Source organism: Rhodamnia argentea, chromosome 3 (assembly GCF_020921035.1).
Source record: "Rhodamnia argentea isolate NSW1041297 chromosome 3, ASM2092103v1, whole genome shotgun sequence".
Taxonomy (NCBI): domain Eukaryota; kingdom Viridiplantae; phylum Streptophyta; class Magnoliopsida; order Myrtales; family Myrtaceae; genus Rhodamnia; species Rhodamnia argentea.
Genome location: NC_063152.1, coordinates 3593756 through 3717558, shown reverse-complemented (window position 1 = coordinate 3717558; position 123803 = coordinate 3593756). Strand labels below are relative to the sequence as shown.

The 123803-nt window shown below is 39.7% G+C and overlaps 5 protein-coding genes, 1 long non-coding RNA gene and 1 pseudogene across 11 annotated transcripts; 1 reads left to right on the top strand and 6 right to left on the bottom strand.

Moving 5' to 3' along the window:
• Positions 1–24226: 24226 nt before the first annotated feature.
• Positions 24227–28090, top strand: LOC115729153 (microtubule-associated protein 70-5). Its single transcript, XM_030659611.2, has 11 exons — positions 24227–24411; positions 24984–25069; positions 25226–25291; positions 25375–25545; positions 25646–25816; positions 25927–26082; positions 26179–26325; positions 26644–26715; positions 26810–27415; positions 27512–27660; positions 27812–28090. The coding sequence occupies exons 1-11, from the start codon at positions 24315–24317 to the stop codon at positions 27825–27827; spliced, it is 1737 nt and encodes a 578-aa protein (XP_030515471.1). The 5' UTR covers positions 24227–24314; the 3' UTR covers positions 27828–28090.
• A 410-nt stretch (positions 28091–28500) lies between these two features.
• LOC115729152 (pentatricopeptide repeat-containing protein At4g16390, chloroplastic) lies at positions 28501–31944 on the bottom strand. Of its 2 annotated transcripts, XM_048276323.1 has the most exons (3): positions 29712–31944; positions 28892–29063; positions 28501–28631 (listed from the first exon to the last, which is right to left on the bottom strand). In XM_048276323.1, exon 1 carries the CDS (start codon positions 31897–31899, stop codon positions 29788–29790), a length of 2112 nt encoding a protein of 703 aa, XP_048132280.1. In that variant the 5' UTR covers positions 31900–31944; the 3' UTR covers positions 28501–28631; positions 28892–29063; positions 29712–29787. The 2 variants fall into 2 exon arrangements, with proteins under 2 accessions (XP_048132280.1, XP_030515469.1); XM_030659609.2 differs by lacking the exon at positions 28501–28631 and having other exon boundaries at positions 28757–29063.
• A 4554-nt stretch (positions 31945–36498) lies between these two features.
• On the bottom strand, positions 36499–37814 carry LOC115729149 (protein PYRICULARIA ORYZAE RESISTANCE 21-like). Its single transcript, XM_048276336.1, has 3 exons — positions 37690–37814; positions 37432–37513; positions 36499–37246 (listed from the first exon to the last, which is right to left on the bottom strand). The coding sequence occupies exons 1-3, from the start codon at positions 37699–37701 to the stop codon at positions 36828–36830; spliced, it is 513 nt and encodes a 170-aa protein (XP_048132293.1). The 5' UTR covers positions 37702–37814; the 3' UTR covers positions 36499–36827.
• A 6248-nt stretch (positions 37815–44062) lies between these two features.
• On the bottom strand, positions 44063–44809 carry LOC115729151. The gene is made up of 4 exons (XR_007197844.1): positions 44636–44809; positions 44432–44527; positions 44189–44294; positions 44063–44103 (listed from the first exon to the last, which is right to left on the bottom strand). It is a non-coding gene; the product is annotated as an uncharacterized LOC115729151 (long non-coding RNA).
• Positions 44810–45049: 240 nt separating this feature from the next.
• On the bottom strand, positions 45050–45801 carry LOC115757301 (annotated as a pseudogene).
• A 7496-nt stretch (positions 45802–53297) lies between these two features.
• On the bottom strand, positions 53298–54644 carry LOC125314327 (protein PYRICULARIA ORYZAE RESISTANCE 21-like). Its single transcript, XM_048276334.1, has 3 exons — positions 54527–54644; positions 54269–54350; positions 53298–54083 (listed from the first exon to the last, which is right to left on the bottom strand). Exons 1-3 carry the CDS (start codon positions 54536–54538, stop codon positions 53587–53589), a joined length of 591 nt encoding a protein of 196 aa, XP_048132291.1. The 5' UTR covers positions 54539–54644; the 3' UTR covers positions 53298–53586.
• A 3171-nt stretch (positions 54645–57815) lies between these two features.
• LOC115733518 (chitin-binding lectin 1-like) lies at positions 57816–113094 on the bottom strand. Of its 5 annotated transcripts, XM_048276328.1 has the most exons (4): positions 112825–113082; positions 112455–112539; positions 58128–58598; positions 57816–58043 (listed from the first exon to the last, which is right to left on the bottom strand). In XM_048276328.1, the coding sequence occupies exons 1-4, from the start codon at positions 112834–112836 to the stop codon at positions 57883–57885; spliced, it is 729 nt and encodes a 242-aa protein (XP_048132285.1). In that variant the 5' UTR covers positions 112837–113082; the 3' UTR covers positions 57816–57882. The 5 variants fall into 5 exon arrangements, with proteins under 5 accessions (XP_048132285.1, XP_048132283.1, XP_048132282.1 ...); XM_048276326.1 differs by lacking the exon at positions 112455–112539 and adding an exon at positions 58741–58822 and having other exon boundaries at positions 57816–58598; positions 112825–113056; XM_048276325.1 differs by lacking the exons at positions 112455–112539; positions 112825–113082 and adding exons at positions 58741–58822; positions 58948–59099 and having other exon boundaries at positions 57816–58598.
• Positions 113095–123803: the final 10709 nt, after the last annotated feature.

Here is a 123803-nt window from a genome sequence, read left to right as displayed (position 1 = left end):
CGTTGAGAAACAATCACGATCCTCGTCGACCAGCAGCCCTTGTGCGTATCGGCCACTTATCCCCGAAGTCTCCAACCATGGCCATTTGGTTCCGGTGAAACCCGTTGACGCCTAAATTTTGATTAATCTATTTTTTGCATAAAAATTATAAAAAATCATCTCACATATTTATTTTTAGCGTACATTGCATTGGCATATAATCGGGCAAGCGGAACACTTAATTTAGCATGCGTCTAGACTAGGCACGGGATGGAAAAATACACCGAGAAGATTTGAAACTTCAAGGACTGTATTGCAAATACTTAAAATTTCAGGGACTGTATTGCAAATACTTGGAACTTCAGGGACTGTATTGCAAATACCAAAAGAAGATGAAGAAGGGAAGATGATGAAGGGAAGATAATGAAAAGAAGATGAAGAAGGGAAGATGATGAAGGGAAGATAATGAAGGGAAGATGAAAATGGAAGGTGAAGAAATGAAGATGAAGAAGGGAAGATGAAAATGGAAGGTGAAGAAATGAAGATGAAGAAGAGAAGATGAAGATGGAAGGTGAAGAAATGAAGGTGAAGAATGAAGGATGAAGAACTTTGCCTATAAAAGAGGGAGAGTTCTTGAGAATTGAGGAAGAGTGGAAGAGAATTGAGAGAGAGAGTAGAAGAGAATTGAGAGAGTTTTTTTAGGAAGAGTGGAAGAGAATTGAGAGAGTTTTGAGAGAGTTTTTGAGAGGAATTTTTAGAGAGGAAAAAGAGAGTTCTTGAGAAAAATCAGAAGAGAAAATTCGAGAGTGAAGAAAAGTGTTTTAGTCGAGCATCATCTTCGACGAGTCCCGACACATATTTCGCCCCTCGCAACCCAACAACGCCATTGCTTGCCATTTTCGACGACAGCCGCGTTCTTCCAGCTCCGAGATCTTGAAGGGAACTATAATGTGTATGTGAGTAAGATTTTATGTAATAGAAGGTAATCCTTTCCATCTCGATCTACAAAAATGTAATCGTTTGGTTTGAACATTTGTTTGTTTATTTTAGACATGCCACGTGTTCCAAATTTTAGCATTATTACATGTTAATTTATTTTTATAAATACTCGTGATTGGCTGCGTTTTCTTTCTTTCTAAATCACCCATGGTGTATATCGTACAAAGTTCAATGTTTTACATCCCCATAAAAAAAAAAAAAAACCAAAAAAATTGCATCTTTGAATTTCAAGTAAAATCCATCAAAATTGCCAAATCAAATATTTTTCATGAAAATGGTACCGAAAGGGCGTTAGAGTAATCTAGCGTAACCAAATCCCCGAATTCAAAATCTCCGGTTCGCGGAAATAAGATAGTTTTCTCCCGCTATTTTATTTAGGTTTCTAATCAACCTACCGAAAATGATTAGTGGCGACTCCAAATTCAAATCACATTGCATGTTAATTATTTGAACCTTAAGTTGCGATTTGGTATGGACTTGGGAGAGTCCGAGTTAGGTTAGTTAATTAATTAACCTGATAATCCATTAGTCCGAAAATTAACTCGTTTATTTTTTTTAGGTCGCGACAGCTTGGCGACTCAGCTGGGGACTCAAAGAGGACTTAGGCCAGATAATTTCATGAAAAAGAAATCACTTGATTTGGTAAACTTTGGTTGAATTCTCATTCTTAGGTGTTAAATGTTTTTGCAGATTGGGAGTTATAAGGGGAGGAGTGATCGGCTAACCCTTTGTTTTGCAGGCTTGGTGAATTGGAATTGTGATTTAACTTTTGAATCATGGAAGCGGTGTTTGCCTTTAATTGTTGTGCATGATTTATCGTATTTGCACTACACTGCACACAACCCGTGACCGGACCTGGGTCACACTAATAGTTTTAAGATGGTATTTAGATGGTGCTTTAACCTTGGCGGTAAGGTTTCGCTAAAGGTTATCCCATCTGGATCCCGAAAATTTTTCCAAAAAATGGCTCAAGGGTCGTTCTCATACACGTGAGGCTACGATGCATGAGAATTGCCCTTGTCGACCGAACCAAGCCGAAGTGATTGGACCCGACTAGTCATGACTATTGTACGCGAGGTTGCGACTAATCATGATGATTGCGCGCGAGGCTGCGACATGTCATTTCGTTCATCATTTCACTTTGCAAAAGCCTTTTGGATAGATAGAATAAGATTTAAATTCACAATTCATGCGCATGTCTTTGTGATTGGCATTTTCTTCGTATGAGAGGTAATTTCTTGTCTCTTGTACCCTGTTATCTCATTTTTATTTTGGGCCGGTCCATGGTTTAGGTTGATTGTTTAGAAGTTTCATTGTCTTATTTTCAATTTCGCACTTTGCTTCCGTAGCTTTTACAATTTCATCGCTTGTCCTCAATTTTGATTTGGCTTATTCCTGTTGTGCGATTTTTACTAAATTCTACGATCGAGCTTTGAGTAAGTGCCAAACACGAAAGTTGTAGACCTATGTTTCAACTAATATCTTGCAAAATTTCAGAATTAAATTCATAATTTAAGATGGCCCTTCGTTTTTTCAACAACATGCGGTTATAACAGTTTTCTGAACGTGATTGTTTTGGAGAGACACATTAAACTGATTTGATCCGTGCATTTCTAGTCTGATTGGCCAACATAAAAGTTGTTCATCACCTTCTCAACTATAAGCTCGTAAAATTTGGACATGTTTTGATCAACGTACGGATTAATACGAATTTTTTCGTAAAAGCGGACAAACTGAAAATTACATGTTTCAATCCTTTGGCCATAATCACTTTGTTCGTTTGAGTCTAGAGGGATGTCATGGGCCGGCTCGCTATTCTTGCTCCCTATACTCATTTTGGGTTTGCGTACGGGTAATTTGTCACGGATCCTCTACACATTACTCGATCGGTCGCAAAGAGGATGCCCGACATCAACGCTATCGTCGGTCTTGCCCTAGACGAGAAACTTGGCTCCTTGATCGAGCGCTTTGAAGGGATGATATCCCGAAAGATGGAAGAAATTATGGCCGCCTTCACCGCCAAACTTCAATCATCCGCCGCCATCCCGCCGCTTCCTGCTCTAGTTCCTCCTACGGACAACTTCGATAAAGCCCTGGAAGCTACTCCCTATCCGACAATGCCGGTAGAGGATGTGATCATCACGGGCGTGAGCTCGAGCACGCCGCCCGTAGTCCCAATCCCTCAAGCCAGCCCCGTGGCCCCCGGATTGAATGGTGATACGGCCAAGCTATTGGCCCAAATGGAACAGAGGATCCGAGAGGTCGAGGGGACTCACAACATACCTCGGGTCGACCTGTCTGTCTTTTCAAAGATCATTGTGCCAGAAAAGTTCAAGATGCCCGACTTCGAAAAGTATGATGGAACTTCCAACCCGGTTCAGCATGTCCGGAGTTGTCACAAATGTCAGATTCATGGTGACAAGATTAATGTCTCTCCGAACGAGTTGCATCGGTTATCCGAACCATGGCCGTTTTCTATGTGGGACATTGATGTTATCAGCCCTATCAATCCTAAAGCATCCAATGGGCATCGATTCATCTTGGTAGCAATTGACTATTTCTCTAAATGAATCGAAGCCGCATCTTATTTAGCGGTCACAAAGACGAAATATCGTGAAATTTATCCGTCGAGATATCATCGCTCGATATGGTTCACCTCGGAGCCATAATCACCGACAATGGCTCAAACTTGAACAACAAGCTAATGGACGAATTGTTCAAAGAATTCAAGATCAAGCATCCGAACTCTTCCCCATATCGTCCTCGGATGAATGGAGTAGTAGAAGCCGCCAATAAGAACATCAAGAAAATCTTAGCGAAGACGGCTGAAAATTATCGCGATTGGCATGAGAGGTTGCCATTTGCACTTATGGCGTATCGGACCTCGATCCGGACATCTACGGGGGCAACCCCGTATTCTCTTGTATATGGAATGGAGGCTGTTCTACCGGTTGAAGTGGAAATTCCTTCCTTACGTATCTTGTCTCAAGCTAAGGCGACGGAAACCGAATGAATCCAAAGAGGGCAAGCCAATTGAATCGATCGACGAAAAGAGACTTAAGGTCGTATGTCATGGCCGGTGTTATCAGCAGAGAGTTGCTAAATCATTCAACAAAAAAGTTCGGCCTCGATATTTTCAGATCAATGACCTGGTCTTGAGAAAATTATTGCCAATAGTCCCACTCCCGTAAGGGAAATTCGCTCCAAACTATGGTGGTCCATATATAGTAAAGAAGGTGCTCCCTGGTGGTGCTTTGATTATGGCCGAGATGGACGGTCATGTCTTTACCAACCTGATTAGTTCGACTACGTAAAGAAATATTATACTTGATTCACTCGATGTTTTCATAATCGAGTTATAATATTAATACTGATTCACGAGTTGTTCACATTTGGGCATTCGTTTGTTTCCTCGCTACTAATCTTTCTTTGAGAGATTGTTTCAAATGGGGGAGTCTCTCCGGCCCAATTGAAATGACCATCGGTAGCGTGAGATTTACATATTCACGAGTAAAAGGCTTATCTTGCAAAAAAGATATGACGACCAAGATGAAATGAGTAAAATGAAGAGCCCCTTCAATCATCAAAGCATATGGAAGATCGAATAATGCGAAAGCGAAATGCAAATGAGTAAAAACTTGCATTTATTTCATCCATCGGAGAGCCTTACAAACAGATCATCGGGGTGGGAACGTAAAGCCAAACCGAGCCCTAATGAGCATCACAAAGGAGTTTAACGACTCTCCATACGGTTGATGCTCCGCCTACACCGATCGCTTCGAGAATCGAGATCCGCCAGCTTAAAGAGGAGGAGCTCACATTTCTCTTTAAGCTTGGCCACCCTGTCCTCGTGATACTCGGCAGCAGATTCCAAGTCATGGATCGCATTCTCCCGCGGGCTATATCCAGGGGGTCGATCGTCCAACCTTTCTTCCAGCCATGAGCATTGAAATTTCAAAACAATATCGAGCGGATCGCGCTCGAAGATGGTCCGGGACATGGCCAAGCGTTCCACCAAGTTCCCCCTCTCACGAATCAGCAGTGAGACTTGATCATTACCGTAGTCAAGGGCCTTCTTATAATTGTCGGCTACAAGATCGGCCAACATCAAGTTATCCGACCGATCCCGATAGCGTGCCCTCACAAGATAGGCCAAAGTAACATCTTGATAAGCATGATTGTAAGCCTCCGGGAAGTTAGTGAAGAGGGTAGGGAAGATCCTATATTCCTCTTCTAACTTGGTACCTTGAATAGAAACGGTGTCCATATCCGTAAACATGAGACGGATTTCGGTTTCGACCTCCGGATGGTTGGCTATATAAGAGTAGCCCTGGCCTAAGAGATTATAAAGTTTCTCCCATTTGGCCAAAACTTCAGCCGAGAAGATGCGTGCGGGGAGGGAGGCCATTGTTGCTGAAGTTGCTGAAAAAGAGTGGATGCGAAAGAGTGCTTAGAAGGTTGGAGATGAGGATATGGAAGCGATAATCGTCTCGGCGTTAAATCCTAATTTAAAGGGCAGAAAAAGTCATAGCAATAATTATTGTGGGGGCCGAGTTAATTATCCGGGTAAAACTATAGACGTTTCGTCCGTGAATCACGGATCTACCATCTCGAGGCTCACGAAATTCGAAAAGTTGCGAAATGACTTAAAGGTTCCGCCATATTAAAAGAGGGACAAGCATACTGCAGAAAAGATTTGAGGGTCCCACCATGTTAGAAGGAAATGAAGAAGACAGAGCGGGAAACACGAAATCTTGGGAGAAGCACTGGCTTAGTGGTTTTCATCCACGTTAAAAGGGAGGCTCTGGAACATGCATGTTTACTCGGAAGAATTTGGAGAGAGTAAGCACACAACGGAGAGTAGAGTGAACAAAAGGCAGTAAGAAGTATTTCAATCCAACATGTTTGGAGGTTACCAAAGACTTACTTGGAGGCAACCAACTTAGACATCCCCGAGAATGAACCGCTGAATTTCGAGGCCGGATCCAATGCGAAGCCGTAAAACCCAACTCCCTTGGCGGTGAAGTTCAAGATCTCGATAACAGCAACAACAATAGCAGCAGCAGCAGCCGTAGTCAACCCCGAAAAAGAAAACATCAAATCCAAGAGCTCGAAGCTGCCTTTAAGGAGTGCCCTTACGTGAACGGGAAACGAAAAAATGAGTTGAGCCGGAAGCTAGGAATGGAGCCCTTGAAGGTCAGGTTTTGGTTTCAAAACAAGCGGGCCCGAGTGAAGGTTCGAAGTGAAAGTCATGAACTTGCGTCTCTAAAGGAAGAAAATGAAGAGCTTCGAGCAGAGATCAAGAGGTATAGGGATGCTCTTAACATCGCTATTTGCCATGTCTGCAGCAACCCCATCACCTTTGGTGGCATGTTCCTTGATGAGCCACATCCGAGCATTGAAAATGCTCATTTATCGATTCATCCTCCCGAGCAAGTTCTCGCACAATCGGATTTCGTTGGGGATACATCCCGGAATGTCGGCCTTGCGGAGGCGTAACCGATGCCCTTCGAGGGAAGTAACATGCATCACTACAATTGGAGTTTCCCTGATGTCACGATCGGCCAATTCAACACCGATGAAACTCCGAATCTGTAGCCTACATGAAGCTTGAGTTTTTATTATGGGCTTTCAAAATATCACTCTTTTGAGCATTACTAGCTAGCCCTTATGAATTCTCAAGAGAAGTAGAGACATGCGTGAATGAATGTACTTGTTTGTTACAAAGTCCCCATGTGAGACATTCTTCCTTTTACGCCTAGAGTTAATCAAGGGGCAAAGAACAGATACTATCCGCAAATATCATCATGCTTAAATGCGTGAATTCTTTGTCGATTTGATCGAACGCCGAAAGGAAAAGCATTAAAAGCCTTCACATAGATAGATGCAAAAAGATTTGAGAAAAAATAGCTGCCTCGTTATTAGAGAAAGCAAAAAGATTCGAGGAAATAACCGCCTCGGGAGGAAGTGAAAAGATTTGAGGAGGGAAATAAGCGCCTCGTTCGTAGGGGGAACCGAAAAGATCCGAGGAAGGAAATAAGCGCCTCGTTCATAGAGAAAGCGAAAAGATTTGAGGGCTCCTACATATCGAAAAGGAAAAAGATGACAGATTGAGTGAGAGGCAAGAGTTATTACGAAATGGATCCAAGGCACTAAGACCGGAAAGGAGAGAAAAAGTTGTCCTCTTTCGTAGAAAAAGCGAGAACCTATATGCGAGACTAACGGATCAGAAAAAGTTTATAAATGACCACCGAACTCGTCACGAAAGACCACCATCACTTTTGTGATTTTCGGGCATTGTTTTGCAAGTCCGAAAACATCTAAAGCTCGCTCTCGGTCGAAACAGACCATTTTTGATCTACATATGGAAGGTTTTAAAAGAAAAACACGTTCATTCCAGGCGGAAGTATGGGAACCTTCCTATCCCGAAGATCTCGAGTCATGGTCATTGATGGCAACCCCGTTTCCCTCTCAATCCTCGTTGCTATCTTTGAGAAGTTGCATGTACGGGGTTTTTGCTAATGCGAAAGCAACGGATGCCTTACAAGTACCGAGGCAAGTACAAATATGATTTTGACATCGTCGTCACAGCCGTCGTAGGGATCGACATGGACGGTTTCGAGTCTCTTAAAGATCATTGATTCCGAGTTGGACATACGGGTCATCGTAGTATCGCAAGTAATGATCAGCAGTTCATAACAAGGGCCATATCGCATGGTGCTCGAGACGTCTGCGAAGCCGGTCTGCGTTCAAGTGCTCCAAAACATTTGGCAGCATGCTGTAAGGAAGCAATTACTTGTACAAAAAAACCACGACCAAGGCGACGACGACGATTTTGTCCAAAAGAAAAGGCCCCTTTGGTCCGCCAAGCTTCATTCTATATTCATTGAGGCGGTTCGACAGCTAGGAATCAATTCAAGACGACCACTCGGCTGTACATAAAATGATGAATATAGACGGACTCACCATGCAAAGTGTCACAAATCACCTTCAAAGGGTTAGAGATAAGGCGAGGAAGCACGATGCAGCTTGGGACCAAGGCGACCGGACCGAGTTGGTCGGAAGATCAATTCCGGGAAAACCTACTGAGCAAAAGGTACCCGGCCACTTCCCAATCAAGAATACAGGTCATACCAACCTTCCGCTGGTGGTTCTAGTAGCGCGACACGTTGATCATCCCTACAAGTTCCCGAGCAACGACGGAGGCTCAAGCTTAAGGAGTCGACTGCTCACGTGAATCATGACCGGTGTTAGCAAGTAACAATGCCCAATTCGAGTATCAATTGCTCGAAAAATCAGAAGATTACTTTGATGATGAGCTTGCTACCTTGATGAGCCTGTTTGGAAATGAAGGACCTCCGTAGCCGTGATCCGAAGCAAGTTATTATGGGTCTTCAAACAACGATTGTTGGTGTTTAGTCCAAGACAGAATCGGTTGATCGTTGAAGTGGCCAGCAAGAGAGGTGGAACCAATCTCGCATGAATATTCCTTTAATTCCATGTATAGTTCCCCTACGTGGGATATTTTTTACTTTCTAACTGTCTAGAATTTGCCTAGAGTTAAAGGACGAATTTTCTCCTCTCTTGTCAAATGCGTAAGTTCCTTACTAAGCTAGGCCTATAGCAAATCAATTTGTGGACGACGCCCCTGAACGCCCGTAAAGAGAGATTCCGAATAGCCTTACTTGGGAGAATACGAGTAAAAGGCCAAGCGGGCTCAAAGATGGGTAACTCCGTATCGTCCCAATTGGCTCTCGGTCATTTCAAACTCTAAATTATGCTTATTTTATTCTCGACGGGGGATTGCCAACTGTTTTGAGAACAATATAGCAAAAAGCGAACCAACCGTGGACGCCAACATCACCACAGCCTGGTGGTTGGGGGAATGACAGTGGTCCGAGGCGTCCCAGGTTCGATCCCGGGATTTGGCATCAATGTACAAAGATTAATAAAAACCTTTTTGCTTCGCAGTTCAATGCCGATTGAAACTCAGCCCAGATGGTTACAAGACCGGAGAGATAACATCCCGGACATACAATCCAATCCGGATGAGTTGATCCTTTCAATTCAAAGTTCACAAGAAATTCGTACAAGGGTAAAGCAAGATCGTTTCAACTCGTTTAGAACATGAGAACGTACATTGATGCTTTCCCTTTTGATTTTTACGAGGGTCACCGCCTTTCCAGATACGGAAGTATCCCTTCTCCCCGAGAAATTAATGAAATGAGAAATTCCCGGAGCCTTTGACAATCTCATGTCTCGAACCGGATAATGAAGTTTTTGCAACTCATTTGCATGAGCGAGGGCAACTCGCGATCCACGCCCCTAAGAAGTTTCTTATGTGCTTGCGAATTCTGTCCACCAAGATAAAAAGTTGTTGCATTTTATATGCTCAAAAACACTCATACATTACAAAGTTTGCGCATGACTGTTCCTCATGTTTAATTTACCAACTCTGAATAAGGAATATGAACTACATAAGATACATCGAATGTATGGAATGGGGCAGGGCGGGATGATGAAAGGCAATCCTTTCCCAAACACGTCCAATTTTTTCAGGCGAGATGAACGGTGGCAAAATTCCGCATTCCCGAGGTAAAGAGTTTTCTCGCGAAAGGTACGATAGCCGAAATGACAGAGGCATTCAGTTCTCTATCCCAAACACTACGGGTGATCCATTGATTACCCCTTTTGAGCGGTGGTTTCATTTCTTTACCCTCGTCAAGAACCACCCCACATCGGGGTCCAGACGATTTAATTCTAGCAAAGAACACGAGGTAAATGGTTAGAAATTTTCTTGCTCGGACTAACATTAATCTTCGGGTGTTTCTTTGCATTTATACTCGAATTTTAATTCAAGTGCCTTAGGATGATGAAGAGCATTCACTTCTCTATCCTATACACTTCATTCTTTGCATAGCCCACTTGAGCCCGCAAATTCATTTCTTAAACCCCCGTTGGTGATCATTTGCTCATTCCAAAGGCGAAGATAGCATTTTCCCAAGGATTAGAATTGGAGATGGTCGAGTCAACAGAGAATTCCCGAATGATCATTATGCTTGTTGTAATTCCTGGTTCAAAGTCATGGGATTGTAAAAAAAAAAGGAGAGGCAAACTCGAACTTTAAAGGAGAAGGGCCCGCTCTAAAAAAAAAAAAAACAAAAAAAAAAAAAAACAAAAAAAAAACAAAATAAAGAGATGTCGAAGGGCTCTCAAAGAAAAAGGAAAAGAAATCTTTTCTCGAAAAAAAGAAGAAAAAAAGAAAAATGAGAGTCGGGAGTAAGAAAAGCAAAGGCCGATCTCATATGAAAATTTCAAGCATAGGAAAAGCAAAGTGCCTACCAAAAGTAAGGCCAATGCACATTCATTTGTAAAGTACTTCTGGATTTTGAATGTACATTTTTGCATGTTAAGTTGTAAATTCCATGTACATGTTTGCATTGTGTCTCTTGCAAATCCTTGACAGACACTTGTTATGAAGAAGACTCCCCAAGAAATCGGTTTGTAAAGTGCAATTTTCGGTAGAAAACTACCATCCCTCATTCAATGATGGTATTCTTTCCCAAGACATTTCCAGAAGACCAAGATCGGTGACTAGTCAACGATGATCACCGACGTCAAGCCCCTTCTCATTTAATTTCGAGCCAAAACGAGCCTTTTCGTTCCTCGGTCCCCAATCCTAGCCTACGTTATAACCCTCCAAAGTCTCTTCCGATTAGGGCACTTGAGTTAACGTAGAGTTAAATGATTTTAAGCATCACTCGAAGAAGTTCGAGCAAGATTATTTCTCTCTCATTTTTGCAGGATTCTTGACTTGTAAATCCGGAGCAAATGATGAAGAAATTCATTTCAAAGACCTTGACTCAACCTGGAGTCCCCTTTGTAAACCTTTGACCTAGCTCTCATTACGGTCCTAATCAAGACCTCCGGATCGACTCGGTCGTATCAATTGCGAGATTACTTGGATCCTTATCGAATGCGATGATGGAAAGATTGAGTGATTTCTCTTGAATCCTCAGACAGGATAAATAGCTTTTCTCGAGAGTGAGAGAAAGCCCTTTCGGACCGAAGTCCCCCCATTCAGCTCACATTCGAGGTATTCGTAATGTGAGAACCTCCCTAGACAAAATTGGTAATGCAAACTTGACAGAATGGTTATGCATGAACCATAGTATGAGTGATTGCATTATACTCATTGTTGAATATGTTTGTGTGTGTTACCTCGACATTCTATGATAGGTAATACATTCCCGATGTTCGAGTTCCCTCCCAAGGTCTCGAAATTCTTCCAAGGATTATTGAATGAGCAAGTTTTGCTTTGGGCAAATGCCTACCGTGTACGATACAAAGCAATCGCTTCGTTCCTTGATTAATCGTTTGGAGAACCCGGGTAAGTTTTCCGAACCCCTTTTCAAATTAACAACTCTTCTCATGATAGTTGTTATGATTCAATTCAGGCAATATGCCCCTTTTGTACTTATCGATTCCATTCGATGGTGCTCCTATCAAATATTGTTCAATTCGGGCAATATGCCTCTTCTCGTCAAGTCGTGTAGACATATGCACCGGCGATCTTGACATCTTATCAAATCATAACGACGTAGCTCTTATGGTTTCAATCTCGGGACGTGAAGACATATGCACCGGCGATCTTGACATCTCTTCAAATCATAACGACGTAGCTCTTATGATTTCGGTATCGAATCACGAAGACGTATGCACCGGTGATCTTGACCTTTAGTCGGCTCATAATGACATAGCTCTTATGATTTTCGGCTCCTTTATCAAATCATGAAGACATAAGCACCCATATTTTTGATCCAAACCAAATCATAACGACGTAGCTCTTATGATTTTGGTTCCCCTTTATCGAATCGTGAAGACATATGCACTGGCGATTTCGACATTTAATCAACTCACAACGACGTAGCTCTTGTGAACTTGATCCCACTTCTTTCGACTCACAACGACGTAGCTCTTGTGATCTCAAACGACACACATATCTTGCGCTGTCTTGCATTAGGGAGAAGTCTCCGATAACAGATAGGCCAAATACCTTAAAATCCTTGCATCCGCAAAAAGAAACTTGGAAATTAAGAGAACCATTAGCTTACGAGAAATTTGGTAAAACAGGTATTCTTGTATGCGATCCATGTGCATGTTTCTCTAACATGGAAAAGAGGAATTATGACACATGTTATTTACAGGTCTTGCATATCATGCATCACTTCATTACATTAAAAAAAAATGGGATTAAAACTCCCGCCAAAAAAGTTCATCCATAATTTGCACTATCAAAATTTAGGATTCAATTTTGTCTTTGAGCGGAACCTCTACGAGCCTCCACTCAAAGAGGGGCAGCTGTTGACGCCTAAATTTTGATTAATCTATTTTTTGCATAAAAATTATAAAAAATCATCTCACATATTTATTTTTAGCGTACATTGCATTGGCATATAATCGGGCAAGCAGAACACTTAATTTAGCATGCGTCTAGACTAGGCACGGGATGGAAAAATACACCGAGAAGATTTGAAACTTCAAGGACTGTATTGCAAATACTTAAAATTTCAGGGACCTGTATTGCAAATACTTGGAACTTCGGGGACCGTATTGCAAATACCAAAAGAAGATGAAGAAGGGAAGATGATGAAGGGAAGATAATGAAAAGAAGATGAAGAAGGGAAGATGATGAAGGGAAGATAATGAAGGGAAGATGAAAATGGAAGGTGAAGAAATGAAGATGAAGAAGGGAAGATGAAAATGGAAGGTGAAGAAATGAAGATGAAGAAGAGAAGATGAAGATGGAAGGTGAAGAAATGAAGGTGAAGAATGAAGGATGAAGAACTTTGCCTATAAAAGAGGGAGAGTTCTTGAGAATTGAGGAAGAGTGGAAGAGAATTGAGAGAGAGAGTAGAAGAGAATTGAGAGAGTTTTTTAGGAAGAGTGGAAGAGAATTGAGAGAGTTTTGAGAGAGTTTTTGAGAGGAATTTTTAGAGAGGAAAAAGAGAGTTCTTGAGAAAAATCAGAAGAGAAAATTCGAGAGTGAAGAAAAGTGTTTTAGTCGAGCATCATCTTCGACGAGTCCCGACACATATTTCGCCCCTCGCAACCCAACAACGCCATTGCTTGCCATTTTCGACGACAGCCGCGTTCTTCCAGCTCCGAGATCTTGAAGGGAACTATAATGTGTATGTGAGTAAGATTTTATGTAATAGAAGGTAATCCTTTCCATCTCGATCTACAAAAATGTAATCGTTTGGTTTGAACATTTGTTTGTTTATTTTAGACATGCCACGTGTTCCAAATTTTAGCATTATTACATGTTAATTTATTTTTATAAATACTCGTGACTGGCTGCGTTTTCTTTCTTTCTAAATCACCCATGGTGTATATCGTACAAAGTTCAATGTTTTACATCCCCATAAAAAAGAAAAAAAAACCAAAAAAATTGCATCTTTGAATTTCAAGTAAAATCCATCAAAATTGCCAAATCAAATATTTTTCATGAAAATGGTACCGAAAGGGCGTTAGAGTAATCTAGCGTAACCAAATCCCCGAATTCAAAATCTCCGGTTCGCGGAAATAAGATAGTTTTCTCCCGCTATTTTATTTAGGTTTCTAATCAACCTACCGAAAATGATTAGTGGCGACTCCAAATTCAAATCACATTGCATGTTAATTATTTGAACCTTAAGTTGCGATTTGGTATGGACTTGGGAGAGTCCGAGTTAGGTTAGTTAATTAATTAACCTGATAATCCATTAGTCCGAAAATTAACTCGTTTATTTTTTTTAGGTCGCGACAAAACCGGGAATTTCTATTTGATAAAAAACGCCGGACCACGCTTGCCGCTCAATCTCTTCGCTGCTATCCGGATCCGATTGTTCGAAATATATTGGTGGTGAATCGGGCTCAAAAGCACAAGTCTTTGGGGCGTGGATCCTAGCTTGAAAGTTTGTTGGAAATTTGCTAAAGAGGTAATTTTTTTGGACTTTTAATTGCTAATCTATGCGTATTTGCTTGGAAATTTGCATTGTCGTTCTTGGATCGCTTTGAACACGTGTGATTTGCAATTAAAGCAAAGGAAAAATTAGACCTTTTTGTTGAATTCTTGCTTGAACCGGAAGTTGATTTTTTTTATACAAGAACTTGTTTGTTTTTTTTTTTTTGACGAATTGATCCGCGAATTGAATTCTATGTTGATTTTTTTTTTTGGGGTGACAGAATGAACTTGAAAATATGTCTTTCCTCCAAATAATAAGCTATTCAATCAGCCCAACACAAAAAAAAAAAAGAGACAAAACTTTGGTAAAATAGATTCTTGACGTGCATATATCCTCGTGATCAGATTTGTTATGTGTAATAGAGATAATTCTTGCCTTGAGCCATCATGTTCATTTGGATTATATTATCTCATAGTTGTTTGATGTTATTTCATGTGCTACGGATGTGCTCTCCGATTTTAAGGATTATCTCTAACATGTGATTTATTGAGGATATTTATCTATTGGTCGAACAAGTTTCATCTTGTGAATTTTTTATTATTATGACACTTGATTGTTAGAGATAAAGTTTGAGCTCATTGAATATTTGCCCTTTTTTTTTTTTTAGAATTGTCTGGAAATTAATTTTTCTGATCCTCAAAGATAATTTTCTCAAATTAAAATTGAAGAAAAATTTTTGATGAGGAAAGGTGGGTCCTCACTTCACAATTTCAGCCACCCCTCTTTGAATTTTCGAAAAATCAAGCTCAATGGACTTGTTTTTATTTTTATTTTTGTCGTGTTGTTTGTTTTTTATTGTTATAAAGTTTGCACAATTTTAAATAAACATGCCCATAATATATGCTCCCTAACGTGCCTAGACCCATCGAAAAAAAAAAACACACGCTTTAGCCACGATCTCGTGGAATGGGATGGTGGTTTAGTATAGAAATTCGTGTTCTACCCTTTGGCAAAAGGGATGTTGTTTTTCTATATACATATCCGCATACCGGCTCGAATTCTCGAGGATGTAGCGGATGAAATCTTGCTTTAGCCTAGATCTTTGGGAATGAGAGGATTTTCGAAAAAATCGGAAATTAAAGGTATATTATGGGCATTTTTGTTTATTTTTGTTCAGATTTTTTATTGCTTTTGAATGCTTTCTTTTATTGCCGAAAATACTAAAAAATCATCCTCCGGACGCTTAATATACAATCTTCATGTCACATTTTTTTCAATTAATAATCAAATTCACATCGATCAATCGGAAAAGCTTTTTTCATGAAATTGGTACCGAAAGGGTGTTAATTTTTCAATTAGCGTAACCAAGTCCCCGGACTCATTCTCGTTGGTTCGCAAAGATAAAATAGTTCTCCCGCTATTTTATATAGGTTTCTAATCAACCTACCGATTAGTGGCGGCTCCGATTAAATATTTCCTTATGAATAAATCTAAGTTGCGATTCGGTAGGATTTGGGAGGGTTCGAGTTAAGTTAGTTGATTTAATTAACCCGATAATCCGTTAGCCTAAATTTTAGGTCGCAACAGGGAGTCATGGGAAAAAGTACCAATAAAATCTTAAACCTATTGTATTGATACCAATTCAGTCTTAAACCTTTCAATTGAACAATTTAGTTATAAGCATTTTCACATTAGTACCAATTCTATTCATCCAACCAATTTTGACCGGAAATTGTTGACGCGGACGTCGGTCGTTCCACATAGCACAATGGACACCGACGTGGACATTTTTATTAATATTTTTGATATATTTTTTATTTTCCTTTCTTTCTTTCTTTTTCCTTCCTCTTTTCTATTTGCTGGCAACTAGCAAGGATGGCCAACCCTCATCGGGCCTCACCCGGAAAAGGATGAGGTTCTACGAGCCTTGCCTAGGCGACACCTGGCCAGGCTGCCTTGGCTTGGGTGAGGTTTGGCCTCTCCAAATTTGGCAAGGGGACCCTTGCCCATGCTCGCCCTTGCCCAAGCGCGGCCCGTCGAGACCAACCCTCTCCTTTGGCTCACGACACCAAAGTCGGCCATCCGCAAATAGAAAACGAAGGAAAAAAAGAAAAAAGAAAAAGAAGGCAAACAGAACGAGGAAAAAAAGAAAAAAAGGAAAATAAATAAATACATATACACATATTAAAAATATTTAAAAAAATCAACATTAGTGTCGGCTATATACCACATAAGATGGTTAGCCTCAACGTCAACGATATCCTATTAGAATTGGTCGAGTGGACTAAATTAGTATCAATATGAAAATGTTTATAACAAAATTGATCCAATAAAATATATATGACTGAATTAGTACCAATACAATTGATTTGAGAAATAATTGGTTTGAGATTTTTCACGTACTTAATCGGGGAGTCGGTATGTATAGTAGTTCATGTCCAGTCCGCATTCGTGCAATGTAGGCCTTCCGGTGTGTCCTCAGCTTTGCACCATCGCTTGGGCCAGTGCAGCCGACAAGATCCAGGCCCAATTCCGTCAAAAAATCATCGCTTGTCTTATGTGATACAGTTGCAAATGTTGGCCCAATAGTCGGATGCCTTTATTAAATCTTCAATACCGACCCATCAAAAGCCTCATCGATTATTATTGGGCTACATGGCCTTAATCTTCGGCTGAAAAAGAAATACCTAATTCAATATATTAAGGTTCAATGAAAACCATGATTACACAAGAAAAAACGATAGAAATAGTCCCTAAACTTTGGCCCAACATGCAATATGACTCGATCTTTTAGTTTATTCAATATAATCCATGAACTTTAATCTAATATATAATGTCGTCCCCGAACATTTAAGTCGTTCAATGTAATCCTTAGATTTTGGGTACATGTTGAATTTCATCATTGCACTATATGAAAAGGTTCAATGTCGTCCTTGAGCTTGAATTAATAGAAGGACAACATTGAATATTTTCATTTAGTTTAGGGACTAAATTGAACATGTATCAAAGTTTAGGAACTATATTGAACAAATTAAAAGTTCAAAGACCATATTGCATGTTGACTAAAGTTCATGGACCATTTACGTCCTTATCCCGTTAAAAAATTAGCGTTCAAATCTTTCTCAAGACATATGAGTTAGCCTCCTCGGCTAGCTATTAGAAATCCTTTGAAAAGCAAGTGGTAAACAGCCTTCGTTTTGGCTATATTTAGGTGGATGACTGGTTCTGCAGGGCAAACTTGAGCTAAGGTAGATTAGTTTCACTGATTTATTCGGTAGGAAACCTGGAAATCAAGACAGGAGCTTCTGCAAATGCTGGCCTTTAAACAGGTCGCTGTCTTTGGCAAGCAAGCGGGTTGGTTTCGAGTTGAATGTTCGAGCGATTGTAGCCTTTGGTGCTCCAGCATCAGAGCTCTATTCTGCAGCTAATCGTGCTACTTTCAATCCGTATTTTCGAGCATCTTCGCAGAGCTCTCGTCGCGCTTTAGGGATGGATCTCTCCCATCAACAATATTCGTTTATAGCGGGCAATCTATCATTTGCTGATGATGTGCATCAGCTTAGCACTTGGATTTATATTTACTACTGCAACTTAAGCTGGATTTCGCATTTAAAAAGGACAGATAAAAAGACATATATCTTTACAAGGCGTTAAGAGAGATCAGATGGCATAGAGACCGAACGATGAAGAGAAACTCTCTCTGTGTGATTCAATCTGCATATTCACTTTCATGGACATTTAACATATTTACTCGTCCTTCCGAGGCTCAATCGACGTATCCCGATTGGCCCGCGACGTAGTCGATGATTCCCTCGCCGGCTTTCTGGCCGTGACCTTCCGTCGAGAGCTTGGAGATCCCGCCAAAGGCGAATATCGTGACTAAGAACACGGCCGTGGAGGCAAAGAGAGGCCAGAAGTAAGCCAAGATGGTCGCGAATCTTGGTGCTGCATATGCCATAAGAGAAATCGCTACGACACCAATGACTGCCATGGCCACTTGATTCTTGTGTTGCAAAATCCGTGCAGGGATGTCCATGGCAATTGAGAGAGAGAGAGAGAGAGAGAGAGCTTTCTATTGGGTGTTGAAGAGCAATACTATGTAATTCTCGAAAGTCCTTAATATATTTCATTTGTTTAAAGGTTCTTGCTTTTCGTACGTCATCTGTTCTGCCTATAAAGTCCCCAACCCAATTGCTTTAATTGCACAGATACCCTCTTGCCATTACAAAACTAAATACCAGGAGAAACTTATGACAGAGAAGAGAGAACAATTCAGAGAATTTTGCCAAGAACACTCAACTATTTGGCTTATTACTTGTTGCACAAGCTGTGTAGTCTTTCTCAACACCTCCGATGTTCGTTGTTGTTGGCATGAACAGTTGGTTGTCTATTAAAAATCTAGAAAGAAAGAAGGGCACATAGACCTATGCATCTAGTGCGATATTCACAACCTTTCGAATTAGAAATACGTTTGGCGATCAAAAAAAGGTTAGAAGCATATTAAATGCGACCTACCAAGAAGGAGTTATATCTTGGAATGTGTAGGTTTAGATTCTCCGACTATTTCCAGAGAGCCCCACTTTTTCAATCCAAATGAAGATTAGTATAGAGGAATTGGAATAGCTTGCCTTTTTCTCCTTCCTACTGATTGACTTCATGAAAAGATAAGGTTAGGGTCTCTTCAAATTTTTGTCTTGATTCCAATTCATGAAAAGAATGACTTGATGGGAGGGTCTCTAGATGCCGCAAGATGTCCAAATCAAAAAAGTGTCATTCTCGAAAAGGTGCATTATTAAGTCTAAGAGGCTTTGTTACCATCCTTGTAGGTCACAAAGTCCTATCACTCAAGATTTGCATTATTCCACTCAACACTTTCGGCAAACAAATTTGTTTTTTTTTTTTTAATTATCAGTTTCTCTGTTCAACATCAACTCATATTCTTGAAACGATTTTGCCAAAGTTGTCAAATGTTTTCCTTAAGTTCTTGTCTACCTCTTACCTACTATGTCTCCATGAATATAAGGAATTGATTTTATGCAGCTCTATTTCTTTTTTTCTCAAAAACTTTTACTTTCTGACATAAACAAGAAAGTCTTGTTTCTATCATAGAACTGCTAACAAAGAATTTTGCTTTTGTTACTGGACACAAAAGGCTAGCATTTTTTTTTTTTATTTTAAGTCTAGCATAATCACAAGTTTAAAATGTTTGAAAAGAGAGGTAAACAAAACAACTTAAAAATGAACAAGTTAAAAAGAAACAATTAAACCGAACATTCCAGCAGTGAGTAAAACAGATGCCAATTAGGGTTTTAAAATTTGAAACGAATTTGACTGGACTAACCGGTTCGACCGAGAATTGATCAGGCCTCCGATCCGGTTTCAACCCTTTTGCCGGATTGAGTCAAAACAGGGTGAACATGGTAAATAAATTATCTAGTAATTCTTTTGAATGTTTTCCAGATAAAACTAAATATTTCCTTGAAGAGAGAAGTGAACTTCTAACTTGACCTATGTGTCAAAAACGATAGAAGACAACCACTTAACTTAAATTGTCGCACCAATTAATAGAAAGTTTTTAACGTACCCTACTCTCTATTGGTTAAATTGGCCTAGGTCGAACTGCGAAAGTCAATTTTAAATGGAGATAGAAATGGTGCTGTAGATCATTCGTCTCGTCTAGTACTCCTCCGGTGTTTCAACAAATCTCTAATATCGATTTATGTAGTTGCAGTTGTTATCGGCCATTGAGATTTGTCAAAATATTAAAAGGAATACCGTTTAGGACAAATGATCTTCATCCATGAAGAATGGGATATGGAGATTCAAATGAAGAAAACTCGTAATTAAACAATAATATTTTGGTGATTTAAAACTGATCATGATTGCAAATGACAATATTGCTCGACTGCCAGATTTCCACACGCAAAATTAGGATCGGAAAATTTCTCAAGCGAGGAAAGCTTAGAGAAGAAGTGGCCTGGAATTATAACATCAATACCTTGCAATCTGGATATATTCCTTATAGGTTTCAGCCCAATTGGGTTGTATTGGCCAGTCCGTAAATCCATAGATCTTGATTGGGCTCCATCTGAGACTTCAATTCAACCAATTCCAATGTCAACCAAATCCAACAGCCCCTAATCAATCCACTTCCTCGAGATGTCAATAACAACTTTAATAACAATAGTTGATATTAGAACATTATAAATAATAAGAGGAAGGAAAGAAATATTTCTTCCTCTGATGTTCTTGTGAACAAGTGCATAGGAGACAACCAACAATGGCCCAGCCGGTGTGAACTTGTTCTCAGACATCCATGTTGAGCTCCTTCGGAAGGAGAACGTTGGATCTCTTCTCTCCATTATAGCATGTGGATGAGGAAGCATGACAATAGCATCTCCAATGCCCATCGAGCTAGTGTTGGGTCATGGTTTAGGTTTTGGATTGATGATCTAGGGTCACATATTTAAAGGGCCCCTCTCCCCAAATCCTTTGGTTCAAGGTTCATTGATTGCTTTTGATGCCACTTTGTCCAAGTATACAATTAACGTAGACTTCCTCACCATATAATAATCTAATGTAGACTAACTTATGAAAAGCTTGAAAGTGGTGTCACGGTTCAAAGATCGTTTCGCTATATTCTCAGATATAAAACTTGCGAGGTTTCACCCATAACGTATCACGTTATTAAACATCGTTTACTCCATCACCCACCCTGAGATTTAATTAATGGCAACAGAGTTCTCATACTTTCTTCTCAGGAATCGATTATTGCGCATTCGATTCTATAAGTAACTCAGATTTGAGAGGGGAGACGATGCATTGGATGGGTATGCCGGTTTCCCTCTAGATAGTTGACAAAACACAGCCCTGTCCTCCGGTAATTTTGAAAAAAAACAAAAATACGCATCCCCTAACATTTTTAGTTATCAGTTTGCACGTGAGAACTGATGATAAAGTCGATTTTTCCGGAATGAGATCAATACGTAGGTATAAGTGTTGGTGTATACTCACATCACCTACCATTTTTAGTTTCTTTAAACCCTCTGGCAATAGCTACTAGGGGTGATCGATTTCAGGATGGATGGTTTTTACCCTAGAACCGAGAACCATCCGTTAGGGACTAGTTCCGCAAAATGTGAACCGTGAACCATCCGCTCGTTTCATGGATCCACCCGAAAATCGAACCATCGATCCGGTCTGATTTCCGGTTGGATTCCGGTTACTGGTCTACCGAGCACCAACATCAATTAAAAAAAGAAAAAGGGACCAATCTCTAGTGGTTGAAGGAGGAAAATTTTCAATAATGCAAGATAACAATGTGGACAATAATTTAGTACCATTGCCACATGAAAAAATTTCAATATGCAAGATAACAAGCATTGTAATATTTGCAAAAGTTATTTCAAAAGGATATACATTTGTATTATATAAAAGGACTGGTTCGGTTGAGCCGGTTGGATAGTTCTCACTTGAAACGAGAACAGAGCCGGTACCCGCCGGTTCCATAAAATTGGAACCGGAATCCGGATCGTATCCGCCGGTTACCATCCAAAATCGGCCGATTGAGTACGGTCTGATCCGGTTTGGATGGATCATGATCTTTTTGCTCACCCCTAATAGCTACCCGGAGACTTCATCAAGAACAAGAGAGCCAACTATCTAGTTTTCCCCTTTTTTGGGGCTTAATCTTCTATTTCTTGATGTAAATTCTTTATTTCCATCTACTCACCCTCGATCATGTTCATCTCAACGGTTCCGATGGGGTTGGGACCCATAAATGAGCACTTAGAAACGCCAGATGTATGGCATCAACATAGCATAGTTAGGTCAACCAAATATCATCATCACTATTATTATTATTATTATTATTATTATTATTATTATTATTTGCTGCACACTTTATTATTGCATTATCCCTTGCCCCCACCTACTCATGAACAACTCTCCCGCCCCCAAAGTCCCATTCCACATCAGCGGCAGAGTGATCAGATGATTCATTTGTTCAAACACACAAATGATTGTGATCAGAAACCCTAATCTTGATCAAACCCCTGTTGACTTTTCTTGGTGCTTTCGAGGATTGGTCAATCGATGTCCTTTTCTTCAAGAGCCGTTGAGGGTGTTGGTGAGGGATGGTGTTGGAGTCTTCCCTTCGTCGTCTTCCCAGAATACAACGTATAGATTTTGAGATTGCCAAATGTCCAAAACACACAAATGATCTCTGATAAATTACAATAAGCCGGGGACAAAAATAAAATAATAGCTGCACATCTAGCTGGCTTTCTCGTTAATCAAATCATATACTTCCAAGCAAAGATGGATTGGCCCTCCATTCATTAAACAGGATTAGCTTTTTGATCTTTCAAGCCACTTCAGTTAGTCCACATCAGACATGAACCATCAATACCTCATTTACTTAGTTCAAACCCTTGTTTCCTCAGCAGCTTCCATTGAGTAAAAATGGCAGCAGTGGATTATGGAAGATTTAGCGCTTAAGCAATCAAGGAAAGATGAGTTCTGTCTCAAGGGGCATGAGTTTTTGTCACTGACAATACTAAGTTATGAGTTTAAGAAGACATTATGAGTTTAAGACATTATGAGTTTAAGACAATATAGATGCCAGCATTGACAACATATCATGGGTTTAAGAAGACATTATGAGTTTTGCAGGTCTGCTGAAATGAGATGAGCCTGAGCTTCATTAAGCATTCGAACTATAAAATAGAAAACAACATGTTCAATTACTTCAAAAGTTTAGTTAATGAAGAATGATACAATCTGTATAGTATATCGGATTACTAAGTTCTTGCGTGCAGCATGACCAAACTACGAAATCCTGATACGTGCACGCATGTAACGTGATTGGTGCGACGGTCGAACAAATGAATTGCATCATAAAAAATTACATTAGGAACTCCAAAATGTGATGAATTGAAAATAACACCTCACAGATTTTAAATTATCTAGTTTTTGAATTATTGTTTGGTACATTTAGAGTGAAAAAGTTTACGCCACAAGCCGAAACAAGATATTGACGATAACATAGCTTGCCGTTTTAGTAATTTTATTCATTTCATTAACAGATAAATAATCTTTTCATTTAACCACTACGCATGGTAAATTATAAATATTGTGTGTATGGTGAATTTGATTTTAAAAAAATGCCTTTTTACCCGATGGAAACTCAAGGAACATGTTGGAATTTGTAATTACGCAATAAAATAAAAAATTTTGAAAATAAATGCGGCTTTTTGATTAAAAAAAAAGAAAAGAAAAGAAAAGAAAAAGAAATCGCGAACAGAATCAAAATTAGAACCCAAGGGCAGTTTCATTATTAGCATTTCCATATATTCCGTCATTGGATCTACCCTTCCTTTAGAAGATTTGCTTGCATAGGAAAACCGATTTCCCCGGCCACGAAGGGCGGCCGGCGATGACAGATCCGCTACGCCTGTGATTTTCGACAAAAATTAACGGGAAGGATCACATTGGAGTTTCGTGTAAAGGTTTGAGACTATATTGGCAAAATTGAAAACTCTAAAGCTGAATTGACATTCGTACAAAATAGATTTTAGGCTATCGTATAATATTTTCAAATTCTTGGTGCTCAATATGTAATAAACTTTGTACATATATTTGTCTATTTGTGAACCTAGTTAAGATTTGGAGTGATACCAACCCCAAGTCACAATCATCATTAGCCCAGACGCAGATTTCTAGAAATCCAGGATGATTTTAACTGATTCCACATGGCCTCTTCTTTACTTAGGTTGGTCATGTTTAGGTTCTTGATATAATCCAAAGGCTCCTCTTCTCTCTCAAACATATGGCAACACCAGGAACAACCACCACTCCAAACAGCGTTCTTCAGGAAAAAAACTACTAAAACCCACATGCTCATGTCAAATTATGAGTGGTCCAAAAATGAAATGAGGATGAAAAAAGTGAAAAACCCAACAAAAAAAAAATTAAATCTTTAAATCAATTATTGTGTAATTAAACCATGGAAAAGCCAACAAGATTTGGTCAAGGAGGTTTACTGGGGGTTTCTTTGTAGATAAGTTTGGGCTTAAAGATTGGATTTTTATTTGAACAGTGATCTTGAAAGAGAGATGAAATTGAGTAACGGTTAGCATCAGAGGCGGAGGAAAACGAGCCGGCTAAGCCGGCTCACTTGAGAAGTGATTTTCGGATTTTGCTTCAAAACAGGGGCAATGACATCGCCTCCATTTTGGTCAAATTCCTTAAGTGTATACATGCCGTGGACAGTAATCTTCAATCCTCAAACGCTCTTATAAAAGGTCTTGGTGGTGTTCTCTCGTTCTTGATTTTTTTTGTGATACTGATTAAGCACGGAGGAAAGAGAGTGAGTCTTTAAGAAAAGAGATGGGCTCTGAAGAACAATTTGGAGGGGAAGAGCTCTGTCTTTCTCACTTTGACCCTGTTGTTTTAGAGCTCAACCGCCTGCAAAACCTCCTCAAAGGTTCTCTCTTTCTCTCTCTCTCTCTGTGGCTTTATCAAGAGAGTTGATGCACTGTACTTTTGGATTCGGATGGCTTAGTATGAATCGCTGGCTTTGTTTAATGGAGACCCATCATGGGTTTGTAATGCAATGTTCAACATGATGTGGAATTCTTGATTCTAGGAAATTTTTTGGCTTTTTCTTTTGTGTGCATGGAATGATGCAAGACTTGAAGTTGGTACAGTCATGGTTTGCTGTCGAGTTTCGATAACTTGGATTGGTTCTTAATCCGATAGTTCAGAATGAGGTCATGTCTTCGGCAGGAGCGCACGGGACACTCCTGTCGATAAATGGTGTTTGCACAGTTGCCATAAAAAAAAAATGCAGATGACTAATGTTGATTGAGAAATGACCCCGGTTTTCTGAATAGATGAAGGAGTCTCTAGGGCATTTGTAATGTCAACCATGTTCTAGATAATTTACGTTGCCGATTGAGAAATGCTGCTGCTTTTTTGTCAGATGTTTGTTATTGTGCCGTTGCACGATATCCTGCATCGTTAATTATACATCGTCACTTGTTATGCTCAATGCAGAAAGGGATAGAGAATCGGCGAATGCTCAGAGTGAAATCAAGTCTTTAAAAGCAAGTGAAGTTCTGAAGGACAAGGCTATAGAGGAGGTATGGGAAAATAATGGCATTAATCATGCCGATACAATAACCCGACACGTGTTAGTTCAATCTTTTTACCAGAGTAGGACTTCGATTATTCATCAGTTCATGAAAATGCTCGAAACATCAGCTTTATGTGCTTTCATCTCGATTTTTTTATGGCAGCTGAACAATGTAGTTCAGAAACTGGAGGAAAAGCTTGCAATCACTGAAAATTTTCTGGAGCACAAGGTGAATTGCTTCTTCGGACAACACATTAACCCCCTCAAGTCACAAGATGGGCATTAACTTTTCCAACTTCTCTATTAATGCAGAACCTGGAAGTCAAGAAGCTCACGAGCGAAAAGAGAGACGCCTTGGCTGCACAATATGCTGCGGAGGCAACTCTTAGAAGGGTTCATGCGAACCAAAAGGACAATGATCTGCCTCCTGTCGAGTCTCTCATTGCTCCACTAGAGGCTGAGATCAAAATGCATAAGAATGAGGTATCATATCCTTACTGAATCCAAGATAACAATGTGAAATCTAGTTGATTGCTTATCTTGAAGCACTCCCGGTGACACAATCCCCATGTTTGGTTATCAGATTGCAGCTCTGCAGGAGAACAAGAAGGCTTTGGAACGCCTCACTAAGTCGAAAGAATTAGCTCTGCTTGAGGCAGAGAAGATTTTGCGAAGCGCTTTGGAAAGAGCTTTGATCGTGGAGGAAGTTCAGAACCAGAACTACGAGCTAAAGCGACAGATTGAGATCTGCCAGGCATGATCTTATCATCCTAACAGACACAACCTAATGGATCTCAATTTGAACAATTCGCTGCAATTCGAGTATCCGGTGATTCTTAAGTAGTTTTACTTCTAAATGTGCAGGAAGAGAACAAGATACTTGAGAAGACCAACCGCCAAAAGGTTTTAGAGGTTGAAAAGTTGAGCCAAACAATTCAAGAACTCGAGGAGGCTATTCTAGCTGGTGGTGCAGCAGCGAATTCTGTTCGTGATTATCAACGCCAGATTTCTGAACTTAATGTACATATGAAATCTTTGTATTCTAGATATCCACATTCTCATTTCATTAGCTGAAGTGTAGCTGAAGAACCTATGCCCTACGTTTTCTTCCCTCAGGAAGAGAAGAGGACTCTTGAGAGGGAGCTAGCAAGAGCCAAAGTTTCCGCGAACCGAGTTGCCACTGTTGTGGCCAATGAGTGGAAAGATGACTACGACAAAGTAATACCCATCAAGCAATGGCTTGAAGAAAGAAGGATACTGCAGGTAATTAAGTTTCCCGGTGACAGAAAACTAGAGATTCAGTAATTGCGTCATCTCCGTATCTTTTGACACTTCGTTTTGTTTGCTATGAAATTTTTTCTATTTGTTGCTGTTAATATGGAACTTCTCTGTGAACCGAGGGAAATTTGATTTCTATTTGTGAGATCAGAGATCCAGAGCTACTTGAGCAGAATTTAAAAACTTCATTACAAAAGAGAACTAATCATGACAACCTTTACCTTGTTTTACTGAGTAAAAAGAAATGCTGGAACATGAGGCCTTGCATTCTCTTTGATGGAAATAACATATCTGGCCGTGTAGGCAGAGATGCAAAGAATAAGAGACAAGCTTGCTGTATCAGAAAGAGCAGCCAAGGCAGAAGCACTAATGAAGGTGAAGTCTAAGCTATAGCGATTTTGTATGTAATTCCTTTCTCCTTTCATATTCTTCGGAAACTAATGATGATCATCTACTATGTCGATCTCAGGAAAAATTTAAGCTGAGGCTAAAGACACTGGAAGAGGGGCTGAGGTGCGGGTCGAATGTCTTGGTGAATTCAAACTTTCCTTGTGCATCACCAAAGACAGAAAAATCGAACAAAATATTTAGCTTCCTAACGAGCAATGGTGGACTCAAAAAGAGATCATCGTCGCAGCCAAGGGCTTCTACCATTAGAAGCTCTCCTCTTCGGCGGCCACATATGCAGGATGAAGCGGCTAATGTTGCCAGAGAATTCAACAGCACGAACAGTCTGAGAAAGAAATTTGCTTCCGAGGAATATTTGCTGAAAAAAGGTATGTGGGTGTCTAGAAATAAGGTCGTTGACAGCACAGGCAAGGAAAATGTGGAAAAGAAAACATGTTCAGACGAAAGCGTTGACAAGCCTGCCAATGAAAAGAAAACAGCATCAGGGGAAAGTATAACAGATGGCAATGGCGACATCGAATTGGCAAGTAAAGGAAGAGCCAAGTTGGATAACGAAGATGTGGTCTCGGGCTTTCTATATGACAGACTTCAGAAGGAAGTCATCGGGTTAAGGAAGTTCTCCGAGGCTAAAGATAGCATCTTGAATGCTAAGGAACAGGAAATTCAGGTAAAAGTATGAACAATCTCTCTCCCTGTCTCACACACCCAAATGTCTGCACACGTCCACGGATGCGAGTAACTGAGGTTTCAAATTTCATTTCAGATGCTAATGAAGAAGGTGGATACATTGACAAAATCCATTGAAGTGGAGTCCAAGAAAGTGAAAAGAGAAACAGCAATCAGAGAAAAGGAAGTAGCGCAGATGAGACTGGATGAGCATAAGAACATCAAGAACCTGAAATCGACCAACAGGTAGAAAGTCTTTCGAACTCGGCTACCGTGCTTGTAGTTTCTTGATGTACCCTGTCATTTTTCTTTTGTCCTCTGACTTCATATCCTTTTATGTCAATCTTCCACTTTTATCCCCTGTACTATAGCATTTCTTTCCTCAAACATTTGGCAGGGCGGTCAAGGCATGATTGTGAAAAAGTGATGGAGTGGATGGAAATTGGAAACTCTGCCACACCAGCAACATTCTCTTGATTTATTTCGTGTAAATATTGATGGAAAAGAAAGGGCTTTACCATTGATTAACTGGTGCAATTTCAGTTCTGATTACTTTGGTTTTTCAAATTAGAACCGTAAATTCTAGGATTGAATTGGGAGTGTGCTTTTTTGGTGCTTGAGATTGGAAGAATGGCATTTCTTGCTCATGCTTTATAAGAAACAGTGTTTGCTGAAATGTATTTTTTAGAAGTTTGCTTAGCGAGCCTACCTCATGCGTGTTGACTTTAACGACAGAGAAACAGAGGTATATTACCAGGGTCTCTTTCGCATTATCTACAAACTTAACACAAAAGATTTTAGATCTAGGCATTGCGAGCTATATTGAAACGTCCTCCAGGCGACCCGTAGCTTCAAAAGTTCTGGACTTCTGGTATAGTGGCTAAAGATGGTCGCCATTTCTGGCACTGTTCGTCGAAGCAGAATCTGTTCAGCAACTGAACGGCGATTTCTTCGGGCGTCATCTTGTCCCCATGTTGCAGGATCAACGCAAGCTCTTGCTTTGTCACTATGATCTTGACGAAGCTGCTCTTGCACTTCCTCTGATCAGATGGTTCAGTATGCAACGGAGGGCTTCGCCGGTGCTCTGCACCCTGCACTATGTAGTACACTTCTTCAGGTTCTAGCACGGCGTTTAATAGAAACGACGAATGAGACTGTCTTTCGCCATTGCTTGGACTGGATGTTATCTTCTTCACGGGAGTTGATGCATCGACTTCCTCCTCTCCTCCATCAAAGAGAGCACGGAAGACATTGTCGTGGGGTCGATGAAAGAGAAGATGAATACAATTTCCCATGATTCATTGTTCTCAAGAAATGGGATTCTTGAGTATATATAGAGGCATGCTTTAAGTGGTTCACGTTTTAAGTAGTTAAACGTGCAAGCCATTACAGTATTATTTTATCAGCTCCTGCTTTCCATGTAGTTAGACAAAATTATATTGATCTCTACAAATAATGATACTCGAACAGTACCTACTGGGGAAGGATCGAGTAGATGTCAAATACTGAATTACTAAGTGTTTAGAAAGTCAAAAGGACCCGTCAACTGAATTTCCCCCTCAAGAACCCATACAACATGTCTCCATAGATCAACCATTGTCGCCATGCGACATGGCGACATGAGACATATTACTGCAATCTCCTGTTTCCTAAATTTAACAAATATTGAGTGATACTATAAATGTACATGCATATAAGAAAAACTACACAATGAAAAAAACTAAAGAAGACAGGGATGTTGCGGTTCATTCAATTAAGTGAAATTAGATTAAGGATTCGATCCAATCATTTGTGTCTCTCATTTTGGGGGAAAATGCTGTTTCTCATCTTAAACCTCAACTCAAAGACCATCTAACTTCAGAAAAAAATCAACAGATTTGATATTTCCTCAGACTGGCAAAATCATTGAAACCTTGAAAGTCAAATTACACAAGCAGGCTGCTATAGCTTCTTATATTTTCTTAGCAGAGCCAATGCACATATTGTAAAGGCATTAGTTCCAAGCTCCAATACCTGTCCAGCAATCATATTGCAGCCCTTTATTTAAAAATAAAAGAGAGATGCCGCTAATCCGTGTCTATTGCACAAAACAACTCATACGAAACTCATTCCAGAGTAAGCGGTGAATATATCAGGAACACCCAAAATACAGCAGAATTAGCCACCTAAACAGTCCACCGATTCCAAGAGATTCATTAACTCTCTGCATTCAAATCTATAAATTAATTCCTATCTCAAATTGTACAAAAAATTAAGCCCTCGAAGACAAGTGTGAGGGAAGTTACAGGAAAGAGTACCTTTTGAGCTAAGGAGGATTGACTGTATAGTAGTTCTAATGTCCTTTTCAGTTTTCAGCCCCTTAAGCAAGCAAGATTATGAAGCTTCTAATTCAAGGGAGCTTCTGGATTCCAACCACGACTGTGCAGCAATCTTTGTTGTCAAGAACCAGCCGACCTTATCTGGTGCCTCATGGAATGGGGCATTCAGTTCCTTCAAATGCGACTCGAAAACGCTTGCTAGCCCTTTATCCGAGTACTTGTGTTTCCCATGTCCGGTGTTGATTCCTAGCAATGGAGGAAGCTCCTCCCCGGATTGCAGTACCTTGGACAGATCATTAATCCAAACGTGTAATGCAGTCAGAGCTGCCCCGAGGGACAAACTCTTCAAATGTAGAGACCACTGAGTTGCAGACCTGGACTGTATGTCTTTGTAAATCTCAAGCGTAAGCCCTAGGTCTAGCAGCTCACAGGCCTTCTCCAATATATTGGCATTGACACATAGGTCGATTAAGCAATTGCAATAGGCCTTCTTTACATCAGCATTAATGGACTCAAAAAGTTCCAGTGCTTCCTCCTTAAAATTCAACTCACTGTCGTGCTCTTTATTCAGAAGTTTAACCACATTTCCGAGCTTAGGATTAGCCTTCTCAATGCAGTAAACAAGCTTATCAAGATCCTCACTTGGGGTCTGCGTCATCACATTCAGGAGACACCCACAGAACCGGTCATCTGGAGTTATGGCCAACTCCAGGAGACGATTGAATGTACTCACAACATCATCCGTGCGCTGGGCTTTTCCATAGCATTGTATAAGTGATGTCAAAACAAATATGTTAGGCTCAAAACCTGCCTCCAACATTTGGTCCAACATCCCCTCTGCCTCCGAGACCTTTCCACTACACGAATATATAGTAATCAGTGATGAAAATGTCCAACTGTCAGGCTGGCAAGTCCCGGAGCTCTTCATTTCCTCAAAAATCTGAACTGCCTCATCTATGTAGCCAACATCAGCGCACATTGCCAGAAGAGTATTGTAAAGAATTACGTTCAACTCCATTCCTTTCTCCTTCATCTCTCTGTAAATAGCTATAGCATCTTCACCATACCGAGCTTTACCATAGGCTCGTACAAGAGCTGCGTAAGTGGCAAAGCTTGGGGTAAAACCATTGTTAATCAACTCTTTGTACAGAATCTTGGCCTGCCACGGCCTCTTAGCTCTGCCCATGGCATCCAACAACGTGTTATATATAACCAAGTTTGGCTTTGCCCCAAGAGCCTTCATCTCTTCGTACACATTCAAGCACCCGTCAAAATTCTTCGTCTGCCCATATATCTTAATCAAAGTCGAGAACGTAACCACATCGACGCGCCACTTTTCAGTCCTAGCCCTGTCATAAAGGCTCAAAGCCATATCGACATTACCAGCCCGACCATATGCATCGATCATAGCAGAATACGTAACATCATCAGGATCACATCCGAATTGAGGCATCTTCTCGAACCATTCAACTGCCTTAGTTGGCAGATAACACATCCTAGCGCAGCTAATTATAGTGGAAAAAGTCACATTATCAGGCTTAACCCCTCTCTCACGCATTTCAGCGAACAGCTTCTCTGCTCTATCCAAATCCTTGCACTTCCTAAACACCTTCAACGTCACATTATACATTATCACCTCCCTCGTTGGTTTTATCCTCTGTTGGAAGTACTTCAATGCAAGCACCGCATTCTCCGCATTAGCCATGTTATTGAGAACAACCACAGCATCTTGTTCCGATATCTTATCCCCCAACCCGCTCAAGATCCCGAAAACATCATCTTCAGTCGAACTACATGAGTTCAACGATTCGGCCATGTTGATAAGAAAAGCGTACCTCGCGTCATAAGACTGTTGCCGAAGCTTTGAAGCTCGGGGGCTATTGGGATTGACCCAGATGTAGCTTCTCGATGGAGAACTGATTTTTCCATCTGGGTACTGAGAATCCGGTGATTTCGGAGCTGGGCTCCGAGTTTCTTGAGAAACTGCGTCATCCACAGAGACCTGGGCCGCTTGACAAGATAATTCCAAGCGAAGTGAAAGGAAATCTGATTTACGGGGGAAATTGAAACTTCTGAGCTTGCTATTGGGAGGACAAGAGAGAGTTTTGCAGAGATAATGGCGGTCATGTAGGAAATACGACGGCGAAGAGCAGAGATGATACGCCATTTTGGCCCGCCTTTGCTGCCCAGTGAAGCGGAGAGCCTTATCACGGAGAAGATGAAAATGATGTTGTACCATTTTTTCCACTGGGGGTAAATACGTCAATTTCAATAGAAAAGATCTTCTCAAAATTAGCCCTTATTTATTTTGAAATATCGTTGTTCACGAGCATCCGAGCACTTGCTAAGTAAAAAAAAAAATGATGATTATGACACTGATAGAGATGAGCATTTCCTCGTTATCCGATGCTGTTTTCGAAGTCTTAATTTTAACTTGAAGGTGCCTTTATTTCACGAAAAACTTCATGCTAAAGAAAAATATTTTTTAAAAAAATTATTTTTCTGAGAAAATGTTTAGTTTTCTTTTGTTTGATTATATGCAATCGAAAATGTTTTCTTGCGTTTGAATCTCATTTTATAAATGATTTCAATCTCATGATTTTGTTTTTGAAAAAAATTTAAATTTTTAAAATTATGTTTTATATTCTATTCTCTTCTTTCTTCCTTCTTCCTCCGTCGCGACGTCCTCTACCACGACCGATCGGCGTTGGCCACGAGCGGGCTCGGGTTCGTCGAGTCCGGTGAGCTCGAGGCTAGCCATCCGAAGCTCGACAACCGGCGGAGGTAGAAAAAAAGAACGAAAGAAAAGAAAATGAAAAATAAAATAAATAAAATATATAAAGTACAAGTATACATAAAATATAACATATTATTTATTAAAAAATAAAAAAACTAATAGTACCGATTCCGAAAAAGTGTTTTTACCTCTTTAGATTGATGAATTCACTATTCTAATTTTGTGCACGAATTTTCCGTTGACTGAAAAGTATTTTTCATTGACTAAATCATTTTTAGCAAATCAAACGGGTGAAAGTCCGGAAAATTGATTCCCGAAAAACATTTTCATTCAAATGAACGCATCCTAAGCTTGATTTGTTTAGCGAAAATTGACTAATTTGAAAAATGTTATCCCAAAAAATGATTATCTACATCGCTTACAAAATTGAGTGAGCAAAAAATAAATTTCATTGTCGACGAAATATGTAGACATAACTTGTTGTTGATAATGAAAATATCTTTTATTAGCTAATTATTTTAACTGATATAAGCGATTTTTTAGGAAAATATTTTTCAAATAATTCATTCTTTGCTAAACAAACAGAGCTTTAATATTAAACGTTCAAAACTTGGTCGATATCATTTTTTTTTTGTCTAATGGAGTGTCATTAGTAAAATATTAGGTAAGTCTATCTTACTATGTCAACGGTAAGCCACTCCATTGAGTAATCGCCACGTGTGCATGCGAGACCCAACCGATCAAGCTCTACGACCACCACACCCTCTTTGACCTCATCGCCATCACCCAATCTCCATGCCCCGGACCTGCCATTTCGTCAATCTAGCGCATTGCTGCCGCCTCTTGGTTGTCCAGACGGGCGTGAAGCCCAGCAACACCCCACTCGACCGGTGCGACAACCCGAAAGCTCATCGATTTCGGGTCGGCGATCCGGGCTTGGTGGCGAGATGTCCTTATTCATAATCAAATAGCATACATCATCAAACGTCATGCTTCTAGACCCAGAGCAATCACTAATAGAAGTAACAATAGTATTTTAATTATCGAGCAATGAGGAGAATAGAGTTGAAGCACATACATTATCATCAAAGTCGATTTCAATTGGACTCAAGATGACTAATGACGACATTGATTTAATTAATGTGTTCAAGAACATTCGCGCATTCGCTTGTGTTGAAATGAAACTGACATCACATCTAGACATTTTTAATGATGGAGGGGGCTTCTCGTACCTGTTCAATAGAGTATTCATCAATCCCGCAATGGTATTTAGCAATTAGGGCGCTTCCCTAATTGTTTGAACCGGTCAGAAATTTCACATTCTGCCCCATTTTGTCATCCAACATGTTTTCATAGTTTTTCTTGGTCGAAATAAAATCTCATTTGCCTTGGAAACCCTTTAATTTATCTTGCAAAGTGAAATCCATCCTCAATGATGGAGACTTCACAACTTAAGCATCTTTGTATATGGTTTGGAAGATCATGTTATTGTGGTCCCCTAATCATAATCTACCGTGAAAGTTTCACGGGCATTTTTTATACTTTAGTCACATTTAGAGGTGTCAAACGGATAGGTCGAGTTGAATTTGAGTCATATTGAATATGATCCGATTCATATTGACCCATTTAACCCGTTTTGATGTATTTTCATGCAGCACATATTTAACGACCCAACTCATACTCAACCCAACTCGTATTATTTAAACACTCCTATATATAATCAAATCATGGAATATTCTTTTCTTATACTTAGTTAAGAAAAATGACATTGGTAAAACACTTTCATATAATACAAATCTAGTTAATTTTTTTAAAATTAGTTTTTAGGAGAACTTATCCAAAAACCAAACAGAATACCTTCTCCTGCGCCGCCGGCCCCTCCCCGTGTCCCCACGGTCATGCCCCGTCCTATCGCTGCCCGAGCTTCCTGTTGTTGTTGCCGTGCTCGAAATGGCCGAACTTCTTGTCTTTTCTCTCTCGATCTATGTCTTGGCTCAACGGTCCTAGCCACCCTAGCATCGCACACGGCCTTAGGCGAGGCTAGGCTAGATGTTGCAACCCCCTGGCGGCCCGCCAAGCCTCAAGCAACGCCGCCATGCCGGGGCTTGGCAATGTCGGATCCATTGTCGCGAGCACCGATTGACTAGCGACAGAGAGGGGGAGCACAAGGAAAGAGATAGTGCGGGGTGGATTCTCGGGGATAGGCCGGCCGTGAGGGATGCTTCATCACCCGGCGAGGGTGTGGTTGTCGCCCGTCGGGTCCTCAAGATCTACAATTGCTAACAAATTATGTAATCAAAGTGCAAAAATGAAATTCTGACCCAAAAAAAAAGTGCAAAATGAAATAGCATGGAAAGTAAAATATAGTTTCATTTATTTGCGAGAACTCTTCTTGAGTAGCTATGAACTCAACCATTTAGTGACGTTTAACGACCCTGCGGCTAAGTATGCCATTGGTTAACCGGCGGTCGGCGGCGGCGGTCAAATTTTTGGAATAAAAATAAAATAAAAAAGCAAAAATAAAAAATATAAATTAATAAAATTTTACAAGTTAAGTGAATTGTAAATGGTTTGAGGTTGTCTAGCCATTTTAAATAGGTTCAAAGACAAATCCATTTATAACCCACGTATAATTAGACTTAAAATTCATATCCATTGATAACCCATTTATAAAAAAAAATTATTGAACATTTAAATTTTTTTTACTAACTCGTACTTCATCAATTTTATTAAAAACGAGTTAAAATATCAATTTTTAATCCATATTGGCACCTCTAGTCACACTCGACCAAACACCCAAATTTTTCGAAACCGCCTCTTCACCCTCCAGAGGTGGGAGGAGGGTTCCTCTTTTTTTTTTTTTAAAGAAATTTGACCCCGTTTACATTAGGAATTTCGGATGGAGTCCTCAATTAAGCCTTTTCTAATTTCGAGAATTAGGGGAAATATGTTGGCGCCTATATTGAAAGACGTACAAAATTATGAAACGATGTTTTTTGAATCAGTTGAAAGCGTGATTCAATTAGATTATTTATATATATTAAATTAATGGCCCCACAAAATTTTAGATGGCATGAGAATAGAAAATCCCGAGTTTTAATTTTTTCAGATCCCTATAAATCTTTCTTATTATATATTTTCATGTTTTTGTCTTAGAGAAAAGTCGAATTTACGTAACAATCAAGTGCATTTCGATAGAAATCTTGCTTATTAATCTAATGTGTATTGGCAGTCCAAAAATCTAATGTGTATTGAATTGTTGTTTGTACATTAGGTAAAAGAGACGTGAAACCCACATGGTGACGGGCCTAGGCGGGCTTGAGCCGGGTCCATGCTGGCCCACACAGTTGGATTGACTTGCCAAAGCCCAAACTTGCTGGCCCAGTTAAGAGTCTAGACCCGCCATGTGGTCCACTTTCTTAATTGTCGACCTTAGAAAGTCACGGAAATGGGACAATTAACATGGAAAATATCATAAAAGCCAAGATAACCATACACAAATCTAAAGATAGATAAACGAATTTTATTTAATCGGTACTTATTTTCAATAGTTTCAAGGGAAAGAGGGAATCATGATCTCCCCTCCTGGATACAACCCAAGAACTAGCAGTTCGATAGACAAAGTGGCATGCGGAGAACATAGTGGGTCGACCAGACACGCTCCTTGAGCGGGACACCTTCGATCGAATCCCGATCGGATGGGTCAATGTTTCCCCTCTAATCGAAAGGCCCGCGAACTAATCGGCACGGTGGATGGCCGTCGTCTTACTCGGCCGAAGGACATGATTGTAGGTGAAACTAGAGCTGAGGAGAATTTCAAGCTCGCATGAAGAACATGGGAAGTTGATAGTAGAGAGAGAAATCAGAACATCTGGAATGGCGATTGATTTGGACAAGGTAGTCAAGGAGTAGCACATGCACCGTGAGGCCTTATCAATACTAGCATTATTGTTTTCTGGTGGAAGGTCGATGGGAAGATGAAGGACCACAACCGCAGTACTGAATCAGCAACAACATTGAGGACCAAAGTAGGTGAAAGGTAATGCAAAGTACAATAGAAGTTAAAAACCTAGGGTAAAGCATTATTCAACTGATCCTTATGCGTAGACATAATCAAGATCTGACGATGGCGACGTATATCTAATGGAAGATACTGTATAGCGTGCTCCTCTCGATGTCATGAAAACCCCGGCTCGAGGGAATGAAAACCTCGGTTCCGCATAAATACCACGGAGCTCTCCTTACACAAGCGACCAGAAAGCTTCGCACTTGCAGCCGGCATTGGTGCACACCGGCGGCCTTCCACCGTCACAACTGTGCAGGGTCCATGACAAAGAGGCGTTTCCATTGTCGTTGCGTCAATCGCAGCACCTCGAGTAAAGAGGTCTCTGGCATCGGCACTCGTGGGCCGGCCACCCACAACCATCACGGCACATCGGTGGCCCCCCACATCCACTGTCGCAGATTGGCGGCCTCCTGCAGTGGCAGTTGCATGGACAGAACCAACCGCAACCTCGATTGTGACATGGGGGACAAACGTACACCAGCCCCATCACATACACCGGCGGGTAACCTAGTACCGGTGGAGGAGTTTGAGTGGATGCATCATTTTTAACTGGTTTTGGAGGAGGAACTGGCTTGGGCGGTATAATGTCGATGCGTAAAATGCAACATCCTCCCTTGCAACAAATCTTTTGCCGGACCTTCTCAGGACTGCAACACACCACTGTGATCGTCACCGTGTTTTGTTTCTCGTCAAAGATTCGATCTTTTACTTCTGCGTTCGCAAAGCTTTATCAGCTCGACGTATTACGAACATTTCTTGTTACTCATCGTGAATAACTTTTGAGAAAGAGAAAAGGGAAGAAAAAGAACAGACGCACACATCTGTGATTCATCGAACGTTGAGAGTAATCGATAAGCACGCAGATTAATCAATTGAGGCAAAGGCGAGGGACTCACGAGGGATCTCGCACAGGATTTTCTTGATCTTCTTGTAGCAGCGATGGCACTGAAGATCCACTTTGATCACCATCTTCGTCTCCTACAGCATTGAAAGCAGGCGCAACAAAATGAGCTAAAACATTGGGAAAGTATGGTCAAGAAGCCAGTTTTGAAAATCCAGATGAGAAGAACAGGAAGAGGATCGAAACAGAAGAGATCGAGAAGAGAAGGTCGATGAGATGGAGAGGCGAGCTGAAGTGAAGGCGGGTTTTGCACCTGCTCCGCCATGTTTCTTGAGCTCTGAGAAGATGAACTGCCGCTTCCTTGCACAGGTTCGCCTGCTCTAAATAGCGAAACGTGAAGGGTTCCTACGTTAGTTCTGCTGTCATTTTCGTGCTGAATACGAGAAAGAGCATTCGTTGAGCTCATGACGTCCATAGCATTACATCATTAGGTCACTCGCATTATTGGGCTGTCACTTGGCAGCATCAATGGGTTTATGAGTGCTAGGGTGTGGTTCATACTCTCCATTCGATAGGAAAGTACAGATCCCACTCTTTGTGAGTGGGTCGGGGTTCGGAAGAGTCGCCCTCAGGGTCTGAAGGGAGCAATGCCCACTTCGACGCTAGAGTTTTTTTTTTCGTATATTTTATTTGTAATTTGAACTTTGTCTCATGAATATCTACTACTTTTATAAAACATACTTCGTTTATAAATTGAAAGTTGTAACAGAGAGATGGAATAAGTTAGTTATAGTGAAATCATCTCCTAGATGTAGCCCCGATTTAAGGATGAACCATGATAAATATTACATCTCGATTTCTCTTTTTCGCATTCACGCTCTATTTCGTTGTGGTTGTGTGCCGAATTTTTACAATAAATAGATGATCATGCACGGGTTTTACCTTCCATCATCAAAAGAAATTACACTGGCTCATAGTCCGCACTACAACAGGAACATGAAATTACACCGCCCGCTTCCTTGAATTAACCAATACGGCAATTGGCTTTGAGATATCAACCAGCATTACTTGGGCAATTTTCTATATTTCTTTTCCAATCTCCCGAAATCGACTAACATGGCAATTTGCCTTGAGATATCGACCAGGATTTTAATTCAATAAATTGGTGGACGTCACCGATCGATATATTTGGCAATTTGCGGTGACATGCAAAACTTCTTTAGATGGTAACTACAATTATGAACTTTATTATTGATTGTTGACTATTACAACAGAGATACGGATAAGCATAAGCCTATGATCTAAAGCGAAAACCCCATTGGAAACACGTCCCCAATTGTCTTTAGATGGTAACTACAATTATGAACATTATTATTGATTGTTGACTATTACAACAGAGATAAGGATAAGCATAAGCCTATGATCTAAAGCAAAAACCCCATTGGAAGCGCGTCCCCAATTGTCTTTAGATGGTAACTACAATTATGAACTTTATTATTGATTTTTGACTATTACAACAGAGATATGGATAAGCATAGCCTATGATCTAAAGCAGAAACCCCATTGGACACGCGTCCCCAATTGTCTTTAACACTAGTTGGAGTCCGGGGGAGAGAGAGAGAGATGAACAACGAGAACATGATTTAACGCGGTTCGGTTGACCGAGAAGAGAATCCTAAGAGAAACCCTCGATTCATCGTATCACTTTGGGAGTTTTTTATTATTATCCTTAAATAGGATGGAATGCATTTCTGGAGATAAACATGAATATATGTGGAAAAGGAAAACACAATTGTTGTTTCCTTCTTTACCGATTCGAGCTCGACCTCTTGGTAAATTTGGACTTTGTTGACTAGTTTTCCTTATCTTTCCAACACTTACAGTGAGGATGAGCTGTGCCGTGACTTTGTATACCTAATATCTAGAAAGTTGTATGATGACTCGTCGTCGAATCATAAGAGTCAAGGTCAGCAGCGAGATGGGATTCGGGGGATAATGCTTTGCGAGCAAGGATGAGGGATCGGGTAACGACGTTGGTTTCGCGTTCATGCTTACTCGTAAAATTAAGTCGACATAACTAAATTGATCTCTCTCTACCTCTATGCAACCAACATATATTGGTAAGAGATCATGTTGTGGTGTTGGGTCGAAATTTCCTTGCTCGCGAAGCTGACGAAACCTACTCAAACGAGATAAATTTGGCATTGAAAGGAGGTTGTACGCCACCTTCACAGAGCAATGCTCATTCGTACATGCAAAGTTTTATCTTCACTCGAATGCGCACTCTATAAAGAGGCATGGCATCTAATTCCCCGTCCTAGTAGTCCACATCGATTGAAGATTGTCGTCACTTAAAATTTGCTTCTAAGGACGAAAAAATGTTCTTTCTAACATGCGACTCGAGCGCCTTGCGCGAGCATCTCGATCCCGACCTTTCGCTGGAGTCCGAAATACATCCGACGAATATCATGATCGCGAAGGTATCCGAAACACTAGTTGGAGTCTTGGAGAGAGAGAGAGAGAGAGAGATGAACAACTGGAACATGATTTAACGCGGTTCAGTTGACCGAGAAGAGAATCCTAAGAGAAACCCTCGATTCATCGTATCACCTTGGGAGTTTTTTTTTTATTATCCTTAAATAAGATGGAATGCATTTCTGGAGATCGCTATCAACAAAGTAAAGCATTTCCCAGCTTTCATCGCAAGAGACCGTAACGACCTGGGGTCAAGCTACAATGAACATCCCCGTCAAGAAGTATCACGTGAATAAAAAAAAAAAAAAAACAAAGAACATGATACATTGAATCCAACTAATAAGCTCAACTTATTGTGTTACTAGCTTTTCCGTTCTATTTAATTGAAGAAAATCGATAAAATTATACAACATCTTTGGTTGGTATTTAAAAAAAAAATAGACGAAAAAAATTGATAAACCAATTTGTCACAAGTGTACCAGTTTGGGATTTTTGGTGGTCAAAAAATTAGTTTGGATTTTTTGTGGTAAAAAAAAATTAGTAAGGGATAAATTTGTCACATGTGTATCAATTTGAGATTTCTTGTGCTAAAATAAATATTTTGGAGTAAATTTCTCATAAGTGTACCAGTTTGGGGTTTTTCGTGATGTTAACCCAAATAATTACTTCTACCGATTAGATAATTAACTTCAGCATCGAGAAAAATCAATGCTAATTATTTTCATTATCATAAAATTATTTTATATTAATTTATTTTGGAGGCGATATAAGTGATTATTTTTAGAATAATGTTTCAAATCGGTGATTTTTTGTGAAACAAACACGCCCTATGTATCAAGGTAACGCACGCTGATGTATCCTACATCATTAGCTCCGGTGAAGGCAATAGTGTGGTCAACCAATATATATAGGCCCAGAAGGGAAAAAAATGAGAAAATAAAACAGCAATAATACAATGAAAGATGTCAAGTTTTGAAGCTTCGTATCCCATCCGATGTCTTGTGGGGAGAAGCTCGATCATTTTTGGGATCATTTTCGCGTGCGCGTGCATGAGAGAGAGCGAGGTGAGAGAAGAGGCTGAACAAATCCAAACAAATAATTACAAACAAATTTAGATAGGAAGTTTATTGAGACATGGTTTATACTCTCCATCCATGGGAAAGTATAGAGGTTCGAAGAGTGACCCTGGCGAGTGTCTCAAGGGGGCAGCGCCTCCTGGATATCATATGATTTTTATAGTTTAAGCCCATATTTTTTTATTGATAGTTTGAGCTTGGATCCATGAATAGCTACTGCTATATATATATATATATATATATATATACTCTTTTTAGCATGTAATTGAATTATGTAACGGGATGTGCAAGAAATGAATTATAGTTGAATCCTCTGCTAGACGTAGTTCTTATTTAAGAGTGAACCAAGATAAATTTTATGTCGATTTCTCTTTTTCGTTATATGTTTTACTTCGTTGTGGTTGTGCACTGAATCCTAATAGAATTAACATGGAAATCTGCGGTAGTTGCAGATTCTTCCCGTTGGAAAGTGATTAACATCAATCACTGTATTTACAAACAAATTCAGACCTTGAAGGAAATTATATGTGAATTTAAAAAAAGTGGAAGGAAAAAAAAAAACTTCCATCACATCTCTCTGTCCATCAACTCAATTTAACCTTCAAAGTAAATTAGACGTGAATTTGCCCCAAAAAAAAAAAAAATGTAAGGAAAGAAACTTCCAATTCAGTGAATATGGATGAATTACCATATTACGAAAATCCAATCATACGTATATGCCAAAAAACGAAGTAATTAGTCTTGCGTTTTGTCGGGGCGGCGAAGAGGCAAAATCTTATCCAAGATTTGATCGAGATGGAAAGACAAATCGAGTTTGTAAGCCGACTTTATTTTCCATCGTCCTCGTACTGCTTTTGGATCAAACAAACGTAAATTCAGTCCAGCTGTTGCCACTTACTTTCTATAATGGACATCCTTGTCATGTAGGTGAAGCATTTCCCAGCTTTTTATCGCAGGTGGCCAAGACGACTTGGGAGGATGGACATCCCTATTCCAAAAGTAAAGCATTTTATCCCAAGTGACCAAAATGACTGTCTCAACTTGTACATGAGTCACTACATGATGGTGCAGGCATTTAAACATTCAGCTTAATATAGGTTTGGCGAAAAATTAGAACGTGAGATAAACAATCACTACAAAAAAACATGAATTTTGCGATGAAATTTGCCACGAAAATTTCGGCAAAATTCATCACTAAAAGGTTTTTGCCACGAATTTTGCGACAAAAGAAAATTTGTGGCTAATACGGCGTCACAAAATTTAGCGACGAAAAATTTGAATTTCGTCGCTAATTTGCCACGAACAGCATTCGTTGCTAAATTTAGTGACGAAATCCCGATTTCGTCGCAAAATTGTGACGAATACAATTCATCGGGCTTAAGTACACCCCAAGTGCCATAAGTTGTGTACGACGCTCACTTTAGTGCCAAAACTTTCAAATCGATCACTTTAGTGCTAAGTTTTTGTAACTTCGATCACTTGAGTACCAAAACTTTCAAAGCGATCACTTTAGTGCTAAGTTTTTGTAACTTCGATCACTTAAGTGCCAACTTTTTTTAAAAACGATCACTTTAGTGTCAAATTCACCGAGCCACGTCATCTCAAATATTAATAAAAAATAACACGTGTCGAATTTTCGGCAAGCCACGTCGACTTTGGCACTAAAATGATCGTTTATAAAAGAAGTTGGCACTTAAGTGATCGAAGTTACAAAAACTTAGCACTAAAGTGATCGATTTGGAAGTTTTGGCATTAAAGTGAGCGCCGTACACAACTTATGACACTTGTGGTGTACTTAAGCCCAATTCATCGCTAAAATGTGCCTTCGTGGCTAAAATTAGCGACGAATAAATATTTCGTGGCTAAAATTAGCGACCAAAAAAGGATTTCGACGCTAATTTTAGCCATGAATATTTGTTTTCGTCACTAATTTTAGCCACGAATATACGTTTTTGTCGCTAAAATTAGCAACAAAAAAGTATTTCGTCACTAATTTTAGCGACAAAAAAAGTCTTTCATCGCTTATTTTAGCGACGAATATTTGTTTTCGTAGCTAATTTTAGCCACGAATATACGTTTTCGTCGCTAATTTTAGCGACAAATATATGATTTCGTCGCTAAATTTAGAAACAAAACATCATTTTCGTCACTAAATTTCGGCAAAATTCAATTTGGAACGCAGATTTAGTGACAAAAAATTTGAATTTCGTTGCTAATTTGCCACGAAAACAATTCATTGCTAAATTTAGTGACGAACAATTGCGACGAAATTCCTTTGTTACTAAAATTTAGCAATGAGAATTTATTTCATCACTAAACTTAGCGACGAATAGCCTTTTTCGTCACTAAAAGTAGCGATGACTATTTTATTTTGTCGCTAAATTTAGCGATTGATAGTTGATTTTGTCTAGCGACGAAAAGTTGATTTCGTCGCTAATTTGCGACAAGTTCTACGAGGAGTTGCCACGGAAAGTTTCGTCGCTAAAGTATGTTGCGACGAAAATGGCGCCAATTCAACGTTAGGAAATTTAGGGACGAATTTTTTTTTTTTTTTGCCACAAGCATTGTTTTGGATAAATTTAGCAACAAACTTCGCGACGAATATTGTTCAGCGATGAATTTTGCAACGACCAAGCATGGGACGAATTTTGCAACGAACTTTTATAATTTGTGATCGTACGATAAAATAATTTCTTTTAATTTTCAATTTTAAATTTAATTAAAAGAAAAATTAATTTCTAAAATTTGTATTTAACATTGATAAAGCAAGATCTAAATATTATAATAATATGCAAACAAAATACATTCATCTACCATTCTCTTTTTTTCCCACAGATTTAGCAAAAGATCAGAGAATGTCCTAAACTAGACCCATTTGAAAATCTTTGTAAAAGTCTCGTATTTGAAAAGATGCAGTCCAATTGGCCAGGTCTGCAATTAAGGAAGAACAAAGTGAAAAACAGCACAAACATTCCAGCAGAAACATGCTCCCCAATGAAAGCAACACTTTTATCTACAAACTGCAGATCCAGAGACTAATTAGGATTCTAAATATCGCCTATTGTCCCTAAGCAGATAATCAAAGAAGAAAAGATGTCCTGCATCTCATCAAATTCAACCGCATTTATACTTGAAATTTTCTTCTCATGGATGAGTATGAGGGGATCTTCTAACTCCTGCCAGAGCAAAAGACACCATCATTTGAGAGTGTTCGTGCATTAACATAGATAAACTAGCCAAACCATCCATAAAGATGCTTACACATTTCTGGTTCTTCTGATTGGTGATGAAATAAGGGGACATGTAACCTCTATCCAGCTTCATCCCCTCAACAACCTCTAGTTCATTGTATAATGTCTTTCCCACCCTGCAACAAAAAGGAATTGGAAATCCATGGGCCTCAGCAATTAGTAAAGCTGCAGTTCACATCAAAATCATGCATATAGAGCATCAGCATGACAAATAAGTGTAAACACAAAAATATTAAGATATGTTTCAACTTACGGAGATTGTGATAACACCCTCCTTGCCAACTTTTTCCATGGCCTTTGCGATCAATTCCCCAATTTCCCGCTCTCCATTAGCCGATATTGTTCCAACCTGTCAATATACAGGCAGCATAACTTGTAATGAAAGCTGTCTACATCAGTAAACCAACGGATGCCAACTGCTACTGCATAAACTAGTAAAAAGCAAGGGGTACAGTACCTGTGCAATCTCCTCTGATGTGCTGATCATCCGTGCCCTGCTTTTTAAATTAGTTACAACTGCATCAACTGCCATGGTAATGCCATGTCTCCAGTCCATTGCATTCATCCCAGCTGCAACTGACTTGCATCCCTCAGTGAATATTGCTCGTGTGAGGATTGTAGGGCATGTGGTGCTTGAAACACAAGGAAATTGGATGAGTAAGCGTCAAGTATGATGAGAAAAGAAAAATTCTAAGCACCACCAGAAACAAGGCATAGGCAGGATGCTGATCCCACCATCTCTAGCGACATCATTGGTTGCATTTGCAAAATATGCTGGATCCACATCCTACTGTTATAACAACTCCAGTGAATTCAATGCGATATCTAAAAATCACGCAATATCTGATCAATCAAAATATATGCACGAGATCTAATTAGTAAGTATGCTGGATCCACATCCTACTGTCACAACAACTCCAGTGAACGTACAAACCTGAGCGGCCTTGTAGGCGGTGAGAGTGCTCTCAGTGGCTTCCTTTCGCTCGGCGCCGGTCTTGAACTCGGCCAAGTACCGGTGGTAATCTCCCTTCATCTTCAAGTAGAAGACCTTGGAGTCGCCGGAGGCGGTGGAGGGGATGAGGCGGGAGTCGAGGAGCTTGAGAATGCCGGCGCAGATGCCGGAGAGCTCGGTCTCGATCTTGGCGCGGTAGTCGTGCATGGAGGCGACGCGGTCCTCGTTGCCGCGGCTCTCCTCCTTCTGCTCGATGGTGGAGATGATGCGCCAGGAGGAGCGGTGGGCGCCGATCACGTTCTTGTAGGCGACAGAGAGGAGGTTGCGCTCCTTGACGGTAAGCTCCTCCGACTAGGCGGCGGCCGAGACCTTCTCCAAGAACTCCACCATCTCCTCGTAGCGCTCGGCCTGCTCGGCCAGCTTCGCCATGTACACATTCTCCTCGCGTGCCGATGGTGCGGTCGCCATTGTTGCAGAGATTAGATCTGGACTTGGATTGGTCTTCCTCTTTCGGTTTTTGATTTCTGATTTTTGATCCTTCGACTCTTTTGAGAGCGTTTGATGGAGAGAGAAGGAGAGAGATTTTGTGAGGAGAAGAGAGTTTGTTGTGAGGGTCGGGGGTTAATTTTGGAGTAGTGGTCTGGTGGGGCCGATATTTGCGTTGTCGAGATTCAGAGGACTGATCTGAGCCGTTGGTTTAGAAAGAGATGGTAATATGGCCCTGTTTGGCGGGAAGTCCGGAAAATGAAAATTTCGGAAGATTTGGCGGGTGGGTTTTGTCGCTAATTAGGGACACATTTTGCGACGGACAACTTTTTGTCGCTAATTAGCGACGAAATGAAATGTTCATTGCTAATTAGTGACAAATTTAGCGACAAAATTTTTTACAATGAATTTAGGGACGACAAAGCCCTTGCTAATTTTGCGATGAAGTTTATTTGTCGCTAATTAGCGACGAAACTAACGATTTGTCTTTAATTAGCGACGAACAGTTGATGTCGTAGCTAATTAACGACGAAATAAATTTTTCGACAAATTTTTTTGCGACAAACTTTTTTCGTTGCCAATTAGCGACGATGCGATGAATTATTTTTTGTCGCTAATTAGTGAAGAATGAGTTGTGATGAATAGTTTTCATCGCCAATTGGCGACGAAATTAGCCTTGACACTTATGTAGAAAAGGAAAAAAAATAAAAACATATAGACAAATAATAATAATCAACAACAACAATAATAATAACAATAATAATGATAATAACAATTAAATTGTGTGGTTGGTCGCCAATTACCGACGAAATTTCCGACGACCTATTACATTAATAATAATGACAATAATAATAGTAATCAACAACAACAACAATAATAACAATAATAGAAATAAATAAATTGATCGCTCTTCATTTTTTCTTATTAATGTAATCTTTACTTAATTAATAATATATTCAGTTTTTTAATTTAAATAATATTCGCTATATTTTCATTTTCTATGAAAAAGAATGAATATAAATTAATAGAAAATAGAATATAAGAAATAACATAAATAAGCTAAGCTAAACGATGTATTATAGGCGTTTTTTATTTGAATCATTTATCGTTTGAAGAAAGAAAGGATCCCAAAGAATCGATCTTTCTTTTATTTGTTGAATCTCTATTTGATTGATCAATGTGTGATATTCCGAATCCTCATTACTAATGGAATCGAAATGATCTCTAGATTGATCAGAAGATCCTTTCAATCGACTAGAATCCGTTACTTGAACGAAACTAGATCTTGTATAATCATATTGAATATTTGATGATACATTCCGTACCTTGATAAAAAAATCGACCCTTATTTACCAACCACACATTGTCTAACCAAATCCAATTATCTCTCGATATGTTCCTTAAAAAATCCGATTCGGACGGATTCTTCCCTCAACTAACGCCGTTCTTAAGCTTTCATGATATTTTATTAGTCGAAATAAAAAAGAAATAATTTTTCCCAATTTTGAAAAAAAAATTATTTTTTCTGATAATGTTTTTTAAAACTTCATTAATTGATTTAGAACATCTCTTATTCACTGATAGTATCTTATCCATCTTAGAAGAAAGAATCAATCGATTTCATTTTTCTGAATGACACAATTACAATATATATTTATGGCAATTTAATATTACGCAAAGCAAATCGTTTTTGAATAGAACCTTACTCTACTCTATTTAGTATATCATCTAAGTTGAATATTTTTCTAAGCTATATTTTATAAAAAAAATTGACCTCTATTTTTTGTTCGTTCACTACTTTACATATGTAATAAATATAAAAAAAAATGGTTCTAATAAACCTGGAAAAAAATATAAATTAAGGATAGTAATAAGCGACAAAATTGTTATTCGTCGCTAATTAGTGACGAAAATGTCTGTTAGTCGGTACTTAGCGACGAAAATAGTTGTTCGTCGCAAAATGCTTAGCAACAAATTTGCGACGAAATTTGATTTTCGTTGCTAAATGCTCAATAAGATGTTAGCGATGAAAAACATTGTTCGACGCTAATTATTTTTTATTTTTATTTTTATCTTATTAACGACGAATAATACATTTCGTCGCTAAATTAGAGACGAAAATAGTGATTCGTTGCTAAATTAGCGACGAAAATAGTGATTCATCGCTAAAATGAACATTTTCTTTGTTATTTTTGTTTCTATCGTGTTAGCGATGAATAATACATTTTGTCGCTAAATTAGTGACGAAAATAGCTATTTGTCGCTAATTTTCATATTTTCTTTGTTATTTCGCTAAAGTAGCGACGAAAACCAAGATTCGTTGCTACATAGTGCTAATTTTGTGACGAAATCAACATTCGTCGCTAATTAGCAATGAACGACAATTTTTGTCGCTAACTTTTAAGAAGAGAATTTGTGACGAAAAATGTGGTTCGTCGCTAAATGCTTAGCAACAAATTTGCGACGAAATTTTGTTTTCGTCGATAATTGCTCAATAGGAGGTTAGTGACGAAAAATGCTGTTCGTAGCCAAATTTTATTTTTATTTTTATTTTTATCGTATTAGCTACGAATAATACATTTCGTCACTAATTTTAATTTTTTCTCTATTATTTTTATTCATAGTGCTAATTTTGTGACGAAAATAACAGTTCATTGCTAATTAGCGACGAACGTTGATTTTCATTGCTAACTTTTAAGAAAAGAATTTGCGATGAAAAAAGACGTTTGTCACTAATTAGCAACAAAAAGTGGCCTTTTGTCGCTAATTGGCGACGAAGCCTATTTTCGTCACAAAGGATGTACCGACGAATAATCTTTTCATGGCCGTTTTCGTCGCTAATGTGCGACAAAAATTTTTTTGTGGCCATTTTCGTCGCAAATTAGCGACGAAATATATTTCGTGGCTATTTTCGTTGCAAATTAGGGATGAAATATATTTCGTGGCTATTTTCGTCACAAATTAGTGACGAAAAAGTTAATTCGTCGCTAAATTGAATATTTCCTTTTTTATATTTATATAAAATTAGTGACGAAAAATGTGATTCGTTGCTAATTTTAATATTTTCTTTCTTATTTTTATTCATAGTGCTAATTTTGCGACGAAAATAAAAGTTCGCCGCTAAGTTTTAAGAAGAGAATTTGCAACAAATTGGTGACGAAAAAAGTGGTTCGTCGCTAATTACTGACGAAATAGGTTTTCATCGCTAAATGATAGCAACAAATTTGTGACGAAATTTGGTTTTCGTCGCTAATTATTTTTTATTTTTATTGTGATTTTTATTTAGATCGTATTAGCGATGAAAAAGCTAATTCATCGCTAAATTGAACGTTTTCTTTTTTATTTTTATTTCTATCATATTAACGACGAATAATACATTTCGTCACAAATATTAGTGATGAAAATAATGATTTGTCGGTAATTTTAATGTTTTCTTTGTTATTTTTATTCAAAGTGCTAATTTTGCTACGAAAATAAAAGTTCGTCGCTAATTAGCAACGAACGTTGATTTTCATTACTAACTTTTAAGAGAAGCATTTGCGACAAAAAAAGATATTCGTCGCTAATTGGCGACGAAGCCTATTGTCGTCGCAAAGGAAATTGAGGCTAGCCATCCGAAGCTCGACAACCGGCGGAGGTAGAAAAAAAGAACGAAAGAAAAGAAAATGAAAAATAAAATAAATAAAATATATAAAGTACAAGTATACATAAAATATAACATATTATTTATTAAAAAATAAAAAAACTAATAGTACCGATTCCGAAAAAAGTATTTTTACCTCTTTAGATTGATGAATTCACTATTCTAATTTTGTGCATGAATTTCCCGTTGACTGAAAAGTATTTTTCATGGGCTAAATCATTTTCAGCAAATCAAACGGGCGAAAGTCCGGAAAATTAATTCCCGAAAAATATTTTCATTCAAATGAACGTATCCTAAGCTTGATTTGTTTAGCAAAAATTGACTAATTTGAAAAATGTTATCCCAAAAAATGATTATCTGCATCGCTTACAAAATTGAGTGAGCAAAAAATAAATTTCATTGTCGACGAAATATGTAGACATAATTTGTTATTGATAATGAAAATATCTTTTATTAGCTAATTATTTTAACCGATATAAGCAATTTTTTAAGAAAATATTTTCAAATAATTCATTCTTTGCTAAACAAACAGAGCTTTAATATTAAACGTTTAAAACTTGGTCGATATCATTTTTTTTTGTCTAATGGAGTGTCATTAGTAAAATATTAGGTAAGTCTATCTTACTATGTTAACAGTGAGCCACTCCATTGAGTAATCGCCACGTGTGCATGCGAGACCCAACCGATCAAGTTCTACGACCACCACACCCTCTTTGACCTCATCGCCATCGCCCAATCTCCATGCCCCGGACCTGCCATTTCGTCAAGCTAGCGTCTTGCCGCCGCCTCCCGGTTGTCCACCACGGCGTGAAGCCCAGCAACACCCCACTTGATTGGTGCGACAACCAGAAAGCTCATCGATTTTGGGTCGGCGATCCGGGCTTGGTGGCGAGATGTCCTTATTCATAATCAAATAGCATACTTCATCAAACGCCACGCTTCTAGACCCGCAGTAATCACTACTAGAAGTAACAATAGTATTTTAATTATCGAGCAATGAGAAGAATAGAGTCAAAGCACATACATTATCATCAAAAGTCGTTTTCAATTGGACTCAAGGTGACTAATGACGACATTGATTTAATTAATGTGTTTAGTAATAGTTGCACATTCGCTTATGTTGAAATGAAACCGACATCACATCTAGACATTTTTAATGATAGAGGGGACTTCTCGTACCTATTTGACAGAGTATTCATCAATCCTACAATGGTATTTAGCAATTAGGGCGCTTCCCTAATTGTTTGAACTGGTCAGAAATTTCACATTCTGCCCCGTTTTGTCATCCAACATGTTTTCATAGTTTTTTTTGGTCGAAATGAAATCTCATTTGCCTTGGAAACCCTTTAATTTATCTTGCAAAGTGAAATCCATCCTCAATGATGGAGACTTCACAACTTAGGCATCTTTGTATATGGTTTGAAAGATCATGTTATTGTGGTCCTATAATCATAATCTACCGTGAAAGTTTCATGGGCATTTTTTATACTTTAGTCACATTTAGAGGTGTCAAACCGATAGGTTGAGTTGAATTTGAGTCATATTGAATATGGTTCGATTCATATTGACCCATTTAACCCGTTTTGATATATTTTTATGCAGCACATATTTAACGACCCAACTCATACTCAACCCAACTCGTATTATTTAAACACTCCTATATATAATCCAATCATGGAATATTCCTTTCTTATACTTAGTTAAGAAAAATGACATTGGTAAAACACTTTCATATAATACAAATCTAGTTAATTTTTTAAAATTATTTTTTAGGAGAACTTATCCAAAAACCAAACAGAATACCTTCTCTTGCGCCACTAGCCCCTCCATGTGTCCCCACAGTCACGCCCCGTCCTATTGCTGCCTGAGCTTCCTGTTGCTGTTGCCATGCTCGAAATGGCTGAACTTCTTGTCTTTTCTCTCTTGATCTATGTCCTAGCTCAACGGTCCTAACCACCCTAGCATCGCACACGGCCTTAGGCGAGGCTAGGCTAGATGTTGCAACCCCCCGGCGGCTTGCCAAGCCACAAGCAACGCCGCCATGCCGGGGCTTGGCGATGTCGGATCCATTGTTGCGAGCACCGATTGACTAGCGACAGAGAGGGGGAGCACAAGGAAAGAGATAGTGCGGGGTGGATTCTCGGGGATAGGCCGGCCGTGAGGGATGCTTCGTCACCCGACGAGGATGTGGCTGTCGCTTGTCGGGTCCTCAATATCTATAATTGCTAACAAATTATGTAATCAAAGTGCAAAATTGAAATTCTGACAAAAAAAAAAAAAGTGCAAAATGAAATAGCATGGAAAGTAAAATATAGTTTCATTTATTTGCGCGAATTCTTCTTGAGTAGCTATGAACTCAACCATTTAGTGACATTTAACGACCCTGCGGCTAAGTATGCCATTGGTTAACCGTCGGTCGCTGGCGGCGGACGGCGGCGGTCAAATTTGTGGAATAAAAATAAAATAAAAAATAAAAAATAAAAAATAGAAAAATATAAATTAATAAAATTTTACAAGTTAAGTGAATTGTAAATGGTTTGAGTTTGTCTAGCCATTTTAAATAGGTTCAAAGACAAATCCATTTATAACCCACGTATAATTAGACTTAAAATTCATATCCATTGATAACCCATTTATAAAAAAAAAATTATTGAACATTTATCAAAATTTTACTAACTCGTACTTCAACAATTTTATTAAAAACGAGTTAAAATATCGATTTTTAATCCATATTGGCACCTCTAGTCACACTCGACCAAACACCCAAATTTTTCGAAACCGCCTCTTCACCCTCCAGAGGTGGGAGGAGGGTTCCTTTTTTTTTTTTTTTTTAAAGAAATTTGACCCCGTTTACATTAGGAATTTCGGATGGAGTCCTCAATTAAGCCTTTTCTAATTTCGAGAATTAGGGGAAATATGTTGGCGCCTATATTGAAAGACGTACAAAATTATGAAACGATGTTTTTTGAATCAGTTGAAAGCGTGATTCAATTAGATTATTTATATATTAAATTAATGGCCCCACAAAATTTTAGTTGGCATGAGAATAGAAAATCCCGAGTTTTAATTTTTTCAGATCCCTATAAATCTTTCTTATTATATATTTTCATGTTTTTTTCTTAGAGAAAAGTCGAATTTACGTAACAATCAAGTGCATTTCGATAGAAATCTTGCTTATTAATCTAATGTGTATTGGCAGTCCAAAAATCTAATGTGTATTGAATTGTTGTTTGTACATTAGGTAAAGGAGACGTGAAACCCACATGGTGACGGGCCTAGGCGGGCTTGAGCCGGGTCCATGCTGGCCCACACAGTTGAATTGACGTGCCAAAGCCCAAACTTGCTGGCCCAGTTAAGAGTCTAGACCCGCCATGTGGTCCACTTTCTTAATTGTCGACCTTAGAAAGTCACGGAAATGGGACAATTAACATGGAAAAAATCTTAAAAGCCAAGATAACCATACACAAATCTAAAGATAGATAAACGAATTTTATTTAATCGTTACTTATTTTCAATAGTTTCAAGGGAAAGAGGGAATCATGATCTCCCCTCCTGGATACAACCCAAGAACTAGCAGTTCGATAGAGAAAGTGGCATGCGGAGAACATAGCAGGTCGATCGGACACGCTCCTTGAGCGGGACACCTTCGATCGAATCCCGATCGGACGGGTCAATGTTTCCCCTCTAATCGAAAGGCCCGCGAACTAATCGGCACGGTGGATGGCCGTCGTCTTACTCGGCCGAAGGACATGATTGTAGGTGAAACTAGAGCTGAGGAGAATTTCAAGCTCGCGTGAAGAACATGGGAAGTTGAGAGTAGAGAGAGAAATCAGAACATCTGGAATGGCGATTGATTTGGACAAGGTTGTCAAGGAGTGGCACATGCACCGTGAGGCCTTATCAATACTAGCATTATTGTTTTCTGTTGGAAGGTCGATGGGAAGATGAAGGACCACAACCGCAGTACTGAATCAGCAACAACATTGAGGACCAAAGTAGGTGAAAGGTAATGCAAAGTACAATAGAAGTTAAAAACATAGGGTAAAGCATTATTCAACGGATCCTTATGCGTAGACATAATCAAGATCTGACGATGGCGACGTATATCTAATGGAAGATACTGTATATAGCGTACTCCTCTCGATGTCGTGAAAACACCGGCTCGAGGGAATGAAAACCTCGGTTTCGCGTAAATACCACGGAGCTCTCCTTACACAAGCAACCAGAAAGCTTTGCACTCGCAGCCGGCATTGGTGCACACCGGCGGCCTTCCACCGTCACAACCGTGCAGGGTCCACGACGAAGAGGCGTTTCCATTGTCGTTGCATCAATCGCAGCACCTCGAGTAAAGAGGTCTCTGGCATCGGCACTCGTGGGCCAGCCACCCACAACCATCACGGCACATCGGTGGCCTCCCACATCCACCGTCGCAAATTGGCGGCCTCCTGCAGTGGCAGTTGCACGGACAGAACCAACTGCAACCTCGATTATGACAAGGGGGACAAACGTACACCGGCCCCATCACATACACCGGCGGGTAACCTAGTACCGGTGGAGGAGAACACAGCTTTCCGGCTGGTCCCGTCTGAGTGGATTTATCCTGTGTATCTGGTTCCTTAGTTTGAGTGGATTTATCCTGTGTATCTGGTTCCTTAGTTTGAGTGGATTGATTCTTTGTATCTGGCTTGGGCAGTATAATGTCGATGCCTAAAATGCAACATCCACCCTTGCAACAAATCTTTTGCCGGACCTTCTCGGGACTGCAACACACCACTGTGATGGTCACCGTGTTTTGTTTCTCGTCGAAGATTCTATCTTTCACTTCTGCATTCGCAAAGCTCTATCAGCTCGACGTATTACGAACATTTCTTGTTACTCATCATGAATAACTTTTGAGAAAGAGGAAAGGGAAGAAAAAGAACTGACGCACACATCTGTGATTCATCGTGCGTTGAGAGTAATCGATAAGCACGCAGATTAATCAATTGAGGCAAAGGCGAGGGACTCACGAGGGATCTCGCATAGGATTTTCTTGATCTTCTTGTAGCAGCGACGGCACTGAAGATCCACTTTGATCACCATCTTCGTCTCCTACAGCATTGAAAGCAGGCGCAACAAAATGAGCTAAAACGTTGGGAAAGTATGGTCAAGAAGCCAGCTTTGAAAATCCAGACGAGAAGAACAGGAAGAGGATCGAAACAGAAGAGATCGAGAAGAGAAGGTCGATGAGATGGAGAGGCGAGCTGAAGTGAAGGCGGGTTTTGCACCTGCTCCGCCATGTTTCTTGAGCTCTGAGAAGATGAACTGCCGCTTCCTTGCACAGGTTCGCCTGCCCTAAATAGCGAAACGTGAAGGGTTCCTACGTTAGTTCTGCTGTCATTTTCTTGTTGAATACGAGAAAGAGCGTGCGTTGAGCTCATGACGTCCATGGCATTACAACAGTACGTCGCTCGCATTATTGGGCTTTCACTTGGCAGCATCGATGGGTTTATGAGTGCTAGGGTGTGGTTCACACTCTCCATTCGATAGGAAAATACAGATCTCGCTCCTTGTGAGTGGGTCGGGGTTCGGAAGAGTCGCCCTCAGGGTCTGAAGGGAGCAATGCACACTTCGAAGATAGAGGTCTTTTTTTTTTTTTTAAATATTAAGCTTATATTTTATTTGTAATTTGAACTTTGTCTCATGAATATCTATTACTTTTATATAACATACTTCGTTTATAAATTGAAAGTTGTAATAGAGAGATGAAATATGCTAATTATAGTGAAATCATCTCCTAGATGTAGTCCCGATTTAAAGATGAGCTATGATAAATATTACATCTCGATTTCTCTTTATCGCATTCACGCTCTGTTTCATTGTGGTTTTGTGCCGAATTTTTACAATAAATAGATGATCATGCACGGGTTTTACCTTCCAATTACACTAGCTCATAGTCCGAACTACAACAGGAACATGAAATTACACTGCCTGTTTCCTTGAATCAACCAATATGGCAATTGGCTTTGAGATATCAACCAGCATTACTTCGGCAATTTTCTATATTTCTTTTCCAATCTCCTGAAATTGACTAACATGGCAATTTGCCTTGAGATATCGACCAGGATTTTAATTCAATAAATTGGTGGACGTCACCGATCGATATATTTGGCAATTTGGAGTGACATGCAAAACTTCTTTAGATGGTAACTACAACTATGAACTTTATTATTGATTGTTGACTATTACAACAGAGATAAGGATAAGCATAAGCCTATGATCTAAAGCAGAAACCCCATTGGAAACGCATCCCCAATTGTCTTTAACACTAGTTGGAGTCTTGGAGAGAGAGAGACATGAACAACCGGAACAGGATTTAACGCGGTTCGGTTGATCGAGAAGAAAATCCTAAGAGAAACCCTCGATTCATCGTATAACTTTGGGAGTTTTTTTTTTTATTATCCTTAAATAGGATGGAATGCATTTCTGGAGATAAACATGAATATATGTGGAAAAGGAAAACACAATTGTTGTTTCCTTCTTTACTGATTCGAGCCCGACCTCCTGCTAAATTTGGACTCTGTTGACTAGTTTTCCTTATCTTTCCAACACTTACGGCGAGGATGAGCTGTGCCATGACTTTGTATACCTAATATCTAGAAAGTTATATGATGACTCGTCGTCGAATCATAAGAGTCAAGGCCAGCAGCGAGACGGGATTCGGGGGATAATGCTTCGCGAGCAAGGATGAGGGGTCACGTAACGACGTTGGTTTCGCGTTCATGCTTGGTCGTAAATTAAGCTGACATAACTAAATTGATCTCTCTCTACCTCTATGCAACCAACATATATGGGTAAGAGATCATGTTGTGGTGTTGGGTCGAAATTTCCTTGCTCGCGAAGCTGACGAAACCTACTCCAATGAGATAAATTTGGCATTGAAAGGAGGTTGTACGCCACCTTTACAGAGCAATACTCATTCGTAAGTGCAAAGTTTTATCTTCACTCGAATGCGCACTCTATAAAGAGGCATGGCATCTAATTCCCCATCCTAGTAGTCCACATCAACTGAAGATTGTCGTCACTTAAAATTTGCTTCTAAGGACGAAAAAATGTTCTTTCTAACATGCGACCCGAGCGCTTTGCGAGAGCATCTCGATCCCAACCTTTCGCTGGAGTCCGAAATACATCCGACGAATATCATGATCGCGAAGGTATCTGAAACCCGGAGTCCACCCGCACCAAAAGGAAGGACACTTTGTTGTAGCAACTACTAAAACAAAGTGACCACATTAAGCGACCTTGAAGGATGATGTTAAATGCTGTTAGGATCAATTTTAGTTAAAGTTTGACCTACCAAACCTAAGCGTTGTTGTCTGACCAAAAAAAAACCTAAGCGTTGCAACTAGATGAGTCACTATCACTCAATGAAAGTTGCACTTTCCATCCCATGTGAAGAATCCTTTACAGTGAGGATGAGGTGTGCTATGACTTTTCATACTGAGGGCGACTTCATCAGGAAGTTACCTTCTTTAAGAAGAAAGTCACAAAAAGCATCTTCAAACTTTACTTCCCACTGTAAATATTCACTTGAGAGGCTTGCTGGGTCCCATGCACCCCGCCACCATGTGTCCCCTCTCCACCGCACACACCGCCGTTGTTCCTTCGGAGGCCATCCCCGACCTCATATCTGTGATAGGCGATGGCCACCACGCCGGCTCAAGGTCAGATGGAGATCATGGCCACCATGGTCGAGCTTTACGAAAGCGCTTGTCGGCGTCAGCATCGAATTGTGATGTCGGCCCGGGGTGGGTCCCAATCGTTGGTGCAATAATTACCCAAAAAAAAAAAAAAACCCTAAACCCATTGTATAAATGACAATTCAATATTAAATCTTTTAATTTGTACAATTTAGTCCTAAATTTTTTTACGATTTGTTAATGTAACCGTTCCGATCAATTTTATTCGAAATTGCTGATGTGGATGTCGATTGTTCTTCATGGCACGGTCATACTAACGTGCATAATATTTGCAATTTTTTATTTTATTTTTCTAGGCCTTATTGCAATTTTCTAATTTTCCCTTTCCTTTTTTCTTGTTTTCTTCATTATGTCCCTACACCGGTCAATGAGCTCAGTGGTGATCACGTAGGACGATCTTCCATCCACGCCAATGATTTCTAGCCTAAAGTGATCGGAATGGGTAACTGGGCAAATGGCTAAAATGTTAAGGACTATATAAGCCAAATTGAAATGTCTAGAACTGAATTGACATCCCTATAATAAGTTTAGGATTTTTTATAGGTAATTTTCTCATCGTTGATGTGTTGTGCTGTTATTTGTGAGGAACAAGCAGAGAGCAGATGTAGAATATATGGCTATAACGGGGTACCAATAACCTCAGGCAATATGATAAAGTCACGATCATCTTTGTTTCATTTCACTTTGTGAAGGTCATTCAGTAGTGAATGAATCATCATGGAGGCGAGCAAGAGGCACGAATATGTGCTGAACGGGAGGATGAGAGGAGACACGAAAAGGACTAAGGTTTTTATTGAAATGATGAAATCGACAAGCAATTGACTGACGTATCTTTCACCAAGTTACTAGATTGGCAATTGACACGAGAAATTTCGAAACTCCGATCACATGACGGTGCACGCGTTGGCATTTTCTTCACTGAAGTAATCACATCGGCTCACGCAGTAGCCTCTATTCCCACCTTGACACTCGCAAGCCGGTCTTCCGCACCCGTCGTCGCACATCACTGGGCTCCCCAGCCTGGGATAGGAACCTCTATGACCGCCTTGACACACACCGGCCGGTCTCCCGCATCCGTCGTCACACATCACTGGCCACCCCAGCCCAGGACAGGAACCTCTATGACTGCCTTGACACTCATCGGCCGGTCTCCCGCATCCATCATAGCACATCACTGGCCGCCTCCGCCCACAATAACATGGTCCCCTGCCATACCCTCCATAAAATGGCGGACAACAACACACAGGCACCATCGGATACACCGGCACCATCGGAAATGCCGGCACTGGCGGGTAGCACACCACCGGATTTGGCTCCTTCTTGGGTGGCGGGGGCGCCGGCTGCGGAGGCGGGGGCGCCGGCTGCAGAGGCTTCGGTGGATCAGGTTCGGGGACTTTCGGGGGCAGAGGAGCAGGCGGCTTGGGCTTCTCCTGCTTCTTCTCGGGCGGAGGAGCAGGTGGCTTGTCGGGCAGGATCTCGACGCTCTGCACTATCTCGCCGCCCTTGCAGATGATCTTCTGCCGGATCTTCTCCGGGCTGCAGCACACGACGGTGATCAACACCTCGTTCTTCTTCTCATCGTATATCTGGTCTCGGATTTCTCTTGTTCACAAGTTAATTCATAAGCAAACTCAGTCGAATTAAACCAACACCAATGCAATAGTAATTACAAATCAAGAAATGACAACAATTTGAAACGAGAGAGAGAGAGAGAGAGAGAGAGAGAGGGGGGGGAGACTCACGGGGAAATTCACAGAGAATTTTCTTGATCTTCTTGTAGCAGCGACAGCACTGCAGATCCACCTTTATCAACATTCTGGTCACCTGCAACAAACAAGAACAACGCAAAAATCAATAAAGCCAATGTGTATCAAATGAATGCGGAGAAGAAAAACGGAGGCAGCGGGTATCGAGAGAGATGAGTTAGAGGAAAGAGGAGGAGGATCCACCTTCTCCACCATGGCTGTGGGAGAGACAAGGTCTGGAGAGCTCCAAGAAAATGAGTGAATGGGGCGAGCGGTGAAGAAAGGAGCGAGAGATGATGGGGTGGATGAGAAGAGGCTGGCTTAAGAAATAGAAAGCTTCCTCCCTATTCAATACCTTCATCTGCTTCCTTAAGTAATTTGAGAAAAGTTTCTGTATTTGACCTAGAGTCGCATGATGAGCACGAGTCAACCAAAGAAGTGTAGGGCAACCCCGTAGTTTGGGAGAAAATATTAGGTGCTCCTAGAGTGCCAGCACATTTCTGAGCCAATCCACTAAAAAATCGCCACGTGACAAGTTGGGTCCCACTTGTCAAATTATTTTTATTTCCTCTCTCACCGTTAGTTTCTTTCTCCTCCCCTCCGTTACTTGCAGAATCTCTCTCTTCCTCCTACTTCTTCTTTCTCCTCCTTAGTTACAGAGAAAACGAACGAAGGCGCAGGCACATACACCCACAACTTCTTCGCCTGCATTTCTCTCCGACCACATCATCAAACGTCGGCGACGCCTTCAGCTTCCCGGACTGCTTCGCCTTCGCCATCGTCCTCATCCTCGCCTTCAGCCCCTCGCCCAGGCGGATGGGGTCGAGCTCTCGCCAGATCCGACGAAGCCGGCCCTCGCCCAAGCCGCGAGGGCCGAGGCCTCATCAGATCCGGTGAGGTCGGCCCTCGCTCAGGCCGCGAGGGTCGACACCTGGCCAGATCAGGCGAGGTCCTCCCTCGTCCAGATACGGCGATAGCGACCCGGGGATTCTCCTTCCACAGCCTCGACCACCCAAAAATGGCGTCCCTCTCTCGCCCCTTCTCTCTCCTCTTCCTCAGACAACACCGAGTCTCATTCCCATCCCACCCAAACCCCATATTTCTTAACTTTTCCTGTTTCAATTCCCTCTCCAACTCCATCTCTAATCCGGCTCAAAGAATATGTTGCAACATTAGCAGCAGCACCGGCGAAATAGCCCACGAGTTCCGATTTTTCCGAGTCTACAGAGAGCCGGGTGGAGAAATTCCATCACACCCGCAAAATCCCTACCTTCGACGACCTGGTCACCGGGGTCCGACCCAAGGGCGTTCGCATCTTGCCCGAAGGCCGGCAATAGCAACCTTCGCCTGTGGCCAGCCGTCGGCCATGGCGGTGGCGTGCGTATGTGACAAGAAGAAGAAGACGACAGTGAAAACTTGGAGAAAGTGAGAAGTGGAGAGAGAGAGAGGGGGTAACGGGAGAGAAAGGAGTTAACGGGGAATAAAGTAACGGTGAAGAAAATTTAACAGAGGGGATAAATTAAGGTTAATGGTGGGATCCAACTTACCACGTGGCCATTTGTTATTGGATTGGTTTAGAGATGTGCTGGCAGTCTAGGAGCACCTAATATTTTCTCCGTAGTTTGGTGGAGACAAAGGAACATGGAACTAGCCCGTACGTATGGTAGTTCCATTGTCACTTTCACGTTGAATACTAGCAGAAGCAAGGCGTGGAACTCGTGACGTCCACGGGGATTACATCACCTCTGCGGCAATAATGGGGTTATGAGCAGAGATCGGTCAAGTGTTTTCACCTTTCCATTGTCGAAAGAATAAGGAGGGTAATTACACAAATTATCTTTGAACTTTGATATAACATGTAATGTGATCTATGAGCTTTCAATTTCTTCAATGTGGTCTCCGAGTTTTAGTCCAGTGGCGATGCGATCTCTAAATTTTTAATTTATTTAATATGATCTTGAGACTTTTTGTACATGTTCAACGTAGTACACGAGCTATGTGAAATAGTCAATATTTTCCTTCCATTAATTCATATTTAGGGCCGACAGTGAATATTTTCATATAATTCAGAGACCATGAAAAACATGTACAATAAATTTAGAGACCACATTGAACAAATTAAAAAGTCAAAGGACCACATAGCACATTGGACTAAAGTTATGGGGCCACATTGAATAAAATGTGCAAGGACCACATATTAGTTTGGGGACTGCGTTACACATTAGACCAAAGTTCAATAACCATTCACATCATTTTCTTAAAGCTGAAGAACAGGAACAACACTTAGGTGATGGCTAGAGCAGTCCGCGTTGAGGTTTTTGTTCCTTAAAGCTGTCGTTTTGCTCGTGTGATCTCGGTGCTCTGATTGTTCTTCCGGCATTGAATTTGGTTTCAACAATTCACTGCACATGTAGTTGGATTCCGAGGGAATTCAATAGGTGACTGTCTCTGGGTGAACTGTATCGTTTTATGCGCTGTAATGCTTAGCTCAATACATGGAGCTAAAATTGTATTGAATGATCGTCGACCATGCCGAGTGATCGAGCGCGATAACAAATAAAACAATGAAATAAATGAGGCATCAGATTTACGTGGCTCGATCGATGCAATCTGCCTATTCTAGGAGTGAAGCACAAGATTCCACTAAAGATCGAATGATGCGTCGGAGAATACTAATATTGAACTTTGGAAAGAAAAAAAAAATTCTTATTTAGCTGTCTCCAACATTGGTTAAGTAATCGTCCGTGTTCTCTAAGCCCGTGACATAATTTAATCACAGTACTACAAACTCCAAAAAAAAAATCACGTTAGACCTTCCTTATATGATAAATCAATCACCGCAAAGAGTAAATCATGAAATTAAAGAATTGTGGAAAGAAACAAAGAATGATTCTCCATGGACAATAAAACCAAATTACACGTACGCAAATTGGTTAGCAATGTGCATTAGATTTGTAAAATGACTGGGGACCCCGAATGTAGTGATGGAATTCATCTGTGTAAAGAGCAAGAAGCCATTGATTAGAAACAACAAGAATCTTTGTTTTATCAAGTCACTGGCCGGATAGTTAGGAAGTCGCCATCCACAGCGCAAGGTAAGATAGATTAATTCCGTGGACAAATTAAAAATCTAGACCTGTGTCTCCCTCTTCGATAGGTGTGGACCACGGACTATCGCTAATTAGGTTATATTCAGCTTATAAATTAGGTTAGATTGAAGTCGAGAGCTTGAGAGAACCATGGATTTGATTAGGCAATTGTTTCTCCTTCTAATTTAAGATATTAAGCTAACAGTATGTGACCTCTAGATGTAATTTGTGGTCGGCCTTTCAACTTGCAAGTGCGTGGATGCTGATTATATCTAAATGCCGTGAAAGTATCGGGAAAGTTCGTGCATATGGGAAAGTTCCCTCTAATTAAATATTAGTAGTGTTGAGCACGCGTTAAAAGAGGAAAATAAAAATGAGAATTACCTAAACAAAAGAAAAAAAAAACGGGTAGTTATTTTAAAAGTTGCGTAAATGAGTGAGGATACTTGTTTTTTGAGTGGAGCAAGTGAAGCTTAGTTGGTGGATGAAAGTTCATGTCAATTTTCTTAAGGGTAATTTTAGAATGAATAAAAAGTTACACGGATTGGTGTTTTGTTTTAAATATGTAGTATTCTATTCATTGTTGGGAAATGTAACAAAAATATAATTTTGGAACTGTTGGCGTCCACATAGACGATTTTCGACCAAAATTAGTCGAATGGTCTGAAATAGTACCAGCGCAAAAAGATATAGGACTAAATTGGTCTAATTGAAAGGTTTATAACTAAATTGGTACTAACACAATAGGTTTACGAATTTTTTGATACTTTTCTCACTCTTTGTTTGCCCTAGGTAATATGCCTTAGTAGCCAAAATTTGTAGGCTCATGTAAGCAGAAAAAAGTATATTATGTGACTGTGATATTAGACATATCAATATGTTTATCTCTAAATCATTAAGCGTGCACGTTTTAGGGCTTGTACATCGTTATTCTATTTTCTATAAACGGAGATGCTCGATTTTTTGCTTATATATTGATTAGCCATTGATACCATAGAAGTGTCAAGATATAAGTAGGTACATATTGGAATTTTTATAATTTGAACCCATATTTTTTCATTGGTAGTTTGGACTTGGACTCATGAATAACCACTACTATATATACTCTTTTTCACATGTAATTGAGTGATGTAACGAGAGATGCATGTGTTAATTATAGTGAAATCATCTTCTGGATGTAGGCTTAGTTTAAGAGTGAACCAAAATAAAATCTTGTGTCTTGATTTCTTTTTCTCGCTTTCATGCTTTACTTTGTGGTGATTGTATGCTGAATCCAAACAGTACATATCTAAAGCCTTTTAAAAGAGATTAGATTTCAAAAAGAAAACAAGAGAGAAGTTCATAAGATTTAATTTATTAGTCGTTCAACGAGCTTTTTTAATCTTACTGGTAAATTTAAATAATTAATTAGGAATAATGGTCTCAAGTTTAATTAGGTCATTCAAAAGACTGAAACAAAATGACACTTGAAGAACAGTTAACCGTAAGCAAATCCAGATACAATTGAAAAAAAAACTAAATTTTCGAAGGGAAGAAACTGAAAGGTCTTCTTTACAAAAAAAAAAAAAAATTGTTATAGGTGTATTCACTTAAACTTTGACTTTAAAATTTGGTATTTCCATACTAAAAAATGTAAAACAACCCTAAGTAATACATAGGCAAATATCACCAACGTTAATAACAAGAAGAAACTAAGTACATGGGAAAATATCAGTGTCGGGCTCTTTTGCTCGAGAAAATTGAGCGCGGCTCCCGCAAGAGCTCCTACAGCTGGTCTCTCAACAGCTAGCCATGGAAGACTTGACAGCCTTGCATGGAGTCCGCACTTCGTGGCGGTCCGCTGCCGCCGGGAGGTGAGCACGATGTGAGGAAGAAGGGCCCTTTGGCTCATGACTCCTGGGGGCGACACACCCCAACGTGAGTTCCGAGCCGGAGTCTGAGGTGATTTACACTCAATGCCCACTCTCCGGCATCAAACTCCCCATGTTGTAGTGGTTCCACAAACTGTAGTAAATCGTTAAGAAATCATCCATATTACTCTTAAAGCATACTTCTCATTACCCTTAAAACATACTTCTCGCCATTAGCGAGATGAGCGTTTATATGTCAAGTATAGCCTGTTTCTTTAATCTTTTTAACGAAATTTATCTGCTATGTGAGACATCATTAAAAAAAGTTCAAGGTATCACTTATTTGAATTGATAAAGAATGAATCGGATAAAGTTAGTTGAAAACCTAATTTTTATGAAAAGTGTTCATGCTTTTTCACGTTATAAGGTTAGAAGCATACATATGACTTGAAAGATGTGGGATTAAATAGGGGAAATTGTGTTCTTAAATTTATTGTACGGCTGTTAATTCAATCCTAAACTCCTCGATTTGGTTAATACAGTTCCAAAATTTTTAACGATTTTTCAAAGTAGTCCATGGGGTATTTTAGCCTGAAATCGCTAATGTGGCGGTCTATCGGCTATCCAACCAGCGGTCACATGGATGATTTTTGTAAATTTGTAAAAAACTTCTGAATCTTTGCCCTTATTCATTTCCTTTGGCTTTTCCCTTTTTTTCTTGTTTTTCCTATTCATCTTCCTCCCTATCGCCGAGGCCCCAGGAACTAGTGGAGGGAAATCAGATATAAATAAAAAGATGAAGTTAAGAAAAGAAAAAAGAAAGAAAAAATGTAGAAAAGGCAAGAAATTTTTAAAAATGAGAAAAGTACCAAAAATTCATATATCTATTATATTGATACTAATTCAGTTATAAACATTTCAATTGGACTACTTTTTTGTACTGGTACCATTTTAGTCCACCCATTCAATTTTGACAAAAAATCGCTAACGTGGATGCCAACCGTGCAACGTGGCACGACCGGTAAGGCCAAGGTAGCCTTGGGAGAGGCCATCGCAGTGTCAAAGGTCCTCGACTAGGGAATTCGCGGCCGTGGACGAGACGGCCCTCATTATCGATCGTAGAGGGCCGGCCAACTCTCACCAGCAACCTTCGAGGTTTGGCTGGTCTTGTCCAGTGGCTAGCAAGGGTTGTCGACGATCCTCGCCAGCCACTATGAAAGAAAATAGAAAAAAAAGGACATTATTATTCATTGTTAATGTTAATAAACTTAATAAACGAAAATTGTTTTTAATCATTTTTGGTACTTCTTTTCCCCATAGAGATATTGAATGGTATTTAAAAATATTTTTTAAGAAAATAATGTTTCTTTTAGAAAAAAATATTAAAAAATATCCATGCTAGCGTAAGCCGCGCCACGTAAAACGGCTAGCGTCCACATTAGCGATTTTCGGCCAAAATTGGTTGGATGGACTAAATCGGTCTAATTGAAAAGTTTATGACTGAATTAGTACCAATGCAACATATGCATGACTTTTTTGGTACTTTTCACTTGTAAAAATAGTCCATGTCAAAGCTGGTCATGCCACGTAGAACGGTTGGCTATGACAGGACCACTACATCGGTGATTTCTGGCCAAAATTAGCAGGAATAATTATATTGGCATATTGTCAAAAGGTTTAAAATTAAATTGGTCAAATTGAAAAGTTTAGGACTTTTATAGTAATTATCCTCAATCTTGGGTTACTATCTTGTTTCTAGCATATAATTGTTATTGTTAAAAATATGCAGCATTTTACAGATTCGTGTCTTGTTCCAATTTCCATAAAAATCGACAACCATAGCAATTGGTTTGGAGATATCAACCATAACTTTAGTGAAATGAATTGGTGGACGTTATTGATAATACATTCAACAATTTGAGGTGCCATGATAAGTTCTTCGGATGGCAATATGGATCGACGCCCTCCTTTGATTTCCACTTAGTTAAATTCTATGTCTTTCTTACGAAATTGTGGTCGATTTGACTCACTTGCTCAAACAAGAGTTTAAGTTCCGGAACTAGTGCCTGCCCATGGTGCTTTTGATTACAAAGCATGCACTTAGGATGAACTTTCTTTGACAATTTCCACACATCCGCCATTGTATAACTTGATGGATTGATCATCTTTATGTTAACAAAGCATGCACATAGGATGAAAATTACAATTAAGGTGGAAATAGGGAGTAGGACAAGGTGGGAGTAGCATTAGAAGCTGCTTTCCCCTGTGTTTTAGTCGACAAATACTCAACCCGCATGTTTTAATGTATTATAAGATTATAGGTTAGACGGAAGACATCCCGTCGAAGAACCTAATTACAATCAACTCCACCAAAATTTCAAGCATTCTCAAGGTGCTGGTAGAGAGGACCACAGACAAAGAATCTCGTGTTCCTATAATTACAATCTCAACTCTCTTCGGATCAAGGAAGAACAAATCTTAGGGTTTCCAAGAGAGCTGTGGTTTTCGCTTGAGACGCCGAGATGACCCCCACGGATCGAGCAACTCCCTCCTTTATCTTTCGAGAGGAGTTACATGCAATTATTTTATCCTTTTTGTTCAATTAAATGATGTAAACCATTTTATTGGATCACTAGTGTGCAGAGATAGATTACCGACAGCTGAAATCATCGCATAATGGCTACTTGCAGTTGATATCTAGTGTAATTTCTGCGGTGCTAGTATAAAAGACAGATCATATTTGTTCTTCGGTGTGAATGGACAAGTAGCATATGGTGCTGTACCCTAACACTAGGGGTGAGCAACTCCCGGTCCGATCCTGTTCTTGAGGAGAACCGGGAATAGAGCCAATGGTCTTAGTTCCCAATTTTCGAAACCGTCGACCGGACCGACGATCCCGGGAACCGGACCAATAACTTGACCAACCGGTCCGGTTTGATCTCCGAGGGTGCAATGGGACCGGTAACCTATCACAAGAGAGATCTAAAGAAGAAAAAAACATAGGAGATTGTGGAATGAGGAATTGTACAAGTCATAAGGATCTATGGTGTGAATTTTAAACGAATTATTATAATTTGAGAGATATTTTTCAATATTACTTTTGAACAACATTCACACTCCAATCACCAAATGGGATGGTCCACTGCATCCATCTCTCTCTCTCTCTCTCTCTCTCTCTCTCTCTCTCTCTCTCTCTCTTTGTTGTTGATGTATGTTTCGTCTATTTATGAAGGAAGAAGGAAAGAAGTTTCTCTTTCTCTCTTTGTTGTTGATGTATGTTTCGTCTATTTATGAAGGAAGAAAGAAAGAAGTAACATGGAAATGGGGTCATTGTCCTTTTACTTTTTGTAGAGGAGGAAGATGTTAAGGCCATCACATTACAAAATTAAAAAAAAAAAAAAGATCGATTGGTCCAGTCTAGGTGGTCCGATCCGATCCTATACCCTTGAAATCGGGAATCAGATCGTCCGGCCATCAATTTCAATTTTAAGGATAAAGAACCAGACCACCGCCCTCCGGAACCAGGAATCGAAGCACCGATTGGTCTGGGGGGTTCCCGGTCCGGTTGGTACGATTTGCTCACCCTTACCGATTCAGGCGGTTCTCGGTCCGGTTAGTACGATTTGTTCGAGACCTTCCCGATAAATGTTGTATTGGCTACCATATCAAGACTTCCTACCTCCACTTTTCAATTATTAGTTCTTTTTGTAATGCGAGGGGATACCCCTTAGCTGCTTTACTTCATTTGCTTTATAATACTCACGATTTCCACACAGAAAAAATCATGTAAACTGTCACCTTTGAGCAATAAAATAATGCTTGTTGATACGATGCATATGGATCTAGGGTACGGGGTGGCAGATAAGTCCATTTAATTCTTATCAAAGATCCTCTAATGCAGCTCCCGAACCGTGTGCAATTAAAAACTAAGCAGTTTTGGAAAAGTCTACGTACGAAGCGATCATATTGTTGTCTCTCTCTTTGTTGTTGATGTACGTTTCATCTATTTATGAAGGAAGAGGGAAAGAAGTCTCTCTTTCTCTCTTTGTTGTTGATGTATGTTTCGTCTATTTATGAAGCAAGAAAGAAAGAAGTAACATGGGAATGGGGTCATTGTCCTTTTACTTTTTGTAGTGGAGGAAGATGTTAAGGCCATCACATTTCAAAATTAAAAAAAAAAAAGATAGATTGGTCCAGTCTGGGTGGTCCGATCTGATCCTATACCCTTGAAATCGGGAATCGGATCGTCCGGCCATCGGTTTCAATTTTGAGGACAAAGAACTAGACCACCGCCCTCTGGAACCAGGAATCGAAGCACCGGTTCGGTCTAGACGGCTCTCGGTCTTGTTGGTGCGATTTGCTCACCCTTACCGGACTAGGCGGTTCCCAGTCCGGTCGGTACGATTTGCTCAGACCTTCCCCGATAAATATTGTATTGGCTACTATATCAAGACTTCCTACCTCCACTTTTCAATTATTAGTTCTTTTTGTAATGCGAGGGGATACCCCTTAGCTGCTTTACTTCATCTGCTTTATAATACTCACGATTTCCACACGGAAAAAATCACGGAAACTGTCACCTTTGAGCAATAAAATAATACTTGCTGATAAGTACAAATGGATCCGGGGTATGAGGTGGCAGATAAGTCCATTTAATTCTTATCAAAGATCCTCTAATGCAACTCCCGAACCGTGCGCAATGAAAAATTGAGCAGTTTTGGAAAAGTCTATGTACGAAGCGATCATATTGTTGTGACAATTGAAGATTGTGGAATTAGCCCTTTTCAGCCATAAGCTCGTAAAATTTATTAACTCCATTATGATATCATATTAATTCATCACTCCACGCATGCTTTGCAAAATTTAAAATCCGTGAACAAAATGAGTGAACCGAACGAATCAGAACATCTCCATGAATTTTTCACAACCTTGGTCCACCATTTTCTTTCTAGCTTCACAAATGTAATTATTAAGGGGATTTAGCATCTTTCAGATTTATGTCTCTTCCAATTTCCTTAAATTGAATAACATGGCAATTTGGTTGAGATATCCACCATAATTATAGGGAAATAAATTGGTGGCCATAATTGATCAATATATGGGGCTATTTGTGGTGCCCCGCAAACTTCTCTATCTCTCTGCAAATTTCCCGAAATTGACCGACATGGCAATACGCTCTAAGACATTAACCAGATCTTTACTGAAATGAATTTGTGGACTCGATTGATCGGTATGTTTGGCAATTTGCAAGGCCAAACTTGTTTAGATGGTATATCGTTGAAACCGAAAGCATAAAAACTGCGAAAATTACCAAAAAAAATCATGAACCTGTTGTATTGGTGCCAATTTGGTCATAAACCTTTCAATTGTGCCAATTCAATCCTAAACCTTTTGACAACTTGCCAATTCAGTCCGAAACCTTTTAATTATGCCAATTTAGTCATAAACATTTTGAAAATTTGCCAATTTATTCCTAAATCTTTTAAAGTTTTGCATATTTAGTCATGAGCCTCTTATTTGAGTAATTTTCCGGAAGGATTAAATTGGTTATTCATGAAAAGGTTTAGGACTAGTTTGGCAAATCATTAAAAGGTTTAGGATCAAATCCACATAACTGAAAGATTTATGACTGAATTGGCAAGTTGTCAAGTTTAGGATCGAATTCGCACAAGTGCAATAGGTTTATGACTTTTTGGACAATTTTCCCTAGAAAAACCCAATGGAAAGTCATGACCAATGTTAATGTCTTTATAACCCTCATATTTGCCATTGTATAATTAGACAGCTTGATCATGTTTATGTTCCTAGCAAATTACAACTTTGGCCAATCATAGAGTCAACAACAAACAAAAGTAAGAGAGCTCGTCATCCAAAAAATAATTCCACACGGTCAGGCCATCTACTAGGGTTCCAACTCCTTGGCTCATCCGGCCCATGATATTAGTAGGGGAAAATTGTCCAAAAAAAAAAAAAAGTCCTAGACTTATTTCACTTTTGCCAGTTCAATCCTAAACCTTTTAATTTTGCAAATTCAGTCCTAAACCTTTTGCATTTATATCAATTTAGTCCTAAACTTTTTTTGTGCCAATTCGGTCTCAAACCTTTTGCGTTTGTGCCAATTTAGTCCATCCGATGATTTTTGGCCGGCCGACTATGACGTGGATGCCGGTGCTAATGTCGACAATTTTTATTAATATTCTAATATTCAAAATATTTTATTTTTAATTTTTTAATTTTTTTCTTTCGTTCCATTTTTTTTTCTGCTTTCATCTTCCTCCTACCCTTTCTTCCTCATCCTTTCGTCGCCGATGTGGCGACTAGCCGCAGACTAGGCTGGTGAGGTCAACCTCGCCAACACTAGGCGAGGCCGGCCATGGCGAGGCGCCACCTCTCCTAAATCTTGCCTGGGCATGGTGATTGACGTGAGCTTTGATTGCTCAAATTTGTGTTCATTGAGGGCGCGAGGATTTGGGAGAAAGTGATTTGGATTGAATCTTCGTGGGGGCATGTAATTTTGAGCAGGCTTTCCTTCATGGACAAGAACGATGGAGACCAAAGGCTCCTTTACCATCACAGTCCCCTAGAGCTCGTCTCCTTGGTGTTTGAACGCAGGTCCTCTCTCTCTCTCTCTCTTGCGACCTCGCCCGGATCGTCCAATCTCGAGGATGAATCCTTGAACTCAAATCTTTGGGGACACCCTATCCTTGCTCCTTCCCTTGGCAAGGGCGAGCCTCGTTGTCCATCACAAGGCCGCCATAGCTGGCCGACCTCGCCCGAGCCAGAAATGGGTGAGATCGTGCCTCGCTATAGCCGGCCTCGCCAAGAAATGGGCGAGGTTGACCTCATCGCCCTAGCCTCTAGCCGATCCCCACATGGACGACGGGAAGGATGAAGAAGAAAGGGCAGGAGGAAGATGAAAGCAGCAAAATAGAAAAGGAAATAGAAGAAAAAAAAAAATTACAAATAAATAATTTTGAGTATCAAAATATTAATAAAAATTATCCACATCGGTGCTAGCCGTCATCCACGTCACCGTCACCTGGCGAAAAATCACCAGATGGATTAAATTGGCACAAACGCAAAAGGTTTAGGACTGAATTGGCACAAAAAAAAGGCTTAGGACTGAATTGGCAAAATTAAAATTTTTAAGACTGAATTGGTAAAAGTGCATTAGGTTTAGGACTTTATTGATAATTTTGCCGGAGGTTCCGGGTGAAGGACGCTCGAAGAAGAGAAGAAAAGAAACAAAAAGAAAAAAAAGGAAATTAAAAAAGTAATTTGAAAAAATATTATAATTTTATTAAAAATTGTCCATCTCGGTGCCCACATCCACGTCGTCACCGGTCAAGATCCATGTCGGCTTTGATAGGCCAAATTTGGTCGGATGGACTGAATTGGAACAAATGCAAAAAGTTTACGACTAAATTGGCACACAAAAAAGGTTTAGGAATGAATTAGCATAAATGTAAAAGGTTTAGGTATGAATTGACAAAATTAAAAGGTTTAGAACTGAATTGGCAAGAGTGCAACAGGTTTAGTACTTTTTTGATAATTTTCCCATATTAGTAGGGTATTTCACAAGCTAGGGATTTACGTGTCTAAAGGACCTATGGTGAGCTTCCTATGTCATTAAGAGAAACAAAAGCATAAGGAAGAAAGCTCTTCAACCCTACATCTCAAGAATGATGTTAAATGCAGTTTAGGGGCAACTTGTCTTTAGAGTTAGACCTGCCAAACCCAAGTGTTCAATTAGATTAGTCAGTATGATTCGCTGACAGCTTTGCCTTCGTCTTGCGGGTTATTGCCACTCAAAAGCAGAGCTTTTATGATTGCATTGAGGTCCATTACAGTGAATCAAGAACAGCAGTGAGATAAAACTGGGGGTGTGATGCTTCGCGAGCAAGGATCACTGGTAAAAGTAACGCCCATGATGTTGCGCTTAAGCTTAGTCGTGAATTAAGCTGACATAGACATGCAACGAACGTGTTTTTGGCTAGAGATTATGTTGTCGTGTCGTGTCGAGAGTTTAGGCTACTTTCGTGGATGACATTTAGTTAAAAGAAGAAGGTCCAGGACATTAGCTTTCTGCTCTAGATGCACCTGCCCAGCTATCCTTAACCTGGAAGCTTCTCTTTCTGAATGGCAACCACAACTGGATCTTCTCCAGACCAGGGGTGATTGGTTCCAATATGGGTGGTTCCCACCCTAGAACCAAAAACCACCCGTTAGGGACCATTCCGCAAAATGAATTCCGTGAATCACCCGCTCGGTCCATCGATCCCACCCGAGAACCGAACCACCGGTTCGCTCCGGTTCCGGGATGGACCCATGGAACCGGTCCAGCCCGAGCACCAACATTAATTGACAAAGATACGCGAGTGAACTAGATATTCCTTTTTGGGAATTTTTTTGAAGGAATCCTGTCAACTTTGGAAGTTCTCTAGTTGTCTGTACAGTTACGATATGTGAAGTTCATTTATCATTTAAGTAATTAACTCCATTGGATTAGGTACAAGACACAAATTCAATTCAGCACAATACAACAAACATTGGAACTGATTTTCATGTTCCAAAGTAGAATGTTGAACAATCTACATGAACTCGGGCTGCGGATTGATTGAAAAGAGGAAAACAAAAGAACATTAGTTAAGAAATAAAAAATTCAGCAGCTGTCATCTATCCTCGACTCACCAGAATTTTTTAAAGGAAATAATGTCTCTTTTAAAAAAATATTGGAAAATATCCACATCAACGCAAGCCGCGCCACGAAAGAAAACTGGCATTCGCATCAGCGATTTTTGACTAAAATTGGCTGGATAGACTAAATTGGTCCAATTGACAGATTTATGACTGAATTGGTACTAATGCAATAGATGTATGACTTTTTTGGTACTTTTCACTTGTGAAAACAGTCCATGTCAAAGCTCGTCATGCCACGTAGGACGGTTGGTTATGACCGGACTGCCACATCAACGCAAGCCGCGCCACGAAAGAAAACCGGCATTCGCATCAGCGATTTTTGACTAAAATTGGCTGGATAGACTAAATTGGTCCAATTGACAGATTTATGACTGAATTGGTACTAACGCAATAGATGTATGACTTTTTTGGTACTTTTCACTTGTGAAAACAGTCCATGTCAAAGCTCGTCATGCCACGTAGGACGGTTGGTTATGACCGGACTGCCACATCGGTGATTTTTGGCTAAAATTAGCCAGAATGATTACATTGGCATATTGTCAAAAGGTTTAAAATTAAATTGGTCAAATTGAAAAGTTTAGACTTTTATAGTAATTATCCCCAATCTTGGGTTACCATCTTTTTTTTTTTTTTTTTGTAGCATCAGAATTGTTATTATTAAGAATATGTGGCATTTTCCAGATTTATGTCATCTTCCAATTTCCATAAAAATCGACAACTATAGCAATTGGTTTGGAGATATCAACCATGACTTTAGTGAAATGAATTGGTAGACGTTATTGATAATACATTCGGCAATTTGAGGTCCCGTGATAAGCTCTTCAGATGGCAACATGGATCAATGCCTTCCTTTCATTTCCACTTAGTTAAATTCTATCTCCTTATTACGAAATTATGGTCGACCTGACTCACTTGCTCAAACGAGAGTTTAAGTTCCAGAACTAGTGCCTGCCCACTATGCTTTTGATTACAAAGCATGCACTTAGGATGAACTTTCTTTGACAATTTCCACACATCTACCATTGTATAACTTGATGGATTGATCATCTTTATGTTAACAAAGCATGCACATAGGATGGAAATTACAATTAAGGTGGAAATAGGGAGTAGGACAAGGTGGGAGTAGCATTGGAAGCTGCTCTCCCCTGTATTTTAGTCAACAAATACTCGACCCACACATTCTAATGTATTATAAGATTATACGTTAGATGGAAGACATCCCGTCGAAGAACCTAATTACAATCAACTCCACCAAAATTTCGAGCATTCTCAAGGTGCGGTTAGAGAGGACCACAGACAAAGAATCTCATGTTCCTATAATTACAATCAACTCTCCTCAGATCGAGGAAGAGCAAATCTTATGGTTTCCAAGAGAGCTGTGGTTTTTGCTTGAGACGCTGAGATGACCCCCACGGATCAAGCAACTCCCTCCTTTATCTTTCGAGAGGAGTTACATGCAAGTATTTTGTCCTTTTTGTTCAATTAAATGATGTAAACCATTTTATTGGATCACTAGTGTGCAGAGATAGATTACCGATAGCTGAAATCGTTGCACAATGGCTACCTACAATTGATATCTAGTGTAATTTCTGCAGTGCTAGTATAAAAGACAGATCATATTTGTTCTTCAGTGTGAATGGACAAGTAGCATATGGTGTTGTACCCTAACACCGGGGGTGAGCAATTTCCGGTTCGATCTGGTTCTCGAGGAGAACTAGGAATAGAACCAATGGTCTTAGTTCCCAATTTTTGAAACTGTGGACCGGACCGATGATTCCGGGAACCTGACCAATAACTCGATCAACCGGTCTGGTTCGATCTCCCCGGGTGTAATGGGACCGGTAACCTATCACACGAGAGATTTAAAGAAGAAAAAAATAGGAGGAGACTGTGGAATTGGAATTGTACAGGTCATAGGGATCTATAGTGTGAATTTTAAATGAATTATTATAATTTGAGAGATATTTTCCAGTATTACTTTTGAACAACATTCACACTCCAATCACCAAGTGGGGTGGTCCACTACATCCATCTCTCTCTCTCTCTCTCTTTGTTGTTGATGTATGTTTCGTCTATTTATGAAGGAAGGAAGAAAGAAAGAAGAAACATGGGAATGGGGTCATTGGCCTCTTACTTTTTGTAGAGGAGGAAGATGTTAAGGCCATCACATTCCAAAAAAAAAAAAAAAAAAAGATCGATTGGTCCAGTCAGGCTAGTCCGATCCGAACCCGTACGCTTGAAATCGGGAATCGGATCATCCAGCCATCAGTTTCAATTTTAAGGACAAAGAACCGGACCACCGCCCTCCGGAACTAGGAATTGAAGCACCGATTTGGTCTAGGGGGTTCCCAGTCCCGTTGGTGCGATTTGCTCACTCTTACCAATCCAGGCGGTTCCCAATCCAGTCGGTGCGATTTACTCAGACCTTCCCGGATAAATGTTGTATTGGCTACTATATCGAGACTTCCTACCTCTACTTTTCAATTATTAGTTCTTTTTGTAATGCTAGGGGATACCCCTTAGCTGCTTTACTTCATCTGCTTTATAATACTCACAATTTCCACACAGAAAAAATCACGTAAACCGTCACCTTTGAGCAATAAAATAATGCTTGCTGATGCAGTACAGATGGATATGGGGTATGGGGTGGCAGATAAGTCCATTTAATTCTTATCAAAGATCCTATAATGCAGCTCCTGAACTGTGCGCAATGAAAAACTGAGCAGTTTTGGAAAAGTCTATGTACAAAGCGATCATATTGTTGTGACAATTGAAGATTGTGGAATTAGCCCTTTACAGCCATAAGCCCGTAAAATTTATTAACTCCATTCTCATATCATATTAATTCATCACTCCACGCATGCTTTGCAAAATTTAAAATCCATGAACAAAATGAGTGAACCGAACAAATCAGAACATCTCCATGAATTTTTTACAACCTTGGTCCACCATTTTCTTTCTAGCTTCGCAAATGTAATTATTAAGGGGATTTAGCATCTTTCAGATTTATGTCTCTTCCAATTTCCTTAAATTGACTAACATGGCAATTTGGTTTGAGATATCCACCATAATTATAGGGAAATAAATTGGTGGCCATAATTGATCAATATATGGGGCTATTTGTGGTGCCCCGCAAACTTCTCTATCTCTCTTCAAATTTCCTGAAATTGACCGACATGGCAATACACTCTAAGACATTAACCAGATCTTTACTGAAATGAATTTGTGGACTCAATTGATCAGTACGTTTGGCAATTTGCAAGGCCAAACTTGTTTAGATGGCATAGCATCGAAACTGAAAGCAGAAAAACTGGGAAAATTACCAAAAAAAAAAGTCCTGTACCCATTGTATTGAGTGAGAAAAACAAAGTAAAATGAGTGAGGATACTTGTTTTTTGAGTGAAGCAAGTGAAGCTTAGTTGGTGGGTGAAAGTTGATGTTAATTTTCTTAAGGGTAATTTTGGAATGAATAAAAAGTTAGACGAATTGGTGTTTTGTTTTAAATATATAGTATTCTATTCTTTGTTCGGAAACGTACCAAAAATATAATTTTGGCACCGCTGATGCCCACATTGGCTATTTTCGGCCAAAATTGATCGAATGGTCTAAAATAGTACCAGTTCAAAAAGATTTAGCACTAAATTGATCCAATTGAAAGGTCTATAACTAAATTAGTACCAACTCAATAGGTTTAGAACTTTTTCGGGAGTTTTCCCATTCTTTGTTTGCCTTGGGTAATACGCCTTTGTAGCCAAAACTGGTAGGCTCATGTAAGCATGAAAAGGTATACTATGTGACTGTGATATTGGACATATCAACGTGTTTATCTCAAAATCTTTAAGCGTGCATGTTTTAGAGCTTGTACATTGTTATTCCATTTTATGTAAAGAGAGATGCTCGATGTTTCGCTTATATATTGATTAGCCATTGATACCTCATAAATTGTCAAGACATAAGTAGGTACATATTGACACCATAAGGTTTTATAATTTGCAGCCATATTTTTTTCATTGGTAGTTTGGGCTTGGACCTATGAATAACTACTACTATATATACTCTTTTTCACATGTAATTGAGTGATGTAACGAGAGGCGAATGTTGTTAGTTATAGTGGAATCCTCTGCTAGACGTAGCCCTAGTCTAACGGTGAATCGGGACAAATCTTATGTTTCGATTTCTCTTCCTAGCTTTTATGCTTTACATCATTGTGATTGCGCGCCGACTCCCAACAGTACATATCCAAAGTCTTTTAATATAGATCAGATTTGAAAAAGAAAAGAAGAGAGAAGTTCATAAGTTTTATTTGATTAGTCGTTCAACTAGCTTTTTTAATCTTACTGGTAAAATTAAATAATTGATGGGGAATAATGGTCCCAAGTTTAATTGGGTCATTCAAAAGACTGAAACAAAATTACTCTTGAAGAACATTTAACGATAAGCAAATCCATACACAATTTAAAAAAAAAAACACTAAATTTTTTACGGGAAAAAACTAAAAAGTCTTCTTTACAAAAAAAAATTAAATTGTTATAGGTGTATTCACTTAAACTTTGACTTTAAAATTTGGTATTTCCATACTCAAAAATGGAAAACAACCCTAAGTAATACATAGGCAAATATCACCAACGCTAATAACAAGAAGAAACTAAGTACATGGGAAAATATCAGTTCCAGGCTCTTTTGCTCGTGGGAATTGAGTGTTTTAAGAGTAGTATGGATGACTTCTTAATGATTTACTAGAGTTCGTGGAACCGCCATCCATACTACTCTTAAAATATACTTCTTGCCATTAGCGATATGAGTGTTTATAAGTCGAGTATAGCCTGTTTCTTTAATAATTTTAAGTAAATTTATCTACGATGTGAAACATCTTTAAAAAAAGTTCAAGGTATCACTTATTTGAATTGATAAAGAGTGAATTGGATAAAGCTAGTTAAAAACCTCTTTTTTATGAAAATTGTTCGTTCTTTTTCACATTATAAGGTTAGAATTCTACATATGACTTGAAAGATGTGGGATTAAAGAGGGGAAATTGTCTTCTTAAATCTATTGTGCGGTTGCCAATTCAGTCCTAAACTCCTCAATTTGGTTAAGGCAATCCCAAACTTTTTAACAATTTTTCAATGTAGTCCATGTGGTATTTTAGCCGAAAATCGCTGACGTGGCCGTCTAGTGGCTGTCCAACCGATGGCCATATAGATGATTTTTGTAAATTTTTAAAAAATTTCTCAATCTTTGCCCTTATTCATTTCCTTTGTTTTCCCCCTTTTTTCTTGTTTTTACTGCTCATCTTCTTCCCTAGCGCCGAGGCCCCAGCAACAAGCGGAGGGAAATTAGATATAAATAAAAAGATGAAGTTAAGAAATGAAAAAAGAAATAGTAAATGTAGAAAATGCAAGAAGTTTCTAAAAATGGGAAAAGTACCAAAAAAGTCATAAATCTATTGCATTTGTACCAATTCAGTTATAAACCTTTCAATTGGGCTAATGTAGTCTTAAACCTTTTTGTATTGGTACCAAAAAAGTTTAGGACTTTTCTAGTAATTATCCTCAATCTTGGGTTACCATCTTTTTTCTAGCATCATAATTCCCTCTAATTAAATATTAGTGGTGTTGAGCAGGCGTTAAAAGGGAAAAAATAAAAATGAGAATTACCTAAAAAAAAAAAAAACACGGGTAGTAATTTTTAAAGTTGCGTAAATGAGTGAGGATACTTGTTTTCTGAGTGGAGCAAGTGAAGCTTAGTTGGTGGATGAAAGTTGATGTTAATTTTCTTAAGGTTAATTTTGGAATGAATAAAAAGTTACTTGAATTGGTGCTTTGTTTTAAATATGTAGTATTCTATTCGTTGTTGGGAAACAAAACAAAAATATAATTTTGGCACCACTGGCGTCCACATTGGCGATTTTCTGTCAAAATTGATCGAATGATCCGAAATGGTACCAGTGTAAAAATATTTAGGACTAACACAATAGATTTAGTACTTTTTGGTACTTTTCTCATTCTTTATTTGCCCTAGGTAATATGCCTTAGTAGCCAAAATTTGTAGGCTCATGTAAGCACGAAAAAGCATATTATGTGACTGTGATATTAGACATGTCAACGTGTTATCTCTAAATCAATAAGTGTGCACGTTTTAGGGCTTGTACATCGTTATTCTATTTTCTATAAACGGAGATGCTCGATTTTTCGCTTATATATTGATTAGCCAAACATACCACATAAGTGTCAAGATATAAGTAGGTACATAGTGGAGTTTTTATAATTTAAACCCACATTTTTTCATTGGTAATTTAGACTTGGATTCATGAATAACGACTACTATATATACTATTTTTCACATATAATTGAGTGGTGTTATGAGAGATGCATGTGTTAATTATAGTGAAATCATCTTCTAGATGTAGGCTTACTTTAAGAGTGAGCCAAAATAAAATCTCGTATTTTGATTTCTCTTTCTTGCTTTCATGCTTTACTTTATTGAGATTGTGCACCGAATCCAAACAGTACATATCTAAAGTCTTTTAATAGATATTAGATTTGAAAAAGAAAACAAGAGAGAAGTTCATAAGATTTAATTTATTAGTCGTTCAACAAGCTTTTTTAATTTTACAGGTAAATTTAAATAATTAATTAGGAATAATGGTCTCAAGTTTAATTAGGTCATTCAAAAGACTGAAACAAAATGACACTTGAAGAACATTTACCGGTAAGCAAATCCAGATACAATTAAAAAAAACTAAATTTTCGTAGGGAAAAAACTAAAAAGTATTCTTTACAAAAAAAAAATTGTCATTGGTGTATTCACTTAAACTTGGACTTTAAAATTTGGTATTTCCATACTCAAAAATGGAAAACAACCCTAAATAATCCATAGGCAAATATCAACAACGCCAATAACAAGAAGAAACTAAGTACATGGGAAAGTATCAGTGCAAGGCTCTTTTGCTCGCGAGAATTGAGTGCAGCTCCCGCAAGAGCTCCTGCGGCTCGTCGCTCAACAGCTAGCCATGGAAGACTCGATAGCCTTCCATGGAGTTTGCACTTCATGGAGGTCCGCCGCCGCCGGGAGGCGAGCACGATGTGAGGAAGAAGGCCCCTTTGGCAACGTGAGTTCTGAGCTGGATTCTGACGTGTTTTACGCTCAGTGCCCACCCTCCGGCATCAAACTCCCCATGTTGTCGCGGTTCCACGAACTGTAGTAAACCACTAGGAAATCATCCATATTAGTCTTAAAACATGCTTCTTGCCATTCGTAGATAAGTGTTTCTATATCGAGTATAGCATGTTGCTTTAATATTTTCAACGACATTTATCAACTATGTGAGACATCATTAAAAAAAGTTCGAGATATTACTGTTGACCCCTGGTTTTTTTTTTTTTTTTTATCACATTTATTTCATTTTTATTATTATTATTATTATTAGTATTTTAGAAAATCATTAAAAAATAGATAAAAAAATCATAAAAATTGTAAAATCAACTTTGGAAGCCTCGGCCTAGCCATAGGAACCAATTTTGAACAAAAAATATTTTTTTTGTAATTTTTAATATTTTTTCGAATTTATTTAATTATAAAATACCCCAAAAAATCATAAAAAATGCCATTCGTGGTCATAAAAATACAAAAAATAGTCAATATTTTAATTTTAATTCCCTCTTCACTTTGGTCACTTCAATTTTTGAAAATTTGATTCGGGTCATTATGTTCCTTCACAAACGTAAATCCGAATCGAGCATAAAAATTCCGCTTCGAGTCTTCTAATTTGTAATTTTCATTTTTAATAAGTCATGACACTGATATCTAGAGCCTTGAAATGCAATTGTGTCAATTTGCCTTCCAATTTCTTCAATTTCAACCAAAAGGGCTTGATTGCACAAATTCTTTACAATTTAGTCCCCGGTTTCACAAATATTGAAATTAAAATTTTCCTATGGACACCCATGCAAACCCAAGACCACTACCCTATGTTTTTCATCATTCTGAACCAATTGGTGATGGTAGCTCGGCTTGATTCGACCGTTTAGGCTTTGAATTATTGAAAAATCATTACCGGTTCAAACTTTGAATTTGGGGTTTTTATGCTAAATAAAACCATTTAATCCCCAAGATACCTCTCTTAGATGTAAAACATGTTGTAGAACCGAATTCCAGCTTCAATTTGATGGAAAAATGCCAATCTGGGAGTCAATTTGATAAAAATTGTGAAACCGGGTCGGGCAGATCCGACCCACCAACCCGGTCACTGTTCATCGTCTCATTCATTCACCCCATCACACACACGCAGCATGCCCGGTGTCTGAAAATGTCGAAATTGATCACCGAAATGGACCTTATCAACGGTGTGAATAGATGGGCATTCTTGGAAATTCATTCCCGCTCGCATCGGGTACCATTTTGGAGCTCAACGAACGACACGATGAGCTGTCGAGGTCGTTTTTGTACGGGAATCCTCGGCCAAAAAATGTACGAAGGGAATCTCAGCCATTGAGGGAGAGAAAAGAGGGTTTTGTTCGTCACCTGGGAAAGGGGGAGAGGCGGAGAGGAAGAGAAAAAGAGGAGTGAAAGAGAGAAGGGGGCATAGGAAGTTTTGGGGGGGATTGCAGATACGCCTGATGCTCCGGACCCGAGAGCTTTAAGCTCATTTTCCGGTGCACTCAAGCAACATCAAGCTACGCCATTAGGCCCTAGAGCTTCTTCTCGAACTCGTGAACAAACCGAGTCACCTTGTCCGTCATTTCAGTCCGAAAAGGTAAGCTTCGCTCAAACCCTTCATCTCGACATCCATGACGTCCGACGGCCATACTTTGTTCTATCAAAGTTTTTCTTGACTGAAACTTGCTCAAATCATGTGCTAAATTGGGTCTTATGTTATTTTTCACATCATTTCTTGCCGAAAACACCCGAGTCGACCGTCATTACCCTCGCAACGAGTCCAAACCTGCAACTCAACCTCTCCGCCGCCGTGAGCGTTTCCGGGCCATTCCGGCTCGTAGGTAAACTTCCTCGTACTCCCATGATGATGCACGCTGATTTCTACACCTTGCTACGACGTTGAAATGAATAGATGTAACTCGGCCGGAAAACCGGTACTGTGATGGTTGAATATGCTATGTTCCAGGTGCATTTTTGGTTGAAGTTTGAATGTATGTGCTTGGAATGGTTGAGTTTTGTTTTGGTGTAAAAAATTTTTGAGTTTCGGGTGCCTTTTTACGTCGAAATCGCGACTCCGGCGAGGCACCGGCGAACATTGCCACCACCGATCATCTTCCCCGGCAAGGGATTGACCAATCAACCTTTGTTGATCGCTCATCGCCGACGTGGCACGCCACGTAGGCGGCCACGTCGGCGGGATGGGGCCAGATCTAAAGAATAATAAATGGCTTGATCGAACGGCTGTGGTGTAGCCACGTGTCACGATCCGGTGATTTTCCACAATATAAAATGATTTTCAGAAAGCATAAAAATGGATTTTTGAAATATAAAATGTTTTTTTAAATAATAATAATAATAATAATAATAATAATAATAATAAACCGATCCGATGGCCATCGTTGTGACACGTGACGCCATGAGAACCGTCAAATAAGTCCTTTTAATTGAAATTAATTAAATCGGGATCGGACGCACCAAGAGAAGCCACGTGGCACATTCCGGGGTGTCCGATGGGGGAGTTTGTTGATAAAATCAAAACTATGTTGTTTTAGACCGGTTTTTGACCCATACGGTCGGATCGGGCGCCCAAGAGGCGCGGGCCAAGTTGACCTTGTCCAGAAAATTATTTAAATAAACAAAATTCGGATAATAATAAAAAAAATCAGAAAATTAAAAAAAAGGGAAAAATCATAAAAAAAATTAGTAGATATCGAAAAATTTGGGAAAAATTCTAGAAAAATCCTCAAAAATAGGAAATGGCCACAATCAACTAGCCAAGACCTATTTTGGGTGTTTCGATTCCCGAGCCTTCAAAAATGATGATTTCGCCCTTATGGCGAGTCGTCTCCAAAAAAATAAAAAAAAAATTTCAAAAAAATTCTCAAAAATAGGAAATGGCCACAATCAACTGGCCAAGACCTATTTTGGGTGTTTCGATTCCTGAACCTTCAAAAATGACGATTTCGGCCTTATGGCGAGTTATCTCCAAAAAAATAAAATAAAAACTCCAAAAAAATTCCCAAAAATAGGAAATGGCCACAATCAACTGGCCAAGACCTATTTTGGGTGTTTCGATTCCCCAACCTTCAAAAATGATGATTTTGCCCTTATGGTGAGTCGTCTAAAAAAAAAATAAAAAAATTCCAAAAAATTCTAAAAAATAGGAAATAACCACAATCAATTGGCCAAGACTTATTTTGGGTGCTTCGATTCCCGAGCCTTCAAAATTGACGATTTCTCCCTTATGGCGAATTGTTTCCAAATTTCTCCGTATTATCCCCGGCCTCGAATTGCACATTCCCTAAACCTTTAGGGCTATACTAGAAGGCCCTTGATTGAAATTGATATCCCTTTTCCCATGCACTTGATTGCGCATTTACCTTATTGATTGTGATCGATAGGATTAGTCTTCCAATTTGCATGAAAAACCCGATCCAACTCCCTTCACCCGAATATTGAGCCTGCATGAAATCTTAGTTAGGAAAATCACTCGCGTTAGGTACCGAAAGGGCGTTGATAATGATAACGACATAATCAAGTCCCCGAACCCAAATCTCCGGTTCCGCAAAACCGGACGATTTCTCCCAATTGTCCGGTGAGGTTTCCGGTCCACTTTCCAAAAATGACCGGTGGCGACTCCAAATGCATGTACACGTTGCACATATCACCCGACCACACTAAGGTCAAACACGATCGACTCTTATCGTCAAAAAAAAAAAAATTTCCTGCCACGATTTGATATGGGCCTGGGAGGGCCCGTGCCGAGAAAGACCCGAGGCCTCCTCAACGCGGAGGTTGAGGGCCCGATCGGTAATCCATTTACCTTCCATCGGATCGGGGTACGAAATCGAGGGTCGCGACAATTACTTATCTAAATTGATAAAGAATTAATAGGATAAAGCTAGTTAAAAACCTAATTGTTATGAAAACTGTTCATGCTTTTTCACGTTATAAGGTTAGAAGTATACATCCGACTTGAAAGATGTGGTATCAAAATAGGGAAAATTGTCTTCTTAAATATATTGTATAGCTGCTAGTTGAGTCCTAAAATCCTCAATTTGGTTAATGCAGTCTTAAATTTTTTAACGATTTTCCAATATAGTCCATGTGGTATTTTAGCTGGAAATTGCTGACATTGCGATCTATCGGCTGTCCAACCAATGGTCACATAGATGATTTTTGTAAATTTTTAAAAAAATTTCTCAATCTTTGCCCTTAATCATTTCCTTTTCCCCCCCTTTTTTTTCTTTTTTTTTACTATTCATCTTATTCCCTTTGGCCGAGGCCCAGCAACAAGTGGAGGGAAATTATATATAAATAAAAAGATGAAGTTAAGAAAAGAAAAAAGAAAGAAAAAAATGTAAAAAATGCAAGAAATTTCTAAATATGGGAAAAGTACCAAAAAAATCATATATGTATTGCATTGGTACCAATTCAATCATAAACCTTTCAATTTATCGAATTTAATCCTAAGCCTTTTTATACTAGTACCATTTTAGTCCTCCAACCAATTTTGGCCGAAATTCGCTAACGTTGATACCGGCCGTCTGACGTGATACGATCGGTGAGGCTAGGGTGGCCCCGGGCAAGGCCATCGCCGCCTCAAAGGTCCTCACCTAAGGACTTCACAACCGCGGACGAGGCGGCCCTACCCATCAGCCGTGGAGGGCCGGCCAACTCTTTCCAACAGCCTTTAAGGTTTGGATGGCCCTTGACCGATAACGGGTTGCCTACGATCATCGTTGGCCACTATGATAGAAAATAGGAAAAAATAATTTAAAAATATTTTTTAAGAAAATAATGTTTCTTTTAAAAAAATATTGAAAAAATCCACATCAGCACAAGCCGCACCACGTAAGACTGCTGGTGTCCGCATCAGCGATTTTCGGTCAGAATTGTCTTGATAGACTAAATTGGTCCAATTAAAAGGTCTATGACTGAATTAGTACTAATGCAATAGATATATGACTTTTTTAGTACTTTTCACTTGTGAAAATAGTCCATGTCCAAGCTGGTCATGCCACGTAGGATGGTTGGCTATGACTGGACCGTCATATCGGTGATTTCCAGCCAAAATTAGCTGGAATGAGTGCATTGGCATATTGTCAAAAGGTTAAAAATTAAATTAGTCAAATTGAAAAGGTTAGGACTGTAATTATCCTCAATCTTGGGTTACAATATTTTTTTCTAGCATCATAATTGTTATTATTAAGAATATGTAGCATTTTCCAAGTTTATGTCATCTTCCAATTTCCATAAAAATTGACAGCTATAGCAATTAGTTTGGGGATATCAACCATAAGTTTAGTGAAATGAATTGGTGGACGTAATTGATAATACATTCGGCAATTTGAGGTGCCGTGATAAGTTCTTCATATGGCAACATGGATTGACGCCCTCCTTTGAATTTCACTTAGTTAAATTCTATCTCTTTCTTACGAAATTGTGGTCAACCCGACTCACTTGCTCAAACAAGAGTTTAAGTTCCGGAACTAGTGCCTACCCACTGTGCTTTTGATTACAAAGCATGCCCTTAGAATGAACTTTCTTTGACAATTTTCACACATATGCTATTGTATAACTTGATGGATTGATCATCTTTATGTTAACAAAGCAAGCACATAGGATGAATATTACAATTAAGGTGGAAAGAGGGATTAGGACAAGGTAGGTGTAGCATTGGAAGCTGCTCTCCCTTGTGTTTTAGTCAACAAATACTCGACCCACACATTCTAATGTATTATAAGATTATAGGTTGGCAGGAAGACATCCTGTCGGAGAACCTAATTACAATCAACTCCACCAAAATTTCGAGCATTCTCAAGGTGCGGGTAGAGAGGACCACGGACAAAGAATCTCATTGTTCCTACAATTACAATGGACTCTCTTCAGATCGAGAAAGAAAAAATCTTAGGGTTTCCAAGGGAGCTAGGGTTTCTGCTTGAGACGCTAAGATGACCCCCACAAGTCGAGCAACTCCCTCCTTTATCTTTCGAGAGGAGTTACATGCAAGTATTTTGTCCTTTTTGTTCAATTAAATCATGTAAACCATTTTATTGGACGTCTAGTGTACAAGGATAGATTACTAACAGCTGAAATCCTCGTACAATGGCTATCTACAGTTGATATCCAAGGTAATTTCTACAATGCTAGTATAAAAGGCAGATCATATTTGTTCTTCAGTGTGAATGGACAAGTAACATATGGTGCCGTACCCTAACACGAGGGGTGAGCGATTCTCGGTTCGATCCGATTCTCGAGGAGAATCGAGAACAGAAACAGTGGTCTTAGTTCCCAATTTTCGAAACCGTGAACTAGACCAATGATCTTAGGAACTGGACCAAGAACCCAATCAACCGGTCCGGTTTACAAGGGTCCAATGGGACCGGTAACCTGTTGCAAGAGAGATTTAAAGAAGAAGAAAATAGGAGGAGGCTGTGGAATAAGGAATTGTACATGTCATAGGGATCTATCATTAGAATTTTAAACGAATTTTTATAATTTGAGAGATATTTTCTAGTATTACTTTTGAACATCTCTCTCTCTCTCTCTCTCTCTCTCTCTCTCTCTCTCTGATGTATCTTTCGTCTACCTATGAAGTAGGAAAGAAAGAAGTAGAATGGGAATGGGGTCATTGGTCTTTTCCTTTTTGCAGAGGAGGAAGAGGTTAAGGCCATCACAATTCAAAATTAAAAAAGGATAAAAATCGATTGATCCAGTCTAGGCGGTCCAATCCGATTCTAGACCCATGGAACCAGGAATTGAACCAAACCGCCCAGCCATTGGTTCCAATTTTAAGGAATGAAAACCAAACCACCACCTTCTAGAACCGAGAACCGGACCATCGGTCTGGTTCGGGCTGTTTTTGGTCCGGTCAATTCTATTGGCTCACCTCTACCTAAACAACATGGGATAAGGCGTTCTTTAAGGGCATTAAATGAGGAACTCCAGTGGATGATTAGGGCAAAGGCAAAGACTTGGCGGCCAAACTCCTCAAGTTATCCTTCCTAGCAATCATATATTGCATTTGGATGGAGCACAATATGAGGCGATTTCATAATAAGTCAACTGACTTCCATAGTTTTTTTTGGCTAAGGTGCATAAAAATGCAAATGGTTGAGCTTCGTTTTATCAAAAAATCAGACCTTCCCAGATAAATGTTGTATTGGCTACTATATCGAGACTTCCTACCTCCATCTTTTTGAATTATTGGCTCTTTTTGTAATGCTAGGGGATGCACCTAAGCTCCTGTACTTTATCTGCTTTATAATACTCATAATTTTCACGCACAAAAGATCAGGTAAGCCATCACCTTTGAGCTATAAAAAGATGCTTGCTGGTACAGCACAGATGGAGCTGGGGTAAGGGATGGCAGATAAGTCCATTTAATTATTATCAAAATCCTCTAATGCAGCTCCTGAACTGGGCGCAATGAAAAAACTTGTGAGCATTTTTAGAGGAGTCTACGTACGAAAAGATCACGTTGTTGTGACCTGTGATCAATTCTCATTGAAGATTGTGGAATTAACTCTTTTCGGTCAATAGCTTGAAAAATTCATTGATCCCATGTTGATACCTTATTAATTCATTAATCCATGCGTGCTTTGCAAAATTTAAAATCCGTGAACAAAACGAGTGAACTGAACAAATTAGAACATCTCCATGAATTTTTCACAACCTTGGTTCACCATGTCCTTTCTAGCTTCACAAATGTAACTATTTAGAGGATTTAGCATTTTTCGAATTTATGTCTCTTCCAATTTTCTTAAATTGACTAACATGGCAATTCGGTTTGAGATAGGGAAATAAGTTGGTGGACGTAATTGATCAAGACATTGGCTATTTGTGGTGCCATGCAAACTTACTTTATCTCTTTTCCAATTTCCTGAAATTGACCAACCTGGCAATATGCGCTAAGACATTAACCAGATCCTTACTGAAATGAATTTGTGGACTCAATTGATCAGTACATTTGGCAATTTGCAGGGCCAAACTTCTTTAGATGGCACAAAGTTGAAACTGAATGCAGAAACCCATTGGGAAAGGCATCACCCATGTCTTTATAATCCCTCACATCTGCCATTTGTACAATTAGACAGCTTGATCATGTTTATGTTATCATAACCCATATGTAGCGAATTACAAGTTGGCGATATCATAGAGTCGACAACAAACACAAGGAAGAGAGCTCATCATCGAAAAAAATAATTCCACGCCGTCGGGCCATCTACTAGGGTTTGGGCTCCCCGGCTAATCCGGTCCATGATATTAATAGGGTATTTCACAAGCTAGGGATTTACCTATCTAAAGAACCTACGGTGAGCTTCCCTTCGTCAATAGGAGAAACAAAAGGCAACATGAAGAAAGCTCTTCAACGCCACATTTCAAGAATGATTCGCTGACGGCTTTGCCTTCGTCTTGCGGATTATTGCCACTTAAAAGCAGAGCTTTTTGATTGGTTTGAGCTCCATTTCCCGTCATAGATGGATCGATTGCAGCGAGTCAAGAACAGCAGAGAGATAGAGCAGGGGGTGTGATGCTTCGTGAGCAAGGATGACAGGTCAAAGTAACGCCATTGATGTCGTGTTTAAGCTTAGTCGTGAATTAAGCCGACATAAACATGGTTTTTTCGCGGGAGAATATGTTGTCGCATCGTGTCAAAAGTTAAGGTTACTTTCATGAACAAGATCTAGTTAAAAGGAGAAGGTCGAGGACATTAGCTTCCTGCTCTAGATCCACTCCCCAGCCATACCTTGACCTGGAAGCTTCTCTTTCTGAATGGCAACCACGACTGGATCCTCTCTGGACAAGCATAAAGATGTAGGCGTCTATTTCTCCACCTTGTTCCGGATAACAAGGCATATCTATTACAGGCCCAACCTATTTTGCAAGTTTTTTATACGATAGTTTCCCTCTGGTCAACGAAAAAGTACCAAGAAAGATCTAAACTTATTGCATTTGTATTAATTCAATCATAAATTTTTCGATAGTGTCAATTTAGTTCTAATTTATTTTTTTTTGTATTTGTGCCAATTGAGTTCATCTGACCAATTTCGCAAGAAATCGCCGACATGCACGTCGTCTGTTCAACGTGGTGCGATAGACGCTGGATATTTTTCAATAATTTTTTTTTAAATTATTATTCTAAATTTTTTTTCTTTGTTTTTCTCTGGTGAGGGCCACCTCACCTGGGGCCTTTCCAGCCCCGCCAGCTCTGCAAGAGATGGTGAGGAATAAAAGAAGAAAAAGAGAAAGAAAAAAAATGAAAAAATAACTTAAAATTATTTAAAATATCATTTTAAAAAAATTATTAAAAATGTATGTTTCAGCACCAATTACACCATATAGGACGGCCTACGTCCACGTCAATTACTTCTAGCTAAAATTGGCCGAATTAACTCAATTGGCACAAATGCAAAATGATTAAGATTAAATTGACGCAATTGAAAGGTTAATAATTGAATTAGCACCAATGCAATAAGTTTATGATTTTTTTGGTACTTTTTCCTCTAGCCAAGTATAGTGGTCTTCTTTTCAAAAAGCAAGACTTAATCGGAAGTGCAAATGTTTCTTCATGGAATACACACTTTACATAAAGGCATGACCAAATGTGTGTTATTTCTTGCATAAAAGGGGTAGAATCTTCAATTGGATCTATCAATGGCACTTCTCATCTACCCAAGTCGTGGTTAACCAGTTGAAAATAAATATCTGTGAACATCCAACATCGCAATATGCTCTAAGACATTAACTAGATCTTTACTGAAATGAATTGGTGGACGCAAATGAGCAGTACATTTAGCAATTTGCGGGAAAAGTACACTAGAAGTGCCATAACTTGTGTACGACGTTCACTTGAGTGCCATGACTTTCAAAATGTTCACTTAAGTGCTATAACTTTCAAAAATCGTTCACTTGAGTGCTACGTCGGAGCACAATCGTTTACTTGAGTGCTACAGTAACTTTTTCGGCGTGACACGTCAGCTTTCCGGCGTGCCACGTCAACTTTCCGGCATCTACAGTAACTTTTCCAGTGTGCTACAGTAACTTTTCCGGCCTCTACAGTAAATTTTCCGGCTGCCACGTTAGCTTTTTCGGCTGCCACATCAACATGGCACTCAAGTGAACGATTTTTAAAAGTTATGGCACTTAAGTGAACGTTTTGAAAGTTATGGCACTCAAGTGAACGCCGTACAAAAGTTATGGCACTTCTAGTGTACTTTTCCCGCAATTTGCGGGGCCAAACTTCTTTAGATGGCACAAAGTTGAAACTGAATGCAGAAACCCATTGGGAAAGGCATCACCCATGTCTTTATAATCCCTCATATCTGCCATTGTACAATGAGACAGCTTGATCATGTTTATGTTATCATAACCCATATCTAGCGAATTACGACTTGGAGATATCATAGAGTCGACAACAAACACAAGGAAGAGACCTTATCATCGAAAAAAAACTAATTCCACAAGGTCGGGCCATCTACGAGGGTTTTGGCTCCCCGGCTCATCCGGTCCATGATATTAATAGGGTATTTCACGAGCTAGGGATTTACCTATCTAAAGGACCTAAGGTGAGCTTCCCTTTGTCATTAAGAGAAACAAAAGCAACAGGAAGAAAACTCTTCAACCCCACATTTCAAGTATGATTCGCTGACAGGTTTGCCTTCGTCTTGCCGATTATTGCCACTTAAAAGCAGAGCTTTTTGATTGCTTTGAGTTCCATTTCCCGTCATATATGGATCTCAATGCAGTGAGTCAAGAACAGCAGAGAGATAAAGCAGGGGGTGTCGTGCTTCGCGAGCAAGGATGACAGGTCAAAGTAACGCCATTGATGTCGCATTTAAGCTTAGTCGTGAATTAAGATGACATAGACATGCGATAAACACGTTTTTCGTGGGAGATTCTGTTGTCGTGTCATGTCAAAAGTTTAGGGTACTTTCATGAACAAGATCTAGTTAAAAGGAGAAGGTCGAGGACATTAGCTTTCTGCTCTAGACCCACCTCCCCAGCCATACCTTAACCTGGAAGCTTCCCTTTCTGAATGGCAACCACAACTGGTTCCTCTCTGGACAACCATCACCATATAGGCCTCTATTTCTCCATCTTGTTCCGGATAGAAGGGCATATCGATTGCAGGCCCACCCTATTTTGCAAGTTTCTTATACCACAATTTCCCTCTGGTCAATGGGAAACTACAATCCTGTCCAAAAAAAAAAAAAAAAAAAATGGGAAACTACCAAAAGGGACCTAAACTTATTGCATTTGTGTCAATTTAGTCATAAACCTTTTGATAGTGCCAATTTAGCCCTAAACTCTTTGCATTCGGGTCAATTGAGTCAATTCGATCAATTTTGACTGGAAAATCGTGGACATGGACGTCGCCTGTCCTACGTGGCGTGACCCGCGCTGATGTAGACATTTTTCAATAATTTCTTTTACAATAATGGGTGAGGCGGTGAGGAATGAAAGAAGAAAAAAAGAAAAAAAAATGAAAAAATAACTAAAAATTATTTAAAATTTCATTTTTAAAAAATAATTAAAATTGTTTGTGTTAGCACCAGTCACACCATATAGGATGGCCTACATCCATGTCAATTATTTCTGGCCAAAATTGGCCGAATTGACTAAATTGGCACAAATGCAAAACGTTTAGGACATAATTGACATAATTTTCAGGTTGATTGAATTAGCACTAATGTAATAGGGTTATGACTTTTTCGGCACTTTTTCCTCTGGTCAAGTATAGTGGTCATCTTTTTCAAAAAGCAAAACTCAATCAGAAGTGCAAAAGTTTCTTCACTGGAATGCTCCACACTATACATAAAGGCATGACCAAAATTTGTGTTATTTCTTGCATAGAAGGGGTAGAATCTTCAATTGGATCTATCAATGGCACTTCTCATCTACCCAAGTCGTGCTTAACCTGTTGCACATAAATATGTGTGAACGTCCAAAAATAACATCATAAAAAGATTGACCAGAAAAAAAAAAAAAAGCCCTAAAAAGATTGTTTTTCCTCTATTCCTATACCCATCATCACATACATTACCCGTACGGCAAAGGCTCTTTCTCGTGGGAACCTTACGAAACGAAGGTGGGCTAACGGCAGATTGAGGCCGAACTCCGGCAAGAGCCGCCACAGCTCATCACTTGACGGCTAGCCATAGGAGACTTCATAGCCTCTGGTGGAGCATGCACCACATGGCGGCCCGGCGCTTCGAAAGAGGAGTACAGCACGAGGACAAGAGCTCCGTGGCTCATGATTCTTGAGCACAAGTGACAGCAACCAGACTTCTTCAGCTTGTCTAGAGGAACAAACCAAACTGTTACGGGATAATGGCATAATTAGTCCTTCAAATTTGACCCAATATGCAATGTGATTCCCGAACGTTTAATTTTGTTTAACGTGATCCTTAATCTTTAGCATAATGTTCAATATGCTCCATGAAATTTTAATTTGTTCAATATGCTTCCTAAACTTTTGCTACGTATTCAACTAGTCCTTGAGCTAGATAAAAATATTAAATATTATTTTTCATTAATTCAAGATCAGAGGCAACATTGAATATTTTCATACAATCCATGGTCTACATTAAACATGTACTAAAAGTACAAAGACTGAACAAATTAAAAGTTGAAAAAATAAATAAATTAAAAACTCAAGGACCACATTGCACATTGAACTAAAGTTCAGCGACCATATTAAGCAAATTAAAAATTTAAAGACCATATTGCACGTTGAAACAAATTTTAGGGCATTTTCCTTGCTTTTGTTGTATTAACTGTTGATGTTGCTCTTGTATCAAGAGCTGGACATACTTTCACTGACACTAGTTTAGGGAACCTCATCAAAATATAGTCGTTCAGTGATACCCGTGCACTGTGAATTCTTGTTCATGGCATTACCACAGCTAAGTAGCACCGATACCGACACCGATACCGACATGTCACACGACGCGACACGCTGATACGTCATTTCTCAAAAATAGAAAAATCCGACATGTCGGGGACACGTTATATTAAATATTTTTTTAAATATAAAAAAATAAATAAAGCCGAAATAGGTATTACATGCACTGATTCAAATCGTAGATGGCGAGCTTTCACTTACGTCAACAATTCGACAAACTCAAGAATTGTAAAAAATAGAAATATATCATATTCTGGAAAACTTAAAAGCATGGCACCTTAAAAGGATACCAAACGAGATTAGAAGGTTTCATCTTTCATAAAAGATCTGAAAGTTAGCATTGCCGAGTAGTTAAGGTTAAATTTTTAGAAGATGGGTCAGTCCCACAACTCAGAGAGAAGGAAAGGGAAAAGCGACGACGGGGGTCGCAATTCTACAATATCTAGGGTTCCAAAGTCCAAACTGTCGTTATTAAGTTTTTTCTCTTTTTTAATGAACTTCACATGTCTGACACGTCGGACTCGAGTGTCGGCAGAGTGTTGGCCCCATTGACCAAGTGTCGAAATGCCAATACGCGGTCAACACGACCGACACGGGTGTCGGGAGGTGTCGGACACGGTGTTGGACATGACACTCTCACTTAGGAGGAGTGTCGGTGCTACATAGACCACAGCCTCCCAAGATGGCACAAAAGCAAGTTGGCCCCTCTTGGTATCAGGGGACTTCCAATGAACTCTTCTGGGCCCAGACCAAGAATTGATCAATAGTTGTAATTAGTAGCAGGATTATGCGATATGTTCTTTGATTTGTAGCGGGTTCTTGAGGGCTTGTACATAGGAAAAAATGAGAACAGTCCCAAAAAATTCTTTAATATATTGCATTGGTACTCATTCGGTCCTAAACCTTTCAATTGGATCAATTTAGTCCTAAACCTTTTTTATATTAGTATCAATTCCGTTTATCCGGCCAATTTATTCCAAAAATTATTGACGTAAATGTCAACTATCACGACCCGAACCCCGCGAGCTCGTCGACATCCCACCTGGCCACGCTTATGTACAGTTCTCCAGGATCCAAAGGCCAACTAATTCATGCGGAAGCAAAAACGAATCCCCGTACAGAAACAATTAACATCACGATGACTTGGGACTGTAAAAACAAACTTATATACATATCCACACGTTCTATACAATTTTCCAAACCTACGGCTTCGGAGGCCACTGTACAAGCCTATGACCACTAGAACAAAAAAAAGATTACGTGATCGAAGCCTATTATACATCCAAAATAAAACAGCCAGCAAAAGTCAAGAGGCCAACTACCCTAGGCCTCGTCCTCGCTATCCGGTACTATATCATCTCTCGCCTCCAACTCATCCTCGTCAAGCTCAGGTGGCTGTTCCGCATCCGATGGCTCTACAGCCTCCCCATCTTCTCCCGGTACCATTACCTCGGGGAATACCGAACCTTTGAGACGGGTCATTCATACTTGCGACGGAGGGTCTGAAAAACAACGAACCCACGACGGGGTGAGATAAAATCTCAGTAAGCTAGCCCCTAATCCTATATTAGGGCCCTAGTGCCTCCAGACACATTTTCAATGAACAATTTCCAACAACTCTTCCTTCTTATTAAAAATTCCACAATTTAATTCCAGAAAATTCCGTTCTTTCTCCGAAAATTCCCACACATTCTCAAATATTCTACGTTACTCCCGATTCGGCGTTCCACGCCTCGGTCTGATAATAAAATATTCCACGTGCTCCGGGGCCCGCATTTAACGCATCAGGCCATAATATAAATATCCACATTGATCCAAAGCCCGTGTTTAACGCATCAGGCTGTCATAGAAAATTCCACGTTACTCCGAAAATATTCCACACTACTCTAGAATATTCCACGTTACTCCAAAATATTCCACGTTACTCCAGAATATTCCACGTTACTCCGAAAATATTCCACACTACTCCAGAATATTCCACGTTACTCCAGAATATTCCATGTTACTCCATCGCCATCATACAAGTTCATAACAATGAGCCTCGGACCTTTATAGAACACGGCTCTACTTATATATATATTCCAGGGTCTCAGATACAAAGGAATACGACCCACAAATCTCGGTCTCGGACACATAGGAACACGACCGGATTAAGTCTCGGACAATTAGTCGAACACGACTCACTTTGGTCTCGGACGACTTAATTGAACACGACTTTCATACTTTCTCGGTCTCAGACAATCAGACGAATACGGCTCACTTTGGCCTCAGACGACTTGATTGAATACGACCCATAAATCTCGGTCTCGGACACATAGGAACACGACCGGATTAAGTCTCGGACAATTAGTCGAACACGACTCACTTTGGTCTCGGACGACTTAATTGAACACGACTTTCATACTTTCTCGGTCTCAAACAATCAGACGAATACGGCTCACTTTGGCCTCGGACGACTTGATTGAATACGACCCTCATATTTTCTGAGAATAGATCGGGACCACGTGATTCGCTCACGTTAGAGAATTAATAATTCGGGATCACCCGATTAATTCACACTAATCCAAATATTAATTCAGACTACCCGATCAATTAATACTACCATAGTATCCAATCCACGTCATGCGACCATATTACGCTAACGTAGCAATATATAAATCACGCGCCACTAAAATTATACTAACGTGGAAATTTATCACGGCCGAACAATAATAATTTTCTAACATATAATTAATTTATGACTATAGTACTAAACTATAGTAATCATGCCACATTTAATTGGTACCATGGCATAACAACTTTATGTCACATAAAAGTAACCCTAGTTAATATACAAACTAACCATGGTTCAAAAATTAACTAGAGTCAAATACTAACCTAACCATGATTAAACAATAGCATAAAGTAACTCTAGTTTAGGCATAAAGTAACCATGGTCAAGCTTTGACCACACCCAAACCCTCTTGATTTCACTATTCATCTCAAGACCATGGTTTCTCTCTCCTCGCTCCCTCCATTTTCGGCCAAGGCATGAAAATGGCCAAAAACCACCAATTTTTCACCCAAAACTACATAATCTATGGTCTATTAGCACCCCAGATACCTAATATAAGGTTAGGGACCAACTTACCACAATTCTAGCGAATTTTCCGGCGAGAAAACGAGAGAAAATTTGATTCCAATCCAGCGGCTCTCTTGTTCGGCTAAAACCCCCCAAAGATCCGGCGGTCCCGGGCGACTCACGGTGAAAGTTAAGCTCCGGCGGTCCAAGGCGACACCGGCGGCGCTTGAAGAATTTTCGGCAATGGAGGGTGAGAGAGAGAGAATTTGGCCAAGTGAGGGAGTGTGAGGTAGAGAGAGAAAGTGAGCTAGAGAGAGAGTGTGCTCTTGAAAAATGAAGAAGAAGGGGCCAAAATAATAATTAATATAAGTTAAGATAATTATTGGATCCACAAAGTCAAGAGGGATAAAAAAAATAATTTCCTCCCCACCAAGACTAGTCAATCTCGGCCAAAGGGAAAAATGACCAAAATACCCTTCGCTCCAAGTGAAAAATGGGGTATTTTTCGAGGGCAAATGGGTCCTTTCCCATTTCCAGTCCAAATATAGTTTTCCTGAACCTCTTTGGGGCTAACTGCGAAGGAATAGCACATAGGATGAGGAAACGTCAAAAATTTTATTTATTGAGACCCCTAAAAGTCCGACATCAAATTTTGAAGCTCGATTCGCGATCAATCTCGATCAATAGAATTTTCAGCGTATCTCAAACTAACGGGCGGCTTTTAGGAGTTACGCGTATCGACCCGTGATTAAAACCACGTTTAAGAACTTCTCGAGCCATGGCGACTTTGGTTGTCATTCAATTGCGAGGGTCAATTACTAGTCCCGATGGACACGATCGTTAGAAAATAATTTAGGGACGTTCGGAACCCATATGAGGTCAAACGGAATCACCCGTGATCCAAGCGTAGGGTATTATCCAAATCGTTCCTTAATCATTCTAGGATCGGCCTATATTGGTCCAGAATATTCCCTCGACAATTTTCATGGCCAAAGAATCAATCCAGGATCAAGTTCTTAGGTCCACGTACTTGATTTTCCTAGCTAGCCTTTCCCATTTGGTTAGTCTGCTCGAGAGGGATCAACTCCGAGTGAGATTCGACTGAAATACATCAATAAGACCTTTCATTTATTCAAAGCTTCGAAAGTGGGTCGGAATTCAGGATGTCACAATTCTTCTCCCCATACAAAAATTTCGTCCTCGAAATTTGCAATCCTCCAATCATCTCGTCTTATAGGGTACTGACGCCTCATCACTACCATGCTTCCCAAAGTAGTTCTTGTCGTCACTTGACACTTCGATAACATCCTTAACATCAACGGTTTTCATCCTTCAAAACTCGTTTTCTTTAATCCTCCACTGTGTTCACCTTCCTCTTCCCTTTTGACATTTGCAAAATCTGTTGGTAGCATGCTCTCGAGTATTCAAATCACCTCTTCAATTGTCTATTGGTCCAAGAATAACATGCATACCTTACAACAATCCAGCTTTTCTAATTCTGGACTGAAGGTCTTTCCAAAGCATTGCATAAGACTCATGACCTTTATCAACTTGCCCTCTATTATCCAAATCGAGTCGTAACATTCTCGACTCCTTAAGCAAGTTCAAGATTACTTTCGTAGTAATCTGCTCTCAACTCCATTTGAAAACCTTCAACGTTCATAGTAATCTTTCGATTTTTAAGGTCATGCCTCTTCCTGGCCGGCATGTCTCATCCTTGACCACATGTAAGACTGATCTAACCTTCAGTCCATTCCATTGGACACCGTAATTCTCCCCTCAAATTCCGATGAGGTCATATCTTTAGATTCCTCTCCACTATTGAACTTGTACATTTGTCTATTAAACTTCAAGGTTTCTATCCTCAACTTCGAGGTTTCTTTTCCAAATACTTAGAAGTCTGAATTTCCTCCTTGTTCTATTCGTTTCTACGACCCTTAGAAGTCCGGGTCCATTCATCGCCACATCTCAATTCCTTTCTGACCTTCAGGCTTGATGCTTCAAGTAGCCATCAAACTAGTCAATTTGGTAAACTTCCAATTTAGAAGTTGAATCTCTTATTCCTCGAGGTAAGGTCTGTCCCTTCGTTGCCAAATGCAAGACGCTCAATTTTCAATTGTATGCCTCTGCTACTAATTTACCATTCCTTAGCGATAAGGGCATCGCAATCATGACCTTTCCTTCGGTTCCCTTTGGTGTAGTCAATATTTCTAACTCTTGTAGTTCACATAGTTACGAGGTCATTCCTTGCACAAGCAACGCTCTCATTTTCATAAACGGTTTCATCCATTCGCGCTACGTCTTGTCCTTAGTCCTTTTCATCAATGGAATAATTCTTGTGGGGAATCTTCCTACGATCCGTCTATGACAATCCATCAATTTCAGGAAACTTCAAATTTCAATAACTCACATCGACCTTAGTCGATCCATCATCACTTTTTACTCCTGAAGGATTCATAGGGATCCCCTCTCTTGGACTTCACACGACCAATGAATTTCACCTTATCAGACTTAAAACTCGCACTCTTCACACTTAGCATACAATGATTGTTTCCTCGGGGTCATGCTTCTCGTGACTCCTTAAACGAGTCTCGATCATCGTCTCTAAAGACAAGAACAATTAATTCAATTATTCTTTGGATACACAATCCGACTATTGTTAACTCTTGCTACCAGGTGTCGATTCGTTTAAACTGTCATTTGTACCATCCATTTGAGAGCTTATACTTTGGCTTTCTGTCTTTATAGATTTCCAGTTAGACCATGCCGCATTTTATTCATTTTTGTCACCCTTTCCTCGGGAAGCATCGGTGCCTCAATCTCTTGTTTCCACAACCAGCTAATGCGATCTTATCCCCATTTCATTCATTCCAATGAACATCGACATTTCCTGGAATTCAACATTGTCTACAAGACAATTCCTTAGAATAATTTTACGGAGATCATTTAAGTTCTGCATCTTCTTTCTCAGTCTAGACGTTCAATCTTAATGCCACGACAATTAGAACTTTTTCTTCCTTCCACATTAGGGTCTCTTACCCTATGAGGAAACTATATACTTCAGTGGCATTCTTCTACTTCAAATTCACTTTGTCCTTGGAGTTCACGCCAATAGCGGTGTTCTTACTCCGGGATTCGAGATGCCCCCATACTTGACATTCTCTTCTAATAACCCAGTCATCTTTAGTGACAAGGTTCAAAGGAGTCGAGGTTCTTCCTCGGTCTCCGTACATCCACACCTTGGATATCTTAATTGATTAAATCAATTCACCTTGTGGTTACAATCCAAGTATCCCTTTTTGCTTACTCATCCATCCATGAGCACTTGTGAGTAGTCGGGATTATCAAGTCTATTTCCTTTCCTTTTCATTAATGACCATCTCATGATCCAATCGCCCTTTAAAAACGATGCCCTATCCTTTAGATGATAACTCGCAATACCACTTCTAGTGGTCCCGATTCAACCTCACTCAATCGCATATAAATCAACAAAGTCAGACTATGGACATGACTTTTTCCATAATTTTTCCCCGTGACAGGGAAGAAACGTCAATCTTTCATTACAGGCCATACGCCAAGGTAATAGCCATTCCTCCCCGGCACATTCTGTGCTCCATAAGTGAAAATTCCCTTACTCGCAATCCATGAACGAAAAATTCTCTTGCTTATTCCTCTTCCGATCATCCACTTCATTCATTATGACCCATTATCATTCCTTAGAATTAGGGTAACAACTAGTCATAAGACTTTCGAATTTCAATCCCCTCACGGACTTCACGTTTCATTCAAAGGGTCCTTGACCACCCTTAGTACACGTAGACAGCTTCGAGAACTTTGTCTCGTATTAGTGGATCGCCTTCGGATCTTTGCAAAGCTATTAAAGTTCAAACAGTCCTTGTTCTCGAGTAACCTTAGAAAGGTACTTTCTATTGGACAACTTGGCGAAGACAATCCAAGCATATATCATGCCTTCAAGGAAAAACCCTTCCTTTAGCGATCTTTCACCAATCATCGACGGCCTCTTAAGGCTAGTAACTGCCAGGGTCACTTTCTTTCTTTAGTGCACCCAAAACTTTTAAGGTTTTCTCACGAAACCCTCAATCCGGAGGAAGGCAGTTTCAAATTCACTTTCTCTATCGAACCTTAGTTGACCTTAGCCTTGTGGTCCACCTCACAAGCTATTCAAAGCCCTTGTGGTTCTTTCCACGCCTTCAATTCAGAAATGAGTAACTCATAGTCACCTTTCTCGTGACTTCCATCACTTAACTCATCAACACTAATATCTGTCACCATAGTGACTTAGGCACAATGGCAGCTCCTCCTCGAGTTTGTCCACCCATTAATTTTTCTCATTTCCATTTAGAATTCTCGCGATCCCTTATTCCACTTGAGTCTCGCATAATTAACAAATCGAGTCATATTCTTCTCTAGTACTTATACTCCAGTCGCTTATCTTTACTCAATTCTCGTAATCCATCTCAGTTCTTGGATCCTTTCATATCTCACATAAACGAGCCAAGTGCTCCTCTAGCGACTGTACTTTGGTCGATCAACCTTATTAGGTTCTCATATCACTTGAACCACTGTGATTCCCTTCAGGAATCAAAAACTTGAGTCATCTACTCAAGCCTAGCGATTTCAGGCTGCTCATCTCATTATCTATTACTAGCAATCAACCATCCAGTGGTTCTTAGGCAACTCTCGACTAATTGCCCATTGTCTAATGATCCCAAATCATCCTCAAGCAGCAACCACATAACAAGCCAGCCTCAACTAGGTAGTTTCTCAATTAACAGTCATATACCAGGCAAGCCTTAGCTTAGCCAATGCCAATCACAAGCATCAATTTTCTTCTCGAACGGCTCCCGCCGCCAAGTACGAAACTCATAATCACGCCAATCACAGGCGCCCTTACAAATGTCAAGCCACTACAAAATTCAATATGAGGATCAACTCCGTACACTACATCTCTTAACCAAAATCAGACTCAACATGATACCTAGACTCTCACTTTCAAATTATGACTTGGGTCATTCCCGCCCCCTTGCTATCTTAGAAGCCCGCCAGGAGCCGCTCTTTGTCCGGACCTCTTTGTCCCGGTGATCACTCCCTGCCCTCATCAGACCTAGTTGTTGCACGTTGTCCTAAGCCATATTTCTACGGAGAGAGTCCCGTTCCACACAACCCATATCATGCTTCATTACGGTTTATAGGTATCCCGTCACTTGTCCCACACCAAGCGACAGTTTATTAAGTCCAATCATGATAAGCTCATGCATGCACATTCATCAACTTTCGTTTTAATGCCACAAACACCTGCACTGCATGATTGTCCTCGTTACTCGACGTACCATAGTCGCTTCCAGATCAATTCTTATCCACAAAAGAAATCTAATTCCACCAATGATTGTCACGTCTCATAGATCAATTGCCTATGTTCTAGCATATTCTTCAAGTTGAATCATTGACAAATCATAATCATAGTCATATAACCCAACCGACTCTTCATTCAAAAGTAATCCTCTATTAGCCTCAACCACATATACAACCTCAAAATCCATACTTAGGACTCTTCAATTTCATGCTTGCTCACTTATAAACCTCAATAATATCATCATCCAAGTTTACCAATAAAACAAAATGATACTAGAACCATTAGAATATAATACAGGTTCAAGCCTATAATCCTCAAGATTCAGAAATCAATGCCTTAGCCTAAGAGTCCTAGTATCTAATCGTCCCCAAGTCATCACTCCTTATTACTCCAAGTCTCAATCTCATTTGATCGAGCTGACCTTGCTCTGATACCACTCCAAACGGGGATGTCACGACCCGAACCCTGCGAGCTCGTCGACATCCCACCTAGCCACGCTTATGTACAGTTCTCCAGGATCCAAAGGCCAACTAATTCATGCGGAAGCAAAAACGAATCCCCGTACAGAAACAATTAACATCACGATGACTTGGGACTGTAAAAACAAACTTATATACATATCCACACGTTCTATACAATTTTCCAAACCTACGGCTTCGGAGGCCACTGTACAAGCCTATGACCACTAGAACAAAAAAAAGATTACGTGATCGAAGCCTACTATACATCCAAAATAAAACAGCCAGCAAAAGTCAAGAGACCAACTACCCTAGGCCTCGTCCTCGCTATCCGGTACTATATCATCTCTCGCCTCCAACTCATCCTCGTCAAGCTCAGGTGGCTGTTCCGCATCCGATGGCTCTACAGCCTCCCCATCTTCTCCCGGTACCATTACCTCGGGGAATACCGAACCTTTGAGACGGGTCATTTATACTTGCGACGGAGGGTCTGAAAAACAACGAACCCACGACGGGGTGAGATAAAATCTCAGTAAGCTAGCCCTTAATCCTATATTAGGGCCCTAGTGCCTCCAGACACATTTTCAATGAACAATTTCCAACAACTCTTCTTTCTTATTAAAAATTCCATAATTTAATTCCAGAAAATTCCGTTCTTTCTCCGAAAATTCCCACACCTTCTCAAATATTCTACGTTACTCCCGATTCGGCGTTCCACGCCTCGGTCCGATAATAAAATATTCCACGTGCTCCGGGGCCCGCATTTAACGCATCGGGCCATAATATAAATATCCACATTGATCCAAAGCCCGTGTTTAACGCATCAAGCTGTCATAGAAAATTCCACGTTACTCCGAAAATATTCCACACTACTCTAGAATATTCCACGTTACTCCAAAATATTCCACGTTACTCCAGAATATTCCACGTTATTCCGAAAATATTCCACACTACTCCAGAATATTCCACGTTACTCCAAAATATTCCATGTTACTCCATCGCCATCATACAAGTTCATAACAATGAGCCTCGGACCTTTATAGAACACGGCTCTACTTATATATATATTCCAGGGTCTCGGACACAAAGGAATACGACCCACAAATCTCGGTCTCGGACACATAGGAACACGACCGGATCAAGTCTCGGACAATTAGTCGAACACGACTCACTTTGGTCTCGGACGACTTAATTGAACACGACTTTCATACTTTCTCGGTCTCGGACAATCGACGAATACGGCTCACTTTGGCCTCGAGACGACTTGATTGAATACGACCCATAAATCTCGGTCTCGGACACATAGGAACACGACCGGATTAAGTCTCGGACAATTAGTCGAACACGACTCACTTTGGTCTCGGACGACTTAATTGAACACGACTTTCATACTTTCTCGGTCTCAAACAATCAGACGAATACGGCTCACTTTGGCCTCAGACGACTTGATTGAATACGACCCATAAATCTCGGTCTCGGACACATAGGAACACGACCGGATTAAGTCTCGGACAATTAGTCGAACACGACTCACTTTGGTCTCGGACGACTTAATTGAACACGACTTTCATACTTTCTCGGTCTCAAACAATCAGACGAATACGGCTCACTTTGGCCTCAGACGACTTGATTGAATACGACCCTCATATTTTCTGAGAATAGATCGGGACCACGTGATTCGCTCACGTTAGAGAATTAATAATTCGGGATCACCCGATTAATTCACACTAATCCAAATATTAATTCAGACTACCCGATCAATTAATACTACCATAGTATCCAATCCACGTCATGCGACCATATTACGCTAACGTAGCAATATATAAATCACGCGCCACTAAAATTATACTAACGTGGAAATTTATCACGGCCGAACAATAATAATTTTCTAACATATAATTAATTTATGACTATAGTACTAAACTATAGTAATCATGCCACATTTAATTGGTACCATGGCATAACAACTTTATGTCACATAAAAGTAACCCTAGTTAATATACAAACTAACCATGGTTCAAAAATTAACTAGAGTCAAATACTAACCTAACCATGATTAAACAATAGCATAAAGTAACTCTAGTTTAGGCATAAAGTAACCATGGTCAAGCTTTGACCACACCCAAACCCTCTTGATTTCACTATTCATCTCAAGACCATGGTTTCTCTCTCCTCGCTCCCTCCATTTTCGGCCAAGGCATGAAAATGGCCAAAAACCACCAATTTTTCACCCAGAACTACATAATCTATGGTCTATTAGCACCCTAGATACCTAATATAAGGTTAGGGACCAACTTACCACAATTCTAGCGAATTTTCCGGCGAGAAAACGAGAGAAAATTTGATTCCAATCCGGCGGCTCTCTTGTTCGGCTAAAACCCCCCAAAGATCTGGCGGTCCCGGGCGACTTACGGTGAAAGTTAAGCTCCGGCGGTCCAAGGCGACACCGGCGGCGCTTGAAGAATTTTCGGCAATGGAGGGTGAGAGAGAGAGAATTTGGCCAAGTGAGGGAGTGTGAGGTAGAGAGAGAAAGTGAGCTAGAGAGAGAGTGTGCTCTTGAAAAATGAAGAAGAAGGGGCCAAAATAATAATTAATATAAGTTAAGATAATTATTGGATCCACAAAGTCAAGAGGGATAAAAAAAATAATTTCCTCCCCCACCAAGACTAGTCAATCTCGGCCAAAGGGAAAAATGACCAAAATACCCTTCGCTCCAAGTGAAAAATGGGGTATTTTTCGAGGGCAAATGGGTCCTTTCCCATTTCCAGTCCAAATATAGTTTTCCTGAACCTCTTTGGGGCTAACCGCGAAGGAATAGCACGTAGGATGAGGAAACGTCAAAAAATTTATTTATTGAGACCCCCGAAAGTCCGACATCAAATTTTGAAGCTCGATTCGCGATCAATCTCGATCAATAGAATTTTCAGCGTATCTCAAACTAACGGGCGGCTTTTAGGAGTTACGCGTATCGACCCGTGATTAAAACCACGTTTAAGAACTTCTCGAGCCATGGCGACTTTGGTTGTCATTCAATTGCGAGGGTCAATTACTAGTCCCGATGGACACGATCGTTAGAAAATAATTTAGGGATGTTCGGAACCCATACGAGGTCAAACGGAATCACCCGTGATCCAAGCGTAGGGTATTATCCAAATCGTTCCTTAATCATTCTAGGATCGGCCTATATTGGTCCAGAATATTCCCTCGACAATTTTTATGGCCAAAGAATCAATCCAGGATCAAGTTCTTAGGTCCACGTACTTGATTTTCCTAGCTAGCCATTCCCATTTGGTTAGTCCGCTCGAGAGGGATCAACTCCGAGTGAGATTCGACTGAAATACATCAATAAGACCTTTTATTTATTCAAAGCTTCGAAAGTGGGTCGGAATTCGGGATGTCACATCAACCGTCCCACGTAATATGACTGGTGCTCGCCTATACCAGCCATGGCAAGCCATGAAAGAAAAGAAAGAAAACAATGAAAAAATATGTATATTAAAATTTGTTAAAAATATTCATGTCAACATGACGGATGGCATCCATGCAGAAATTTACAGTCTTAATTGGCCGGATAAACTCAATTGATACCAATGTGAAAAGATTTAGAATTAAGTTAAAACCAATACAGTAGGTTTAGGTCTTTTTGGGTACTTTTCCCGAAAAGAAGGGAAATTGCTTCTCATGAATGCACAACATTGGGGCCCCATTCTCTCTAAGCATTCATAAATGTAAATAATATGACCTCAGACTGTTCACATTTAGATTCCTTTGTTTAACGGAAATTAAGTGATTTGAAAATATTTACCTAAAAATGATTGCTTATGATGCTTACGAAAATGAATAAACGAAAAATATTATCGCCATCCACAGAAATAATTGGACATAAATATTTATCAATAATTAGGATATTTCAAAATTAATTTATTATCACAAGCGATACACTCGATCAATTTTAAGAAAACCTTTTTCAAATCATTTATGTCATCGCGAAACAAACGGGGCATTATTTATCGTCCAATCTTTTTGGAATGGACTAACGCGACATTTTACCTTGAGATATCAACGAGAATTTCCATGAAAGAAGTTGGTGATCAATACATTAAGAACCTCTTTAAGATGGCAACTACAATTCCGGCCGAGCCTCAATCTTTTTTTCCCGTATAGTAATTTAGCTGGTGTTTGAATAAATCCCAATCATGGATTTATCAAAATAAAAATTTTGCATACGGTTAAAATTTAATGAGACATCAAATTAAATACGGTATGGGATAGAAGATTTCGACCCGATATTAAATATCTTCCGACCATTTTATATTGCTCAATTATGACCGCTATGTGTTTTAAATCTTGTCGGTTCTTTTTTTTTTTAAATCAAAAAATCTTGTCAGCTAGCAGAGAAAGGACAAACACAAAAGGCTAAAATCAAAAGTAGACATTCATTGGACAGGCCTCACGAAATGTGTCTTTTAGCAGTATAGTTGTGGGCAGAGAGAGAGAGAGAGAGAGAGAGTCACAAGTAACAACTAGTCCTTGGCAAAAATGTTTGTAGTATGAGTTATGGTATTTTGTCATTCTCCACATTGATACCACGATAATACTTAAGTTATATAACATTATAACTCATGTTTGGGAAAGCATAGAATCTATTGAAGCAGGGGCCACATGAGTTATTCCGTGGCGAATAATCTGCATGCCTGTCATACCATTTTTCACGGGCCTGCATATTCTTGACTACAGAATAGCCCATGCGATGCCTTGTGACTCGAGAACGTTAGGCCAAACCTTCCTTCTTTAGTTGTTCCTAAGAACAATATGGCGAATCAAATTCGTATATCTAATTGTATTACGCCCAGCTTAACTCGGGCATATAATCCTTCGAGTGAGATGTACGAAATCTTTAAGTACAACAACCGATTTCAGCCTACCATGGCCTTATCAAAAGAGCAGCATCAGCTCCCACTCAATTTACGAGTTCACATCAATAGTGGTCTTCTCTAGTTCGAAATAACATTTAGAGATACTTGTGATCTCATTTTAGGTGTTAGCTGGGCCCTACAAAGTGGTGAACCCGTGTTAGATGGTCTTCCACCACAATTGTAAATTAATTACGCCCCTTCCACAACCGATGTTAGGTAACCCTAACAATCTTCTCCTCCCATATCGGGCCACGAGTCGGAACAGCAACAACTTGCATTTTCAATATGACTATTGAATCTAGACTTGTTGATAACATGGGCTTTTGTACCAGTATTGAGTGATTTTAGATCTTTCTCATCTCAAAGGCTTAGTTCAAATTGTGGGACTTTTTCTCACACTTATAAACTAATTATCATGCCATCAGTCACTTCGACGGCCCCATGTGGGATAACCCAACATTAGGTAAGCCAAATCCATTGTCCATCCACACCAAATAGAAGGAAACTTTCTTGTAGCAACTACTAAAACAGAATGAGCACATGAAGTGAACTTGAAGGATGATGTTAAATGCGGTTTAGGGGGGCGATTTGCTTTAAAGTTAGGCCTACCAAACCAAAGCGTTCCAACTAGATCGCAGTCGCTGTCGTTCAATCAAAGTTGCACTTTGAGGATAATTCTACCGTATGTATGTCTTAAAAAGTCATCCTATGATTTTGAGGATATCAAAACCGACCATGATGTGAAATCAAGGAGAACAATTCTTCACGTGCAAAGTTATTGATTTCGCATCTGCCGGCGGCCTTGGGTAATTCTCCAAATTTCATCGCAATGGAAGAATATATTTCGTGTTCTTGCTAGCTTTCAATTGAACAGATATAACCAATGTGATCAATCTGTTTCTATCCGGCTTAAGTACACCCCAAGTGCCGTAAGTTGTGTATGACACTTACTTTAGTGCCAAAACTTTCAAATCGATCACTTTAGTGCTAAGTTTTTGTAACTTCAATCACTTCAATGCAAAAACTTTCAAAACGATCACTTAAGTGTCAACTTTTTCTAAAAACGATCATTTAAGTGCCAATATTTTTAAAAAACGATTACTTTAGTGTCAAATTCACCGAGCCACGTCATCTCAAATATTAATAAAAAATAACACGTGTCGAATTTTCGGCAAGCTACGTCGCCTTTGGCACTAAAGTGGTCATTTTTAAAAGAAGTTGGCACTTAAGTGATCGAAGTTACAAAAACTTAGCACTAAAGTGATCGATTTGGAAATTTTGACACTAAAAGTGAGCGCCGTACACAACTTATGGCACTTGCGGTGTACTTAAGCCGTTTCTATCCGTAATGCAATGAACATGTATATCTCTGTGAGATCCTATTGTCTAGTTGTGCCGAAAGCTCCCGGTTGCCCTAATCGACATCATTCGGTTAAAAAGAGAATGTCAAAGACATCATCATTCTTCTCTAGATCACTACAAAAAAACACGGATTTAGCCATGAAAAATTAGCCACGAAAAAAATTCGTGGCTAATTTCCGACGAAAATAGCGACAAAATGAATATTCGTCGCTATTTGTGATGACAATAGCGACGAAAAAATTAGTCGCTAATTAGCGACGAATATAGCCACGAAAAAAAATACGTTGATAATTCGCGATGAATATAGCCACGAAAAAAAATCCGTCGCTAATTAGCGACGAATATAACCACAAAAAACATTTCGTCACTAATTAGTGACGAATATAGCCACAAAAAATAATCTGTCACTAATTTGCGACGAAAATAGCCACGAAAAATATTTCGTCGCAATCTCCTTTGCGACGACAATAGGTTTCGTCGCCAATTAGCAACGAATATTTTTTTTTGTCGCAAATTCTTCTCTTAAAAGTTAGCGACGAAAATCAACGTTTGTCGCTAATTAGCGACGAACTTTTATTTTCGTGGCAAAATTAGCACTTTGAATAAAAATAACAAAGAAAATATTAAAATTACCGACGAACCATTCTTTTCGTTGCTAATTTTAGCGACAAAATGTATTATTCGTCGCTAATATGACGGAAATAAAAATAAAAAAGAAAATGGTCGGTTTAGCGACGAATTAGCTTTTTCGTCGCTAAGGTAGCGACGAAATTTATTTTGCGTCGCTAATATGATATAAATAAACATCACAATAAAAATAAAAAATAATTAGCGACGAGCAATGTTTTTGGTCGCTAATTAGCAACGAAAACCAAATTTCGTCACAAATTAGCGACGAACCACGTTTTTCGTCACTAATTTGTTGCTATCATTTAGCGACGAAAATTTCCGCTCGTCACTAATTAGCGACAAACGTTGATTTCGTCGTAAAATTTGCACTATGAATAAAAATAAGAAATAAAATATTAAAATTAGCGACGAATCATATTTCGTCGCTAATTTTATATAAATATAAAAAAAGAAAATATTCAATTTAGCGACGAAATTCGTTTTTCGTCGCTAATATGCTATAAATAAAAATAAAAGTAAAAAATAAAATATTAAAATTAGCGACGAATTAGCTACGAATTAGCTTTTTCATCGCTAATTTAGCGATGAACAATTTTTTTCGTGGCAAAATTAGCACTTTGAATGAAAATAAAAAAGAAAATATTTCAATTTAGCGACGAAAATAATTTTTTCGTGGCAAAATTAGCACTTTGAATAAAAATAAAAAAGAAAATATTTCAATTTAGCGACAAAAATAACTTTTCCGTTGCTAATTTAGCGATGAAATGTATTATTCGTTGCTAACATGATATAAATAAAAATAAAAAAGAAAATATTAGCGACGAATTTTTTTTTCGTCACTAATTTAGTGACGAATTAGCTTTTTCGTCGCTAAATTAGCAACGAATTGTTTTGCTCGTTGCTAAATAAGCCACAAATTATATTTTTCGTCGCTACATTTCTCTCTCTTATCTTTTTAATCTTTCTTTTGGCGGTACTTTTTAAAAGCCTCCCGCCCTCTCTCTCTCCCGCTTGTACGACGTCTTCACTCTGCTGGTACGACTTCCTTATCTTCCTTTCTTTTTCTGCTGCTGCGTCTTCTTCCTTTTTCTTCTTGTTCTTCCTTGCTTCTGCATCTTCTTCCTTTCTTTTTTCTTCTTGTTCTTCCTTTCTTTTTCTTCTTGTTCTTCCTTTCTTTTTCTTCTTCAGCCGAGTGACCCACCTCCACCCGACCACTACATCCCGCACCACCACCCTCCGTCCATTCCCGTCGCCGGTCACACGTCACGGCCAGCCGGCCTCGCGCGAACCGCAACCGGTTGAGATCGTCGCCTGGTCGCCTAAACCCGGGACCTTCGCCCACGACCCTCCTCCACCCGAGCTCCGCCGCCACCGATCACAGTTACCCAGCCACCTCCAACCACATGAGCTGGCCGAGACCCATAGATCTGACGATGAGCCCGCCGCGACGACGATTTGAGCTCCCCGCTCGTGAACCCGACGTGTCGATGAGAAAGACGACGAGGGGCTTCGCGAGGATGATGGCGAGGCGGCGGAGGACGCAGCCCGCGGCGGCCGAGAGCCCGGAATTGTACCAGGAGAGCGGGACCGGGGCGAGGAGGAGCTCGAGGGCGTGGGCGAGGATCCCGAGCTTGCGGGTCCTTTGGTACCTGCGCATGGCCTTGGCTTTCTCGGCCTTGACGACGTCGAACTCGTGGGACAACGCCGAGTCCATTTCTTTTCTCGAGAAAGGCGGTGGTGGCTGGTTCTGATCGCTTCTACAAGGGAAGAGAGGATCGGAGAGTCGGATCGAGCAGCACATTTATAGTACGAAGAAGAAAGAACGGGTCCTCCGAATACATAGCATCGATGAATATTTCTATTTTGAGTGCTTGCTTGCTTGCTGTGGGTTAGGACGACGAGCCCGCCGCCGTCCCGCGCCATCTTCCCCAATAGCCCCGGCGCCGTTGTCCAGCCACTATCCGAGCCTTAGCCGTCCGTGGTGCGTCGACCAACCGCCGTCGATTGTGGAACCATGAGCCTTGCAACCCGAACCCGTTAAGTTGACCCAACCTGAGGAACCCACCGACTCCTACGGAACCGTGATATTATTAAGTGCTTAATCAATGTTAAATATAAATTGCAGAAATTAATTTTTCTTTTAATTAAATTTAAAATCGAAAAGTAAAAAAATGATTTTATCATATGAAAAAAATAAAATTTCGTCGCTAAATTGGGTTTTGTGACGAATTTTGCCACAAAAAAAAAAATTCGTGGCTAATCCGGCGTCGCTAAATTTAGCGACGAAACATTGTGTTTTCGTCGCTACATTTAGCGACGAAATTAATTTTCATGGGAAAATTCGTGACTAATTAACAAGGAATAATTTTCGTTGCTAATTTGCCACCGAGGGTAATTCGTCGCAAAATTCGTGGCCAATTAGCGACGAAACTTATTCCTCGCTAATTAGCCACGGATAGGTATTCGTCGCAAAATTCGTCGCTAATTAGTCACGAATTTTTTTTTTCGTCGCTAAATTTTGCGACGCCGGATTAGTCACGAATTTTTTTTCGTGGCAAAATTCGTCGCAAAAGTCAATTAGCGACGAATTTTGCAAAATTTTTTGTGGCAAAATTCGTCACTAAATCCTCGTTTTTTTGTAGTGGATCCAACTGCCCAACAATCTGAACTAGAAGCTTCTCTTTTTGAATGGCACATCATAATTCGATCTTCTTTGGACAACCTTCTAGGCCTCCCCCCACTTAATGGATCATCGGTTCTAATACCAATTTGTTGGGGAGCGTGCGTCCGAAACACATTCTCCCAAGGAAATCATTAAGAGGGAGCTGAAGTTCACACCTGTCAATATATCCAATTAGATCCACATTCGCTCAAAAACTTAAGCCAATGAATTATGAACTAACTAAAATAAATTAACTACTTTACATTACATTAATTCTCCAATCGTGCATCATAACAATTTTCCCGACAGATTGATCACAAAGCCCAATTCACTTTTTCATTTCGTTTTAGTGGCCAAAATGAACCCTTTTTAAAGATCACAAATATGTGGCTAAAGAAATCATGATAGAATAAATTTGTCATTGATAAGAAGTCATCATCATCTTTATTTCACTTCAATTTGTGAAGGCCATTCCATGGTGCGATCGGCCTGTTCTATCACGGAGTGAATCATCATTAGGGGGCGAGCCTAAGACACGAACGTGGGACGAGACATGAAAAGGACTAAGGTTTTTATTGGAATTGAGAAATCGACAAGTAACGAGTCATGTGTTGAACAATTATTTGACCACATATACCTCCACACGCTATACCAGACCACCAACCTTATCAATCTTTCTATACCCACAAAGACAGAGACCCCAAAGATAGCCCTCAAAAATTGACTTATAATGCTATCTTTCACCGAATTGCCACATAATAGCCGACGCGAGAAAATTTGAGATCAATCACATGACGGTGCACCTGGTCGGATTCTCTTCACTAAAGTAATCACATCGGTTCACGAAGTAACCCCTGCTCCCACCATGGCACTCGTAAGCCAACCTTCCGCATCCGTCATAGCACATCGCCGGCCTCCCATGCCCGTGATAATAACATGGTCCCCCACCATACCCTTCATAGCATGGACACCAACAGACCCCCACCATCGGATACATTGGCACCGGCCAGTAGCCCGGCACTGGCTCTGGCTCCTTTAGGGGCAGCGGCTGCGGAGGCGGCTGTGGAGGCTTCGGTGGGGCCTGTTCGGGGGGTTTCGGGGGCGGTGCAGGTGCAGGTGCCGGATCCGGAGCCGGAGCCGGAGCTGGAGCCGGAGGCTTGGCGGGTTCTTTCGGAGGATCTTTGGGCTTCTCTAGCTCCTTTAGCTTCTCGGGTTTCTTCTCGGGCTCCTTGGGCTTCTCCTGCTCCTTGGGCTTGTCGAGCAGGATCTCGACGCTCTTCACCGTCTTGCCGCCCTTGCAGATGATCTTCTGCCGGATTTTCTTCGGGCTGCAGCACACGACGGTGATCAACACCTCGTTCCGCTTCTCATCGTATATCTGGTCTTGGATTTCTCTTTTTCACGAGCTAATTCATAGCAAGCTCAGCCGAATCAAATCAACCGAGTTCAACAGCAATCACTCGTAAAGAAATGACAACAATTTGAAGCTAAAAAGAGGGCAAAAATAGAAAAGAAAACAGTGAGAGAGAGATAGAGAGACTCACGAGGAAATTTACAGAGTATTTTCTTGTTCTTCTTGTAGCAGCGACAGCACTGCAGATCCTCCACCTTTATCAACATTCTGGTCACCTGCAACAAACAAGAACAATGCAAAAATTAATAAAGCCACGCGAATCAAACGAATGCTTGAGGCTTTTTTTCCTTTTCCCAAACTTCTGCAGACGAAAGCATCAGGGGGCGAAACGAAAAAAAAAAAAAAAAAAAAGAGGAATGAACAAAGATTGGACCCGGCTAAAGATTAACCAAAAACAGAGTGGCAATTGCTCTGAGGATGAAGGGAAGAGGGACGGAAGTGGTGGGCATCGAGAGAGATGAGATAGAAGGAAAGAGGAGGAAGAGGAGGAGAGGGCTCACCTTCTCTGCCATGGCTGCGGGAAGAGACAAGATCTGGAGAGCTCGAGAACTGGTGGAATGGGGAGTGGGAAGTGGTGGAAGGAAGGAGCGAGTGATGATGGTGGGGAGGTGCTAGCGATGGATGAATATGAATGATGGAGAATGATAACAGTCCGGGGAAGATAGCGAAAGGTCCCCCTTATAAAATTCAATAGCAATTTGAAGAAATACAATGACGTGAAATCGGAATCAATCAAGGCAAATTTATATTTCGGGTCTTTTGGGTTCAGACGAAACGAAACCCGAGTGGTTTTATCCGTGGAGCGAGTACCATTAGGCATGCGACCATGCTGAAAAAGGGATTGGAGGGTTGGGGACCTTAGTATCATAGGTGCGGGATTTGATTCTCGCGCTCTGTAAATAGGTAGAGTAAAAGTCAGTAAGAAAAGAGTAACCGATAGGACAGACAAAAAAAAAAAATCTAATTGTACAATTTTATGCATATTCAATTTAAAAAAAAATACGTTTATATGCAATTTGCAATGCTAAATACCAATCGGATGTGGACACGTGTGGATGACATTGAATTTCATGTGCTCGTGATGATTGTCGTCTCAAATGGATGGAGGGCTCCGGTCCAATTCTGTGGATTATCTCATTCTAACGGAATCACGTGGAATTTTGGTGAAAACTTGTTAAGCTAGGGTGAATGTGTTTTAGAATTTTCGCATAAGTTTTTCCTCGTTGAGTTTCGGGCATGTTTTCGATTGCATATTGCATAGATTCAAGGTTCCGTCAGTATATAAATCTCGTGAAGATTTAAAACTAGCACAGAGTGTTAGTTTTAGGCCGCCTAGGGCTGTCAAGGAAAGGCAGCCCTCGACGGTCGCAAGGGACAACCTTGCCCTTCCCAGGCACAATAGGCGAGGGGAACCCTCACGCAAATCTAGCGATGGCTCGCCTCGGGGCCGTCGAGGGGGGCCTCGCCTCGATGCCACCACCCCCTCGACTACCGTGAGGATGGCCTCGCCCTGCCCAGGTGAGGTCGCCTCTACGGGGACTGTCGAGGCGAGGGTCGCCTTGCCCACCGCGCCTATCACTTATCAAGGGCAACCAATGGCTATACCAATTAAGGTCAATAAGCTTTTGAGAGAACTTTCAAAGGAATGAAATCACATCAAAACACCCATTCGAGAGACCTATTGTATAGTTAATCCTCTGTTGAAATGCGTTCGTTTTCCCTATGTTGTTGTTGTTCTTAAAATATTAAGTAGAATCAAGCCAAGTGTCACCCCAAAAAGTTTCTGCGGCGATCTAATAGGTACTTAGGCAATTTTACCTTCTTAAGCTCATTTCTACTTGATGAATTGTCGGAAACTCGTGCCTATTGCATAAATAATCCTCTGTTAAAGTACATTCGCTACACCAGCAAACAACACCCTGCTAACGATGAGCTTCGATTGAGTGGGGTCATCTGTCATGAGTTGTATCAAAGCTAGGGTGGAAATGGCGAGTCTAGCATGTCTATTTCATCTCATGTCGCTTAGATACAAGCCGATGCATCATGAAAGATAATTCTTGAGCAACCTTAAAAACAAGCCGTATTAAATTAAGATTTTGCAAAATGAATGATTTGAAAATATTTTCAAGAGAATAATCGAGTACAATAATTCGTCAATGAAAATATTTTTTATTTTCGACAAAATTTATTGTCATACATTTTCTTGGAAAATAAAAATATTTTTCTTTCATTCATTTTTGTAAGCAAAATAAGCTATTTTCTTATAAAAAAAAATCTATTACGTCATTCGATTTTCGCGAAACAAACAAAGCATGAGGTGATTCTTATAGAGCTTTGCCTTCTGAATTTAAACTAGTGAATTTGTGGCTTTTGCACAAAATATGGTATTGATATTTAAAAAAAAAAAAACAACCCTGAACACTAACAAGCTCCTGACCATATATCATAAACGAAAATACACGGATAAAAACAAACTCCAAAAGCAGACAAAAGAGGATCGGGTCGGGTTTTTGATGACCCGACCCGACCCGACTTGGAGAACGCCGGCATGCATAGAATTCAGCACCTCAAATTCTTCACCCTCTTTTTGAATCGCACGTTCGGGATTGAACACTCATCATTTTTTGCCCTTTTCTGATTGCTGACTTCTCAATCTTCGCTCACGTCCGCATGTGCTGGCCTGGAATTATTTTCTCGATTTGATTGGTACACCTCACCTAACAGAAATTGAAATTAAAGTCTGACGATTTAAAGCAGTAGATTGGTTTAATTAACCTAATGCCGTCCTAAATCTTTACATGAAATTTTAATGTAGTCGCTTCGGTCGATTATTGTTGAAACTCTCTGACATGCGTCCAACTATTGCCGGTTCATCTTACGTCGCATGCCGACGTGGACAATTAACAAGTTACTACATCGATAAATTCTGGCGGCAAGCAACTGAAAAATTACATAGAAATTTCACACAAATTTTTTTAACTATATGGACAAAATTAAAGGGTTTATGACCGAATTAATATCCTTAAGGTTTTGGACTGATTGAGTAACTATCTCAATAATAATTCTAGCTCAACCCCAAGAACAGTCCAAGACTAGTTCAAGGAGAACCACTTCAGTTTTCAAATTTGTAATATGAAACTAGCCTAGGACCTGATTCGATTCTTGATTCTAAGAAGGGAACCAATTGGTGTTAGTTCTCGATTCTAAAGTATGGGAAGTCGAAAGTCACAATGCCGCTTCCTTCTTTAGGTCGAAGTCGATCTGTCCCGAAACCAATTTACCTTATGTACGTTAGGTATCATCCGTCGTTTTGCAAAGACTTATCTAGTTAGTGGAACCCTAAATTTGAGTTTGAAGGCGTCATCTCTCTGTTTGCAAAAGACTTGACTAGTTACCGAAATCCTAAATTTGAGTTTTGAGTTCTTCAACGTAGTTTGGTCAGGAGTAATTATGGGCCATGCACCCCCCACATGGCGACCGTCCACGTGTCCGGAGACGTCGTGCTGCGCATCTTGGATCAACACCCGTGCTTTGGTTGGCACCTCCTAGTCGTTGCCCTAACCTTTTGCAGTTTGAGTGTCGGTGAGCAAATAAATAATTCATCAAAATAATAAATTGTCAATTTTGGTTTCCAGTGACGTAAGGAGCGACTGGGACAATAACAATTGAATTATGAGAGGCCCAATTTTGTCTTTACATTTACTTTTTTCTTTTTGGGGTGTCTAGTAAAAGTAGGAAGCTTTTACACGTTTAGATTGTAGATTAGCGGTTGAAAAAGTTTGTTACTATTTGCGTAAAATAAATAATAATAATAAAAACCCTAGCCGCCGGTCTCCTTCCCCCCTCTCTCTCTCTCCTCCACACAACTCTTTTTTCTTTATCTCTATGGAAGGGAGGATTAGAACTAGATCTCTCTCTCCTCTCCCCTCTTCGTTAATTGATTCAGTTACTTATTTCTTTTTCCTTGTTTTCTCTCCACATTTGCGGAGCCTTTTTATTCCAACCTAGTCTAACTCCAAGAGCTTCCTTCTCTCGTTTCTGAGAGCTTTTTTTAGTATGTGTTTTCGGGGTTTCGTTTTTCTCAAATTTCATTAACATACATGTTCAATTTCAAAGGAGATAGGAGGAGTTTTGAAAGATTTGATGGAACCACAGCCAACTGCTCTAAAAGTTTAAGCTGAGATTTGAGCTCAAAACCTCATGCTTTGATACCATTTCAAATGATTACAAGGTTTCAGTTTGCTTTTTCTTTTCTTTTTTTTGGCGGATATGAGTGAAATGTTACTTTGACAAAAATAATGCAAAAACAGGATCGATGCTAAAATTAAGTTTTTTTTCTGTGGAGAGTAGTCATAGTCTCTTTTATTACATGCATTTGATCAGGCAAAAGCTCATAACTATGAATTTAGGGGACCTTGTGAAAGTAACTTCTATGGCTCAGTGAATACTCCCAACATTCCTCTCTCTCCCTCTCCCCCTCGCCCTCCCCAATCCTTAGAGTTTTCAACCGCCAGCAAATCCTGGCTCTCTATCTCTTTGTCTCTCATCTTTAAGATTTCTATTTGATTTCGAGCGAATTCAAGTGCTCAACATTTGAAAATCTTTTATGAGAGTTCAAGCCTTTTTTATTTGCTTGGGCCGCCTTTCCTTTTCTCTCCCACTTTATTTTGGGAGTTTGTGAGTTTGAATAATTTTCTGCAACTAATCTTGGGTAAAAATATAGAGGCCAATTTGGCCATTCGTACAATCCAAAGTCACCACCGATGAGGATGTTCATGACATGGCTCCATAAACACTCCGATAGTAGGCCACTCTCCTCTCTTAATTTGGATTTAGGTCTAGATTCAAGAATTTTACTCTTCCAAACTAAATCTATATATATATCTATGAGTTTTTTTACATATATTTGATATGTGTTCTTTAAACATATTGATGTTGATGTTACTATTTGACGATGGTGATGATGACGTTAAACCTAGATGTGCACCTCAAGCAATTGCGAATGGTGTGGGAGTTCTCGGTATGTGCTCATCTCTGAATCCGGTGATCGACCACCGAACTTTTACGGTGATAGATCTATTCTTGAAAGATGAAAGCGTACTTCTAGCTGCAGAATATCCTTTGTCATTTACTTTCCGGCATTCACTTTTTTCTGCAATTATGGGAGTTGTTATGCTTGAAAGCATTCTATATAACTCTCGAGTATTAACTTAATTAATGAATGTAATCTTGCTTTCGACGAAAAAACGAGAATACTCCCGCACATTCGAAGTGGAAACTTCACCGAATATGAAATAACGGCGTCAAACAGAATCGCCTAAACTAAACCGATGAGAAAAAATATCGGGTCTTTTCGAGTCGGAGTATATGAGGGTACTATGTTGTCCCAAGACACAATAATGGACTTATTTCAAAACCAAAACAGAGTAAGGCTCCATTTGTTTCACGAAAAATGAAAGGTTTGGAAAATATTTTAAAAAAAATGATCGCTTATATCGCTTATAAAAGTAAATAAAATAAAAATATTTTCATCCTTCAAGGAAATGTTTAGACTTAAATAGTTGTCGATAATGAAAATTTTCTTATATACTAATTATTTCAAGAGACATAAGCGATTATTTTTATAAAATATTATTCATACCATTTATTTTTCACGAAACAAATGAAGCTTAAATAATATTTATTAAACACATTCATGAAAGAAAACCTGAAAACCCCACTCAACCCAAATGTTTTTTTTTTCAATTATTGGTCTATGGGAGTTGGGTCCTAGGTCGGGTCTCAAAAACCATATACTATTTACGTCTTGGTCGAATCTGATCGGGCATCGGTATGGACCCGAACCGAACCGACTTGGTGACACCCCCTAACTACAAGCTCCCTCGGCCATGTTTTCTGTTCCCACTCATCCATCCCTTGTGAACCGAAAACTAAAAACTAGTACTCAAGAACCTCATCTTATATAATTTGATTCAATCCATTCATTTCAGATTGGCCCCATTATCTTGTTGCATTCACTTCTTCTTCTTCTTTTTTCAGACATTGTCAATCATATTGCGAGATGTAATGGTATAATAGGCTAATCAAGACACATGATTAGACATTGAATTGAGCTTAAGAGGGTGCAATCATGGTGGGTTTCATCTTTGATTAAAGTCATCAAAAAACTGGCACCATCGACAACGACCTAACGATGTTGGATCACCATCATTTTAATTTCGAAAGTCAATGCCAGGGCACAAGTGGCCTCCAAAGGAGGGCGGTTGCTTATGCAAATGTTGAGATCATGGGGGAGTACGAATATGTCTGAAGAGTGGGCCTTCCCTGTGATTCTTGGCTTGGTTTTATTTGAGGAAGGAATAAAAGGGGGTTCCCACCCACCTATGCCCATTATCTCATCTTCATTTGCAAGCTAGTTTGCATGTGTGGCCAAATTTGGTGGGCTCAACTCAAACCTAGGGTTAGGCCAAAAGTTTTGCTTTGCAAATGTATAAATACCCACGTATGAATAGGGAAAGTTATAAGGAAAAAAAAAAGGCATAAAGATATTATACAGATGTCAATTTAGTCATAAACTTTTCAATTTGTTCAATTTAATCCTGAATATTTCCAGGATTTGCTAATATAGTCATTTTAGCCAATTTTTGGCTGGCATATCGCCGACGTGGACCTCGGATGGCCGCTCTACATGGCACAACCGGCAGTGACATGGACATTATTTGTAATTTTTCATTAATTTTTTGAATTTTGTAGAGTTATTTTGTTGTGTTTTCTTTTCTTTTCTTTTCCTTTTTTTCGATATGGGCTAGCGAGGATTGCCAGCCACTAGGTGAGGGCCGCAACCCTCGCCTACGATCGAGGCGTGCCACAAGCGAGCGATGGTCGGCCGGCAATTGCTCCCTAGAGTGGGGAGGAGGATTTGTTTTTCCAGCAATTGAAACCATTCATATTACGAATTAGAAGTGGAGACCTCAGTGTCTCTCACCTCCGGGGGTAAAGATGTCGAGGCTTATCGTGAAACATAAAATAAACTTTGGAACAACTCCTTTCAGACGTGTGAATTTTGGAATAACCTTCTCGATTTAATTGAAAATGTTATTCAACTAGAGTATTTGGATACGAAACGCCACCTTTTTTTAACAAGTTGAACTTTCACATGATGTGAACAGGAGGGTTTATGTTTCAATCTTTACAGACCCCTATTTACCTCCCAAATAATGCTTTCACAAGCTCTAGCCTTAAGGTGCGTTTATTTCACTAAAAACTTCACAACGAAGGAAAATAGTTTCCACGAAAACGTTTTCGGGGAGAATGATTCGTTTTCGTTTATTTGGTGATTTAAGGAAAGTGATTTCCACAAATTTAAACTTGTCATTTTCGATCCATGGAAAATTTTTTCTATAGATCGATTAGTTTTCCATCGTCCAAACATCGAAATGCCTGAAAATAATTTCTCGAAATCGATTTTTTTTCCTTTCTTCAAACAAACGAATCCCAAAGCTGAAAATCCTACTCACGCTTGAAATGGGGTGGTGGCTCTTGGTTAAATCAACCCACATCACTAGCTATGAGCTAACCCTTCTTTGACTTGGGTGGATTGCTTTGCTTTGCGAATCTTCGATGTTCGTTTTCTCCTGAAGGCATTGCCGGTCCACTTCCTTAATTTTCAGCTGAGAAAGTCAAAGAAATAAGGCGATCAACTTTGAATAGGAACGGACCACATGAATAGGGGTGATCTATGCATTTGAAGATAGGCTAATAACATTGAATGAATGGAAAGTTCTATTTATATAAAAAAAAAAGAATTGATTTATAAAATTTTATTCAAGATAACTGAAAAAAATACAAAAAAATCATCCTCGAGATTTTCAAATACCTCCTCATGATGTGAAAGTTTGCGATTCACCTGTCATGTTCGGCCCGAATTCTAACTCCATAAGTGAAGTCCGTCGTCGAGGTTTCGGTGGTTCGGGAAAACAGTGGTGACTTTGTAAATTATGCATGGATGAGGGGTGCAACTTGAAATCCAGTGACTAAGTGAAGACGGTATTTTGTATATTGAAGGATACATAATCCGATCTAATACATACTCAACAAACAGCGGAAACATGCCCAATAGATCACCGGATTCACCGATCGACGAAGATACATCACGAGAACATACCTTATTGATCACCGATTAGATGCCCTTTGCGATCTCGGAGTTTTTCTCTGTCAAACGACAATCGACGATGGGAGGAGCGTTCTGCGTTTTCTATTTTCTTGAAGTGACAGAATGAAGTAACAGAGGGGAGAACAAAGGAGAGTGCGCCAGTTATTGACGTAAAGCCAACCAACGTGATTCTTCACGTTTGAGCAAATAACTGCTCACTGGGGTGTGGTTGCCCGCATGGGCGCACACCGTATCTCTTGTAGACCCCACTTTAATATATTTAATCTAATATCTCCCACTCGCCCATGTAGGGCAAACAACTCCTATTTGTCCACGGAGGACTAATAACTAAACTTTTTATCTTCGCAAAGTTCATATTGGCAAATAACCCGTGTGACCAAGATACACCGAGAGCTCATTGTCATATATCCGTTGGGAGTATATGACAGCTCTAAAATTGGACATAAAAAGAAATGAATTGTATGCTGTACCCTAGATCGATCGATCACATATAAATTTCTCACTAGATCTCATTTTAAAATTGACATATTATATTCACAATTATGATCACACCAAATAATCATAATTGACCGGTCCGTGAATATAATTCATAATGTGACTTAAAACTCCTAATCAATCTTCCTCATTCATCAGATCTCTCAATCTCAATTCAGCTCGCTTTTCTAGAAATATCCCTTTAAATCGAATCAATTTCATGACCATAGGCAACACCCTAAGATAGCAAACACTAAATAGATACCTTGAGAATAATGAAGAGTCATGAGGGTACATAAAATGAGAAATTTTATCCTCGAGAGTCTCACACGGCATAGAGAAGTTGAGATCAAAACTTTTGCCTACTCTCATTGGTCGATAGTGCATACGTAATATGAAATACGTATTACGTTATGTTCTCATTCCCTATGGAGCATATGTCTTTCTATTTTAATACCGTACAGATGCTCATCTTGACACACTCTGTCCAACTTGAGTTCACGTAACAACTCCGACCACGAGTTTTCATCAGAACTCTCATCCGGCATTTAAGACGGATAATGCGAAATATGTGGGTTATTTCACTTTCGGACATTGTAAGTAATAAGTCCTCATCTTAACATCATGTTAAGGCGGTATTATTATTTTAAGCTTGAGCTCTCAATTATCACCTAGATAATAAGCTTAAAATTGCCTCATCTCTATTTACTACATAATAAATAGAGGCGGTTACCCGTGTGAGTGGGCTAATCTCTCATCTGTCCGATATACCTTTTTAACATATAGTGCACCAAGCATTAATATGCATGAATATCAAACAAACTTATGGACTTTAATATTGATAAACAACATCATCAATTATTGACGTTCGGGGAAAAAATTACAAATATTCAATACATTAACCTCTACGCAGCCCTAGAGTCTTTATATGACCAAAGAAAGCATCTCTAGGAATTGGCTTTGTCATGGGATCTACTAACATTCTATGCGTAGATATATACTGTAGGTTCACTTCCTTTCGTGCTTCCATGTCCTTGACATAGTTGTACTTAATGTCTATGTGTTTGGTCTTACTATGAAACTTAAGATCCTTAGTATAAGCCATTGGTGCTTGACTATCACAATAAACCTTCACAGGTTTTGCAGCATCTCCCGTAACACCCAAATGATCCATAAATCTTCTAAGCCAAACACCTTCTTGTGCTGCCACCGATAATGCCACGAACTCGGCTTCCATGGTGGATAAGGCTATACACCGTTGTTTCTTCTTGCTCCACGATATGGCGCCATTATTCAGTAAGAATACATTTCCAGAGGTGGATTTTCTCTCATCCAAATCTCCTCCCCAGTCAGCATCGGTGTAGCCCTCTAGGTGCGGATCACTTCCTTGATAAGTTAGCGAGTAATCGGCGGTTCCTTTCAGATACCTCAAAATTCTCTTAACGGCAATCCAATGTGCTTGACCTGGATTGGATTGGTATCTACTGACCAATCCAACTGCATAACAAATATCAGGTCTTGTACACATCATGGCGAACATGAGACTTCCAATAGCACCGGCATATGGAACGTTTTTCATACGTTCTTGCTCTTGTGGAGTCTTAGGACACATTCTTTGGCTCAACCCATTACCTTTCGCAATAGGAGTATCAATGGGTTTGCAATCTTGCATACAAAATCGTTCGAGAATTTTATTGACGTACGTCTCTTGCGAAAGAGATAATGACCTTTTCGAACGATCTCTCGAAATTTTAACTCCGAGAATGTATATAGCTTCACCCATATCTTTCATTTCAAAATTAGAAGATAGCCAACTTTTGACTGTCTTCACAAACTCCATATTATTTCCAGCAATCAATATATCATCAACATATAATGATAAAATTACAAAGTGACGTTTGGACCTTTTGATATATACGCAATTATCTTCATTAATTATTTCAAAATCATATGCCATTGTCTTGAAGATCGCTTAAGGCCATATATCGATCTCAAAAGTCGACATACTTTTTGTTCTTAGCCCTTTTTAACAAACCCAACGGGTTGTTCCATGTAAATCTCTTCATCTAATTCTCCATTGAGAAAAGCGGTCTTTACATCCATCTGATGCAATTCAAGATCCAAACTAGCCACTATTGCTAGAATGAGGCGAATCGAGGTAAATCTTACCACAGGAGAAAAAGTATCTTCATAGTCGATTCCTTCCCGTTGGTTATATCCTTTCGCCACAAGGCGTGCCTTATATTTTTCAATTGAGCCATCAGCCTTGCGCTTTATTTTGAGAACCCATTTGTTCCCAATGGCTTTGCGTCCTTTTGGAAGATCAACCGGTTTCCAAACTTGGTTTGATTTCATTGACTCCATCTCTTCTTTCATTGCTTTCATCCATTTTTCCTTATCGGGGCAAGATAAAGCATCATTCACATTTCTTGGCTCATCTTCATCCAATGGAGCGATCATGAAAGCTTCCCCTTCAATTTCAAAGCGTCGTCGAGGAATGCTTTTGCGACCGGTTCGTCGTGGAGAAGATTGTACCAAGGGTACTTCTTCCTCCAATACGCTCCCACTAGGACCGGATAATGGCATTGATTCATCAAGTGGTTGCAATGAAGATCGGTTTGTATTCAACTCCCCACCTCTCACATTGCTTCCACTTGGATCATTATGTCCAACAGTCTCATTATCTTGATCCAATGTCTCAAATAGGGAACAATCTTCACATATTTCGCCCTTTCTTGGAAATTCATTCTCTAAGAATGTGACATCTCGTGATTCAAATTCAGTCACATTTCCACTTTCTTGCTCACCTATGAACACATATCCTTTTGAGTG

What these genes read in the sequence shown, in the direction of transcription:
- LOC125314327 (XM_048276334.1), bottom strand. An exon ending in AATCCTATGCGAGATCCCTC is followed by an intron (nt 54,084 to 54,268) that starts GTGAGTCCCTCG and finishes TTGCGAATGCAG; the next exon opens with AAGTGAAAGATAGAATCTTC.
- LOC115733518 (XM_048276326.1), bottom strand. An exon ending in AATTCTCTGTGAATTTCCCC is followed by an intron (nt 58,599 to 58,740) that starts GTGAGTCTCCCC and finishes TGTGAACAAGAG; the next exon opens with AAATCCGAGACCAGATATAC.
- LOC115729153 (XM_030659611.2), top strand. Translation starts at nt 24,315, where the DNA reads ATGGGCTCTGAAGAACAATTTGGAGGGGAAGAGCTCTGTCTTTCTCAC. An exon ending in CCTGCAAAACCTCCTCAAAG is followed by an intron (nt 24,412 to 24,983) that starts GTTCTCTCTTTC and finishes TGCTCAATGCAG; the next exon opens with AAAGGGATAGAGAATCGGCG. An exon ending in AAAATTTTCTGGAGCACAAG is followed by an intron (nt 25,292 to 25,374) that starts GTGAATTGCTTC and finishes CTATTAATGCAG; the next exon opens with AACCTGGAAGTCAAGAAGCT.
- LOC115729149 (XM_048276336.1), bottom strand. An exon ending in AATCCTGTGCGAGATCCCTC is followed by an intron (nt 37,247 to 37,431) that starts GTGAGTCCCTCG and finishes TTGCGAACGCAG; the next exon opens with AAGTAAAAGATCGAATCTTT.
- LOC115729152 (XM_048276323.1), bottom strand. Translation starts at nt 31,899, where the DNA reads ATGGCGTATCATCTCTGCTCTTCGCCGTCGTATTTCCTACATGACCGC.